At 45.9% G+C, this 139,288-nt stretch overlaps 1 protein-coding gene across 1 annotated transcript; it reads right to left on the bottom strand.

Annotated features, from left to right (window-relative positions):
• Positions 1-71,738: 71,738 nt before the first annotated feature.
• Positions 71,739-126,773, bottom strand: FGFR3 (fibroblast growth factor receptor 3). The gene is made up of 17 exons (XM_080622785.1): positions 126,180-126,773; positions 104,579-104,842; positions 99,623-99,676; positions 93,611-93,780; positions 88,764-88,887; positions 88,155-88,345; positions 83,477-83,621; positions 80,739-80,926; positions 79,735-79,883; positions 79,521-79,642; positions 78,213-78,323; positions 77,872-78,062; positions 76,320-76,442; positions 74,834-74,904; positions 73,266-73,403; positions 72,707-72,812; positions 71,739-72,621 (listed from the first exon to the last, which is right to left on the bottom strand). The coding sequence occupies exons 1-17, from the start codon at positions 126,340-126,342 to the stop codon at positions 72,457-72,459; spliced, it is 2,475 nt and encodes an 824-aa protein (XP_080478911.1). The 5' UTR covers positions 126,343-126,773; the 3' UTR covers positions 71,739-72,456.
• Positions 126,774-139,288: the final 12,515 nt, after the last annotated feature.

Here is a 139,288-nt window from a genome sequence, read left to right as displayed (position 1 = left end):
GCCAAAGAGGTATTCCATACCACAGCACGTCATGCCCAGGAGATAACTGGGAGTTACCCGGAAGGGCTGGCTCACTGCTGGGTCGGGCTGGGTATTACCGGTCGATGGGTAGTGAGAGGTTGTATTCTCTTCCCTTGTTATTTTCTTTATCATTATCATTATTATTGGTGGTAGCAGTAGTGATTTGTGTTATACCTTAGTTATTAAACTGTTCTTATCTCAACCCGTGGGAGTTACATTCTTTCGATTCTGTTCCCCATCCCTCAAGGAGCAGAGGGGGAGGGAAGAAAGGGGTGAGTGAGCAGGCGAGACTGCGTGGCTGACAGAGTTTAAACCATGATGGGTAGAAGAGGGCAAGTGAATTACAGGTCTTTAAACTGGGGTGGGGTGGAGTGGGTTGTGTGGGAATTAGACGTTAATTCTTGCCAAAATTGCCTTGATATGGGACTGCTTGCCAGGTGTCATGAGTTGTGCTAAAACGTTCTTACTACCTATTGTATTGTAGGTATGAAAGTGGGGAGCAGTGTGCTGCTTATTTCTTCTACACTTTCCATTAGACCAGGTTGCTTCAAGCCCCGTCCAACCTGGCCTTGAACACTGCCAGGGATGAGGCAGCCACAGCTTCTCTGGATAACCTGTGCCAGCTCCTCACCACCCTCATGGAGAAGAACTGTGGCAGTGTTCAAGGCCAAGTTGGACAGGGCTTGGAGCAACCTGCTCTAGTGGAAGGTGTCCCTGCTTGTGGCAGGGGGTTGGAATGGGATGAGTTTAAGGTGCCTTTCAACCCAGACCATTCTAGGCTTCTATGATTCTTTTACATCAGACTGGTAATACAGACATGCAGAGAGAGCTGGTTGGAAAAGCCTCTGCCTTCATGAAATTATGATCTTAGAAGTATTACTATAGATGGAGTTTTGTTGCAAACTATTTTAGTAAGATGTCATTTAAAGGGTGAATACATATGCACAGCATCAGGGGAGAGATAGATAGCCTTGTGGTTGTTTTCATTGACCCGAGGCTTGAAAAGTCTGTTCAGTTAATGCCTATTCCTTCAGTGATACATTGCTTGGCTCTTGGGCCACTGTAACATAAAACCTCCTTGACAGTGGCTGGGTGGATGACAAGTTCTCCAGAACAGAGTCTCTCCATGCAAAGGCCTAATATAGCATTTTGTTAGTGATAAGGCTTTTAAATACTGAGTGCAGACAGTGACACGACCATACCAAACAGTTTCTCACTGCTTATATATCAAAAAGTGTTTCTGGTATTTTCCTGAGTTATTTCTCAATGCTGATGTGAGCAGGAGGATGTTTGTAGTGTGTTTCTAATTCCCCATACTCTCTGCTCACTTCCATTTTTGTGTATTATTGGATATAAATCTTTCTCAGTAGTTAAATATCCTTCACAGGTCAAAATTCTTTGGGGGCTCATTAGCATGTAAAATTTTACCCTTGCCAAACCTTCTATGTTTTTCAAACATCAGTTTCTCTCATCTCACTGGCGTAAAGGATTTCTGCTGTGCAGGAGATGGATCTAACTCAGATTTGCCTCTTTCCGTCTAGTATTTCTCTTTATGTATATTGGCAGAGCAGACCCCTCCATGAATGGCCTGATTTATGTCTCAGTGAATGCTCCAGCCAGCAGTTCAAGATGTCAGGTCTCCTGTGTGTGCTGTGGATTCTCTCTCCCCCTCCTTTTGTCTTAGCTCCAGCCCCAGACCCATCCAAGTTCCGTCCCAGTGTTTTCTGTGATTTCAGATCCCTGGTTAAGATCTTCAGACTTCATCCTAAGGAAAGCTTGCTGCAAGGAGCTGAAGAGCAACTGGGACATGAGTAATAATAATGATGATAAAAATAGAAGCCTCTGAAGGGTCTTACTAAATGAAGATGGGAATTAACAACCTGTTATGCAGAAAACCTGGGGATCTCTGCAGTTACTCCAGACTTGTAAATGCAAGATTTCTGTTCCCCCTCCCCATCTCAGTTTAATCAGGGAATATATACCAAAGTAGTAAGTAAATCAGCAGGGTTTTTTTCTCCATCCTTCCTGTCCCCCAGCCTTTCCCTTTTCTCTATCCCTTACTTAACGTGCAGGACTAAGTAGGAAAGATTTATGAGGTCCTTGTTGCACTTTAGTTTCTCAGTGCCTTGCTTTGCATTGGTGCATGTAGAGTTGAAATATAGTGTCTCTTAATCTTTCCAATGAATGTCTCCTCACTAGATGGTTTTCAGTGCTCGGTCTATGTAAACTCAGCCATTAGCAGCCTTCATCAAGCTCAGCTCTCACCTTCCTCTGTACAACCACACCAGCTCACCGTGGTCCCTGTGCAGCCTCTGTGTACAATGCTCCTAAGAGCAGAATGCTTTTATCCTTCCCTTCGAATCCTGTGTGCCCTTATCAGGGGAATCTGTGTATGCCCTTCCATAAGCTACATTTCAGAGGAAAATATGTTCTTAGGATGAGTCTTCAAAATCCAGAGTAACATTGAGAAAAAGGGATGCACATCCCTATTTTTAACCTATCTTCTGCAGCCAGTTACCCATCCAAATTCTGTGGTTAAATTAGCACTGTGGTCCCTTAGTGACTCGGTATCATTTCATTTGAGGTGTACCTAAACCACATGGGTCACCCTTTTCCTCAAAATGGTTGGATACAGAATCCTTTGTACTCATGCTGAAAATGAGATCCGTAAGGGTATACAGGTTTTGGACTTGTAAATTCAAGAATTGACTGATGTCAACCCAAAAACCCTCATCAAATGAATGATAGAGGAGGAAGCATTAACAAAAAAACCTTATTTGTATCTCCTTAATACCTTTGTGCTCAGCAGAAATCTGATGTGAATAGCTTGTCCAGTCAGGCTCCTACAGGATGTGTAGCAGTGAACGGAAATAATAGAAGAGGGAGATCTGATGGTGTTAGCATTTTGGCTGTACTTTTTTCCCTGTTATTTGACCCTGAGTGAACAGGATACTCTAGTATTTTAGTTCTGTGAATAAAAGTACACTCTCAGTCAAGAGAAGTACGGCATGTTGTATCACCACACTGGATACTCTTACTGAAGTCCTTGGTGGAACTTCGGCACTTCAAGGAAGCAGGGTAAAGTCTTTAAAACCTATCTATCTATCTATCTATCTATCTATCTATCTATCATCTATTCATCTATCTACCTATCATCTATCATCTATCTATCATCTATCTATCATCTATCTATCATCTATCTATCATCTATCTATCATCTATCATCTATCTATCATCTATCTATCATCTATCTATCATCTATCTATCATCTATCTATCATCTATCTATCATCTATCTATCATCTATCTATCATCTATCATCTATCTATCATCTATCTATCTACCTACCTGTATTTATTATTAGGAAATGATACAGTGCCTGATAAAACAGAAACATGTCACCTGCATTTTGCAGAAGACTAGAGGGAAAGTGAATTTGCCTGTCCAAGCACAGCATCACTTCAAGGTTCCCACCCCAGCAATGGCATTCATGCTGGAAAACAAGACCCTTAGCCCCCCTTAAAACCTTCCCATCTTTGAGTTGATCTAGGCCCAGAGCTGTAGCCCCAGCAGGGTGGGTCACTGCTGGGAGTGCCCAGCACTGTGCTGCTGATGTGAAGATTGAGGGACATTCCAGAAGACAGGAAGAAGACTAATGTCACCCCTATGTACAAGGGGCCACAAAGATGATCAATGGACTGGGAATCCTGAATCATAGAATCATATAATATCGGGTTGGAAAGGACCTCAAGGGTCATCTGGTCCAACCTGCATAGGCAAAGCAAGACCTAGACTAGACGACTCAGCACCCTCAACAACCAAATCTTAAAAGTGTCCAACACTGGGGAGCCCACCACTTCCCTGGGGAGATTACTCCAGTGGAACAATCTCCACTGAGATTGAGAGAACTGGGTCTGTTCATCCTCGAGAAAACAAGGCTCAGGGGAGACCTTATCACCGTGCTCCAGGGTGGCTACAAAGAAGATGGAGACTCCCTTTTTAGAAGGAGCCACATGGAAAAGACGAGAGGTGATGGGCGCAAGTTACTCCTGGGGGGATTCCCACTGGACACAGCGAGAACAATCATCCATTGGAATAACACGTCGCCCGGGTCCCGCTTTGCCTGGGGAGCTCGGACCGGCTGATCCTGGAGGTCCCTTCCAGCCCGCCGCTCTGTGAGCCGCTAGGTGGCGCCCCCCGACCGCCCAGCGCGGCCCCGTCCGGCCCCGTCCCCCAAGGGGCCGAGCTGTGCCCCTCGTTTCCCGGTCTCCATCCCGCTCCCTGCTCCCCCCCCAATCTCTGTGTCCAGCTCCTTGCTCCGCAACCCCAGGCTCTGCTCCACAGCTGCCGGTTTCTTAAATCTCTCTTTCCTCCTCAGGGTGCTGTTACCGCGGGGCTCTCTCTGCCCCCAGTCCCCTCGAGCTCCCTTTTCCCATGTCCCATCTCCCTCTTTATCCACCCTCGCTGCCAGCCGGAATAAACCTTTGCTCCCCGGTCAAATGAGCCGGTACAATCAGGCACTGGACTTCCTGAAACTGACCCCTCTTTGGGACACAGCATCATTTATAGGATGTGCTCCAGTCGTGGTTCATAATTGGACAGTGGGAAAGAATCCACCGCAAGCCTTCGCTGAGCTGCTGCTCTAGGTTGTTGCTATCACTGTGGCTGGGGGGTTCTCTTGCAGATGGAGGGAGGGTAGAAAGAAGCTTTAAAAACGGATAAATAAACTAACTCCCCACCCTTGGAATATGTGGTAACAAAAGGCCAAACTCTCCAGTGTATCTGTCTGGTTTCAGTTCATAGAATTAGGGAATCAACCAGGTTGGAAAAGACCTTAAAGATCATCAAGCCCAGCACTGCCAAGACCACCACTAACCCATGGCACTGAGGGCCTCATCTACACGGTGTGTGAACACTTGCAGGGACGGTGACTCCAGCACTGCCCTGGGCAGCCTGTTCAATGCCTGAGCACCCTTTGAGGAAGGAATTGTTCCTAATATCCGATCTAAACCTCCCTTGGTGCAGCTTGAGGCCATTTCCTCTTGTCCTATCGCTTGTTACTTGGGAGAAGAGATCGATCCCCACCTCACTACAATCTCCATTCAGGCAGTTGTACAGAGCAAAGTGATTGTAGAGAGTAGGCAGTGATTCATTTGACTTCATCTGGCCCCGTGGAAAAGCTCCCAACAAGGTTTCCTTTGTGGGGCTGCTGACAGGCTGCACTAACGTGGGTACTTCTGGACTTGATGATCTTAAAGGTCTTTTCCAGCCCAGCTGATTCTATGAAGATATGGTCCTTTTGTGATGGTTTAAATCACCAATCTGGGTTCGCATCTTCCCACAGAGCCCTGCACTTTCCCCTTGCTATAAGAATGGTGGTGCCAGGGTGCTCTCCTGTGCAAAAGCAGGTTTGGCTCTTGCCTCAAGGGCTTAACAAATGTATTACTCAGTGCTATAAGCACTTAGTTAACAAAAACTCAAAGTCCACTCTCATTTCTTTGGTGTGAGGCATTTTCAGGATCAGACGCCAGGTCGGTTTAGAGCAGGTTACGCACATGTGATTCAGCAGTTTGAATGTGATGCTTCAAGTGACTCAGCCGTGCCTTTAAAGAATGCAGTTTGGTGAAACGGTATGAATCAGAGAATCATAATAATTCAGGCTGGAAGGAGCCCCCGGGGACATTCAACTTCTGATCAGAGCAGGGCCAAATTCAGATCAGGTTGCTCTCCTTGTTCAGTCATGTTATGCTTGTCTCTAGAGATGGAGATTACACAAATTCCTGGGCTCTGTGTCTGATCACCTTTTCCTAAAGTCTGCTGGGTATGTCCTATGTCACAGCTAGTGTCTGCAGCCTCTTGCGCTGCAGGAAGAGTTTGGCTCCATCTCCTCTGCACCTTCCCTTTAGGTGGTGGAAGGTTGCAGTGAGATCTTCCCAAAGCCTTCCCTTCTCCAGGCTCAGCAGCCTGGCTCAGCCTCCCCCTCATACTCTACATGCTCCAGCCTCTGGCCGTCATAGTGGCCTCTGCTCATTCCACTCCAGTATGGTCATGTCTGTCCTGTTCTGAGGAGCTCAGAACTGGACCCAGCACAAGACAAGAACAAGGTGCCCAGAGAAGCTGTGACTGCCCCATCCCTGGCAGTGCTCAAGGCCAGGTTGGACACAGGGGCTTGGAGCAACCTGGTCTAGAAGAAGGTGTCCCTCCCCATGGCAGGGGGTTGGAACTGGATGAGCTTTAAAGTCCCTTCCAACCCAAACCAGTCTGGGATTCTATGATTCTATGATACTGATGGTCTGTTTCACCAGTGCTGAGCAGAGGGAAAGGACCGTGTCCCTCAGCTTGCAGGCAATGTCCTTCCTATTGAAGCTGTTGTCTTCCGGCCTTCCTTGCTGCAAGGGCTCATTGCTAGCTCATGGTCAGCTTTTCCACCAGCACCTTTTCTGCAAAGATGCTGTACAACCGGTCAGTGACCATCCTGTACTGGTGCATGTGGTTACTCCTTCTGGGTGCAGGACTTTGCATTTGTCTTTGTACCACACCATGAAGTTCCCATCAGCTGGTTTCTCCAGACCCTTGAGCTCCTCTGCATGCAGCCCTCCTTCCCCTCCAGTGTAAGGCCCACTATGGTTACGCCACTGAATGCACCACTGAAGGGTTGAAATGGGAACAAAGAGGTCACACAGTTAATGCACGCTATGGGATACTTGGGTCTCACTTGCCAAATCCAAGAGGTTATTCAGGGTAAAACCAGTTTAATGACAAGCATGAAATTGATGACAATTTATGCAATCATTATTAAGTGAGCAAACTACCACGTGGTGTTAGAGAAGATCTGAAGAAAACCCCATTAATAGACTGTTGGATCAAATGCGAAAGTGCAAAACTCATCGACTGTGATGTGCACTAAAAATAGAGACTTGAGCCTCGAGCCTCTGTTGTCCCTTAGGAAGACTTAACCAGGACTAAACAGAAAGCTTGCTGGCCGATGTCCAACCACTGGGTTTTTAAGTCCTGTAATTAACTTTCTGGTGGGAAGGTTTCTCTTTTCCCCATCTCTGCTAAGCTGTGGTGTGTGTTCAGTTGCTACAATGATGAGAATAATGGCATTCCCATCACCACAAAATGGTCTAAGTTGAAAAGCTGATGTGATTTTCTACATTCTGGTGTTAAAGTTATAAATGACCCGTTCATTGTTTAGGCTATGTGGGGTAAAACTTTTAACATAAAGTTGTTCTTCAGTTCACCTTCAAATTGCGTGTTTTCTGGCCTAAATGTTTTCTAGATGTGAACTATAGCAGTATAGAGCTTTTCAACTTATTTAGCACAGCTGGTAGCTGTAGTTTAGAAGCTGCTGTGCAGCAGAGCTGGAACTCACCAGACCTTTGTCCAAAGCCAATGGGAAATGGGGTTTTGGTTTTATCTATAGAGGTCTATGCTGTTTGCCCCAGGTCTACCTGCCCTACAGCAGTGATAAAAATGCTGCCTCCAGAGTTCAAAGCTACTGTTCACTACAAAGCGCCCCACAGCCATAGGGACTGTCAGGTTGTTTGTTTCTGAGCAGTTTCTAAGGGCTGTAACAAAACAGACTAAAACCCTGAATGTCCATTCCCAAGTCCAGGCAGAGCCTGAATCCAGATGAGGATTCCTTCGGGATCAGCGTCACAAGGGAATTGGCTGACTGCGGATCGCAGTGAGAGCAATGGGTTAAAAAGTATTTTCAGATTGTAATGGAACAGGATATAAAATATACTGTTATCAACAAAAAATACAGTGATATCTCCCACACTGAGTTCCACACTCTCTGGCTCCCAGCCCCAGGGACTTGGTTTACGCAATGACTTTGCCTATAGCTGCTGTCTGGCTACCAAGTCTTTACATCGTGCTGCGCCTTGCCCACATAGAAACCTCCGGAGTATTGAGTGTGAGCTGAAAAGTGGTTAACTGGAAGTTAACTGTTGAAACAAGCCCCCAGGCAGTGGTGGAGTCTCCCTGCCTCGCTGTGTTCCAACCAAGGTCTATTTGTCATTCCTTGCAGAGCGTGCGCAGCTCCTTGGAGCAAGGCGGGGGGGAATTACTTTTCAGGAGGAGTTAACCACAAACCTGCCGCCAGCAAGGCAAATTTCAGCAAAGACGTAAGCAGGAAGGTGTGATCCAGTGCACGCGTTCCTAAAGAGGAGGAGGCAACAGCTGGTGAGGCTGCAGCATGACGGAGAAACATCTGGAAGCCATGGAAGTCTTTAACCCAAGCGGGACAGCGTGACGCTGTGTGTCTGCCTCCTAAGAGCTTTCTGGGCCAGCTTCATAGGGAAGCTGAGTATGAGATAAGGGAGGTGCTCACACCGAGTGTCAATGGGGTCTGAAGTGCGGTGTATTGAAGCCAGGTTTGGGTATTGCTCTTCACCACTAACACGGATGAACTGGAGCGGGTCCAGAGATTAACGAGTGGTTGGTGGCTGTGAGGAGCAGTTAACAGCATTGCATGGCTTTCATCTAGAAAACATGGGTCTGAAGGCAGGGAACACACAAGTTCAGAGGTGTTTGCCGCACAGTGCCCGGTGCTGTGCTCTCTTCCACAGACAAGAGCAATCAGCTTGATCCTCAGTGAAGTGACAGCAGTGGGGTTTCTGCAGACTCTCACTAGCACAGCCCCGGGTACTGCAGTTTCTGGTGTTGGCTGGAGGCTGCTAGGCCTGGAGCTGACAGCTGTGACAGATGCTGCAGCTCAGCAATTGATGTGTTAATTTAAACCAACACCACTCGTGCTTTAAGTTATCGCATGAGGCTACGACACAGAAGAGTTTGTGATGGGACCGTGGGGCGCCTCTCCTCCAACACCCTGCACAAAGCAGGTTCCAACAAGACAAGGTTGCTCAGGGCTTCATGCAGCTGAATTCAAGGACTTGGTCCCGGATTGGAGAATCCACAACCACTATTTGTGATATTTGACCACCTTTAGAGTGATTTTTTGTTTCCCCCTTACATTTTATTATAATTTCCTGTGTTGCGACTTGTGCCCATTGCGTGTCCCCTATCATGGTGCAATCATCAATAACAGTTATTACTTAATAAATCCCTCAATTAATAGCATGTTTCATGGTAACTGCCTACTGAGCTCTAATTTCCTGATGCAGGAGCACAGGACACACACCATTCCCACCTCATCCAGGTCTGAGCATCAGAACAGGGTGGCTGCAGTGGCTAAGCTGTGGAGATGCTGCTATCCTGCTGCACAGCCCCAGCTGTGGCCCTGGAACAGCTGCCTGTGCACAGGGTGACAAATTCATCCCTGTCTATAGTTGGTGCAATTGAAACCACTCTGAGATCCTTGGGGATGAAAGGCTCTGTAAAGACCGGAGTTGTTTATGATGGTGATTACTGAAATAAAGCTGTAAGATGTTTTAATGTAAGGAGTTCTTTGGAAGGTTTACAGTTCGGGGGGTTTTATGAAGGGAGAAATTATTTCCAAGAACTGTGTTAGAGTAAGTCCGCCTTAGGACGATGCAAAAGGAGAGTTCCAGTGTATTACAAAATTAGCATAGCTATAGCTCTGTAAGCTTTTAAGATCCCTCAGTATCAGGGAGAAAGGGGAAAGGACAGTCAGGCAGCCAGAACGGGAATCTGTCTCTGTTGGGAAACCATTAGAAAGATGCAATGTGGTGGGTGGGACCCAGGCGGAATTTGAATGTCATCCCTTTTCTATAAATAATACATACACATCATCATATTTTTAATGCAGAGTCCAGAGGGAAATAATCTCTCTTGATTAAACTGGGATAGAACACTTCGGACTGGAATTCAGAGGTCCCAAGTTCAAGAGTCCCAAGTGGTGTGTCCCAGCTGCTGGGTGCTCTCCTATTCCACTTGAGCATCTCAAGAGCAAAGGTCTGAGGATGCTGCAGCAGCAGCAGACCAGAGGGCTGCAGCCTCTTGCTTTTGGGGTTATCCCAGATGTACTGCAAGCCCCATCGGGAAAATGGGGTGTTTACCATGAATGATTTTTCATCTCTGGACCATGAGTGGAGCATTTACCACCCACATCCAAAGCCCCAGGGTTGTATCTGTGTCAGCTCAAAGTGATGCAACTTGGACAGAAAGAAAGCTTTTGGGGCAAATGTTGGAGTTTCCTGTGGGAATTCAGGGTGGACAAAAGAGGGCACATCCCATCCAGCTTTCAGGAGTAATGCTGCTCTGTGTCTGGGACACTTTCATGGTGCTCGGTCACTGTGCGCTCAAAGTCACCCATGTATTACTGTCACGATGCCTTATACACTGTCCCACAGGTGGTGGGATGATGGAGTAAGGCCTCAGGGGTCTATGCTTCTGAAGTCTGGAGAACCTGGTCCCCTGCTGTTTTATGCCACATCAGATTAACTTGCATGTCCCTGTGGCTTGAGTCTGGCTTTGCCCTCATTCCCTTTCAAAGCCCATTCGCACTGCCTTTGTATGAGTTTGTGCTGGGCATGGGAATTTGGCTGTGACTTGACATCGCTCAGCTCAGCTCTGCTTTACTGCAGACAAGCAAGGAGAAGCTGCTCTAATGTTTTGCCCTGTTGCAGCCTCCCAGGATGGCAGGAAATACCACAGCCCCTTTCTGCTAAGCACTGAAATCACAGATGTGCCCCTTGTTTAGCATTTATGATGTGGGCAAGGCATGAGCAAGGGATTGAGACCAACATACACGAGGCTTAAGCAACTTGGCAGGTCAAAAGACTTGCGAAGCGGCAAATGAAGTGTCCACGTCTCTGTCAAGTGTTCCATTTGGTAAGAGGCACTGCCTTGCTCACCTATCTTGCTGCCTTTGAATTGCTCTATGTGCAGTTTCTATGGGGACTGGCTGATTTATACGTCCTGCCCTCTCTGAGCCTGAACTATATAAGAAAACTGATGGAAGAGAAATGAAGTGGCTACTAATTAGCAATTAGTTCATTAATAGAAGGTATCTGCTTCGCATTAGGCAGGGAGAGATGAAAAAGCCTGAATCCCATGTCCCCAGTGACTGGCTGTTTATGGAGTCTGCATTAAACCGGGGATCTGGTTTTTTTATGACTGCTTTTTTCCCACTCTGGAGACATCTGAGCTATGGTGAATACAGGGCATCATGCAGCACAAGGGACTCACCTACAAAGGACCCCCATTCTCCTGTGTGCAGGGGTGATCCATGCTGCCCTGCATCCTGCTTTAGTGCTGGCTCTGCCTCATCCAAATTCCAGACCTTGGTGTGGGCAGAAGCTGGAAATAGACACCTAGATTTGGAAAGAGAAACTGGGATTGCCCCTGCAGTGCCTTCAATCAGGCTTGAGCCTGGGCTTTGAGCTACTGATGAGAGCAGTGTCCTGTACCAGGTGCCCAAACCCCTTCCCAGGACATGCAGCCTGCTCCAGGGAAGTGATGGAGCTGCGAGTTTGCTCTTGTGAGTGCAAAATCCTAGTTACTGGGAAAGCACCTACAGCCGAATGACCAAACCAAAGCACTTTGAGCAATTGGCTTCCCCAGCCACCTGCGTGCCTCAGGAAATGCCCCTCACTGCACTGAGTGGGTATTTAAAAGCAGGAGCAGGAAAAGGTACCAGCTCTTCCAGAGCAGCTGTTGTTTTTTCCTAGAAGACAGAGATGAGGATGAAGAGTTTCACGTGGGATGCTGTACAACTGCAATCTCATGAAATCCAAAGGTGAGCTCCTTGTACGTAACCTGGAAAGCGCTGGCAAGAAGATGCCCGGGTGGTTCTTGTAGTTCTATTTTCTCCTGGAGCGTTTGGAAACCATGCACGTGAAGAAGCAGGGCTGTGCAAGAAAACAATTACCAACTGTGGCTGGGAAAATGCAAGCTATCTTTCCCTGCCCATATATCTTTAAATGTGCCTCCCTCCCTAAGTTTTCCCAAACTCCTCTCAGTTATCTCTCTGTCCAAATTTCCTTCCCTTCCAAAGCTGGAACAGTTTCATTGTATTGAAATTAAATGGAAAAAGAAATCCCCAACTAAACCTGAAAGTGATTAAAACATTTTAATGTAACCCCCCTTTTTCTTCCTTGAAATGACTGATCAAATCCTCTCCTATCAAAGCAGCAACAGAGTTCAGGAATGAAGGGATGCGCACCAGGTTTTGGCACTGACAAGGGCAGCAGACTCCTGATTGCATCAGCTATGAAACCTCTTTCCCTGGGCACTGCATAGATTTTCTGCCTGTGGATTGGGAGTATTTGGATTTTGAAGCTTGTCTACCAGGCAAAATTGTCCCAAATAAGCTATTTTGCAAGAGCTGTTCTGGAGCTGCTGCTCATCTGAACCCCATTGAGGGAGTGTATTCCAGAGCAGTTGTTTTGCTCTGGAAGAGAGACTCAATTATTCCACTGTAAAATGACTCTTACCATGGGAGACAGTGGTCTGAGCAGGGATCAGTTCCAAAGCAGTGATTGTGGAATAGGTTATTCTGCAATGGCTTTTCTGGTCAAGTTCCTTGTGTCGGCAATCCATGAATCCCTGCTGCAGCATGGGTGGGAATGCACCCAGCACACGCAGCCTCTGGCTTTATGGTGAGCTGATGAATCCAATAGCGTTATTATTGTGCTTGCCTTTGAGTGAGAAACATCTCTATTAACACTGTCATCTCCTGGATTTTCCCCCTCTGTTAAGCATTATGCACTCATCCATCTCAGTGCAGGTACATGGGGTTGTTCAACCCTTCTGTCCCTCCCTTCCCACTGAAAAGGTGATGTTTTATCAATGGATCCAAATGGATGAAACCTCCTTTTATTTTAACTGCATCTGGAACTTTTTGCCGGTGCTCCTTGGATTCCCTTTATTGTTTCCCTGGATGGCCAGTGAGGTTAAACCACAGCAAGCAGCTCAGCCCCACAGCAAGAGCATCGCCGTGTGTCATTACCCAGTGCTTGCAGTCTGCTCGGGCAGCTTTCTATCGGTATGGCAATGTTTTCCTGCCTGAGCCAACTTGAGTTAATTTGGAGCATAAGATTTCAGGAGACTGTATCAAGTCCTTCAGTGAATTCCAAATGGATTGCAGCTGCTCTGCACTCTATTAACCCCATCATCTTGTAATTGTGTCCAGAAAATCCAGGGGGAAGGGCAAAGAAAGACGGAGTCTGGCAGGATTTTGCTTCCACAGAATCAAATGCGAATTGGAGGCAGTGTAAGAAATGCTTCCCTGGAGCAGGGTGGCAGGTCGGTGGGGCAGATTTCGCTGGCTATAACATGGACTTGTTTCTTTAGCTCTGCGTGCCTCTGTCATCCATAATTTAAATGATATATTCCCCTAAAGTGCAGGTGTTTGTGTCCTTTATGGCTTGTAAAAAACTTTCTGAAGCATCTTATGGTTTGGGTTCTTATGTGCTTAGCTGCTATCAGCTTCCAAGGGGACTTCTCTTCCTCAGGGCTGGGTTCTTCAAAGTAGTTAAATGCAGAAAGTAATAATAATTAAAACTATCCTCTCCTTTCATTTCTCATTAACAAAAGCTTCTGGAGACCTAATACTGACAAAACCACTGGGTGCTTTTTAGGACTTGGAAAGCTGTTGACCTCAATAGTGCTGTTGGACACAAACCAAAGGGAGAATCTTGCATCAAATGCTGTATCTTCTTCACACCCCTCCCAATCTATATTATGTTGGCTGCCTGTAGGCCTCCTGATGGGTACTGGTTCTGTTATCCTCCAGGTGTTTAATGGTTTCTCTTCACTCACTCATTGCTTTCTTTCTTCTTCTCCCCCCATTATGTGGCTTCTATCCATGTAATGATCTTTGGTATTTGCTGTTCGCCACATGTAAGTGTGCCCTGGTCTTCAAGCTCATGATGAGAAACCAAAGCAGAAACCTCTTGATGGTATAAAAACCAGCCTGTCAGTGCCCTTGCTGGGATAAGAGGAGCTGAGCAAGTTTATTTGTTCATGTTCACTTTTTCCATCAAAGAAGAGATGTCTCTTCCCTAACCCTGAAGCTGGCTGGCAGAGCCCTTTCCTGCTAAAACATCCTAGCTTTGCACTCACACCTTTCCCACTGGAGGAACCCACAGACCAAAGCAGGTATTTCCATGCAATGTCTGTGTCTTGGTGGCAATGGAGACGTAGCCAAAGCCAGAGCCTGCTCCAGCACCTATAGGAAATGAGACATTCATTATCGCTGGGACGCGGTTACACGCTTTGGCCTCAGCACAGGCTGCTTTGCTGATCTCAGGGGTTTCTCAATATAGTTTCTATCAGAGTACAGAGGGAAAGAGAGTAAAGATAAAGCCTTGGGGGGATGGTTTCTGGGAAGCTGCTGTGTTCATTCTGCTTTCCTCCCAGCCACATTATCTCACCAAAATGTCACAGGGGAGCACGGAGGCATCTTTGCCACCTCCTGTCATGAGGTACCCTCCACAGCCAACTCCCATTCTCGCTTCCTTTAAAAAAGCTCCAAACAAAGCAAAAGCCTCAAAAAGCGTATTTCCTCTTTATTTTCCCATTTCCAATGTATACTTTTAGAGGAATGGCTCCTCCTGTATATCACTTTCCGAGAAAGTAGTTTCTGTTAGGACATTTCTTTCTTAATACCTGTAATGCATCTCAACGCAGATTTATTTTTCTCTTGGAAAAGATCAGAATTTCAAAAAGGAATTGCTCCTGTAGAAGAACTTCTGATATATTTGGGTAGTAAAGGATGAAATAAATTCCCCAGGCCTGTGTCAGAAGGGGAGGATCTGGGATGCCACCATGCTTTCTTCAGCTCTGGTATTAACTCTCCATGGGAGCCTTGCTTGCAGGAGACCCTGTATCAGGAGAGGGTCCTTGCCCCCCTGAAGCTCTTGGAAAACTCAAGCTTAACTTCTCTGTGTCTCATGTTCCTGCCTCCAAAGCACAGGTTGTACCACAAACCCAGCTCAGCTCCAGGGGTTCAGCTGATGCCAACCAGAACACCTCCAGCACAGCTGGTGCTGGCCATGTACTCATCTGCTTGTATTGCTCATAGCTCTTGTCCTTCCCCATGTCATCTCTGCCCGGGTGATTTATTTGTCCCTTCATGCTGTCACATCTTGATTTATGCCATTGCTGCTGATGGCAGGCCCTTGTCTGGATGCTCTGCATCTGGTGCACTCTACTTCATGGCAAAGGTAATTACTGGTAGCAAAGAACAAGAGGTTAATTCCAGGCTCCTTTCCTCTGCCTGGACCAGGCATAAATTCCCACTAGGAACAACTGTGCAAGCAGCTGCCTCTTAGTATGGAAATTAATAATCCCAGTTCTAAGAAAGCCAAGTGTTTATGCAGTGCATAACCAGAGAGGTAATGTTTAAGGCTGGTTTTGTGGTATTGGAATTAAACCTTCTATGTAGAGGATTAAATACTGATTATCTCAGTCCTTTTTCATTCAAAACCCAGCACATGTGATCTGAAAGGAGCAAATATTTTTTAAAGGGTCTAGAACAAGAAGTCTGATTTTCAGACTGATGGAGAAATGTTAAATATGCGTTTTCCTCCTTCATTTCAATTGCTTTGATTATTATGTTTCCAGTAAGGGGAGTGAATATTTCCCTGTTTAGCAGTCTGTTTCATTAAGCAAACTGCTTGCTATTAAATCAAGCTTAATTTGCTCCTTCTGTCATTTAATGATTTTACCTGTAACCCATGAAACAGGCTGATGTTGGGTGCCAGCAGAAGGGAGCAAAACGTGCACGATGAAGTGAGGTTTTTCCTTACACTCACGATAGTTTCAGTCCATCAGTGGGACGCTGTGCACACAGGCTCAGGTTAGTTTGTACATGGGTATTTGTGGCACAGGGTGTGAGAGCTGCTTTTCTGTCCTGCTGCTTCAAAGCACAGAACTCAGAGAGGATGGAAGCCAGCACAGATCCTGCAAGGGGAAGGCGCAGGTACATTCCCAGTGGTTTTAGACTTCACTCATGCTATAGAATCACTGTTTATGGTGCAGCTGTGGTGCCTTTTATTCACTTTATCTGCTTGGCACTCCCCTCTTGCAGTAGCTCATCAGTTAGGCAGAATTTTGCATCATTTGGTGCAGCTGGGTGCTTTTTTAGATATGATGAAGGGAACCAGAACATGGACTGCATAGTCCATGACTTACATCTGATGGTCCAAAGCCAAGGTTAGGGTGCTAGTGCAGCCCCAGTGCTTCCTGCTGTGGAGCTGGAGAAAAGTGCAGAGCAATAGCCACAGGCCTCAGTGTTCCACAAGCTACAGCTTTCAGCAGCAGCTCTAAAGTGGCTGAAAATGTGGATCAAATGTGGGAGACGGCACTGGTGTAAGGCAAGAGGAGCACAGGCTGGCTCTGCTACAGTCTTGTAGGTCCAGGAGTTGTGACAGAGATGTGGGGAGTTTAAGAGGTGAAAGATGGGTTTGGAGGTGGACCTGGGGAGCAGATCAGAAGGAGCCGCTGGGGATGCAGCAGCAGGTGACAAGGGAGGGTTCGACTGATGAGGCTTTGCAAAAGGAGGTGCATTTAGGAATACATCTTTCATGTGTTTCCTTAATAGTTTTGGCATGAAAAGCTGCAGTTTGGCAGTAGGAATTCCTCCTGTGTGTTTCCTCGTGCTGTGCCTGCCTGTCTGTGACCTGTGGTTAGTAGTGAGCTGCCTCTGGCTGGGGTTTTACCTGAGCTGCAAAAGGAGCAGGACATGGTTGAGCAAAGCAGGGGAGATGTGTGTCCTCAGTAGAAGGCAAGATGCTGTTTCCTGAGCCACAGGAACCACTGTACCAGGCAGGCTGGTGTGGTGATAGCATGGAGATCTCTTCCCAGCTTCTGGGTTAATGGGAGAGGCTCAGGTGAACAACCGTATCATTAACAAAACCTTACATTCATGCTTATGCTTATTTGTCCTTTGGGCTACAAGGCAAAAAGCAGTGAGATGTGTGGGTAAAAACTGCAGCATCTTTGTTGAAACCAGGTTTGGGACTAACGGAGAGGTGGCAGGAGGGGCTCAGGTCAGGGGAACACCAGTGTAAATCCTGGTTGTCGTGGTTGGTTTTTTATTTGGTTTTTATTTTTGTATGAATATGAGATTTATTTACAATGGGGATTCAATTAAGAATGTTAAAAGTACTGTGGTGATCATTTAAATGAAGGAAATTACTGTCTTCTGAGAGAGTGTTTCAGAACAAAGCAAAGGACACTTGGAGTAGTTTGTGAAGGACAGCTCAGCGGATGCAGCAGCCCCAGGATCCCTCCAAATGTTCATTGTGGGATCCTGATGAAAGAACAGCTTCTTATCACCAAGATTCTGGTTTCCATTGCAGAGTCCTGTTGACTCTTGAAGCGGGACAAATGGTTTAGTTGAAAGACGACAAAGGCTTTGCATTTTTTGTGATGTTCTTAAACCTTATTCTTTACAGAGGAACTGAAAAGAATCCCAGCATATGAACCCCGCACTGTGAACGAGTTTTCTTTCTGAGTCTGGCTAGTGTGGTAGGTGAATGCTTAGGAGCTGTTTAAATGCAAATAAGGTGCAGTTATGCATTCAGGACCTATTCTGATGTGCACTTCTTTCCTGGAGGAAAGTCACTTCTTCAGAAAGGATTTAAGGGTTGGGGAGGGACTAAGTAAAAACTCAACATGAGGATACTTAAATAGTGATTTTTTCCTAATCCGTTCTATTCTGTACATGTCTGCCCAGGCAGCTCACATTGGTTTGATGCTGAACAGTCTTCTGAGTCTAAAAACTGAAGCAAATGCAAGCAACTGCAGATGTGCTTTACCTTTGAACACTCGTGTAGCTGCATGTCTCATAATTGCACTCCTGTGAATACTTCTGATGGACCCAAGGACTTAATCCCACAAATCTCACTTGATCACATCACTGTACGTGTGAATTTATGCTCACAGGATTAAACCCTGCCTTCAGCTATAAAGCAATTAATTGTTGTAAGCAGAAAACATGCAGGGGTGGGGGAAGAAGGGCCAGGTTAAGAACCTTACACTGTAAGTGAAAGGTCTTTCGTTACTCCTAGGTATTTCTGTCGCTAAGGCTTATTGCTGAGGAAGCTGCTGTCCCAGGCTCTTTGCTTACGAGGCAAGTGATGATTTACTCCATTTGACACACAGAGGGAAATGAAACCTGATTTTGATTCCAGCCATGTGCCAGAAGAGCTTTCCCAGGAGAGTCCCTGCAGTTCATCACCCCAGTTTGCTAATTCCCTGATTGCCACCGAGCTGCCAGAGCTCATACAGGAGCAAACCGCTGCTGCAGCCGGGAGGTGACCACCCACCCAAGGCCAAACTGGCTAGGAATGCTGTGTAAATGTGCAAGGAGAAGGCATGGGAAGGGAGGTTTGGTTCTGAGTCAAGGGCTGAGCAAGACATAAGCTGAGTTGGTTCAGATGCCCAGCTCTGAGCGCTGCTCCATGGGAGGTGTTCCTGCTGAGGCTGGATTGGAAGAGCACGGTGGTGTGTGAGTGCTTAGGGAAGGGATTGTACAGCCAAAAAGTAGTTGCCCGGTTACCTCCAATGACCTTCAACAGCTCAGCTGCAGACTTGAACACACTTTCCACTTGTTTGGGTCTGTGCGCAAAGCCTTGCTCCTGCGGAAAGGAGCTTTCTTCTTGTAGAAGGGATCTTTGCTCGGTTCTCCTGAAAACCTTCAGTGTACTGCACCCAGTCCCCCCGCACACCCACCATGTGAAGATGAGGTTTTGCCAAGGAGCATCTTTTCTGTTACTCTGGTGCAGCTCATAAGCAAAGCACACTGAAGTCACCTGGTTGTTGAGGAGGTCTCATCTGCACCCTGGTGGTTTGCCTGGTGATGGTGGATCTCATCCCTGTTTGGTGTAAATCAGGAAAAGCACTAGCTCACCTGTTGGTGGCATTATCACCTCTTGTAATTTACCACTATCCTATTGGAATCAACTGAAGATTTAGATTGAATCCCTTTCCTTCCTCAACAATGAGGGGATAAACTGGGATTTCCAAGAGGCAAGAGAAGCAGTTTGGAGCTGGCCCACAGCCATCCTTTGCCTTCAGTAGGTTTTAAAGTAGTGAGAAGGTTGTCACTGCACATGTATGGAGCAGCACTGAGCTACTGCAGCCATGATGGTCTAAGGGTACATGCAAAGTAAAGCTGGATTTTAACTCCTTCATTTCATCTGAATACTTGGGATAGGGGGAAACAAGAAACTCATGGACACCTGAGCTTTTCTTCCTATCTATATCTGCCTGTGTCTTCTTGTGCGACCACTGACATGCGTGAGGTGTCTCCACTGAGGCGTTCAATGCCTGTATTTGAATTAGTAGATCACAGACATCCAGTGTGTTCTGCCAGAAGCCCCAGTGGTTTGGCAGGTTTCCTGAAGCTCATGCCCCTTCTTGCTTTCATTGATGTCCATCTTAATTATTTTATATATGCTGTTCCTTGCTGCACGAAAAAGTGTTTCCACAGCTCAGAATGTGTGAGAAGGAGGCTTTGTTGTCTGCTTTCACTCACGTAATTAGACAGTACTGGTAACTTTATGTAAAGGAATATGAAAATAATTAGGTTGCTTTCGGCCAAGCTCATTGCCAACATCACAAACCCCTGAATCCAGAATGATTGCTAGGGTTGCTGTAGTCTTTAGATGGCTTTAGCTAGTTAGGTTGATGGTTGATGATACAACCAGTCTCTTCAGGGCTTTCTGTCCCTTTTTTGTTATATATCAACCTCTTGAATCATGAATCAAGCCACTATCATTAATAATGGCTGGGAAACATTCTCATAGTTAGAACTAGACTAGCCCACACGCTTTAACAATCTGCAATGGGAACGCTTGTCACCAGCTCTGCTAACAGTGTGTAAGTCTTAAACAGCAATGACTCTATAGGACTAAAGAAACAAATGGAAAGCTTGCTGTTTTATTAGCCCAACAAACTACAGTTCACTCCTGTCTCTACTTCCCTTTCTGTGTAGCAATCTATGCCCCACTTCCAAAACGCTCATGTAAACAATGGGGAGGGAAGCCTTTTGTGTGGCTTTTGCTAAGATTGCAAGTTGTGTGGGCAATGCAGCGCAACAGAATTTCAATGAGATTTGCAAGCTTATGCATGGGGAAATATTTCATACCTTGTATTCTCTCTTAATTGACTTCTTATTTTTTGCACATAATAAGGTATATGAAGGTGAGAAGGGGAAGTGCTTTGACACAACAGTCAACCCTGTCTTTGAAGAACCCAAGGAAATGTTGTCTGGGTAGATTTATTCCTTCTGTAATTAAAACACTTTGATGCAAACATGGCATAAACCAGTATTTGTAAACTGCTGCTGTGCTTAGCGCTCCGAAGGTCTCTTCTCTTTCCATTAGTCAATGTTTTGCTCTGAATTGTCTGTTATGCTTTCTTTCGGGGACCACTTGATTTGGACTTTGTTATTGCTTTTAATATTGATGTGAAGTCTTCACCATTTGGCTCCAGATGTAACTGAAGAAGTCCAAGTCCGCATTGTCTGTGCTGTATCCTCATTCATTGTTGATGTCTCTACATCTATTGCTTTATCATGACAGTAAAGAGAGACGTAGGTACTGCTTGCAGAACCCAAATTTACGTGCATAATGAGCAATTCAAATTGCTACCTACTTTATATTATGCAAAGAATACACTTGACAAAGAGCTCTGACAGCTCTGGACAGTGAGGGCTGCACTGAAGCAACGCAGTGGGGCTACACTAAGTTTATGCCAGGTGCTCCAGGATACTGTGCATGTGGCTTCCCACCTCCCTGTTTGCAGATAGCTCTTTGCAGGGCTGAACACTTGCACATCTCTGTTTTAACTTTGCTTTTCCCCATCATTTCCCTCAGCAATGCAGTCTTTTCTACGTACTGGTGGCAGCTTCAGCAAAATGCAGATCCTGTCATGGTTGATAAAATCTCACATTGCATAGATGGCACAGAAAAAAAACACCCCAAACCCACAGAAAACCCCACCAAATGCAAAACAAATCAAACAAAAGTGCTTCAGCCATCTCTCACAAGGTAAAAACACTCACAGGGTGTTTATACATGAAGAAGTTTCAACGCTATGAGGTTGGGATGGAAGGTGGGTAAATTCTTTCCCTCCCAACCGTTTACATCTCTGGAGTTTTGAAGGAGTTGGTGGATTTTTCCTACAAGAAAGGAGCAAGATACTTAGGAGCAATGGGGGAAAATGGGCCCAGAGAATCTGGACATTGAGGCTGTTCTCCCTGCCTTGCTGCAGAACAGCTCAAGGTGTTTCACCCTTTCTGGAATCTCAGGTGTGATCTTTCTCAAAGCCTATCAGCCACATTTTTTGGTGGCATAAAGTGTGAAACCTCCCATGTTTGTACCCCAAAGGAGGACTTGGAGATGCCCCAGTGGGCAGAGAGCTGACTGCCACAGGAAGCACCACCTGTGGTACCAGAGGCCCCTCCGATGCTGTTGGCATCAGCAAGGCCTTTTGTTTTGCCCTTGGCAAACACTGGTGGTGCCAGTTTCCTGGGTGAGAGGATGCGTAAAGTGAGATGTGGAAGCCCCTGTGAGCTCAGAGCGATTCCTTCCATGGACAGCCTCCGTGCTGAGCCTTGTTCCCATCAGTGCTATTGCAGTCACTGCTCTGGAGCATCAGGCAAAAATAAGGCTTTCAATCTCGTAATGTGCTGCCCAAGCAAATGTGAAATATTTAATCTGGCATCGCCAAAGGGGTGCTTTATGACTTATGCCAAATTACATTATATAAACATAATTAAAGGGTTAGCTTTGTTTGAATGACTGTCGTTCCAAGCAATAAAGATGTCAGATAATTTGTTACATTCTGATACTCACCCTATTAAGCTAATAAGTGTTTTCGTGTGTGTGTGCATGTATGTATATGCAAGCAGTGTTCATGGAGTTAGTTCGAATTGTTTTGAAGGTGGCAGAGTCTGAAGACGTTGCTGATGGGACCTGTGTGTTAAAGGTGGAATATGAGTCCTGCAGACCAAAATTGTTCAGCTGTGATGGGAAAAGGTTTAACAATATGAAACATTAAAAAGACATGATGCTTCTCATTTAAAAAAGGATTACTAATGAGTTGCCTCTTCTGCCCTGTAGATCCTTCCTGCCTGATACACTTCATTTTGCCTAGTAGCAGGGAGCATCCACTTTTCCGGTGTTCTTCGTTAAAGATCCACCACTTTAGGCAAGCCTGTTATCAAGGTGGAGTTAATTGGCTGGCTTATTGAAGATGAGGGACGATTTAGCCAGGTACCTGCTTGTGCTATGGCTATCAGTGAACTGCCTTGGCGCAGTGTAGGATGGAACAGAGCAGTCCCCAGAGCCTGGGATGTGTCTTTCATTACCTGGGGTGGTTTCAACTCACTATAGCTTCATACACCGGGGCTGGTGCAGGCTGATGTTCTTGGTACACACTCAGCTGCTGGAGCAAAACCCCTCTCTCCCTCCCACCCTGGGTACTCTATTTCAAGACCTGTGTTACAACCACTAAATCAATGGAAAAAAAAACCCCAATCCTGTCAAGTACTAGGACAAATATTTTCAAGGCTATTTTAAGGTTTATAAAAAACATTAAACTAGAGAGTAAAATACACTTGACATGATTAAACTGTCTTTATTTTAGTCACACACATGGATACTTTACTGCAATGCAGAAAGTAAAGATGCCCCAGAGTCTTAGACTTGCACTATCAGTGCCTGAGTATTTCTGAACCAGTAGGTACAATTATTCTCTTAAAACCTGTTGTCAAGATAGGCTTTGTTTAAAGCAGGCTTTCCTTTTTGTTGCTGTTGAGTAAACACACGGAACCATAACATGCTGTTTGTTCACCTCTTCAGAGCAGCGGGTGCACACAGAGCTGAGTTTGTCATTCCTTCACCATTCATACAGCATAAAGCCTCCTATTTAATATTGAGAGGTTGCAGTTGGATGCCTGAGCAGCCCAGGCATACTAGAGGATTAAAAAAAGAGTAGTTCAATTAAAGACCAGGGCAAAAATAGATTCACGGGTTTTCTGGTTCAAATTAAACTCTTAAACGCCTCTTTCCCAAATTTCTTCCATTCGAGTTTTGAATCCAGTCCTAAGTGCTGGGTCTGCAACCCCAAATTACACTGCAGTTTGTGCCCACGTCAGTGACAGCCTGGATCCAAACAGCAGATATAACCACAGTGAAACCTGGGGAAGCTTTGGGTCTTCTGCCCACGTTCAGCAGAGCCCCTTTGCCTCGTGTATCCTCTCTGCCATGCTGGGCCATCCCCATCTGATCCATCCAGGGCCAGTCTGGGTAAATATAATCTGTTACATGGCTATAATAGGCTCTGTGTTAGCTGCAAGGACCAGTAGGGGTTATGTTGTTTATAAGTTCAATTAATAAATTAAACTTGGTGAGGGACCCGCAACATTTCCCAGTTGTTCTCCAAGTATCACAACAAAGCTCCTCATTTTGGGAATGGTATCTATGGGGGTATCTGGCTTTCTATTCCGGGGCTTGGTTTGGGCTCATCTCTACCCAAAATATTGTTTTAACCACTCTTTGTATTTCGTTTCCATACTTTTCCTTCGGAATGCTTTGAGAAAGGATTCTGCCAAAGACAGAAATGCTTTGAGCCCTGGAAAACATTTTTGCTGTGTATATGGAAGGCAGTGTTTTACTTGGCTTGGCTTGTGAAGTACATGGCACAACCTGCATGAAATATTTGAGGCTGTGAGGAGACATGAGCAATTCGTGAAGGGAGGGGATAAAAAAAAAGAGAAAGGAAAAAAGCTAATTTTCATTCAATGGTCTCATTTGCTTATAGGCACTCCCAGACAGGAGGAGTGGGGCAGAGTGAGGAAGACGAGCTGATTTATGAACTTGTAAAATTAAAGGTGTTATAAAGTCAGAAAGAAACAAAACAACCCCCCCAAAAAAAAAAGCCCAGACTCAAGGTTTTTTACATCTGTGAGCAGGAATTCAACCATTAGTGTTTGATATAAATTCATGAAGCTTTCGAAGCGCTGAAGGTTGAGATGAAAGAGCTGCCTCATGTGCCCAGATTGCGGGGGAAAAGGGATGCCAAGTGTCCTCATCCTCACCTGGATGCACTTTTCCTGTGGAGGGTGCAGTATGGGATGGAAGGTAACAGGAATTAATAGGGTCATAGGACAATTTATGGTGGCAGGGACCTTCTGAGCTCAAAGCAGGGTTGGCAGTGAGTTGCTGCCTCCGTGGGCTCCTCTTTTGTCCTTAGAGTGGCCAAGTGGCTGTCAGTAAGAACATGGAGTAGAGATGGCAGATGCAACTAAATGAGGCTCAACCCACTCTTCAGCACTGAGCCCAAACTAGAGCAGTCCCTGGGTTGCCCTGTGCAAGAGTGGTGCTCCTTGGAGGTTCCAGTGTGACAGGGGGCTTTGGGGTAATGCTCAGAGCTGTGGCTGCTCAGCCCGCAGCCCGTGCCTGTTCCTCCATGGCATGGTGCAAAAGGGCTGTTTGACCTCATGTCTTAAATGTGAAACTTTGATCTCCATCCATTGCTTCTGCCAAGATTTTGGCTACAAGAAGAGGCTGTGATAGCAAGCACTGCTTCCAGACAGTGTTGTCATGCTGCTTGCCAGGCACGCATCGGGTTGAGGCAAGAGGAATGGCCATTCTTTGAATCCTAATACTCCTTTGATCCTAATAGAGCCCTGTGATACCATGATGGTAATTCTACCTCTCAGATTCCCAAATCCAAGCCACAGCTACCAGGATGCAGGCAGAGCACTGCTGGAGGAGAGACTGGGATTGCTGTGAGATGCATCAGCCATGGGGCATTACTTGGCTCTTCAGCACTGCTCCTGCCTGAAGCTGATGGGCACTTTGTGCTCTAATTTGCTTGTAGTTCTTTGCTTAATGCCTTGCCTGGCAGCTTTCCTGACATGCCTCCACCTGCAAGCGAACGCCTTCTCCTGCAGCCCCTGGCAGAGCAGTGCCCCAGTTGGGAAAGCTTCTCTGTGAGATGCTGGAGGGCCTGGGAAGGAGAACCAGGGCTTGGAGGGGCCAGACATTCCCTGGAACAACCCCTCACTCCATCCAGGCACCTTTCCACTTGTCAGGGGAGCTTTTATTTCTCCAGAGCAAATGAAGTTGTTCAGAAGGCAATGAAGTGGTGAGGTTGAGGCTCTATGGGCACCTCGCAGGTTGCTGCATGTTCGCTTCTGAAAAGCACTGATTGTTTCAATTCAGTTGTGAAGCGTCCTTTGAAGGTGCTGGGGTGCTGCTAAGGGCAGTTTCTTCAGCTCAGAGGGAAGTGAGTGGGTCTGATGGCTGTGGAACACATGGGATCAACAACGTGGATCAGCAATTTGCTGGATTTGGGAGGTTTGAACAGCCAGAGTGTCATAGGTTACCCCATTCCAGTGGCCTCCATGTCCACAGCACAATGTGGGCTCCACATCAGCAGCTCAGTCATGTCCCATGTTTCTTCAACACCTCTTCATTTTGCTGCTTGCTTGTCACGGCCTGATAGGCATAACTGGTGTTTTGGAGGGGGAAGAGGAGATTTACAGACTTTTAAGTTCAACGAAAGCATTGCAATGAGTGTGACGCTGGCCAAAATTACTTGATGCCACCATTGCTGCCAGTAGCCCATGTTGTGGTTGGAGCTACAGCTTCTCCTTCACAGCATGCTGGTGCATGGTCCTTAGCATGTCCATATGTTATTTCTGAAGGGTTCCAAGACTTCATTTTCCTCTTCAGGACTCCACAACCCCAGTGTGAATGTAGTCAATAAATCAAAAAAGGCTAGAAGCTGTGTTTCTAGCAGGTAACGTTGGCAATCAGATGATGCTCACAGTTGTTGCTATGGCTTCTCTCTCAAATCTACCTTTTCCTGCAGCTGGAGCAGATCTTAGCAGACACACTGATGTTGCACTGGGATGAATGAGAGCAAAACCACCAAGAAGACCTTAGAGGATGGCTGGTTCCTGATATAGTTTGTCTGCACTGGTGCCTCCCAGCAGTAGTAGCTCCTCTAATCTGACTATCAACCCTTGAACCATACAGCCCAATCTCTGTAGCTCATCTCCAGCTTGAACTCTTATCATAATTGACAGGAAAAGATTGACTTTTGAGTGGAAGAGAGGTTTTCCCTGTTAGGCTCCGGAAGCAGAGCACGTGTGCAGGGCCCTGGCACTTTTGCTGCAGGAGTCATTAAATCTGTTTTATTTGGCTCTTTCAGTGTGCCTGGTACCTGCTGCATTGCAGGAAAGCCAAGCATTGTCACAACAATGCTTGTGCACCCTCCTATAGAGTCTGGGCTTCAGGATGGGAGAGAAGGGAAAAAGGAAAACTGTTTCAGGGAGTGATGCTTTGCTATTGCTTGATAAGTATGATTTAAATAACCCATTGGTGAGCAGGCAGGAGGAGGGGGCATCCGCCTGCCAGCTAGAGCTGTTCATTGCTACTATCAAGTGAGCAGCTGCTTGGTTTTGGTGCACAGAAGCTGTGGTGCCTGCTTGGGGATTGAAAGGGATGGTTTTGCTTAGGATAGGGAAGCATGGAGCAGCTGAGACAAGTGCAGCTGGTCTCAATCAGCTGAGCCGGCAGGGAAGGGCAAGGAAGCCAACCTGCTCCCCATGGGGGAAGAAGAGGTTTGAGGAGGCATTAAAGCACAATGAGGCTGGGGAAAGGTTGCACAGCACAACAGGGAAATACTGTGTGTGATGCTTGGATCTCCCCAAGGTCTGGGTGGGATTTGGGAGGAGCAGGGCTGGAAATGGAGCATCCAAGCATAAATGATGGAGATATGGGGTCATGTCCTGAAACACTGATCGCTCAGAGGAGTGTTTCCACCTTCCTCATCCTCACCGTGGTGCAGTGTCCTTGCAATTTCTCTTGATTTAGGGCATGGCCTAGATGTAATTTGGGAGAATAAAGAACTGGGCCGAAAAAGCCATCCTGATGCTTCAGTGTAGTGAGCAAGAGCCCCAAAAGGGTGCTCTGTTTAGGCAGACAGGTTCTGCCATCCACGCTTGGTTTGATCTTCCAAAATAACAGGGTGTGAACTTTGATATTTCCACGTTGTATGGCAAGAAATAACGTGTCTGTAACAGTCCTAATCCTGAGTATTACCTCTCCTCCAAGCCTCAGAGATGTACTGATATACACACCCTGCCTTCCCGCATGCGGGTGGATAATTAGGAAGAAAAAATCCTGCAGTCTGTATGTTGGTACTTGTCCTTCCAAGCAATCCTGTTTTCCATAGGAATCATGTGCAGCTGAAGCGAAGCCATTGTTGGTGTCCTGTGTTCTTTGCATTGTGCTCATAAGCAAAAAGTGAGACAAATTTCAGTTCCTGATGGTTTTAGACAAGAGAACAAAGCAAGAGCTTCAGAGCCGTGTGCCAAGGCAGGAATGAATGAGTCTGATTTCTCTTAGAGGCAATTTCAGGATGGTGTAAATTGAATATATTGGATTGAATGATCATGTGGATTGTTACCTTTGATTTTGTTTTTAATATTTCTTCATGATAATGGTAAAACCAGCAAATTAAATCCTCTGATTAAAATCCTCTTGGCTGGGGATATGAAGAGTATGTAGATGGTTCCATTTGCTAGTTACACATCCAAAATGGGGCTACAGAAGTGCAGAGTCTACACCTCCAAGAGGTAGTATCTCTCCCACTATCCTGTCATCAGCCTGGTCCAGTTGTCTGCATCTCCCTACATTATGCAACCATGAGTCAGGAAAAAAGGCCTTAAACCTAAGGCAGTTATAAGGGATCTTTTTTCTTGTTCTTTGTTCTTTTACTTATTATTTTTGTTCAAAATGAATTCATAAAGGCCTCTTTTAAAGAATAAAGAAACAAAAGAACGTCTTTCACCTTCCTCTCAGTGAACACCAACTACTGGCTGAGACAAGACAGTGGTGATGCCTCTGTTTCTGCATTCAATTCTAATATAACTGAGTTTTTGTGACATAAATTGAGTTGTTAAGATTGTTGGACACAGGCTGAAATGTGAGTACATAACAGGAATCCATACAGTGGGAGGTTGGGGGGGGGGGAAATACTTGGAGTTATAGGAAATAGTTCCAAAGTATCTTCACTGAAATTAATGGGTTTGTTTTGGCTTCATTCTCTTGTAAGCAGGAGGTTGGCAGCAGCGGGGATAAGAATGTGGCTTTCTCTGAAATAAGAGAGAGAAAGCAAAGAATACAAGCTAGGAAATGACGCAGAATTGGTTTCTTAATAAACCCCCTCTCCTTCTATAACATTTTACTTATTGGACCTTTCTGGGGAAAAACAATTGTAAAACTTAAGTGGAGTGGTAGGGAGGGGGTGTGTGTGTGAGACAGGACTGGTTTGGCTTAAAACCTGAGGTTATTCACATGGTCTTATCTGGTTGCTTTAAATCTAATAGAAGGAGAATAAAAAGGGTGACGAGAGAGAGGACACCAGCCCCACCTCCAGCCGTGCTCAGCAAGGCGAGTTCCTCTCACAGGATCAGGCAGCCTCTCGAATCCATTCCCCTTCTATGTACCATGTGCATGTGGGTTGCGTGCAGACTAACAAGCAGTGCTGTGCCCAGGTTGGGCTTGTGGTCCCTTTGTCATTAAGAAGTTCAGACCCTGGTGTGCAGCAAATCCTTTGCTGTTACAGGGAATCACAGCCAAGTGCAGCCCAGTTGTTTCATGTGAATAAATTGGGGCAAATTCCCAGGGTTACTGTGATTTCAACGTGTTTATTGCTTGTTACGTCTTGGGCAGCAGGGTGGGATGGTCCCTGTGCCCTGCTACACATGAAGCTGTGTCCTGATGGAACCCCAAAGATCTGAAGCGGGCAACGAAGATGCTCAGAGAATCATATATCACCTCTCTTATAAAGACAGGCTGAGAAAGCTGTTCTGCGTGGAGAAGAGAAGGCTCCAGAGAGACCTTAGAGCAGCTCCCAGTGCCTAAAAGGGGCCTACAAGAAATTGGAGAGGGGCTTTTGACAAGGGCCTGTAGGGACAGGACAAGGGGAATGGCTTTAAACTGAGACAGAGGAGACTGAGATGAGCTCTTAGGCAGAAGTTCTTCTCTGTGAGGGTGCTGAGGCGCTGGCACAGGGTGCCCAGAGAAGCTGTGGCTGCCCCATCCCTGGCAGTGCTCAAGGCCAGGTTGGATGGGGCTTGGGGCAACCTGGTCTAGTGGAAGGTGTCCCTGCCTGTGGCAGGGGGTTGGAACTGGATGAGCTTTAAGGTCCCTTCCAACCCAAACCATTCTGCGATTCTGTGAGGTTCCCAGGACCCAGAATGTCTTTGGGGTAAAGCACTACTGCTTGTTCTGCCTGACACCAGGAGACATTGGGTTAGATGTGGCTCACCATGGCTGGATATGCCACCAGCGGGACTGGGTTTGCCCTCTGCTGGGTTCTCACCTTCCACAGTTCCTATAAAATGCTGTTTATCAGTCCACAAATACAATCTACAGCCTCTTCTCAGGTGTGTGGATGCTACTTTTCATGCCACTGGTGAGGTATTTGTAGACCCGTCCATTCTTGTAACCAGTTTGCAACTTCCACCATTGCACATGAGATTTACAGAACCAATTGAGTCAGGTCAATCAAATTATCCCATTGCTGTTTTGGATGACCCCCAGGCAGGTTGGGGTCCTTATGAGACCATCTGCAACCTGTCCTCTGTCTCCAGAGGCTTAAATATAGAAATCCAGTCCTGCAAAGAGACCTCTAATGTGCTCTATTAGAATGGGAATTGTAACACTCTCGGACATGGCTGCGAAGTATTTGCAAGATGATGGTGTAGTAGATAGCATAGTGCTAAGATTTTTGTTAAAGTGCATCCAAATGGCTTTTAAAGGAAAAAGGAAAGCACCCCAACACCCCTTAATTGGTCAGGCAGCTGGACTAAATGATTGATACAGGTCCGTTCCGAATAGTCTATTGAAAATATCTAGGATACTCTATTTTGTCATTCAATCTCAGACACATGTGGATATGTTTGTGCTTAACACAGGAGTAGTGTGATTAAAAAATAGGGCAGGTTTAGGCATTCATTCCTTGATTCTAAGCTGTGTGTAGTCCCAAATGGTGCCCTTGTTGTGGCATTGTCACAAGTGACTGAGTCATTTGGGTAAGTTGTTCAGATGAGTGTAAATAGAATGTAGAGTGTGGATGAGCAATAACTCGTTGCCATTCTAGCAGCAGCATTATTCAAGGGCAACCACTAGCAAGAAATGAGGTGGATGATGAGCCAGTTTGCACCTACAGCTCATATGGGAAAGGGGGAAAAAAGATTATGCTTCAGCTGAAGGGAAAACAGGAGCCAACGGAAGGGATACTCAGTGTAACAGAATGCCAGAGGTACTGATGGGAGCGATGCTGAGTGCACATGGGCTGGATTTTGTGCATGTGGATTTGCAAACAGATGGGGTCAGGCACTGCTGGTAAGTCACCAGCTGAGCAGCTGAGCATAGGGAGCAACTGTGTTCAACAGGCAGGAAAAAAGGGTGGAAAGCAAATTAAATTGAACACAACGAATCAGCTCCGTGTTTATGTAATGGCAAATGGTTATTTTAAAGGTCAGCAAGGGATGTCCTTAGAGCAGGGAGCACATTATGAGATAGGCTTAAATCTTTATATATGTGTGTGTATGTATATATATATACACATATATATATGTATATATATAAGTCCTGGACAGGAAAGGATAAGCTTTCAAAGCAAGCATGTACAGGTGTTCACACTTGTTCACTAACTCTTCCAAAACGTGTCCATGGGCATTCCCACACAGCAGCAAATGAATCGCTGATTCAGGAGGAAGCCACGTTGCTGAATTGCAGATGTCCAAGGTACCACTCGCCTTCTGCCCCGCTGGATGGCTGCTCCAAACCTGCCCTTCCCTCCTCTTCCGGTCCCCTCACCTGCCCTGTGCCTGATATGGGCACTTTGATTCCCTTTCCATAAATACAACTGCATGCGCATTAATGTGCATGGTGGGAAAAGGCAGAGCTTAGAAACAACCATGGGTGCTGCTGGGGTAGAAATATCTTTGTCCTGGGTTCAGCAGCAGCAGTCACTTTTTCCCCTTCTTAGTAGCTGGTGCAGTGCTGTGGTTTTGACTTTTGGCCTGGGAATAATACTGATAAAGCCGATGTTTTCAGTTGCTGGTCAGAATGTTTACCCTGACAAAGGACTTTGTGAGTCTCATGCTCTGCCAGGGAGGAGGAGAAGCCGGGAGGAAGCAGGGACAGGACACCTGACCCAAACTGACCAAAGAGGTATTCCATACCACAGCATGTTATGCCCAGGATGTAGAACTGAGAGTCGCCCGGAAGGGCTAGAACGCTGCGGGATGGGGGTGAGGTACCGGTTGGTGAGCGGTTGTATTCTCTTGCTTGTTATTTCCTTTATCATTATTACTATTAGTGGTAGCAGTAGTGATTTGTGTTATACCTTAGTTATTAAACTGTTCTTATCTCAACCCGTGGGAGTTGCATTCTTTTGATCCTCCTCCCCGTCCCTCCAGGAGTGGAGGGAAGAAAGGTGGGGGGGGAAGTAAAGGTTCTGATTTACAGCCTGGGCTTAAACCACGACAATCTTCAAGAAGGCAAAGCTGGAGCATTTTTGCCCCTGCCAGGTACTGTGTGATGGCACAGGGGTGAGATCAGTGCTGGAGGCTGTGCCTTGCTGTTACACCCTCACCTGGAGCAAACTGCCTTCAACTTAGAGGTGTGAAGTGCTCCTGCTAGTGCCAATGAAGGGGGGAGCACAGGGTGGGACAGGAGCCCTCTGGACATGTACCCACCTGGGAGGGGGGCAAAGGAAGAGGATCCTGACAGACAAGTTCACTAGGGAAGGGCGGCATGGGTAAGCCTTTGGATGGCATCAGTAGGGCTGCAGTGAACCAGGGCTTGCTTTTCTCCATGAATGTGGCACCTTGGCTGTTCTCAACCTGCCCCTTTCCTCCTGATTGCAGTTTTTGACGTGAGATTGAGCTATTAAAACATTAATGCAAAATAGATCATTAGTCCCTAGCATGCTGTAAACTTCTGACCCGTGCAGGTTTTCCTCTCTGTATGCACACACCTACCATGCCACAGTGTGCCTGTGAGCTTATTCAAGGCTCATGAATTAAGGGAAAGACAACTTTTGTGTAACATCAGTCTGACAGCTCTTGCTCTTCTAAAACATGGCACAGAAAGGGGAGGTGAAGACACAGGGTTACAGAATTGAGCCAAAATTCACAGTACCTCTTTTGCATAGCATTTTATTTTAAGAGGCCACACAAACCTCTTGTCCTAGGGAAGATTGATAAGAGACTAGAGTTTGGCATTTTACTAGCCCTAAGGGAATAGTAGCTCTGAATTAGCATAAGGAAGATAAAGTTGCATAATGGTTTCCATTATAACTCGTTTTCCCTTAGCAATTTGTTACAGTTTTCAGCTTTTGGGCTGAAATTTTCTGAGTTTGTTTTCCACCTGGAAAAAAGCATACATATGTGTATATGTATGTATGTGTATGTGTATACTTATGTCAATGAAATATTACCAAGTCATCTCTGCATCTAAGTTTGTGGCACAGTAAAGTTGCTGTCAGGGAGCTGAGCTGCAAGTGACTTCTGGAGCACAGCTCTTTACTTACAGGTCAAAAAGCTCCTGTACAGAGCAAAAGTAATAACTAACTTGGTTTGTGTTGAGCCTATGAAGGCTTCAGCTAGTAAAGGCTTGGTATCAATGCCTGATGAGAAGCATAATAACAAATGTGGTTGCTATATATCTCTTAGAAACATCTGAGGTGGAGGGAAGAGGTTCCTACCAGGAGCTGAAGAGCTAAGCCTGCATTCCTGAGACTTTATATAGGGTAGCTTGGGGCTGTGACAATATCCTTGTGTGAGCCTTTGCATGGGGCACCTTCCAGTGCTGTGAGATAAGAAGGAGCACTATCTCATCTCCCAACACTGCCTCATGGGGTCATCCTCTGCTGCATGAGGTAACCTGTGCGTAGGGCTGATGTTGCAATAGCGCGGCCAAACACATCCTGCACATGGGGCTTCATTTCATACAAGCTATTGCTGTTCTTCTTAGCATCAGGATTTGTGGAAGGTTTTCTTCAAAGGTCATGTAGTCCAACCCCCCTGCAATGAGCGGGGACATCTTCAACTAAATCAGCCCCTTACAGCTAAAATGGCATTTAAATGTGGATCTTGACATTTGAGCTGGTGGAATTTTCCAGTGATAGGTAAAATTAGATCTTTTTGTTTGCTATCTGCCATTCATTTTTTTTGCCTTGGTTAAGTTTCCAGTTTTCCTTTTATACAATCTTTGCACACTGATTAAATACGCTTGGTGGGAACATTCTTGGTGCCTGGTCTGTAGGAAGATGCCTTGCTAAGCAGGACCTGCACACATCCCAGTCTATAAATAGCTGCCTTCACTGGAAACTCAGGCTATTTTCCCCCTTTTGAAATCAGGTCCACGAGCAAGTACCACAGCCTGACCATCACACCGGATAGAGCCAGGGTAATAGCCTGAGTGCTTTATTTAGTGACTAAAGATGCAGAGCTGGAAAATGTATTCTTGCCTCTGCCAATGATGGTTTCAAGAGTTTCAACACATCACATATCCCCCCGTACCCATTTAGACTAATGGTGATTTTCATCTGCATGCTGTCACGGACCTCATTTAGCTCATCTTCGTAAACTTAAAACCCTCAGACAATGCAAAAAGCTGCTTCAGCACAGATCAAGCTCCTGAACTACTCTGTTGGTATTCAGAGCTTCTTCTGGTATTGATAAAGGTGTTTTTTCATAAGCAGAAACTTATCAGCTCAAGATTTTGCTCGAGAAATGGATTCTTAACCCCCACTGTATTCCACTAGTGAAGCCACTGCCCCTGTGGGTGCAACCCTGCTCCTGGGCCCAAAAGCTGTGTCGGTAGAAGAAAATGAGCTTTGAGGAATAAAATACTTGCTTCAGCTGCAATTATCTCCTATTGAATGCCCAGATCTATTGCAGGAGTTGATCTTTATAAATTAGACTAAGCTGATCTTGGTTCCAATTCATATCTACACTGTGGTGACTGGATATCAATGATATCCCCAAGTGTTTGTATGCTCCAGTAACTTTCCATTTATTTTGAGAGTGCTTTTCTGGCTTGTGCTTGCCCAGAAACTTGTCTCCTTTCCACTCTGAACAAGGTTTTATACAGGTTGTGCCATACCTTCCTAAAAATAGCACATGTATGGGTTTAATAGAAGGCTATTAGGTCATTCTGGAGGGTTACAACTATCCTAATACCTTAGAGGACATGAACTGTTTTCATGAACAGTTAAAAGCAGACAAGCTCTTTCCCCATTAAGGCAAGGAGCTCTTTGCTCGAGGCAAATATATTTCATAGGGGAAGGAGAATTTGTTCTTCAAACCCAGCTTGAAGACATCATGGGTAGCTATGGAGGAATCAAACGACCAAGTGAGACACTTGTCTGCTCTAGCAAGTATCCAGTGCTTGGGAAGCTGGGCTGTACTGGGCAGTAGGGCATGTACCTGGGTTGGAAACAGCAAGTGCTCCCAACTGGAAGACTGATGCTTTCCATTAACAATGGGCAGACTTTGGGCAGGGAGCATGCACAGTCTGTAGGAAAGAGCTCCTGGGTCCCACTGAGCAGAGGCAGTGCTAATGCATCCGTACCCATCTTCAGTGTGCAAAGGGAGATTTGCTTTTCCCATCTGGTCTTACCTTCCCCTGCCAGCCATGGAAGTTATCTGGGGCGAATAAACAGCCGGAGGCAAGAATGGGAGGAAAGGGATGAGGTCAACTGATGGAGAGATGCAAGTTTTCCTGGATAAAGACATCAGAAGCAACTTCCCTGCAGGCAGCAGTGCTGAGAAGTGCCTGACATGAGTATTCCCAATGGTTTGTGGTTGAGTGTCCCAGTTTCCCAGCTCTGCTTCAGCCAGTCACCCCAGCTGGCACCTTGTGACTGCATCTTGTTTGCAGTTGTTTGAAGAAGGATGGTGTTATTTATAGGTGTAGTCGAGAATGTACTAAGGAGGTCGTTTCACCATGACAAGGGAGTGACTGTCCCATCCACGTGGTAGCTCTCTATTCTTGTCCAACATAAAGCAGACTGTACTATTTGCTTGATGTTAGGGTGTTGCCTTATAAACTTTAAATGTGTATTGAACTTGCTGAAGGGACAGGGGAGTGGTGGTTCTATGGCTTCAATCTTTACAAGCTTTGAATCGTGTTTGGCAGGAGGTGTCCATGCAATATAATGAATTTGGGGTCATGAGATTTGTCCAACACAAGACATAAGGTCTGAGGGAAGGGCACCTTCAGGCCACTGTAATGAAATTGATTGTCCAAAACACTCCTGGGCAGCTGGAAGTTCCCAGGAAAGCTAAGACTGGGATGCCAAAAGGGGTAAGACTCTGTGGGTCCTTTGCTGTACCACCCCAGAGGAGTAAGGTGTAGCCCAAACTGCACTGCAGTATAAAAGGACCATAAGGAGGATTAGGGACCAAATGAACTGGCCAGCCATGTCTCCATACGTGTGAAGTGGTGAAACAACAATCAAAGAAGTGGCTAAGGCCACAGGAATGAAAAAGCTGAATGTGATGATATGAGAAGGTCTGGTTAGTGCAGGTTGTGGAAAGTGTTTTCAATGAACTGCCTTAACCAGGAAAGGGTTGTAAGAGAGGAAAAGCTTTGCTCTGTGCATTTCATCAGTTGAGAAAACAAATAGAGGGGAGGGAAAGGAATGAGGTAGGGGCAAAACAGAGAGGATATTCCATTACCTGCTACAATAAGAAGCATGCCTTCATATAGCACAAAGCACAAGGTGCTGGCCACCTCTCTTTGGAGGGGAGGCTGAGATGAGTTACCCTGGTAAGAAGATGAAGGAAAGGGAGCATCATGGTCATGAGAAAGCTTTTGGTTTTGTTATGGGTGCAGACAAAGAGAAGTAAGAAAAGACGTAGCAAAATGGAATATTGAGGAGTTCAAAACCAATAAGAAGGTGGATGCTTTCCTGCAGTGTGAGCCTGGTGGGTCATGAATATATGCCCCTGCCCCACAGCCCGGCCCAATGAGCATGGGATAAAGCGAATTGAGTGCACTTTGATTGCTCACACTTTGTTTTCATCAATTCACTCATTCATTCATGAGCTGCCTTAAGGTGTTGCTAGAGTTAAATCCTGACAGAGATACACAAACAAACCCAGCATGCAAAGCAGTTCCTCGAAGGGCTGTGCAGCAAGAGCCTCCAGAGAATGCCGAGAGGAATGCAGCAATCAGGGCATCACTCACTCTGTTAGTAACTTCTTTGCTTCTATCTCATGAAGAGTTTGTTTTGGCAACTGTGAAGCTTGAAGAAATACTGAGTGTTCCAGTTGTAAGTATTACATATCTTTCCTGATCTGGAGAGAGCCGCCTGGATGGGAAAGGATAGGATCATTTGCTGTAAGGGATGAAATCTGTCGATGGAAGGATAAGGCTTTCCTGCTAAAACCAAGGAATATCTTCATTTGATGCCTGGTCTAGCTTGACAGCAGACAGAAAACTGCAGACCAGTATTTGTATTAATCCCCATGGAAGATTTGGGTAGATCTAGGCAGCCAATGTGGATCTAAATTCAGTTCCAAAAAGGACAGAGCTGTTTCTACACTGTAGTAACTTACACATGTCAGAAATATCTCTGTAAGATCCCTTGAGAGACAAGGCACAGATGTGGGGTTTTTTTGCAAGGCAGCAAGGTAAAACAATTGTGAGTTGGGTGATGGTTGACAACAACTGCCTACTTACTGAGTTATCAAGTGGGAAGCCCTGCAGAGCCTGGTGTGGCTCCCACCATCCTTTGGTGCTCATAAGGAGCAAACATCAAGCTCAAAGAGAAGTGCAACATCAAAATAATCCTCCTCTTGCCACTCTTTATTAATGTGCTAAGAATGAGTATCTTACAAAGGTCTTTTGAAAATCAAACCAAGCTAAGAGTTACTGATAGCACTTTGTTGTTAAAGCTTGTGGGAGTGCTGTATAAGCAGCATTATCTGTTCTTTTGTTTTTATGTCCTTTTTTTGTGCCAAAGGGGTTGAGAGGGTGTTCCTGCATCAGCCACCCTTTCTCGGGCCACTGTAGCAAAGATGATGTAGCAGGAAGCATCTGACAGCCCTGTAGATATCTTCAGTGCATTTGTGTCCCTTGAGCTGTCAGGACAGGCCAGACTATCCTCTGGTGCAGGAAGTGAATTATGAGCAAATCCTGAATTGTTTCTTCATCTGGATCTGCACCTCCATACAGCAGCTACAGGATGTGCATGTCTGCTGATGTGTGCTCCTGCTCTACAACAGCAGGTTAACTTCAGTTTTCTAGTCATCTGAGTGGCAGATACTACTGAGATCCTTGAGGCCAACTAACCTCAACAGAGGAATAGAAGGTGGTAGATAGTTCAGCACACTGTGGCCAGTCTGTCCATGCTACAGGTGGTTTCACACTGGAATTTTTCTCTTGAAGCTGAGCTTGAGCTGGAGTCTGCAATTAAGACAACTAGAACTTGAGCTTGTGTGGGCTTCAGCCTGTGCTTGGTACCCAACTGAAACATAGATGTGGGACCTGACTGAAGGTACAGTAAAGCTAGTAACACTAGTGTCCCCAGATAAGACCCATGGGGTAGGCCCTCAAAGGAGAAGTTGTTTTAAGCAACTGGATCCTCATTCATCTGGCATCAAACTCCAGCATTCTGGGTATAAGGTCAGAAGCTGAAATTCATAAACCTACTAGATAGTACATGACGGTTAGAGGCACTGCTTCACCATAGGTTTTGAACAGTGTGGAGAGCAGTTCCCACGATCATCTTGTTGTCTGTATTGTTTAACTGTCTCAAACCCTCTTACTCACATTGCTCCACAGCCCTTGCAACACTTGTAAAGCACATCGTCTATAAACAAGGAACCAATAATCTCTGCAGGCCAAATCCTTTCAGCCAAACCCAAATAACTGTTTAGTTACAGTGTTCTATTGAAATGGGGTATTTTCTTCCACAGATGATAGGGAAAATTTGTCCCTTGGAGGAGATTTTGGCTGAGCTCATAAGTAATTTCAATTCTTATGACTGCAGAATAAACTTTTGTTTTGGCAGCTGCAGTGTCTAGCCTTGTTAGTTTAATTTCTTTGTGAGCTCTGAAGAGCTTGGATTAAGCTCCAAGAAGTGGTGACCATAGCAAACATGAAAGAAGAGCAAATCTCTTGCATTACTGTTCCTTGTCTCTGAGGCTGGATGCTTCATCAGGACTTGGTGCTGCAGAAACACCTCCTGCATCCACACAATTCAAGCAATAAATCTTTCTTATCTCTTGTTCATGCAACATCTGAGGGTGATGGGGATCTCCCATAGGATTCAGCCTACCTGTGTTCTAGTCGTGAAAGCTTCTGACTGATTTTGAGGGTTGTGGTAGGATGAATAGTACAGGCACACAGCAGAGGAACGGGCTACAAGAGGAATATGAAACACAAGAGGCTTGGAGGGTTTGCTCTGTTTATCTATCTATGAAACATCTGTTTCTTTTCAACAGCAATACCAGGCTGGATGTTGCCTTGATCTGTTATTGCAATTCCTAATTGTATTTTTGTAAGGGCTAACTGTTAATGGCAACGCCTCTCCTGATCACTGTATGCGTTGTTGTTTGGCACTAAGACAAGCAGCAAAACTGTTCTTGTTGGACTGGCAGATCTACCCAATCTCCATAGCTCACAACGCGGCTCTGGAAGCTGCTGTCCCCTGGGAATGCCCATGTGCTTGAATTTATGAGGCTGTCTTGAATAAAGGCCTAAAAATGCTGCTGTTGAGAAGAAAGTCTTAGTGCTACTGTGTGTGTTTTGTGGTTCTGGGCTTTTTTTTTCTTACAAGACACATTCTGCAAGCGTCTCCTTTACAATGTCTTTCCCCAGTGACTGTGTTATTTTGGTAAGAACTTTCATTTTTCTTTTTCTTGGCAACATCATCCTGATGCCAATGTAATTTCTCTTCGTCAGAGACTGTAGCGACAGGACAAGGGGGAATGGATTTGAACTAAAACAGGGGAAGTTCAGGTTAGATATAAGGAAGAAGTTCTTCCCTGTGAGGGTGGTGAGGAGCTGGAACAGGTTGCCCAAAGTGGTAAATGCTTCATCCCTGGTGGTGTTCAAGGCCAGGTTGGACAGAGCCTTGAGTGACGTGGTTTAGTGTGAGGTGTCCCTGCCCATGGCAGGGGGTTGGAACTGGATGATCTTAAGGTCCTTTCCAACCCCAACCATTCTGTGATTCTATAATCAAAGTCTTTGGTTTAGAGTCATGATGAGCAGAAGGGCGTTATTCCAGCAGTGGACAGCGGATGGTTAAACACATTTACTTGGCTTGCATGTTTTATGTCAGAATAACATGTGAACTGCCAAATAACTAATGCTCCATGGACTACTGCAATTGCACACAAAACCTATAAGAATAGGTTTTTTTAGGAATATAAGAATAACTGCCTCTGATAAAGCTTTATCTTGGTCAGTGTTTATGCAAAGAAAGCCACTTCAAATGAGTTATTGCAAATTTCCTCCTTCCCGGAATAAATTACTCCATTCATTGTAAATTACGTCCCCGTGAATTCTGAATGATTTGTGTTCCTGTGAAAAGGTTTTTCCTCTATACACTCCATGCACTTCCTATTATTCCATGTCCAGGGAATTTCTTTCCAGTGACTGCGCTCACTCCAAACATATCTGTGTCTTATGCTGAAAACTGATCACAGTAAATACTCCGATTGTTTCAGCTGTGGCTCTGTGTGTGTATCTAGCCTGAGCTTGGCTCAACATTAATAGAGTTGAATGGGGATGGTTTGTTTTCCTGTGACTGTGTCTGTTCCATGGATGCTTCCATGTCTCATAGATTTTACTCTGGTATTTTACTGAAGTAAGAGCATTTTATTGAAGTAAGGACTGATGAATGTGCTTATTTTAGGAGAATCTGACAAAATAATAGATCATTGCACACACCCACGTCTGAAATGAACCCTGTGTTGTAAACAGCACCTGTGATTGTCAGAATCAAAACCACTTTACAAATGCAATTAATTTGTGGCTATTTAATGCTGTCATCATAATGTATGTTCCTATTCCTGATTTTTGCTGATCATTGTGAACACCACAATATTTTGGCTTCGTACAGTGCAAGTAAAGAGTAAACTGGAAAGCTGCACAGTTTCTAAAGGCTGTCATGAAAATACTTCTATTGGTGGGTGGCCAAATAAAAAGATATTTAGTAAACATGAAAACAGCCATCTAAGGGCATGCCTGCATGGATGGATGCAAGCAGATGTGAGCTCCTCTCTTGCTCTCCAAGCCAACTGGGCACAAGCCAGCTTCATCCAGAAGCCATGAAGCTATGTTCATGAAGTGCTGGGCTTAAATATTCCACCCTGTCTGTTAGGAGCATGTTTTAGTTCCCCTCAAGAAGCCAGAGAGCTCATGCAAGTATGGTGTGATGCTGAAGCCAGCTTGATTCAAGCTGGCTTGGAAGGCAGACAGAGGAGCCCGCGTGTGTCTGCGCCCATCTGTGTAGACATGCCCTAAGCCAGGCTGGGTGAGATTCGGAGCCTCAATTAAAAACAATGTTAATTAATTCAATAGGCCAAAATGTTGCCTGCAGTCAGTATGAATCTGTATTGGACACAAAGAGTGTTTTTCCACTTCCTGAGCAGACAAAATAATGGAGCTTTCTATCTTTGAAGTTGGAGATGACAAAATTGACTTAGATCACTTCTGTTTGAAAATGCCTTCATGGTTTTATCTCAGGTTGGGTGCTCATGTGGTTCCCATCCCCACTGTGCCCGAACACCCTGTGGTCTTTGATGTACAATCCTAACAGCACCCCTGTGAGAAGAGAATGTGATGTTTTTCCCATTGGGTAGATGGGGAACAGACACCCAGAGACAAAAGGGAGCTTTCCCAGCACTATGTGCTTCCTCATGCAGTGGTATTCTAAACCATCTCCTCCAAGGAGTTGTAAAGTGTCTCAGGCCTTCTTCAGAACTTCCCTTTGGGCCTTTTTCATACAGAAAATTCAGTGTCTTTGCTTTTCTAACCTCTAACAAGTCATGAACTGACCTGACAGAATGAGGTCAGTATGGGCAGGTCCCTCTGCTCCATGGTCACTAATAGGCTTGCATGGCCAACACGTGGTCTTGTGCCCTGGCCTGTGACTGTCCTCATGGTTTCAGTGCCCGCAAATGCTTGCATTAATTCACACTCTCAGATCTGGTGTCTTGGCACCATCCAGGGGAAGATACGAGCATGGGGCTGTTCCCAAAACTTCTTTACTTGGGATAAGGAGAACATGCACTCAGCCAGACTCTCCTGTGTGTTTTGCTGTGCACTTTTTCCTGTGTGCTTTTCTCTGGCCCTGTTCGGGGCTGGGGAACAGCCCTTTGCCCTGTTTTATTTGGCCTGCTAGGCATCGTATCACTTCATTTTCAGAATGCCCCCATGGACTTCCAGGGAAATGGGGATGTTGCTTCGCCTCCTGCTCGGATGAGACAGGATGCAGGGAGGAACACTGCATCGTGGGAAAACATCTGAATTAGGAGCCCCTTTGGGGGTGAGTGACTTCATACCAATGACCTGCAAGCAGCAAAGCAGGCTCAATTAGTGCAATAAAGTGTTAATTCGGGAGATTGCCATAATATTACAAAAATATTCCTGTGCTGGTTTTCCCCCACTGCTGTCAGGGAAGCTGGGCTATCAGGCCATGCAGGATTATGCCTTTACTCACTTGATTACTGGTATTTGACTCGGGTAAAGCCTTTGGGTTGGCACAGCTTTTGCTGTAGTATGCAGTGGGAAGAGCAGGGATGTGGTGTGGAATAACAGGGACTCAGATGTTTTGGGACCATTCAGTTGGCAAGTAGGGCACAGGTGTTCGTCTCGTCTCAGGCAGTGTGAATGGATCAGCAGTGCTTTGCAGGTGCAGAGGGGAGGTGTGTTTTTAGGGCACTGCTTGATTCCCAAGGTAGGCAGATGCGCTTTGAAGCAGCTGAGGTTTCTGAGCTGTTCTCATGGCTCCTCCGCTTGCCTAAGGACAGGGAATGGGGCCGGGCTTCAAACGATGAGTTGAATCCTGCCCTCTTTGAAGTCATTGGCAGAAATTCCCAGTACCAGCTATGAGGTCTGTGTGTCTGAAGGCGCTGCAGCAGAGCAAAGCACCTTGTCTTGGGCTGGCTAGTTTAACTGGAGAGCCTGGGTACCACTTGTTTGGGGGGACCCAATGGGGCACATAAGCTATGTAGGTTCAGGCTGAGATGCAGAGTGCTTTGTGGCCCAGAGGCCTCATTAAAGCACCCTGTAAGTATTTATTACAACCCATCCTTATTTCCTCCCTCCCTTGAGAGCCCATACTTAACTGCTATGAACAATCTTTAGTCTGGGGGTATTCAGACACAGCTCAATGGGCTCCAGACAGGGTTTTCACTGTTGAAAATTAGAGAGATAAAATACTGCAGAGTAACAGAGCCAGTTGGATCTGGAAGGTGTGGAAGAGAGAGAAACAACCTTGTCAAGCCTCTTGGCATGGGAGTGTTTGCATGTGTGTTTGCTCGGCTGTGCTTCTGATAGATGCCTCGAGCTTCCACGCATGGTGCCTGGCACAGCCAAAGTGGTGAGGTGCAACAGTCATGGGAGCTCATGTGATGGTAGTGGTTGGCTTTGACTCTTTGTATGGGTAAAGTGGCTCTCTATTCTCCACCTGCTCCCATAGGCTTGTGCTGCCCTCCAGTTTGCATGATCTGGCACAAAGCTATAGGTGTTAATACAGACTTACCAATGGGCTTCAGCCATGAATGAGACAGGACTGTGCAGCATCACAGCCCTGGATATATTGCACTGGCCCAAATGTATGAAACCTATGTTAAAACTTCACTTTTCTGTGTAGTCAGTGATGACAGCAGTCAAGAACCCCACATGTTGAGCTTGTTCTCTGTTTGTCTCCATGCCCCAAGGCCAATAGGGGCCAGAATACCAGAACTGGATGCTGCAATGGCACAAGCTGCTCTGGGTCACTGCTGCCCAGCATTTGTCCTGATAGCAGTTATGTGCAACACTGCTCCCAAGAGTGTCTCTGCTTCATCGGCTGGATGGATGTCCCAACTGGGTTGAAAAGCAACACCGTGGCTCCATAACATGTCCACCTCTTTTTAGTTTGTTTTCCATTATGCTAAATGTCAGCATGTCTGATGCCATCTTACATTTAGACCAATATAGTAGGTATCTGCAGGACTGCAAAATCTCTGAGGCTGAATAGTCAGTTATCTGCCCTCTGCTTATTTGACTGCTGTTGCTCTCTGTAGCCTATTCCTCCCCCTACCAAGACAGATTTGTTGCTATCAAAGTCCTGCAGCTGACATATTTCTAATCATCCCTTTATTTCAGTCTATCTTCTGAAAACAATTAGCAAACCCTCTTTGGGATTTGGAGTTATTGTATTAACTTCCTCATTGCATAGCTTTTTTTGGCTCTTTTATTGCTTGGCAAGGAAGATTTAGTGGCCAGAAGACATTAATACGCTTGCTGTCCAAGTTCCTGGACTTTGGTTAATCACTCCAGCTGAAACCTGTTGATATTGGATGATTTCTGGAACTTTATTGTGTGAGGTTTTATAGTACATTTAACAGAGGAGCAATAAATGAGCTAGGTGGCAGGCACGTTTCTGTGATGGAAATTGCTCTCCCCTTTGGGACAGGATCCTAAGACCACTCAAGTGAATGAGATTCTTTCCACTAACTCGGTGTTTGCTCTGGTCACTGACAGAGGGTATCAGGACTGTCACCCAGTCACTTGTGGTTGGGGGTCCTTTGCTACCGCCGCACTCTGAGCTACACCATGATGGTCCTGGGCAAAGAGCTGCTGGTGAAAAGCCTGAGTTACTGAGCCTAGATCTCCTCTTGGGGGTTTAGAGGTGCTTGTCAATGTGAGCTATGCCTCAGAAGGACTTCTCCCTGAAGAACCTCAGTGCTATGTTGTTGTTTTGGAGTCACATGTACAAAGCAAAATGATTTTTAATGTATTTTGTTTCCCGATGTAATGGTGATTGTGATTTACAACTCACACAAAACCAGAGCACAGCCATTAGCTAGGTTTGCTGCATGACATTACTTGAGGAATCTCAAAACCGTCTTTGGTTGAGCTCAGATGCACCCACCATAACAAACTGACTCAGACCAGCCTGTTTTGACTGTGAACGCTGGCCTTTTATCTCCTTGTGTTGTGCCATCGTTTTATCTACATGCTGAAAGCTTTCTTTGTTCAACTGCTGAAAACTGGTTACTCATCAGACTTGGAAGGGGTCTGCTGTCCTGTCCTGGCAGGCTGCTGCTCCCCCTAATCCAGGGCACCACATTCTTCTTGAACTCTGAGGAAAAGGGATTCCTCCCACCATTTTCCAGGCATTTCAGTGTCAGCATATTGCATAATTCATGTACAGTTCAAGCCATGTTAGCATTGCTTTTTTTCTTGATTACTCCTTATTATAGTGCTATGTCAGCATATCAGTTTGTTTTCTTTCCTGTTAGCTTCCAAGAGTTTGGCTCGATGCTTGACATATGTTAGTGCTTTCATTGGCCAAAATTATGGTCACTGTGTGAACAAGCTTTATGCAGGGAAACTGAGCATCCACACAGTGCACCGGGCACTGTACAGGAGGTGAAAGGGCTGAGGAAACACTGAGGTTTGGTGCCTGAATTGCCCATGGCAGGGAGTTGGAACTAGATAACCCTTAAGGTCCCTTCCAACATAAAACATTCTATGATTCTGCGATTCATCCCATCTTGTTTCAGCATCAGAGGATGTTCCTTGCCTTAAGACTCTGATAGCCAAGGATCCCTCTTCCTTCAGTAGCAAGAGACAGACCCCTCTAGAGGGAAATCTGCTCTTTTTAGCAATGCACTAGAGATGCCTGTTACTATTGGAGGCCCAAAGCTTGGTTTTGGTGTGGTACCCAAGAAGGGTTAATCACTTCTGTCAGCTGAAGAACTGGAGAAAGCAGTAATGCTGTGCTTCCCCCTCCCTCCTCCCCTGTGCCCAGGCCAGTAATTACAGTATTCATCTGGGATATGGGAGACTCCCAGGAGTGATTTTCCTCTGCTTGATGGGACTTGAACTTGCTTTCCCCAGAGAAATGTCCAAATGCAGCTCTCAAAGCCTCTCCCAGGCTCTAAAACTTTTAAAGATGTTCCCATTTGTATAAAGTAATTAAACTGCCACTGGAACAGTCCAGGTCTCCCCCCTTCCCAGCTGAAAGCCCTAATAACAGGCTGTGATGATTCAGGAAACCTGCCCACACAATTCGTGGCTTCTGTTTGAAGGGCTGAGATTTCAAAGCCTGCCTCCATCAAGAAAACCCTCTCTGACTGAGTTACCAAATCCCAGCAGGGTCTTTCCATCAAACCACAGGGTGTGTTAAGTGGAGATGCTTCTCTCTTCAAATGCAAGCATCATGGATATGCTAGGTCCTACAGAGAAGTACTTTATTCTGGAAGTCACCTTGCCTGTAGGGCCTCCAGGCAGCTCTCTGTAGTGGATGGCACCCATTTGAGGGAAGAATCATAAGGAAAAAGGGTGTTGTGGAGAGCAGGCTTTTCTCCAGCTCAGGCTCAGGAGTCTCATGGGGCCAAAGGACCTCATCAGGAGGGTGAACTTTATGTGCTTCAGTTCAGTTTTGACTTTCAAGTTTGCATTCAGCAAGGCAGTGAGTATTCCATACCCTCTCTACCATAGGTTTGCTGCTGAGGACATCCTGGTGGGCCTTGAAGTCTTAAACCCCTTCTGTAGCAAGTATAATATTTCACTCCAAATTAGATTTTCCTATTAGCAGCAATCTAAATAAGCAGTAAATTTTCCTGTGCAGTCAGTAAGAAGCACTGTATTTCATCAGCATGTGAACAGGGATTCATTAATGTTCTAGCTTTATTTTAACACATTTTTCTAAGCATTAAAAGAAACCCATTCCCTTTGCAGTAAAATATTTTGTTTTCTGGTTGGAGGGGTTGTTCTATTTTAAACACACACATTGTGTGTAAGTTTATATATTTTTATATACATATGTATATGTATATACATAAAATATGTGTGTGTGTTTGTGTGTATTTTATATAACATAGGCTTATGTGTGTGTCTCTATTATATTTGGCCTGTATCCACTCTGGCCTGACTGCCCTGAGCTTAGAAACTCAACAGTTTCAGGTTTGGCTGGTGCTGGGAAGGGGGGGGACCACCTGGGAACCTGGGTGCTGTGGGGACCGGCCAAGGAGTCGTGGTTAAACACGTGGTGCGTTTTAGACCGCAAGAGCTACAGGAGTGGAAAGACTTCATTTGGCACCATTGTTGCTGCTGAGCTGATGGATGGGAGTTGAAAAAGAGAAGAAATAATATATATATATATATATATATATATATATATATGTCTTAATAAGTGAAAAATCCCTCCTCCTCATGACTGGGTGTGGTGCTTTAGATGTCTGAACAGCAGAGCCTCCCTACCCTCCGGAGCTTACACTGCGAGGCCTTGAACTTGAGAAAACAAACACAAATATGCTTAACAGTACGCATGTGAGAACCTGCAGAACTGTTTGCTCTGGAGCCCGGGGGGAGATCTGTGCTGGGAGCTGGAGAAAAGCCCGTGCTGGGCATTGAGGGAGGCTTCAATGCGGAGCAGTGTCACCGTGGACTTGTCCCCACCACGTTTTGGCTTGAGTGTGGTGAGGATGCCAGTGCTGGCAGTGGGGAGGAAAGAGCCTCGGAGCTCTTCTTTTAAGGTCTGGAGCTGGTTTCACTTCTTTGTATTTGTGTGCTTAGATGAGCGTGTCTAAAAAGCAGCTTGCCCATCTTTCCTACTGTCTTGATCCCTCATAGGTACCAGGGGAGATACATGCAGAAGAGGTGAGAGATTCATCCCAAGAGGCTCAGCAGAGGTTTGAGGGGAGGGTTTTGGCTTGGTTTGCATCACTTCTGGACTCCCTTTTTCTTGGTCCTCCCTATGGATAAGGGTACGCGTGCACTTGAAGAATCTCAGGGGACCACAGTACATGGATGTAGGACAGCCTGTGAAGATGCTTGTTCTGACTTGCTGGGATGCTGCTTGTCACCCTGTTACCTCTGTGGTCACTGGGGTGTGCTCTTGGGAATGCATCTGCTGTATCTTTTTGAAACCTTTTGCACAACCTGCTGCCAATACTCTGACAAGGATGATTTCATACTATACATCTCACGACTAGTTATTTATAGCCATATATATGTAGCAGGGGCTGGCCTTGGTGCTGTGTCTGGCGGGCTTCACTGCTGGTGCATTGCCTAAAAAGGCCCCCAGACAAAAGCAGAGATATGAATAAGGGCCAAGGATCATTACCTTGGGCAACAAAAGCCGTCCAGGAGAACAAAAATAGCACAGAAAGAGCCCACAAAAGGCAGAAAATCCTTCCTTCCTGCCACCTCCTCTCCAGGCCTTGCCTCCAGTGCAGAGGAGTGCAAGGGCAGGCGATACCCTCGCCGAAGGAGCCACAACAAAGAGCGCATCAGCACGTCCCCGGCCCCAGGGCTACCTTTGCAGCCCCACCATGCCCTTCCCTGAATGGGACATTCATTGTGTGGGGACACAATGGCGGAGAACCCCACGGTGACACTGAATGAGTTACAATGCCAACATCTGTGTGACAGTTTCTTTGCCGGGTGATGGAGAAGAGGCAATAAATTCCTGATAGGCTGACTTGGGAGAGCAGTCACCCATGGCAGGGCCGGGGCACGCAGGGACGGAGTAGCCTATTTAATGCTGCTGCATGTGTCCCCAGCTCCCTGCCTGTGCCTGGAAACGGGGGGTCAAATGCTGCAGCCCCCCTCTGACAAGGCGCTGGTGAAAGTCAACAGAGAATTAGGGGCAGGCAGCAGCCACCGAGCCATTTAGCTCATCTTCTTGTTGCCGTCTGCTCTTTGTTCGGCTTAATGTGGATTGACCCGGTGATTGTTGGACTGTCTAATTCTTCAAGCCAGAGCTGAGATGCCTGCTTTTTGGTTGGGGTGGTTTTGTGTTTTTATTTTAATGAAATTACTTTCTCCAGCTGCCTTGTCTCCAATAAAGGGGAGAAGCAGTCTGCAGGGGCGACAGGCAGTAGTGACAGTTTGAAGCTTGAGGAATGTGGGTTGAAATAAGACTGAATACAGAGCTCCCCTCTGCTTGCTTACTTGGATGTGGAGCAACAGGGAATGGGTGTTTTCTGTTTAAAAAACCCCAGCTATTCATGGCCTTAAAACTGACTATTCTCTTAATACAGCCTTGCTCTTTATCTAATGCAAGCTGTGTGGTATCACCCGGTGATCCTGCAGCAGGGCCATCTCACCTGGCTGAGATACAGCAGCTCTTTGATAAGAACGTAACGTTTCAGCTTTGGACTGAGGTTGTATTTTCTTTTCCTGCCACGTGTCCATCTATTCATTATCAAAGACGAGGTGCCTACTAAAAATAAGCCCTGGCATTTACATTTGCCCATTTCCTGAGGATTTCTTGAGAACAAAGAAGCGCTGATTAACGATCCTGTCACTGACTAATTATCAGAGTTTTAAGAGTCCATGTCTATCTGCACGGCAGCACAATTCCATGTATGTTTAAACATTCCTTCTGCTGCATTATACATCATCCTCTTGGGACTACTCCCCATCCGACTTGGGAAGTGTTACAACCTTTCAGCTCTTGTTTTCTGCAGAGACCAGCCTCCCTTTTAATGGTTGAGCCTGTGTAAACTTGTGGGTGAGTTAAAGCAAGTTTCCCTTCTGAATCCAAACGTCAGTCTTTAGTGATGTGCAAAATTGTTTTTGGCAGAGTTCCTCTCCAGTCAACATGCTATCTCTAGATAATTGTTATAATTTGACCTAAAACTGTTACATGTTCTGGAAACTCTCTGAGATTGAAGGGAAATCCTTTGGGTTCTTAATCCCTTAGCATGCCATCTAAAACCAACTAAAAGCCGATGCATTGATCTGCCTTTTGATCTTTTCTCTCTGAGACTATAATAAAACTGCTGATCCATGATACCCTCAATTTGTCAGCAAAAAAACCTGCATATTTATTTATTTGTTATTATATAGATCTTGAATTCAACTTGGTCTCCCTGAACCTCTTATGTCCTGGTAAAAGTGCAAAAAGAATTGCATAGGAGCCAACAATAAAAATCCCTTCTAAAAAGTCATTCCTTGATGGAGTTACAGCCAGTAGGACCAAAAAGTCCCATTAGATCATCTGGCCTCATCCCCTCTAAAATACAGAGGTCACAGAACTTCACCCATTTACTTCTGTATTAGGCTCAATATGTTGTGTTTCACTGAACTGTATCTTTCAGAGAAGTATGCAGTCTCAATGTTAACATGTTAGAAGAGAGGTAATCCCCCTGGGGGAAAGGCTGAGCGTAGACAGAAATTAAAGATAAAAACCCTACAAAAATATAACCCCTGCATTCCCTTCTATTGAAGCAGGATTTTATCTAAAATACATTTTGTCTTCTTTAATCCAGTGGCCATAAAAACTTCTGAAATGTGACTGATTTCTTTTGACAAATTACGCCATTATTAAAGGAACTCTGGAAACAGCAACTGATATTCAATCTACTTATATTATATTTCATTCCATTTCCTTGAAACAGCCATACCTGTTGTTATTTACCTCATTGTATTGCACAAGTGCTTATATTTGCCAGTCAGGAGTTGTTGTCCCACGTACTGTACAATTCAAAGGAAAAAGATGATCCTTGCTTTAAACAACTCATGCTCCATTGTTTTTCTCATTCAACCCCCCTAAGTTTCCTTTGCCTTTTTGGTGACTAGATCCTCAATGTCCCTTCTTCGGCTCCATCATAAAGAGATGGACCAAACCACACACAGCCCACAGCATGGGAAGGGCTTGTTCGGTTATACCCTAGGAAGTGTAACTTGTTTGGTTATACCCTAGGAAGTGTAACTTGTTCAGTTATACCCTATGAGGCTCATCCTGTACCTGGCATAACTGGGTGTAATAGCAGGGTTTGCCCCTTCTCATGTCCCGAAGTGGTGGACAAGCTAGTTTGCCTTGACACATAGCCACAGAGGTGACACACTGGCTTTGTCTTGCCTTCCTCCACACAGCAAAATCTGTCCCTAGATGGCCCCCTGTTTGTCTTAAGGGAGGAAGCTCCTTTTAGCTGCTTGAGTCACTGGATTTCTGAAGGACCAATGTGACCTTCTGGATGGGATTTGGTGTTTGGCCTGACTAACGTAAGATTTTGGTGTCTGAGGCACTTGAAGCAGCTGAGCCATTCCATGAAAATCGCTGGAGGCAAAGAATTGAGGCTCTCTTGTATTTCCAAAAGGGCTGATTTTTGCTGTATTTTAATCCCCCTTTTTTTTCAGGGCTGAGCATTGCACCAGGAGCCTAAAGGCAGCTCCTCCTTTTCTGCTCTCATTTCTGACTGTCACTTGGCACTTCTTGGCTGCAGAGAGGTCTTGACTCCATTGCTGAGGGTTTCTCCCTTAGGCTGTCAAGACAGGTTCATGGGAGCAATGTCTTTGAGTCCTCTCACCATGAGGAAGGAGCTGAATACAAGTTTGATGTTTCTTGGCCTTGTGCCGTGGCTGCCATGGTGCTGAGAGCTTCCACTTCCCCCTCTGGACGTGTTTTTAGTGAAGGTGCCAGTGGCTGCCGTGCATCATGCTGACACATCATGTTCAATTGGCCCTGACATTACAAGATGGTGGAAGTCCCTGGTGTATTCCAAGTGGTTTGGGCAGAAAACAGGGTTTTTTCTTCTTGTTTTATCCAAGGAGGAAGCGTCTCTGGAGCAGAACTTCTATCACCCACTTACACGTGATGAAAATGTAGGTGGTTCCAGCAACTATTTTTTCATCAAATAGGGAATTTGATGTACCTTCACAGTCACTGTGATCTTAATCCAATATTGTGGCAACACAATTACAGCTGCCCCAGAGTGGGGTCAGCACAGCAGGATCTGGATACCAGTGGCACACAGCATGGAGAGGAGGGTTAGGAGACCTGACAGGGCTGTGCAGCAAGGCAGGGAAGGCTGTGATGCTTTCACTAGGGACATTGTGAGCTATTGTACAGACCTGGAGGAGCAGGCTGGAGTGAAAGCTGTGGTGATGGTAATTAGTGCTGATCTTAATACTCAGAGGACCATCAGGATTCATTTTCTCATAGTTCTGCTCAGCCTGGAATCAGATTTAATCTTTCTTCCTCCAACCTGTGGATTGGGATATAGCTTTAGAAATCTGTCCTGGATACTGAGGCATTGACATTGGTCATTTCTTATTTGTAACTCCATTCAGACCTCATTAATACGTTTGATAATCCTCTAGAGCCATTGAAGAGGGTACTCAATGTGTCCTACTGGGTTTGTTGATATGGTGTGTCTGTGAGCCACAATAGAAATCTGAGCACCCCAATTCACATTGTATTTGCTGCTGTTAGATGTCTCTGCAGCTTGGGTTTATACTCATTTGCTTTTGACAAGGAGAAAGATGGCTTAAAATATAGAAAATCTGGGTGCAAGAAGGTTGGGAGCTGTCTTCAAAATCTGCTATTCAGGCATGTCTGCATAGAGACAGTGTGGATCCAAGGTACGAGAGCTGTTCTAGTGTTGGATTAGGAGCCCTCGCAACGCTGTCATGAAAATAAATATCTTTGTGCTCCTTGGAGATCAAATTAATAGGTCCCTTGTTCCACATTAAATGGAATTTGTACATTCCTGTAGCCTTTTTATTGTGTCTCTTTGGGATTGTATCATCAGCTGCTTGGGCAAAGGCCAAGTGAATGGGACTGTGCAGCCACTTTGCATGGAGAAAAAGAAGCCAAGCGAACCCTGTGCTTGAAGCTCTGTTATGGATATTGATGGAGGGACATGGAGGTGTCTAGGCTGGGATTTGCTTTGAGCATGCAGGATCCAAAATGCCAGCCCAGATGCTGAAGGAGCTATGGCAGCAGCGGCTAGCACAAGAACAGCTTGAGCTCAGGGAAGGTGACCCTTTTCTCTCTGGCTCTGTCTATCTGGGTCTAGCTCCTGTAGTGGTCCCACTGCTGTCGAACCCAGTTGAGCTCCCACAATAGCATCAGCTTCAGGAATCTAATGCAGAAAAGGCTCCATGTGGCTACAGCTGCCTCAAACACGATCCTCAGCCTTTGCTTGGAGCAGGTGTAAAATGTTGGCAGTTGCAAATTCTTCTCCTAAACCCCTTGGCTTTAGAATGTTCCCATTAGAGATAGTTGTTTTCTCTCCCCTTCCCAAAGTATTGCAGCACTGGGCTGCCCCCAGAGCAAGTTCCAACTCCCTCTGCTCGCTAGCTCAGCTGCACTCCTCCTCCAGGGCTTGTCCAGACTTGGCACAAAGGTGCTAACACGCTTGTACTGACACATTTCCAAATGCAAGATGACATATTTTCAACTGAGCAGCTTTATCTTTTGCTGCTAACACCTGCTGAAAGCAGCTCCTTCTGTCCACACTGGGATTTGAAAACCTGTTGCTCAAATATTTTAGCTGCCACGTTTCAGGAATGCTCTTTTCCCTGCCGCCAGGATGGGCAGGACATAGGGGGCTGTGTTCCCTCCCCATGTGTGAACCTGGAGCTAACGACAAAGCCTGGCTTTGGATAGTGCAGGATCAGGTTTAAAATGAGTGACAAGCTCTGTTTGCTTTCACTTGGCATCCAGGCTGGGGTGGGAGAGGGAAGCTTCACAGGCCAGGCTGCAGAGGCTGACCTCATGCAATTCAACTTCTCTTTTCAGCTTGTTCTAAATGAGAACAGTTTGTCCTGACACTTACTATTCCTCTTCCACTCCTTTCTGACAGTGTCTTCAGTTTTGACTCATTTCTCCTTGCCCATCTAAGAGTATCTAAACTTAATCAGAAAGATGATTAATTCTTCATATTCAAAAGAACTGGCATCAGGTACCTCTGGCAAGATGAACCTCTTCCAAAGCCAGTTGGATTGAGCTCGTTCTTCCCCCTACATAAGTCAGGTCAGGTCAGGATTACCTGAGGTCTCATCCCAAAAATCCTCCAACCTCATCCACACCTGAAGCTGTTTGTGTAATACTAGGAAGAGCTGTGGGAGTGCAGATGGCAGGGCTGGGCTTATGAGTTTCAGGCCTTTTGGGGAAGAAATCATAGTTCACTGTTTCCTTCGCTAGTTATACAGGACCAAACCAGCAGAATAGCTCTGCTAATGAAAGGGGCAAGTTAAGGCTCAATAATGATGTCCTTTCTGGGCTCAATTCTGCCTGCAGTGAGCTCAGTCTCAGCACCTCAGACCTTGGGTTCTCGTGTTGAACGTACCAGGTTCCCTCTTGGGAATAAGGAACAACCCAAAGTGAAGGAAACTGGCAAAGTCCTGCCATTAGTTAGTGAATGAGTAATGGGATACTTGCTGCTCCTCCCAGTGCATAAGGAGTGTAAGACATAAAGCTGGAACCTGTGTCTGAAAATTCAGGCAGGGCTACATCAAGATTTATTTCAGGGCAAAAAGTGGTAGAACCCAGTTGAACCGCCCTTTGTGTGACAGTGCTTCCCCAGCCCGGTGCAGTCTTCCAGATTGAGCAACACCACCTTTTACCTTCTCCCCTTTCATGCTGTGCCCCAACCTGCATCTGCCCATGACTTGCTTTGCCAGCCTGGATCTGTGTAGCACCTCACTTTGGTGGGAGCTCTGCTGAAGATGGTGGGCTGGGCTTGGAGGGGATCCTGGCCAATAGGAATTCCATGGGGAATTCACATGGGAAAGGTGATGGAAAGATGCTTTGGATAGTGGGGCCAAGTGGGGTTAGCTGGCATATTGCTTATCATTGCCAGAAGTCAAGAAACCTGGTGAACATACATATCTTCCTTTAAGGTCACCCCTAGGTTCTTATATCCATGTGCTCAGTGGTGGCAAAACTGAGACTGTATAACCTAGAAAGAGGCCTTTGTTTCCCGATAAATTTCCTTAAGTTAGTAGTGTTCAATAATATTAATAGTGAAAGGAAGAAGGGAAAAACCTCTGTTTACAACTGCAGTGAGAGCCAGCTCTTGCATTAGCTGGGTTTGTTGGTCTAGGCTGGATTTTCTATAGGCCAGACGTTGTCCCCTGCAGCTACTGATGCAGTGGGCAATTCTGTTTGTGACAGCTCTCATAGCTTCTAAGCTAGTTTTCGTTTTTCATAGGAACAGGACAGAATTGTTTCAGAATGTTCTCCTAAAATGGATTTTCATTACATTACTGTGTTTGGGTCAAAAAGCCCATTAAAAAAATATCCACACCAAATTGTTACATCTCTCCCGCTACAGATTCCTCAAACTTCCAGAAAATCTCCTCCAAATACATGCTCAACCCCAAATGTCTCTGCCTGTGCTTCCACATGGTGACACATTTTGATGAAATGGAGATTTTCAGAGTGCTTCCCTGAAAGTCCCTCTGTACACAACCTTTGAAACCTCACTTTACAAACCTCTATTTCTAACAAACTTATCCATGGCTCAGAGTTCCCAGTGAAGGTCCTTGGGTGCATTCTTTCACTGGTTTCACTAATTCCCACACTGAAAAACCGAACCTCTTCTCTTAAGCATATCTGGAAGGCTGTAAATCCAGTTCAGTCATAAAAAGTGGATCTACTTGCAGAATATATGCATTTTCCAAGCAGGCAAATCTTAGGGGACTGATTGTGCTCTGGTCCACGGAGCTAAGCCAGTTTGCCCCAGCTGGCCCCCTTTCTAAAATGAAGTGATGAAAATGGGTCACACAAACAGTAACTGCCTGATGACTTTCATTGCCCTGATGTCACCGGTGCAGTGTGGTTTATGATCCAAGCGTGGCATGGATGGGAATGGTTGGCTGTTCCTCAGGTGCATTCCTCTTCCAGTTCTTGTGTTTGGCTGGTTTGTTACTGATGCACCTTTGACTGTTCACACCTCATTTCAGATGCGGACGTAAGTAGCAGTTTTTATTTGATGTGAAGAACACAAGTAATCACAGTGCTTGGAAGCAAAAGGCACTGTTTGTCTTGCGATGCACACAGGGATTCCCGTTTTGCAGCTATGTTGTGCATATTTCATAGCCTTGTAGACAGCTTCTGTCAATTAATGTGAATTATGGCTCCAGAAGCATTCGTTTACCATAAACCTGCAGTACATTAACTCCTGAGATTTAATCCCTGCCAGCGGCAAATTCATTGCAATGCAAATAGAAATGATCTTGAAACTTGTGACTAGAAAGACATTTCTCTCGCAGGACTGCTGCTTCGGGTGCTGTGGGGAGCTGTCTTTGTATAGCTCATGATTCCACTGGGGACACTTTGCATATCAGGATCAGGCTACAGGCTCCTCCTGGAGCATGGGGCTACTTGCCTCCCATTCTATTCCCAGCTAGAGAGGGAAAACCATTGCCCCTGGAATGGTGATAGTGGCACAAGATCGTAAACCTGGTCTATTCGTATGCAGAAAGCTCAAGGAAGAGGACAGCTCCTCCCAGCACAACCCAGGATTCTCTCCTAACAGAACCCAAAAGCCCAACCAAGGACAATCCCCTGGCTCACTCCTTCCTCCCACCTCTGCCCCAGGCTATGTTGTCTCAAAGCCCTTCCTGAGCTCTGGGGCTTGCCAGCTCCCTCTCTGAGATGTTTACTCCTATCCCCAGTAGGCTGCCCCTTTCTTTAAGAGGCAGATGAGTCTTCTGTTGGTCAAGTGCTTTGTATCGGCTCATGGAAGAGTATGTTATGGATAAAGCAAGAAAGCAAGCAAGGTGGGAGATGGGGTGTGGGTTGATGTGATGCCCCAGGGTTTCAGAGATTGAGTTCACCTTCTGGCATTTCAACCTGGGAACTTAGGTGTTTGATACGTGTCATGGGGAGAAAGAGGTGTAAAACAAGAGTTAATCTTAGAGAGCAAAGGGAGATGATTGCATGCAGGGGCTATATCCATGCAGATAACCAACAAATTCTTGTCTTTTAATAGCAAGGAATGTAGGGTTTATTTATTTTTTTAGGCAGAAAGAGTTCACAAAGATCTGTAGAGGACTTTCATTTGGGATCTACAGATGGGATGCTGGTCTGTAGAAGCACATCCTGCGTGTGGAGGTATTTAGGCAGTGTGCTCAGGCACTCCACTAAGAAAGATAGATAGATTTTGGGTGGGGGTTCTGAAGTGGTGCTCAGCTGAGCTCCCATCTCCACTCTGCTAGAGGCTCTTTTAGAGTATCTGGTCCTTTACCTAGTCTAGCCTGCGTTTCAGTTAGCCATTTTACAATGATGGCAAGAGAAAACACTAATCCAGGCATATCTATAGCGCATGGATATTCTGCTGAGTGTGTCCATAAAAGCACCTGGGATGGCAGATAAGGCAACTTTCTGTCTTTTCTGTCTTCTCTCAAGCCAGGGCAAATCTTTCATGTCTGCTCCCAAGGTAGAGTTTTCCTATGCAGCTAAAGTAGCCATACCAGCTGCTCTCTTCCACTCTGGCAATGCAAAGCAAACCAGAAAAGCTGGCTAAGCTGCTAAGGGAAAGAGTTCCCATGGACTGGGGAATCCTCTGGTAGGGCAGAGTCAGTGCAGGACAATTCCGACTGCCAGCACATGAACTGGATTACAGCCAGGGACAGTGCCAGTGGTGCCGGTATTCTGATGCATGATAAATGAGCTTGTATAGAAGTAGTTCAGATGATGACAGCAGCCTTCAGAGGCATTTAGTAATGACCTATGCATTGGTTGAATTGACTTTGCATAGTCTATAGCTTATCAAGTGAACCCCGAAAGTTATAATGCTCACTGGTTGGTTCTCCAGTGCTGCTCTAATGCTACTGTGCTGACTGACCTATGCTGATCTCTGCCATGGCTGAAGAAGAGTTTCTTTGCTGTATAATGCACTGTTGAGAGCTTTTACATCTCCCAAATGGGTTAGAATGTGTGTGTATTTTTGACTTAGCAGACACTTTTCACTGTATGTGTACAGGGTGTAAGGAGCAGCTTGAGGAAACATCTTCGCACAACAAAGCAAAGCACAGCAAAATTTGTCATCTCTTGCAGACCAAGACATCATTCCTGGGTACATAGGGTGTTCAACTAGAGCATTTACACCTCATCTACTACCTGCTTGCACAGGTAGAGTGTCTGTAACCACTGGAGTGTAAGTATGTTTTTAAGTAAGATGAAACAGCTTTTGCAACAGAAACCTTCACAACATCAGCTTTGAGAAAGCATGACCACAGTGGAAGGAGCACAGTTGGATGGAGGCTGGGGTATGGACGGTGCTCCCAGGTGTGGGGAAGTGCATAGGGAGGAGAATTGTGCCTGTGAGCATAGCTGTGGCAAGTGAGCACAGACTGAATTGTCTTCCAATGAGCCTTTTGTAGTGGGTGTGCATTGCTAGTGGAGCTGGAAACCAACTTCCACCAGCTCCCAAGACAGGCTGGAGCTCACAGCAATGCCCAATTCTGTATTTAAAACTTCGCTGGAGCATGCAGAGCTTTTGTTGGTGCCAGTTGATGCCTCGTGCTCTAGGGCTTGTTCCTATAAGCTGCCATTGTGTAGGACTGCCCTTTTATGAGAGACTCCTGCTGGGGTGGGTGTTGACCCATCTCATATATACAACCTCAGAAAGGTTTTCATTTATTCAGTGACCACTGAAACTAGTTTCTTTGCTATGGCTTGTCTGTTGTGGGAGACTGCCTTGTGTTGGAAAGTATATTATCTGACATGCCTTAACTAGCATCACGTTAAATGCTGCTTTGCCCAGCTGTCCTTGCTGCTGCCAAAGGCAAAGTAATATTGAATATTGTGGTGGTGCTGATCTAATCATGCTAACGAATATATTTTCTAAGTCAAACTTTTCCACTGTAGACATAATCTGAAGTTTCAGACAAGTAAAGAGGACTCAACTGATTCATCGCTACTTGGTGTCTGCTCCTTATGGTTGTAATTACCAGTAGCTTTTACAGAGGATTTTGTTAGAGAGGAGAACATTCACCCATTTATCTCAACAACGTTGTTAGTGGGAACAGTGGGGGAACTTACAGGGAAACTTGTTGCTCTCTGTTTCTCTTCCAACATCAGGGCAGGTGGGATGCAGGCATTAAGAAGGTGGTGAAAGCCATTGTAGGCACAAATTAAGGAGCTGAGAAGTGTGCTTTTGGCATCTCATTCCTTGTTTTTGCTGACCTGAACTTGTGCCATGCATACACTTCTAAGGAACATGGTAAACCTTCCAGCTTGAGTCAGGAAAGCGGGTTTTGAAAATCATTTCACCAGACTCTAACCAGGGCCAACACATGCACAAGGGCCCCTACATGTGTCTGCAGCTTGTACCTGTGTGGCAATTATTAGCTGGTCATCCCAGTTCATGGCTGAAATTCCAGCATTACCACTCTGCTTGCGTGGAAGCCAGAGTGAGCCGTGCATAACCATCCATTTAATCTTATAGAGGAGTTAGGCAATTTATGGAGGTTATTAAACATGGCAGAGATGGAGCTGGAACTGGGTTCAAACAGTTGTTCAGTCTTAACTTTCTCCTGCAAGCCAAAATCAGCACATCGCTTCCTATGGGAACCACTTCTGAGATTCACAGGTGAAAAGCATGACTGATAAGATACGTGGCTCTGAAGGGTGATTTAACAGGGCTTCCCTCCTCACGGAGCTCTTTCAGGGCAGTCCTCATGGTCACAAAAAGCTTTTCATGGGATGGACTGGAATTTGGGGGAGAAATGCCCTTGCTCAGCTTCTGGAGCACTTCAGGAGCCTCAGATGATGAAACAGCGAGTGAGGCAGTCCTGCACGATCTGAGGCACCACCATTGCTTATGCATGGATGTACTAATTGGTAGGAGACTGGAGGCAAATCTGAATAAAAACACCCTGCACAATTATGAGAGATTAAATCAAGTTGGATTAATTGAAACTGCAGGAGCGAGGGGAAGGAGCACACTGCTGCAGCTTGAACAGGTTTTACAGAAACTATGTCCACCAAACCTCCTTGACACTGAGCATCCAACCAGAGGCAACTCTTGAGTAACCAGCTGGCTTGCAATGAAAACCAGACCCTTAAACAACCCTTTTTGCTTAACACTTGGACCAGTTGGATAACTCTGCAAAGGACTAAGTAAAGAGGTTTGCAGAGATGCATCCAGAGAGGTGTGGAGGTCAGGGCTTTCTGGTCCTGGAGGGCTTATGCTCATTGCTTGACTTTCTTTGATGTCTGTAACCTGACTTTCCACCTCAGCCCATGCCAGAGCAGCCATTGTGCACTGCCCAGTGCCATGAGATCTCAGTCTTAAATCTCACTGATACTTAAATATAATTAATAGTAAGATTAACCCATGAAGCCCAGGAAAGTCCTTCTGCCCATATCTGCTCAGAGACTGCATCCCTATGAGAAAAACACATAGAAACTGCAAACTCAAAATGAAACTCCAAAGAAAAGTGCTAGGTCATTTGAGGGAAGAAGTTTTAGCAACAAATCCAGCCCAGCTACCCATAGAGTACTAAAATATTACTCATTTGCTTTCATATGGCTGAAGATCAAGTGAAACATAGGCGTGACCAACATACTACCTGTCACAGAGGTTTTAGTGGCCAGTCACCACCACACATATAAAAGGCTGTTCTACTCCAAGCAGCACCAGTGTTAGAGTGAAGGCAAGGGGGGAACTGCAGTCAGAACTGAACCAGTAACTAGTTTTGCAAAACTTTTAGGTTTTCTTCATGTCTGAAGATTGCCTTTTTTGAGAAAAAATGTATCTATTCTACTTTAAATACTAGTGAAAATCAGAGCTGGTAACTGTCACCTTCACTTCCTTTCTTTGGAACCTCAGAGGCTGGGGTTGTGATACTAAATGATGTTTAGATTTTGTAGCTGCAAAGAAAAGCTGTAAATGGCCATTGGAAAGTACCCTCCAAATTAAACAGTGAGAGGTCAAATAAAATGAGCTACAACTGGTGACTTAGACTGAAAAGTAGTAATTATCCTGCTTCTTTGGGCTGGAATTAGAAATCTGGGGGTCTGTTAGCATAGAAAAAGGCTATAAACCCCATTCCCTGCATTTGTCTGGCATAGTACAGGGTTTTCTTCCATGCCCACCAGAGCAGGATGCTTCCTTTTCCATGCAAATTCTTTGGTGTCAGGAGTGGATCATCACGGGGGAGTTAAGGAGAATTGTCCTAGGGGCAACTTTTCACAAAAGCCAAGGTGGAAACACAGGTTGGAAATCCATTCCCTGGCTTCTCACCGAGCATGGATTCACATGGTGCTGTGCAGCCGCTCGGTCACTTAGTCCGTTAGTGACCTGGTCCAAGTGCTAGTCCAGTAGTGACCACAGATGCTTTTTGAAACACATTATGGGAGGAAATGGAAAGTATTCCACCTTATCTGACTCAGTGAACCCCCTTTTGCAAGCGGGGCTCCTAAAGCACAGCAGTGTTCGTTGGCTCCTTTTCATCCCTCAGCGAGAAGAGTATAAGAGGAGCGTGCTTTCCCTCCTGTTAAATACTTCTTACATGTCAAACGTGTACATTGCTGCTGGCGAAAAGCAGCCAGACCCGTAGAAAGAGAGATTGCTGAAGAATGTGTGGGGTGTTTGGGTGGAGCACAAACGAGCAGATGTTCCCACAGAACAACAGGGTTTTATGGCGAACGCACAGAGGTAAAGCCCTGGCTCCGGGGCAGCTGGATGCGTTAGGTGTACTCCAGCGTAAGAGTCACAGACGCAGCAGGACTGCAGGAAAAGTAACTGCTGGGATGTGCCTGAACCCTTGAAACGCTGCCTGTGCGGGTTTCCGCTGAGGGAGCTGGCTGGGATGGCTGTACATGGGATAATCTGTGTCCAGTTTGCAGTCTCCTTCAAGCACCGAGTGATGAGGTTTAATGTCAGGTAGAAAAATGCCTGTAAAAAGGAAAGGTGGGGAGTTTCAAACCTGGGCATTTGAAGATGAGCCAGCTAAATCCACGTCTTAGTTGGCAATAGTGAAATGCCATGTTTTTGGCTTGTAAGTCTTGTATTTTGTGAGGGAGTGGTCAATAAGTATGAAATACCTCTGCCACCTCACCCAGGCCAAGACAAGTCAATCCTCTGCTGCATGCCAGTGTGGTCCTCATGCCCGGGTTCCTAGGGCTACTGCTGCAATATGCTGCATGTATGATCAGCTAGTTAATGAAGCTATTGCTTTAATTTGCACCATATTGGGAGCCTGTGCTCTCAGCCCTTCTGAAAACATGCAGCTTAGCTTCAGTGTGCGTGAACTGTGGTGATTAACCTTAGAAACTCATCTGTCAAGTTCGGCAGCTTTGGCACCATCCTAAAAGATTCCACAGAGATCTGGAGAATCCCTCTTGTGCCCCCACTTGTCACTGAACGCTGTCTACCTCTGTGTTCATGGAAGACTTGCCACCAACTCACCCTGTTTCTTGAGCTTGCATTACTCTTGCTGTACTCAATGTACAAGTCTTTCTTGCTTCAGCACCTTTAAGAAGTGAAAATAGAGTCATTAATAATGCATTTCTCTTCTGATTCCCACTCTCTGCATTTTGCATCCCACCCAAAATCTGCTTCACCAGTGCCTGCACTCCAAAAGTACCTAAGACGAATGGCGTGGGTTACGTTCCTTGAGTGTTACTGAAAGCTTGGTTATATCTGATTTCCTCTGTCTTGGTTGTATCTTGCTCATGCGTGCATTCTGCACAGAAATCTGACAAACGAATCACCAGACTAAATTGAGATGTTTCGCCTCATCTGATATTTAATGTGAACCAGTGGCTCCTTCGAGGCTGGAATTCAGTATTAGGTTACAGTCACTGTAATTAGCGGTTGTGTGAAATGATCGTTAAATCCAGTTTCTGAGCCAAATTATTCAGACATTGAGGAAGAAAAATAAACAAAGGTCAGATCAGCTTTAGATTTGATCATTTGGAATTATATGCAAAATAAGCTGGAAGGTTTGAATGGCACAGCAGCACAGGGAGTTGGAAGATCTGTCCCTTTGTGGCCACAGATTCTAATTTCTCGAAGGGAGAAAAAACTCTCATCATAATCCATGGGACTGTGTTTGCCCCGGCTGTCTTGCGTAGTGGACTCATGAGAGATGAAGTGGACTTTGTAAGGGAATATCTGCAGCACCATTTCAGGTGCTCCTGCACTTGAAGGAAGGGGCAATTGGCTGATATGTGTGAGCTATGAGGAACATTCCAGACCAAGAACCACAGAAAAGCTAGTTACTGAGTGAATAAAGAAAAAACAGGTACTGTGTCACTGATGCAGCTTCCTTAGGAGATGCTGAATAGCACAGGCTGGTCTTGCCATGTGCTGTGTGCGGGGCTGCACAGGGAGGGACACACTGCTCCCCAGTGCCCATCAGCAGAGCCGGCAGGAGCTAAAACCAGTGATGACAATTTTAGCCTCTTATTTGAATGCTGGCATCCAGACTGAAACACTTTGTGGTCAGCTGAAGTGACAGTCTAATTTTAGGCATAATTCCCTGCTGCTGAGTGTGAAGTGACCCCTGCACCAAGGCACAGCTCATGCAGACCTGGAGTTCAACGACAAAACGTGGGGCCATAGGGGTAGTGAGGACTCAAATTAAAGCATTGCCTTTGCCCTTCCCTTGCAGGTTAATCACAGGTTGACTTGTCACTGAACAACCCCAACTATAGCATATTCCACAGATCTTTCCTATTGCACGGAGCCACAGCGATGTGCAAAACCACCATTGCTGACACTTAAGTACTGGGATGCAGCATTACAGCTGAGCATTCAACCCTAACGCTGCATTGCTTGACTGCTTCATTTCCCAACTTCAATGTTGCATAAACAACAGTTTTTCTGCCCTGTCCTACAACACGCTCACACATGCACAGAGGCCTTACTTCCCTCCCACACAGGCTACCCTCCCTTGGCTTTGCTGGAGATTTTACCTAGCAACTAAAATAATGGCCTTTATACAGTTTCTTAAGATTGACTTTAATGATGAGGATGAGTGTCTCCCTTTTGGAGAGCTGCCCGCTCTCCTTGGGCCCATACTGCTCTTATGTTCTTTCCTGTTCTAAAATCCCTGTGATACACTGATTTTGGGCAAGGCAAATATGAGTTAGCATCACCTACATGGGGGTTGTGGCGCATTCAGAAAAACTAACTAGCTTTTGGTCAGACAACCAAGATTATTTTGGATTCTGTAACCTCAGAACCACCCATTTTGCCAATAATTTCTTGCCCTTTCTCTACCTTGTAAAAATTTCTTGGATTCTGTATTTAAGTACAAGGCTGATGGAAAAGTCAGGACTATTTCCGTGCCAGCATAGCACTGTAATGTTGTAATGAATAAAGCACTTACCTTTCTGTGTACTGAATATCCAATAACAGCTTTGCTTTTGCAAACCCAATTCCTGAAGATGTCATCAAAATCACTCTTAGAGAGTGGAGCTTTGCGTGGAATGGACTTGATATCCAAAGGCTCCCACTGGATCTGGTTTCTTAACTCCTGTTAATTCTTTAAAGAGGAAAAAATATGATCCTCACAAATAAATATTAACCTGGACTAAAACTAAACCAAAATGTGGTGTCAGTGTGCGTGTACCTCCTGTGCTCTGACAACCTTCAGGTGAAAAATCACATCATGAGCTAGTTAAAGGGAGCATAGATTGTGGGTATAGGACGTGTCTCCAAGCTTTTTCAGCCCATCTAAGACTTCCTCCAGGTTAAGGCAGAACTAGGACCTTAGTAGTAAACATCAATGAAACTGGTAAGCAATGTGAAAAGCATCCATTTTCCCAGAATATTTACCTAACAGCAGAACTCTTTGTATGCTGAAATTGTAACTAGCAAGTATATAGATACAACTATGTATTGATAACTGAGTATTTGTTAATTAGCAGAAAAAAACCTTGTAGCAAAGAGGAGTGATGCCCACCTGGTGCACTCCAGGTACATTGGCCCGCCCTCTCCACAGGCACTAATCTTAGCAGAAACACCAGGTTTTTGCTATTATTGGGTTGGAGGAGGTCCTTTCACCCACCATAAACGTCTTTGCTCAGCCAGTACAAGGAGAGCTGGAAGTCCCTTTGCCTTCCTCACCTGCAGCCTGGGACCCGCACTCTTGTGTGGATCTTGGTGTTTGTTTAGCATCAGCCTCACAATGTGTGCTGCTTTTATCTGCATTTTTCATCTAGTAGTCACTGTGCCGGTCAGCAGCCAAGTATGGTGGTTCCAGACCTTGGTGGTTGCCTTGCCAGATGAAAGCCCCTGGCCATCAGGGGTATATCGCGCAGTGTCTCCTCTCTCTTGGGCTATTTGGAAGGTGATACTACTCGTGAAGGCATTACCTGGTTTTCAAGCATTCCTGTCATTCTTCTGTTGGGGTATGAGTATCTCCTTGGGTACTTTGTGAAGGGCTGCTTTGAGGATAATTTTCATTAGTTTTATTATTATCAGTTGGTGTTTATACACCCCAGGCTGAGACGATGAAGGTTATTCTGTGTGGAACGGCTTTTCTGAAGAGGGAGACTCTGCAGGGTCTCATTAAGATGGTCTGATTCTGGATTTTCCGGGTGTTTCCCAAAAGTCTGACCATAAATGACTTTGGGAGGTATTTGCTGAAGTTTTTCTTGTGCAAGCCATAAACCTCCATCAGAAGCATTAGGTCGGAATGTACATACTGACGAGGGCGTTTCTACAAACATATTTTACAATGCTCAGATCAATCAGTCCTGAAATTTGCCTCCTGCATCTCTTGTGTAGGTTGGATTTGGCTGCAGGGTTTCTGTCCAAGGAAGGATAACTGCCAGAAATCTGAGTAGCTTGTATAACAAGAGCTCTGAGATGACATTCAGACTGCCATGACTTTGAAATCTCACATGCAGGTTGTTAATGAGTGCCTTTTTCTGACAGCACCACATTCCCAGTGTGTGAACTCATGAGTACCTGGAAAGATATTGCATCTTTCTTAGGAAACCGTCTGGCAGCTTGGTCCTTTCCCTTCTCTTACAAAGATGACTCAGCTTCTGCTATCCATGTGCCCATCTCTGCTCTTCTCTTTGGTTTCCATACTGCCCTCACCAATCAAACATCTCAGTGACTTTCTGCTGACGTGTTCAGCAGTGCCTATTCAGCAGTTTCCGAAGGGCTCAAGGTCCATGGTCACGTAGTTAATGTTCTGCTGTGGCTGCCTTGGCTGGACCGGGCAGTGTGCAATGGAGGCCAGACTGCTGGCTGCTAAGACAAGCCAAACTCCTCACTGACATCAAAGAAGAGAAGACATCCCTAGGAGACTGCTTTGGGCAAAAACTTAAGATTGGCAGAGAACTGGGAGTCCTCTGAAGGCACTGGCCAAGCTGAATCAATTACACACATTCAAGAGCTGATCCTGTCCAGCTCTTCAGCCTTCACAGTGCTGCACACTGAAGGTGTGGAGGGCATAATCCGTGTAATTCAGCACTTGAGTGCATGTTCCTGTGTCACTTCACACAGATGATTGTATTAGGACCCTGTAATGGAGGTGTGCAATGAGCCCCTAGCAGTGCTCATTGAGTTTGTTCCTCCAGAATGGCCTCAAGCACCATCACCAGTGGGTCTGTCATCATCTGCAGGACAGAAGTGGCTGAGGGAGTTGAACATTGCAAGGAAGCACAAGACTATGAAAGCAGATCTCTGTCTCCTGTAATAAGAAGAGATTACCAGGTTACCTGTCAGTGCCACTAAAGCAGGTTTAATTCCAGGGTCTGCTAAAAGCAACTTCTGCAAAGTCTAGCAAATTCTTACTGTGGCAGAAAATTGTATTTGGTGCCTCCTCCATATTACTGGCGGAACTGGAAAAATCAGCGTTGACTGATAAATGTGTTTTCTGCCTTGTGAGCAGCCTAGGGAAGTGTCTGATAGAAGGTCAGTGCAAAGAATCATTCCCTGGCCAAGTTATGGGTTATACTGGGAAAGAAAGACACCCGTGGTGCTACCCAGGAGACATGGAATGATTTCCCTTGGGCTTTTTCGGTAGGACCAGAGCTATCTCATACAGTCAGTGTGTTGGCTCCTGGGGAAGTAGCAAGCTGCTGGCTGGATCCTGATCGTCCAGGCTGTTTCCAATGTGTGTGAGCACATCAGGAATGCACAACAGCACTTCTCCAAAGAGCACTGGGCTACATCAGTGCAGGCTGTGATCGCTTTGTGTTTGCTAAATTACTCTCCAAAGCAGATAGTTCCTTGAGGCAGCTCAGTGAGGGCTTGTAGGAATTCATTTGGGGTTTTTTTGCCCAGTTCTACCAGTCTGGCAGAGTCTTCAGGTGATGTGCTATGTTTTGTATTGCCTTTCTCAGCCTTGATTTTCTGCCATTAATACTTCAGGTTATGATCTTCTAGTAAGAGGTTTTGTCAGTATGAATCAAAAGGGAACAAGTTTCACCACCCCTCCTTGCAACCTGCTCTTTAATATAGTCTCTAACATCTGGAAGTCTTTGATTACCCTAACATCCATGTTGACTTTGGCTCAGGGTGGACTGAATCCAAATGCAATGCCTACCTGAGATGGAAGGCGCCTACCTTTGATGTAAGGCAGTGGTACCACCTTCCACCCCTGCCACTCTAACATGCCTCGAGAGCATGCAGAGGAAGGTGAGGCAGCCCCAGAGGTGAGTTTGTGTGGTGTTTAGCTGATTGCCAGTAACAGGGGCTAGACAGGGTGTGTTATCACCAGAGAGGCCATGTATGACTATCCATGGTGTTACCTTGTTCTGCTCAGTGTTGGTTTTAGTTTGTGCTGCCTGATTTTCTGGTCAAATGCATAGGGAGTGCACCCCAGTGCCATGGAGCTGTGGAGGTACCTAATGCTCTACTGGTGCCAAACTTCCCCTTGCTTTTGCTGCTCGGGTTTGGTGCCCAATGCTTATTTGAATGTAGCACTTGGCTAGAAGATGCACCTGACTCTGTTCTCCTTCTTCTCCTCTCCCACCTGGGTGCATCCTCCTTGATGGCAAAGCCACTTTAGCTTGCATTGGTGAGGAACCTAGAGCAAGTCGCACTTGGTGGGTGATGCACACAGATTTTGGCCTTTAACAAAATCATTTCTGGGCCAATCCCCCTTGCACATTTGTTAAGGTATCTCTCTTCTGCTTTCTTACTTTCCTGTCCCATTCCCTGCTCCTGCATGCTGCCCCCCAAAAGGGCCTGGGACATGTACAATCATTATGGGCTGGTCTTTGGTGGGGACTAGCCAGGGGAGCTGATCATACAGCGGTGCGTGCGGGCACATATGACTCTGCAGGGCTAACAGCCGATTGTATTACCACATGGTAGGACGTGGATTTCTTTCCTGGTTTTAGATAATAATCTTGGGGGCAGGGCACAACTCTTCTGCTTGACATGTTGCCTACACCTGAGATGCTGCTTGTGAAAAACAAAATGATGATGATGAAACAGAGAAACTAAATCACAGCTAACATGGCTGACAAAGGGGAGGAAGAAGAGGGTACAATGAGTGTCTCTTGGTGAGCCCATGGTCCTGGGTCAAGAAGCCCTAGAAAGCTCTTCAGCTCCCGGCATCTCCTCTGGACATTCACTCGTGTCCTCCTGTTGTTAGTAGCTCTGTGGTTTTGAGCAGATCCATGGGTCCCCTTTTATATTCCATTTTCATGTCAACATAAGCAATGACTCCAGACTCCCTATCTGCAGGTTATGCAGCCTCTGGGAGGGATGCACTTGCTCAGAGGAGTCCACCAGCAGGAGACACCTCCTTCAAGAGTTTTGAATGGCACCACCACCAGGAAACTTTGCTATTTTAGCTCTAGTTGCCATCTATCACTGACACCTGCAGGGCCTCAGACTTCTCTTCCTTTTGCCAAATCCTCCCTGTCTCACCATGGAGCCATAACCAATGGGAATAAATCGGGGTTTTAGTAATTTGTTTGAATGTTGCTATGGAACAGGTCACAGTGTCCAGTGCAAGGCCCTATTTGTGTAGTCACCAACAGAGGAAAGAAAACATTTGTTCTGCTTTGAGAAAGGCCTCTTTCATGTGGAAAAGGCAGACGGTTTGAGTGAAAGGCTGTGGCAACTGCAGGATGAGCCGCAGTGGGATGTACACTCCTTGACGCAGCCCAACCGAGCAGCTCTGCAGATGTTCCTTGAGATGGGTTTACACGTTGCTCAATACACATCACACACCTCAGCCAAATATTCATCCTTAGCTAAGAACTGGCTCTATTGTAGAGCAATTAAAGTATCACTCCCTCCTCCCTAACCCACAAGCAAACAGTGCTGCAGGTGAAGGCCAGTGAAGGAAAAATGACATCATGAAACCCAAGAGGGAAAGCAAACATCACACCAGCTCCATGTGCGGGTCAGCCACTGCACCAAGACAGAGACATGCCTCTTTGTGACTTCTGTGCTCTGTGTGCTCAGAGGACTTTTTTGGGCAGCTGTGAAGCATGGGTATGCTACACACAAAAGCTAACTACAGAATGATCTGTCCTTCTCCTGCTTTTCAAGTTCTGGTGGCAAATGTTGCACAACCTCCTCACCACCCTGCCGTGATGGAGCTGTTTCTATATGAACCATCAGAAGGCCATTTAGCTGTGCTCTGGCTGCAGCCCTGGATGGCGAGGGATTGGTCCTTGGCCCATGCTGCTCCTGCTGGGCAGGGCTTAGGGCTGGCCATCAAAGTGTGTTCTTAAAGCACAGAAACAACTCATTCCAGGCAAGACTTCTCGCACAATGCAGTGTATCCTAATAGTATGTAATAAAGAAAAAACAGACTGATTTTTTCTTACAGTGGCAAATAAATTACCTAAAACCCCAATATAATTCTGTTTTCTGCTAGGATGCCATAGTGGTGGCACCAGTCCCAGGGCTGCAGATGTAACCTGCTCAGATGCATAAACTTCCATGCCCAGCTGCTTATAACTACAGATGACTGCTACTGTAGGCAGGCTACAGGTAGGTAGATAAACTTGCATGCAAAATTGGGGTATCTGGGATGCAGTTCAACAGGATCACTTGTAGGAATCTGTTAACATTATATAGAAGTGCTGGTAGGATTGGCCTGATGTTTCCCAAGCTTCCCCTTGCATCGTCTACTACCAGCAAAGCAAGGATTTAGTGAACTCCCTTGCTCAACCCCCCCAAAACCAGAGCCAAACATGGGCTCCTCTGAGAGCAAGGCAGGGTGAAGTCCCTTGTGCCCATCCCACCAAGCACCAGGTGCCTGCTCCAATGCACTCCAATGCACTCTCTTTCCTAGTGGTGGGCTCCTCTTGTGCCCCTTCCACCTTCACCAGCGTGAGCAGGGCTGAACACAACACGAGCACTGCCACCATCACCATGGGAGAAATCCACAAGAGGTTTACTGAGCAATTCCTACCCTTGTGCTACTGCTACATGCTCAATCCTGTATGAGACTCCTCTATGCCCACATGCACACAATGGCTCGTGTGGCTATAAATACGCACACTCCCAAATAAAGAATACGGCCCTTAAACCAAAATTGTTATAAATTTATTATGAATATAAAACCTGTGCTGGCCAGGACTCACAAAGCAGCAGTGTAAAAAATAAACCCTCCTGGCACTACACATCCCAGGGCCGAGAAGATTCGGCTTTGCAAAGGACCCTCACAACAGGGAATAACTCCCCAAATTTAACAACTTGTTTATTTCTTTTTGTTTCTTTGTAAAAGTTTGCCATGTTAACAAAAGCAGAATAGTTTTATTTAGTGTTCATCTCACACCTTGGACAGCTGCAGCTGTCAGGCACAGAAATACAGTATTAAAATAAACTGAATAAGAATTGCTTATCGAAAAGGTCACGCTAATGCAAACCTGTGGATTGGAACATCGACAGTATAAAATGTAACAAAACTGGAAATTTTAATTTTTAAGCTTTTAAAGATAATAGTCCAGGCTATAAAACTATATAAGCATTGAATAAGAAATGTTAAAGTCAACAAGTCTACAACAGATACATCTTGTAAAAACTCAATAAATTATATATATATTTATAATATCTAGTAACATTTGAAATCATGCACAGTTTTGTACATTTTCTTTTCTCAGTACAGGAAAACTCAGCGCTTCCAGTACTCGGAATGTACACAATTAGCAGACATTTGTAAGAAAATACCAAAAAATTCTTTTATTCCAACAGAACAAAACAAAACTCTATAGAAATCTACCTTCTCAACCTTCCATTGAAGTAACCTCAAAACTATAAATTATTTCTTTTAGGATAAGGATTTTGTGGCTCTAAGAAAACAAAATAATCTTAAAATGAGATGCTGTCATCCTGTTATTCTGAAACATTGATATGCAATATGCACCAGAGGAGAATGGAAAGGATGAATTCAGGATGCAGTTTTCCTTGCCTCTTTGTGGTAGTGAAGTCTTCTGGACAAAAAAAAGCCCACTCATAAAAACAACCCCAGCCCAAATCTTCCCCCTTGTCAGCCTGATCCATGCTAAAATTCCTTAGTTCACATCTGTGTTTTTAAACAGCTATCTGACGTCGAGGAACAAAACCAGCACAGCATTTTAAACACAGAAAATGCGACATCACTGGCATTTTCCAGTGCATTAGATACAACAGAAACACGCAGTCGCTGCACTTCTCCTGCAAACACTGTCGCTCTTCTTGCTATTTTGCTCGCATGGCATTTCTGAAGCCCAAAATACAACGGTACTGGCAAAAGGGGGGAAAAAAGTTACCCCGCATCATCCAAAATCAACAGTGTGTTTTGCTGCACACCAGCTATTAAATCGACCACAAAGAATACTTTCATTTGAAAATAGAAAAATAAACACCCCCCGCCCCCTTAATGCACAGTGGTTAAACTGATGGAAGAATTCTTGGCCCTGTTTTTCTGAAATAGGTAAAAAAATCATCTCTCTGCTGCTATTTGTTTGGCTTTAACCACTGGTGATGTATTGAAAAATAAACTTACCTTTGCTCACTGCAATCCAGGATAAACTAATATTTTGCTTTTTAATGAATACATATATATATATTTATAACATTAAATGTACTTTGTTAAAGGACTGTACACCTATACACTCTTTCAATATTTCCCATAAACACAAAAAGAAGACCTTGATTAATATATTTTTTCTCCTTTTTTTAATAAGTTAAAGAAAACCCCACCCTTAAGCTCGGTGAACTTTAAAGTTTACAGCAACGCTACGCTATTTAAACCCATGAACAGATAATGTTAATGTCTATAAATAACTTCTTTACAAATATACATGTTAAGGTACAATTTTTAAAACAAAACTGTGAAGATATAAAACAAACAAACACAGAAATCTTTTCTTTTTGCCCAGATCAGTATATCCTAGATTGCAAGGCTCCTATTTTGAGACTCTCTCTCTCAGTACTGCTTTACGTTGCATTAGTATTATACATTCTTTTTTTTTAATATATTTATTTATATATATACAGGATATATTTATAGATATATACACAGATTCTCTGGAATAAACCTTTTTGATATAAGTTAAAGGCTCTTGCCTACAGGTACCCGTAACTTCTTTCTCCGAGTCACTGCACGTAGATGGAGCCAAACCGCTGGTGTTGAGGGGTGGATGGAGAAGTACCCACTCACCCTTGGCAAGCAAAGATGCACAAACCCCAAAAGCAAGATTTTTCTCCCCAAAGCGGCTGTTCTCAAAGGTCAAGATGTGGCTTGAGATGCCCATCCCTGGGGTCTGCTCCAACCTTGGCATGGCCCCATTGCTCCCAGCCCAGTGCAAGGGCCGGTGGCACGGCCAAAGCACTGCCATTCAGATGACTTGACCGTCTCTTTTTATGTTCTTTTTTTTCCTTTCTCCACGATGATTTGCATTTTACTTAATTATCATTTTTTCCTCTTCTTCTTCCAAAAAGGATTCCTTCTATGTAGCTGGGCAGAACGATTACGAAGCTATAAAAACGACGACAACAAAAATATAGATATTTTTATAAATATATGAATCCCTGCAGGCAACGTGGCTTTTCAGCTCCACCAAAAAGGTTCATGTACAGATTGCATAAGCGAAGAATTTCTACATTCTTTACACTTCTTTTTTTCATTTGTGTTTTTTCTTTCTTATTTAAAAAAAAAAAAGGAAGATTTTCTTTTCTCTTCTTCGTATTGCAGGCACAGTACGGCTACTCTGGCACTCGAAACGCAAGCGCGGAGGCTGGGAGGTCAGTGCCACCCCAGCTTCAACATTCTCCTTAGTACAAAAAAAAAAACAACCCAAAAATGAAAAACGACCCCCCAAAAAAATCTCAGATATGATAAATCATCTTGGCAAGAGATTAGTTCCTTCAGGCCAAACAGTGCTTCTTGACTCTTTATACAGCAAATGGGAAAAAACCAAAAGAACCAAAAAAAAGTCAATTATATTTCTTTTTCTACCCTGAACAGCTCGACAACAACACACATCTCTGGGCACCACCATGCAGTTCCACTGGAAGATCCTTCATCCTCGGCACCCCACATTCCTGTCTCCATGGGCATGCTGCCCGCCTATCCGTCCATGCATCTCTCTGCCCAGGATGGATTCCTCACGTCCGGATGACGCCGTTGCAAGGGGGGTGCTTGGGCAGGCAGGGCTCATCAGGCAGCAGGTCATGTGCAAAGACTGAGTCATCCCCCGAGGAGCACGTGCTGTGGGTGTCCTGGCCAGCTGGTGAGTACTGCTCAAAGGGCACCGAGAGGTCCAGGTACTCCTGCCAGGGTAACAGACCCATCAGTGCTGGGTGCCCACAGTGGGGACCAAGCAACCCCTCCCTGTGCCCACCCCATCACACTCACATCGGTGGATGTCACGGTGAGGACCCTGTCCAGGTCTTCCACCAACTGCTTGAAGGTTGGCCGCTGCGAGGGGACGGCGTGCCAGCACTCCCGCATGATCATATACCTGTATGAGAAGGCAAAGGGGACCATCACCCATGGTGGGGCTAAGTGGCACCCAATCACCCCCAAATCGCTTGAGAGAACAGCTATGGCCAATGCAACTTCAGCCATGGAGACCTTGGTGCGTGGCCAGTTGGGTAGAAGAGGAGAAAGGTTTTGTGGAGCCATGTTCCTCGTCACTGATCAACTCGTGTGTGTCCATGCTCTCAAAGCAGAACCTGTCCTAAAGTGACATGCCAGAGCTGCACCCCCAACCACCACCTACCAAACCAGGGCAGGCACATTATGCAGCTCAGTAGTCATAGGCTGAGCTGAAATGAGTAGGGATGGGTAAGCCTATCTGGAGATGGCTGCATAATCTCACAGTGGGGATGCCCCAACAGACCCAACCACAGCCTCGGGTGATATGTGGCCACAGAGGGAAGGGGTAAGGACATCAGCCCCACCACACACTCACAAGTCATGGGTGCAGTTTGCAGGTTTGTCCATCCGATGGCCTTCCTTCAAGAGTTTGAAGAGTTCTTCAACGGGAATTCCCGGATATGGAGACCCTCCCAAAGTGAAGATCTCCCACAGTAGCACTCCAAAAGACCAGCTGGAAACCAAAGAAAGATCTTTAAAATTCAATGAGCTTTTTTCCAAGCCCCCCCATGTCCCCTCCCCCCCGGTTGGCTTTATTTCTGTGCAGCCATGCATAGCTAACAGAGTCATCAATAGCATGACTAATTGCCTAGGCCATTTTTACTAGTTACTTGGAGATCTCTGCTGATCCAACTCAATAGCAAAGAAATCCCAGGCACCAAGTCTGAAATTGAAATGAGCATTTAATCAGATAGGTGACAGCCCATCTATCACCCCCAGCTCTTTGTTAGGTCTTCCACCAGCTCCACTGAATGGAACAAATCAAATTATTCATGCACGGCTTCACTGAATTGCAGGCTTGGAACCACAGGCCACTAATTGTGCAAGCTGATACCAAAACTTGCTTGTTACAACACTCATTTCACTGGCCAAGCCGGCAGAAAAAATACCCCAACAAGCATTAGTGGAGCACTAATGTTACACCCTCCAGTCCTGCAGCTGCGCTCTGGGTAGAAGTCCTCTTTTTCAAATATATCTTTTGCCTTCTTCGCTTTCTTTTTAAAAACAGGGATTATCTGTCCCTGTTTCGCTTTCACACACGCTCGCTCTCCCGTTCTCTAGCTTTGATTTATGTGTCATGCCCGCTGCAGCATTACCTAAGCACGGAAACTATGATTTCAGATCAATGAAAGCCAAAGTATGTGAAAAAACACAGAAATAGATTCATTTGTCCAATTGCAAGCGGTGAGCTTTGGGGAGCAGGCACTGAATTACTGCAGAAATGCCATTATCAACCACATGTTGAAATAAAAAAGCCGGTGTGCATGCCGAGCTAGTTCAGCCCTTGTGAAGTTCAGACGTGACACAGATTTACACATGAGGCAGGCTCTGCTGTTTGCTTACCGTGCAGAGGCACTAAAACGGACGAGATAGGATTAGGAAAAATAAAGGAAATAAATGAAGCAGCAAAATTAATCCAAGAATGTATTTGTTGAATAGTCTCTGATCAACTATACTAACAGCAGACAGAACATTTCAAGCTCATGCCACATACTCAGCTGAAATGCAACTGTCTGGGGCAAAGTGTGCAGGAAGCCAAGGGCAATTTTTCTGCATGGAGTTTTCTTTCTGCACAGTTTTTGACTGAGGAGGAATCACCTCAACTATAAATGACTAAGAAATACCAGCTTGCCTTCCAACAATTTTTCAGCAGCTCACTAGAGATCCTCGGATGAAAGCAACTAGATAACAGTAAAACAAAACCATGTGTGCAAAGCTGCAGCTTGCAATCGAGTCATTTGCTTTTGCACCCCCAGGCACCCCAGCAGTGAAGAAGCCCTGCTCATGCTTAGCAGTACTTTGTCTTAAAGACAAAGGTGTTACTATAGGTGTTGATTTCCTGGTCATTTAATTATTTCTCTTTTAAAGTGAGGGTATGCTTACACATCGCTCTGGTGAGTATAGACCCGGTCAAACAAAGCTTCTGGAGCCATCCATTTCACAGGCAGCCGACCCTGTAATTAGGAAGACAATGGGAACATCCCATCAGCATATTCCCCCAGCCACAACGGCACCATCTGAATCTTCTTTTCTAATCCAGTTTGAAACATTTTCATTAACAGCCACATCTGCCTTCCTGGTCACTGGACAAAGCAGGAGTGGTCACATATAAACAGATTAGAGCATTTGATCCCTGGATCTTCGTTGATAATCTGTGCAGTAACTGCTCTCTGTGGAGGACTGTATTTCACTGCCAAGGCAGGTTTTACGTATCAGTGCATCTAAATCTTTGCATGGGAACAGCATTCATTGCTCATAAATGCAGCAAGCTCTGCAGCAGAGCTTGAAACAACACTTTCTATCTCTTTGGTTGGAAGAAGCAGTTGACTCCGAGTCCGAACCTGGCTTGGGCTGAACTTGAAGGGAAATTTCCAACATTGAAGGCAAGGGCCATATCCTCTAAGAAACAAATCCTGATCCTGCTGGGGGCTGAAGGAGGAGGCCTGACCCCAAGTTTCCTGGGGAACATCTTACATCAGGGTCATAAACATAGGCTGTCACATGTGAGATATATGAGATGACAAAGATTAGATGAATCATAATTCTTTGGGGCTTTGCTTGGCCCCTGGAGGGAGTCAGAAAGGACTGTTTTGTGTTTGAGGCATAATTCAGCTGCAGGGGGACTCTGTTCTCTTCTGACCCACTGTCTCACTGTGGGAGACAACTAGAGATGAGACATAGGTAGGATGCACAAACAGGATTATGCTCTCAGCTGTCCAACACAGCTCAAACAGGGAAAGTCCATCTGACCTATGATTTAAATTCCCAACAACAGTCATTAATTTATGATTAAGAAATCCTCATAATTAAGAAAGATTTCTGATGTGATATTGGAAAGGACCAGTATGGACATGGTGAGCTTTGTAAGACTGCCTGGATATTTAGACCTCTTGCAGTCACAAGGCCCTCAGGTTCTGCAATGTCTTCAATGCCTTTCATTGCCATCTCTGAATTGTTGTATTTGAAGCTTCAGGTGTAGCGCCAGGTATACAAAAAGTGGTATTCCTATGTCAAGGACTCTCGTGGGACAGAAGTTGGCTCCTTGGGACCTTTACTCACAGTAATGGAGCAGACTGGAAAGGGCTCCATTTCCCTTTGGTAAACAACTAAGCCTAAAGCCTCCTGGCCACAGCTGAAACCCCACAATCAGCTGCTAGCAGCAGCAGTATCTGTCAGGAAGAAAATGAACGGCGGGTGTATTGCTGGGACCAGCCTACCTACAGTTCCTCCCTAGGTGATGCCAAGAACAGATTTCTTCCTCCTAACCCCCTCTAGAAAGAAAGACATGGGACAAGGGTCACTTGCTGCAGGGATGACTGAGCTGCCTGCCAGAAGGAAAACTGCATGTCCTTGGCAGCTTTGTACTTACATTGGTGGTTTTCTTGTAATAGTCGATGTTGTGGACGTCTCTAGCGAGGCCAAAATCAGCTATTTTCATCACATTGTCTTCAGTGACTAACACGTTCCTGGCTGCCAAGTCGCGATGAATGCACTGTGAAAGGTGAGCAAGTCAATAAATAAGGGCTTGTTAGCTGCTCACGCCTGGAACCAACAGCACCGTGTGGTTTATGAGCTGCCGTTTCATTGACTCCCAAGCTCATAAAGCTGTGGGCACTGCTTCACTCCTCACTTTCTGTGTCACTGCCCCATCATGCATACTCGGTGGGAGCCACCTCTTAGCAACACCTAATCGGCAGCCTCTGCGCTGACAGCCATGCGCCTTTTCTCTCCAAAGGGGATGATGCACAGATGAGAAAGCTAACCCTCCTCTTGCGTGGGCACTTACTGGGATGCGAAGCTGCTTCTCTGCCCTGCTTCCTCCAGGAAGAGGAGTGCAGGCTGATGTTTGAAGGAAATAATGTCCTAAAATTAAGACGTCCCAAATACATCCACAATACATAGAATCATTGAACAACGTGGGTTGCAAGGGACCTTTAAAGGTCATCTAGTCCAATCCCCAACATCACAATTGTTAGCTGAGGAAGAAGCTAGATTAGCCTGTGCTGTGCAGAAAGAGAGTTTAAAGCCACCAAGAGCCATCCACCCTGAACTGCAGCCACAGGACAAATACATCTGACAGCTGAAGCTGAAGTTGCTCTTGCCATAGTGCTCCCTGCCCACAGAAAAGAGGACACACTGGCTGGTGCACAGCTTTGTGAACCCAAAGCCTGATTCGCCACTTGCTGATGTCAGGGTAAACCAAGACTAATCCCAGGGTATGATGTAAGCAAACACAGCAGCCAGCTCAGTGCCAGCAAAGTGCTCCCCAAGGGAGCGTTGTAGCCATCTCCATGTACTGAGCCAAATTCACTGCCAGTTCCACTCCTACTGAGCCTACATGTGCTGGAGACAGCCACAAACGTGAGCTACACCCAAGATCTCAGCTTGTTCATGGGTGCTCTGCATCTTTCGTGCTCTCAGAAGAAAGATCAGGGAAGGATCAGAAGAAAGGACAGGGGATGCAGATCCTGACTGTTGTCTAATGTAACAGTGACATGGTGGAAGCTTGCACCTTGGCATGATGCTCACCCTGACCACTGCTGCCTGAGCCTCAGGATCACATCTCTGAAAGACAGATACCTCTAGAAGTGACAGAGGTTGAATAGGTGAGGACAGGCAGCAAGGTCTGTGTTTCTTGTGCTTTCATACGCATTTTGGGGATACTAAGCAGGCCTGCAGGTCACAGCGAGGGCTGTACAGCTGCATGATGCATGAATGCAGCCAGCATATAGGAACTTCTTAATATGGATGAAGCCTCCAGCAAAACACTCAAGACACTTCATATAGAAAAATGTGGCCTCTGAAGGGAGAAGCCTGCCAATACTTTGCCTGAGGTTGTCCTACACACACAGAAAGCATTGCATGCCTTTGAACACATGGGTCTGACTGATGCTTCTATCAAATGAGGTTTCTCAACTCACTTTCTGAGATGCCAAGTACTCCATGCCCCGGGCCACCTGGTAGGCACAGGAAACCAGGTCTTTAAATGTCAACTGCTCCTCGGGCAGCTTGCAGGTGTCGAAGGAATAGTCCATGCCAGGTGGGCGACGTGCCCTGAGGTATTCCCGCAAGTTCCCCTTTGACGCGTATTCCACCAACACATAGAGCGGTCCTGCAAGCAAGAGCACATCAGGATCCAGCGGAGGAACAGCTCACCACCAAAAGCTCATCCGGGATGTTCTGGGCAACCAGTGAGTAGTTACACAGAAGGGACAGTCAAAACCAAGCTTCCCACAGCCCTCTGAGCTGCTTTGCTACATACCGTCCTGTGTGCAGGCACCAAGGAGGTTAATGATGTTTTTATGCTTCCCAATCATTTTCATCATTTCCATCTCAGAGACCAGGTCAGAAAGGTCTTTGTCCGTGGCATCATCTGGGGAAAGCAAGAGTGGAAAGCAAAAATGTCAGGAGGAAAGTAAGTGTTTTGTGAAGCTGTCAATACAACTGCTGCATCGACACGTGGGGTTTTGGTGGTGAAACAGTACTCAAAATATGGCAGTGTTTGTTTGTTTTTATCCTACTTTGGGAAGAAGAATCAAAACCAAAACTAACTACCGCAAGGGAAGATAAAAACCCAAATAAACTGAGATAAACGTTCATATGGGAATTAACAAAGCCTTTCATCTCCTGTTTCATCCTGTGAAGTATTAAAGAAACAAAGTCACTTTTGGTACCTGGGATAATTTTGCCTTTCTGATTGTTTTCCTCCCTCATCTCCAGGGGCAAAGAGTTAAGGACTGTGGAAGGTCAGAGCTGGCAGGGGGGCTACAGGAAGCAATACATTTTTTTGCATGGAAAGCTTTCTACAACAGTAGAAAAATGGGGAGAAACATCCCCAGATGAATGCTTTGGTTTAACAAGATGGAAATGTTTCTGCTTCCAAAAGCAACTTCAGAATGACAGAAATGTAAATTAAACAAATCCTTTTCTGATAAGAACTGTTATTTTTGTAAAGCCGTCACCCCATGTAACCTGCTCACTGCTGGAGCATCTGCCCTGCTTGCTCCAGCTGAACTCCCCAGGGAGATTTTGTCTGCATGTTGCCTGTGTTTACTGTGTAGAGGGTAAGGACGGGAACAGACTCATGTGAAGGTGCCCAGTGACTCCTCCACTCTTGGTTTCCCTTTAACCTCTTGGCAGTTTGGGATCAAGTGTCTTTAGTGAAGAAACTCCTCACAAAGGAGTCTGTCAACCAAATATCTGCAAACTCCATCTGAGCTTGCTGCACAAGGCTTTGTGAGAACAGGCAGCGCTGGTTACAGGAGGAGTAAGGAGTGGGCTGATTCACAGAGCTGGCTAGACGGGAAGGGGGTTCCCCTTCTTCTCAGGGATGCTATTACCCCTTGGCAAAGAACCGGGTTAATTCCCAGTCCCTCTTCCTGATGGGATTTGCACTTATAGGTGCTCTCCAAGAAGACACGCATCACCCCCAGGCTATGTGGGTGAAAGGGATGAAAAGCTGTTCTTACTTTATTCTATTGTATCTGTTTGTATAAAAGACTTAGAAGAGAAGCAAAGAGAGGAAATCCCAGTGCAAGATGCTGTTCTGCTCTCTGTAGAATTCCCGTACCTTTTAACATCTTGACAGCAACTGTGATGGCCTTGTTTGGCTTGTCCTTATCGATTCCAATCGCTTCCGCCATCACCACTTGGCCAAAACACCCTTCACCGAGCGGCTTACCCAAGGTCAGGCTGAAGGGAGGAACAAGCAGGCACATTAGTGACTACCAGGATGGTGGCATTACCAGCAAGCACTGGGATTGCGACCTGTGGGTCTGACTGACCGAGAGCGTGCCAATTCCCACTTGGGATCTGGAGGCAGTTCCAGCTCGGAGACATTGGCCAGCATTGGCCCATCGCTGGAGGAAAGACGTGTGATCCGGACCAGGGGCGTGTTGGAATTCATGGAAGAGTTGGACTCCAACGACACCTGCTTGGGTAGAGCAAATGAAGTGTTATTGCCAACTGTATCCCAGGCCGGGCACTGCCTGAGATGGATCACGGAGAGGGTTTGAACTATCTTTGCCCAGTGTCACCTTTCTGGCAATTTCTAAATGGGAAACCCTCTATTCCTCCCTACTTCCTTGCAGAACTGCACTGTGGTCAGGTTGTTAGCTGGTGGAAAGGAGGGATAGGTCAGCTGTGCCCTCTAGCAGACAGGTTTAATGCGTTCATTTGTTCCATGTGTGTCTCCACAGCATGTACAAGCTACAGAGTGACTTCTGTACTGGCACTGTAAATGCCCACCATGAGCTTGCAGCCAAAGCTGTGAAATCTGTATCCCTCACTCTGTGGTTTTACATGGTGCCTTTTGCTCCTGCCCCTGTTCAATGACACGTGGCAGAGCATCCCTAATTGCACGGAGAAAGAGGACCCTCTCCCACCTCTGTAAGAATTGGTTTGGTGACCTCTGTGAAAGCAGGGACAAGCACAATTAAATGTGCTCTATGCTCCCCAAGGAGCTCCTCCAGGGAGCCTGGACTAAACTGTTCCCCTGCAAGATGTGCGTTCTGAGGCATCCATGGCTGCACTGCCAGCCCCTCTTGCACAAGGGCAACTGAAACATAGCTGCTCATGAACCAGGGTCAGCTGCCACCAGCTACTGCTCCACTGAACAGAAACAAATCAATAAGAGGGGGTTAAACTCCTAGATGCAGCCAACTTATGTCCCTCTTGAGCAGTGTTTTCCTGGCAGAGTGCTGGACCTAGAGAGAACATTTCAGGGAGGGGAAAAAAGAGAGGGATGACCATAGGGGGGAATAGGAATCTTGTATCTACTTTCTGTTACCTGTCTCTTGAGTGGGAATTTGGAGACTTTCTGTACAGTGGGGGTATTCATGGCTTTTTTGTTTGGCATTTTCATCCTGCAGACAACCACAGTGGCCACCACCAGGACGAAGAGAATAAAGCCAATGCCGTAACTGAAAATGCCAGCATACACTGAGCCCGAATCATCCATTTCCATGAGCTCCTCTGCTGCAGGGTGACAAGAGACACGAGTCAGGATGGGGTAGGCAGCTGCCTACATGCAACTATACAAAAGCAGTGCAAAGAATGTGGAGAGGACTTGCTCATCTATGCCAATCTGCTGAGTGACTTCAGAGAGGGGGCTCTCCCAGGCCAGTGGTTTTCAACCTGCGGCTGTAGCTAAAACAGTCTGCCTTTTGAGGGGTAATTTTACTGCACTTTGATGCAACCCTGGGGTTTCTAAGAGCCTTCAGCCCCCAGGTTGAAAACCAGTGCTCTAGGCTGAAGGCATCACGTTTGTGCTGTTCCTCTGACCTGGATCTTGCTTTCCCCACACATCCACACACAGTTGGATGTCTTGGATGTGCAAAGGCTGCAGGATTAAGGTTTGATGCATTTTGCTGATTTGACTTCTCCAGCAAAGATTTCCACTGGACCAGTGCCTGCCCTGAGGGACCAAGGAGCTCAAAGGGCACCCAGGGGTAAGGCATCAAACAAGGCAAAAGCCTCACAATCTGCACAATTATTTAATGAAAACTTAGTTCTGCTGAGAAGAGGCTGGAAGGTCTGACCCAGAGAGGTGGCTGAGCCGGAGGGTGATGGCATGAACCAACCAGCCATGGCTACCCGTTAGCAAGGCTTTTTTGGGACCAGCTACGTTTCTCCCCTTGTTCCTTTCAGGACAGGCACAGACACCAGCGGAAGGAGGACTGGTCGGACTGGTTTTCTGTCCCCAAAAGGTGTGCTGGCATCAGAGGAACAGTCAGCAGTGGGAAACTTTATAATGAAGTCATGCCGGTGTGGTTAGCTCGCTAATGGCTCATGTACATCACTGCTGCCCCAAAGCAGCATCTTTGGCAAGCAGCAGCAGCTTTCCCCTGGCAGCAGCAGGCTCCACGTCTGGTCTTCAGTGACTGTGTGCAGGGGGACATAGGGAAAGGCCTGTCGGTGACACTGGGGGCTGTGACAGTGGTGCAGGGCCTGATCCTGCATGGAGCCATCTCCTCCTGCGAGGAAGGGTTACCAGACCTCCTGGGATCAGATGCTACGGTTGGTGCTGCAGCTCTGCTGCCTCTGCTCCACGTCTCCCACAGTGTGAACAGGGGTTTACAAGCAGTAGGGCTGTATCCTGTGCCCTCTCTGTGGGCAGCACTTCAGGGCCTGCTGCTGCACAGACAGCTGTCAATCACTGCGTCTGACTTCAGTATAAAGTTTCACTTCAGGGTTTTTGGTGGGTTTTCTCCTGCTTATTCTTTGCTTAAATGAGAGGTGTGATTTCACACATGGTAAAAACAGTTGGATGAGATAGCACCAGGAGATTTTCAAAATAACAGAGACATCAGTCTTATAACCAAAGGAAATGATTTCTCATCCAGTGGATAGCAGAAGCAGAAACAGGATCAGATCAGCTATTATAGAGCTGGCAAATACACAGAGGAAAGACCAGCAGCAGGTTTGAACATGAAAGACACCTTGAGCCCCAGAACAAGCGATTACATCTAAGCCACCCGCACAGATAAAGTCAAGATTAGAAATGCCAAAGTTTCCAGTTCCTAAACACATCCCGAGATGGATATGTTGCGAGCTGGACCCAAATGTGGTCTATGACTGCGTGAGCCAAAGTGGGGTGCTCAGAATTTTCTGTGCCCTTTCAGTAATGGTCTACTGAACATATCCCAGGTCTGTTCCCGCACTTTCTGCAAGGCACAGCACCCATGAGATTCTGTATGAATATTGCTGGTCCTTTCCTGGAGTGTGCTCAAGCCTGCCTCATAGCTGGAGGCAGCTTCTGCAGGTGAAGGGACAGCATGGTCCCATTCGCCTCTTTTGAAGAGCAGACCTGTCTGTTGCATATTCTGTGCCAGCTTTATTGTCAATGAGAGCTTTTGCATGTGAAAGGACCACAAAATTGAGGTCACCCTGGCCTTGGGTTTTAAGACTGCTGCAGCTTTCATCGATCCCAGCTGGAGCAGGCAGCACGCAATGCCCCTGGGAGCTGCGACTCCTGGGCTCTGCCTACAGATGAGTCTCCCTGACCTTCTGTTTGAGATCGCTGTCTTGGCCTGTTCATCCATGAAGTGGAAATAATGCTGTACTCACACCAAGCACTTATGCATCTCATTTCAGGTTAAGATATGAGATTAGACAGAAAGGTTCCTTCCTAAGATGATCCACAGTCCATGTCCGATTTAGGTGCCCTGGACCATCTGATGGGGAGGTTTCTTTCTCCCACTACCAATGTGAAAAGATAAAGCTCCTAAATTTGGCTTAACAGTCTCCTAACAAGGAGGCTGTGAACACTTCCCTGTTATCTAGATCAAAGATGACACAGGGCATTCTATGTCATTACTGCAATAATAATGCAAATGTTGATCTGCAATGCAAAAAGTGTCAGCTGTGAGTATGCAACAGGAGCCCGCAGCAAATCCCAGAGGATTCACTCCCAAAGAACACCCCCTCTTTCCAAGCAAGGGGCGGTGTGAAGGAACTTGGCATTTCTAAAGCAAAACATCAAGGCACCCCGGAGAGGAAAGGAGAGGCCAGCAGAGAAGAAAATACCTGGTAGCACCGTCAGCCAAGCAGAGTGATGTGAGAACCCAATAGAATTCCCTGCGAGACAAGTATATTCCCCAGCATCCTCAAAAGTAACATTTCGCAAGTACAGAATCTCTAGCTCCTTATCCGTTGTGTTAACACCTGCCGTCTACAGGGGAAAAAAAACACACACGTATAGAAAAGAGGGAAAACAGAGAACAAGCCACATTCCCAGCAAGTGTGAGGACACCACAGGCAAATCTCAAAAGCAGATTAAGGTGGTTTGGTTTGTATTATTTTCCAATGGCCCATCTTCCACATTCATTTATTCATTCCCCTCTGCAACCTGCAGTCAAAAGCAAAAAAGGTTCCCTTCACCAGGTTCTTACTCTGTCCCACTAAAGAAGCATGCAAGCAAAGGCATCCAAATGAAAAATTGCCCCCACAATATGATTGACTTCAGGTTAGTAGGGTGAGTACAGGGGTGGGGAAAGGCAGGAGGTGAAAGAGAAGAGGAAGGACAGAAAGAAAGGAGGAAGGAGGGGAGATGTAGTGGGGAAAGACTCAAGTGCTGATCAGAGGAATATACAAACATTTTGGTTCGTTTCATCTAAAAAACAATGAAATTTTGGGATTTTTTACAAATTTTTCAGAGTGGGCATCTCAAAGCATATATTGATTATACAGCCTTGATACTGTACCATAACTCTGGCCAATAGCAAGAAGGTGCCTGTAAAGGAACTTCCGTGCAGTGGCACTGAGCAACACAGCAGCCCAACCCTCCAGGCTGGAGTCAAACCCCAGAGTCCATGAGATTGCTGCTGCTCTCTCTATTTAACATTTGCTTGCACAAGCCAATGTTGATATTTATTTCTCCATTACTTCTCCAAGGGACAGAAGCGATTGTATCAGTTTTACAGGTGAAAATCTCCAAACAGCTTGGGTTTCCAGAGCTTTGAACGTCACAGGTCATTAACATGCAATTCTGTTATCAGCACTCAATCGTAAAGAAGGGAAAGGAATAAAAGCGTGAAGAGTTGATAGCAAAATCTGACAGTCATTTTATTGTGGGAATTTTTCCATGGCAATTGCTGTATAGGCGTCACATTCTTGTTTAAAAAAAATTAGCAAGAAAATAAGATCAAGCCATTCAGCGTCAGTTGACAGGGTATAATACAAAATGAATAGGAATTTTAATCACTAGCTTCTTAAAATTGTTATAGCTCATTCTTGCAGTTGCCAGGGCCTTGGGACAGAGTCTGTGGTTTACCTGGTTTTGGTTTGCGAATGTGGAGCCAAAATGGTTTTTCGGCTATGCCTACGAAATTGTTGGCTCTACACAGATATTCTCCTTCATCTTGTTCTGTCACATTGAACAGATTTAGGTTAGCATCGGCTTCAGCGTTTTTACTGATCCAAGACTGCAGGAATAGACAGAAACCTGAACTTCAGTAAACCAAGCAATACCTCATCACACCTATATCAGCTAGGATTGACTATTCACGGCTATTTTCTTTTCGGCTGCGGCAACATCCCCTGCTCACCCTATGGTGAGAGACCTAACCCAGGACCTGGGTGAGGAAGAGGAGTTGCATTTGGCCCCCAAACCACGTGCAGGTGAACTCCCTTCCCTTCAGACAGACCAATTCCCCACTTCTCCAGCTGACAGCAGAGGCCCTATGGTTTCTCCGTAACTCAGCAGACAGGAGCACCAGAAAAAGGGCTTAAGCAGAGAATTGTGTTTGCAACCCGGCTCAGCAAATACTGTTTCAATTATCAGATTCCAAAATAGAATTTGGAAACAAAATATAAGCAGCGGCGGTCTGAAAACTCGCTGCTGACTTTGCCTTTCAGAAATTAGCTGTAATTTTTTCCACTGCTTATAGGAGCCTCTTCTTTACTAAATAAAGTGGTGCACATAAATCAAACAAACTTCAGACTCTTAAGCAACGGTTTCATTTCTCTTCTTCCACGCTGCCACAACAGCACATCAGGTTTTTTCCCCTAAACACCAAACAGTTGTTTTTATTTTGGTTGAAAATGCACAACCATTTTGGGTGGCCTCAGAAGGAGCCTAGGGAAAGTCTAGGAAAACTACCAACTGCAGTTCTGGAAAGGAAAATAAGCCAATTGCTCTTCTCATTTTTGGTCTCTCCAGCCCAGTCTTGGTGCCTTCAAGGCCTGATCCTGCCAATATCACTTGCAGCCCTCTAAAATCAACAGGGCTGCCAGATCTGATAGGTTATTAGGAACTGAACCCACAGGTGGCATCAAAAGGAAGCCCCAATGTCCATGGTTGATGACAAACACCACCAGTTTGGACCTGATCTCATCTCTAAGGCTTATATGCTGGCAAGTCTGTCTGCCCTAGCAGGGAAACGTGCCTGCCTGCTGTTGCTGCCTTGTTTATAATTAAACCGGGCATGTTTCAATGCAGAGCATACAATTTAGCCTTTGACAAAGCTTGGGCACAGTGTTGCCAGCCCACTCTCTGTAACTGGAATGCATTTAGTGCTCTTTTGCAAAGAAAAAGGGGTTTCCTTTGATCACAAATTAGCCCAGGCTTTCAAGAACTGATGCAGGTGATGGCTTGGTTTTGTCAGGCTGTTAAGAAATGGCTTGAAAGTACAGCATTCAGTTTATCCATCTGGACTGGGTTGGGTTTTGCTCCCCCCTATTTAGATGTAAGGGGAGGGAATTGCATGTGCTGGGCACCTCTCTGTCCCCCTTGCTGCAATGGAGGCTGGGATACTCCCCATATATATAAACTGCCCCATAGCAGTTCCTACACTCCACAAAATCTCCTGAAAGCAGGAGAGAAGGGCAGGCTGACAAAAAAGCCTATCTCCCTGCAGGCACCACAGCACTGGGCAGGAGGGAGCCTTTCCTAAAGCAGCGGTAGGCATGGAAGGGCTGTTAACAGCACCTGGCTCCAGCAGCATGGCCAGGATGCTGGGTCAAAGCAACAGCAGTGTGTGGCACAAGGAGAACGAATCCATAAAGCCAACAGGCTGGCCTCAAGAGGACAGTGGGATCACTTTATCAGATCTTTAGTTTTAAAATACAAGCACACACACATAAAAACAAAATCCCTGCAAAGCTGGGCCTGACACAGCTCCACAGAGGCCCAGTACTAGTGCACAAAAGATGCATCCCAAAATGGAAATGCTCCCTGCCCCAGCGCTGATGCCGGCATTAATACAATTCAAAGCATTCCTGATTAACCAGAAGTAGTAAATAGACGTGTGCTGGTCCTATTCAGCAAAAAAATAAAACCAAACAAAACTTGTGCATTCAAACGCCTGCCTGTGCTCCCCTTCGAGGAATGCGGAGCCTTTGCCGTTCACAGAAGAGAAGGTATTTGGCAATTCTAATTACCTAGCCACCCCGGTGCTGCTCCAACTTCATTTTAAAACACTATTTATGCGGACTATTTATATGTTCTTTGCCACAGCAAAATGGGAGCTTGTGCTTGTGACACAAGGCACTGTTCGCAGTGGCTCTGCAAACTTCCAAAAGGTAGCACTTTATCCCACGGGGACCACACACGGAGCCCGGAGACTATACTAGATGGCATGTGACACAGGCAGCTATTCAGAGCTTGGTACTGGGCTGTGAAACCAGGGGGGAAATTCAAATATGCATAATTCAAACACATTTGGAGAGACAGCGAGGAAAGAAAAAGTTCTATCGACTCGCGAGAAGCACGTGTTGCCAATCCTGAAGAACGGTCTCCAACCATTGCTTCCAACCAATCTGTTATTTCAATCTGTGTAATTATTTCCAGGGTCTCTGGCTTTTATTATCATGTATCTGGCTGAGTTACAGTTTTGTAGATGATGTCTGATAAGTGGGGTGTTTTTTAAGCTTCATACAAAGAGACGGAGGGTGTGTGCAGCAGGATGTGTATGGGGTATGTCCACACACAGGACAGCCTCAGCTCGAAACTGTAGGGACAAAGTCTCCTTTCAGCTATAACTACAGAACCAGAAAAACTCCATTTGGCCCTATACATTTTAATAAACACCAATACAGAAAGCCTTGAAATACTTCAAAGAAAAAAAGGGATTTTAGAAGGCAAATGTGCTTTTCACTCTCCATTCTCTACTTTTCATATTTACCCAAGTTGAGGGGAAACCAGACCCACTGGCTTTGTTCTGGCTGTAATCTGGAAATTCCCTTTCATGACAGCATTTTAGCAAGTCAAGTCTTACTAAGTGAGTTTTTGCTCAATAAAGGTTTTCCTCAGCATGGATAATAGCAATGTTCACAAACGTTAGTGGCTGGAAAAAGGCTATCTTGGCTCTCAGGTGCTGGCAGTTCAGCATTATTTAGTATGTGCACGCTACAGTGTGTTTACATGAAAACGAAGGAATGTGTTTTAGTTGGGAGCCTTTTATTTTAGTAAGTGCTGAAAATACCTCTATTGAAGCTGCAAAAAAAGGTTATTTTTACAATTTCAGGTCAAACGCCATCTGACAGCTCTTTCATTATGCTGCATTTCTCCCAGTTGTCTCAGCTGTTACAACTACTTTGCTTGTCTATGCCACTACAGTAGTTGTGTTATCTCTGGCAAATAGAAGAGTCTGGAACATAGACTTTAGGACATTTTTGCTGTACCCCCTCCAAAAAGCAGAGTATTCCACTGTGTGGGCTTAAAGAAGGACTGCCCTGAGGGTGAGAAGAATGAGTGTGTACCAACCTTCAGCACCGTGACATAGGGTGTCCCATCAGGGCCGTATTTGCTGCCATTGACTTCCACATGCTTCAGCCATTGGATGTGAGGCTGGGCATCGCTGTAAACCTTGCAGTGAAACTCCACATTGCTCCCTACCACCACGGTCTGGTTGGCAGGGAGCCCTGCTTGCAGGATTGGTCGGTGGGGTGACCTCTCTGAAAAACAGAAAATACAGGGAAATCCTAATTAATTCACTTGTCCTTTTTCCAGCATGGATTCTTCTCTGAACCCTTCATCTCCTGCCCTTTCAGCAGAGAGGGTGAAGACTGGGACTGACCCCCGAGGGTGTTCTGGCCACCACTTTACCCAGTGCTTCTCAAGCCAAACAGGGAAGAACCATCCAGGAATGGAGGCGGCATCTCAGTCCTGCCATTCCTTCTGCAGCTCCTTTGTAGACCAGCTAAGTAACTTATTGATCACATATCTGAGGCTGAATTGTTGGCCCAAAGGAAGCTTGTTGTTGGTTTTAGAAGACACATGATCCAGTGTTTTGGGAAAGAAACCAAGCTCCTCTTTCCCATATCCAGTCACATACCACAGATCAGCTGTTGAAGGAAAACAGTGACATCTCACCTAATACATCAAGCTGGTATGTATGCCTAATGTTGCCATATTTGTTCTCCACAACACACGTGTAATTTCCTCGATCTGATGGCACAACACTCTCCATCACCAAGCTCCACTGCTGGTGTCGCAACTAGAAGAAGAAATTAAACCATCAAGCTTGCAGTCAAGTACCATCACCACCAGACTATTCAAATCAGTGACCAATCAGTGAGCTTCTACATACTTGGCCAGCATGAATGGACCCCAGAATAGGCCTGAACATCATAAGGACCCATCTCAAGGGTCATTAAAGGCTTAATGTGAAAAGGAATTAAGACCAAGGCAGGAACAGGGCAACACAGCAAAACATACTGAGATTGCAAGGTGACTTGTTGATGCTTCCACAATAACAATAATGAAACCAGCTGAACGTGGCACTTCTCATTAGAATACAGAAAGCATCAGCTAACTCTGATCTGCTGGTCCCCTCTGTCAGACCACTCTGGTCCAGAGACTTTGTCAGCTTAAAATATTGTACTGTCATCAGCAGGTCTTTACCAACCGCTACATATAATCCATAAGATGACTACAAAGAAAAATCATATCCACTACTGCATCTATAACATATTTTAAAGATGCGTGCTATGGAAGCAACAGGTCATGGCATCTATCTGAGCAGAAATGAATGCCTACAACTGAGTTAGTCCCCTAAAATCCCTGTAAAGAACAGGAGGAAACATGCCCAGCCTCAAGTCTGGTCCCTAGGATGCTTGGTCAGCCCTTCTATTTTGGCACCAAGTTTTATACTGCTTGGTTTTCTGGATGTGGCTCAGGTCCAGAGTTGTTAGCTGCTCAGTAGTAGAAAGGAAAGCACAACCCAGGTCTCCACTCTGACCGGCTGCCCTGTGATCCCAGCTAGAACATTTGTTTCTAATGAGTATAAAGGATATAACAGATATGGAAAGCGAATCTTGAATTAATACAGAAAGCAACCAACAGTAACAAAGATGATTTTAGGATGCATAGCATACGAAAGTTCTCAAAACCTCTGGATATTAATTGAAGGCCTTTGGCTGCCCAGAGCAGAACACCTAGCTTCACTAAACATTTTGAAGGTGACTCCAAGGACACAGAAGCAGGAGATTACAATAATGCTGTGCTACAGAATGTCAAGGGCTGATGGAAAAAACAAGGGTGTAATTGCTCCTGGAGTTTTCTTGCTGCAGCAGGTGAACTCTAATATGAAGTCATTTAACCTCTTAAGCTACACATAAATTGCATCCACATGCTTTCCTTTAAAGGGCCAAGTCACAATTAAAGCCAGAATTTTACAAAAAGAATGTTTAAAAGCCATAGAGCTAGTGTGAGGCGTCGCTGCCCGTGGCAAGGGGGTTAGAACTGGATGATCTTAAGGTCCTTTCCAACCCAAACCATTCTGTGATTCTATGACTAGACAGCTTAGTTGCAAGATAGGCAAGCAGAAGTCATTTTAACAAAGCTTTATAAATCTCTGCTTCCCTGAAAAGAGCACTGCTGAGCACCCCACTTTTCAGAGACTGCTGAATACAGCATTTAATTTCAGGTTATAGGAAATAGGAGGCTGTGGCAAAGTCTGTACAGAAATGTTGGTTATTGCAGATGTCTGGTCAGGTCTGTTTGCACTCTTTGCCCACCCAGGACAGCACAGATGAAGTTCAATGCTGAACCAACATTCCACTTTTTGTAATGCAATGTCCCCCTGTAACAGCATGGCAATTACAGGGAAAAAGGAGCTCTGAGAACAGAGAACCTAGACCCTGAGTTCACAGCTGAACATACCAGACTGTCAAGGAAGTTTCAATGCAAATTTGTGGCTGCTCTGTGGCTTATTTCCATACTGGCTTGTCTCATAGTTGTGCCTAAAAGACTTTTTCTAACCCACTTTTAAGCATTGCAAAGCACTTGCGTTTGGAACCACTAGGAGCTACTCCAAAGAACTAGGGCTCCAGGTACATGGATGACTCCCTAGTCTGACCTGCATTATAAAATCAGGTCCAAATTAGGAGTTTTACTTAGGGATGCACTTCCAAAGATGCTTTCATAACACTTTCAAAGCCCTTCTCATTGCCAGGCTTGTGATGGGGACATTGGACTCTGAACGGAGAGGAGAACCTGGGGGACACAGACCTATGGGGAAGAACCTGTTTGGAAACTCTTATAGGAGCAAGAAGATTATTTTATTTGTTGGTTTGTTCTGGGTTTTTTTAAGTTTGAGACTGGCATCTACAGTTACAGGATAATAAAAAGGCGCATTCGCAAGTTAGGACAGTCACCACACTTGACAGAACATGAGAAACATGAAGTGACTTTGTGCAGGCATTAACCAATTGGGTGAGATACTGGAAATCCCTCTGGTTTATTTGGTGTTGTCATTCTTGGCTCCTGTGAAACTAACACTTGGAGACACACTTGGAACCTCAGCCTGTGTTTGCCAGACTGGTATGCAAGTCAGTGCAATGGTCTGGGGAAGGGATAATCCTCTATCTCCCCTCCCCCTCAATCTTCCCTTCTAGGGTCATTTAACACACACAGGCTTACGATATTAGAGATTCCAACAAGGATTTAACCATTAATACTCTTTGGGAAATTTCATATGATAAGTCATATGAATTTCTTGTCTTTATCAGTTAAGGATGAACTGTAACAGAACTGGGTTAGCCTGCACTTTATGTTTTCAACACTCGCCCTTCTCTCTTGCAGGCTTTACACCAAGCAGTCACACGGATCTAAATCCAGTTTGCAAGAGGTAGAAGTGGAAGAGTGGTCAGCTTTCATCTGGTGACCACAGACCTTTCACAATCAACACTGAAACTCTTCCACACACTGAAAACAAATGAGAACAATCTCAGCTCAAGGATTTCTGGGTTAAGACCAGATCTTGAGATGAAGTAAGCCAACCAAACTCTGCCAAATCTGGATCTTGCCCATTCTTTTCAAGCTGCCTAATCCTGTTATGAAGATAAGGTGTAACAGGGAATTTAAACCTTAAATGCGTGAGATACTGAGCAGGTTTTCAATTTCTTCTTCTGGTTCAAATCTCACCTGATATCTATCAGTATATTTATACTGGATGAAGCTTACATTAGACTACTTACCTCTAACCCTGGCTCAAGAGTGAAAACAAGCAAATAAGGGAAGGAAATTTACAGAGAGAGAAAGATGTCTTTATATTAAGAAAAGGACAAAGAACTACACCTAGACAGATAGAGAGCTTAAACCAATCTTGCTGTAATTGGCCTGACATTGCCTTCAATAGCTCTTTTAAGCATTGGCTTGTTGCTGAAGGTGCCCCTAGAGAAACAAAGCACAGCAATGCCGAAGACTCACTACCGTGTTGCAGAGGATGAAATGTGTCAATTTAAACTCAACGATAGATTAAAACCACCGGGAAGTGGGATGGGGAATTGCTTTCAGCTTTAGATTTGATTCTGCAAGCATAATTTAGTGCAGCTGATGTCACATAGTTTTGTAAAAAGCCATTTGATCGGTGCACGCAAGCCTGAAAACACTTCATGATGATCCTCACCGCCTGCAATTAGTAAAAGATGCCTGTGCTTTGTGAATGCTATCTGCTGAAAGGCTGTTTACCCACAGGAGTTGCTTCCCCGCTCCTTTTCCCTTCTTAACTTTCCAGAAGATCCAAACCTGAGCATGTCCTCAGCCTCATCCAGGCTGGAGCAGGGAAAGGACTGCGGAGGGAGCTTCAAAGGCTTCACTGAAGCAATCACAAAAGGCTCTTTCAGGAATGGGTCTGAGCTAACAGGAAAGAAACAGCCCAAAACTGTGGGGAAGGAAGACTTTTTGAATCCTGTCCTGGTTTCTGGAGCCCGGCACACTTGGTATGCCTAGCTGCCTTTCAAAATGCTACAGATGCGGTAGGCATCAGCACACGGATATTCAGAGTACTGATGAAGGTGCCTTGCTAAAAATCACCTTCTTTCCTTACTAGTAGCCCAGGGATATGCCAGGGCTGGCCGAGTGCAGGCAAAAATCACTGCTCAGGAGTCCTTCTTTCGGTACCGATTTTTGTTATAATCAGCTGCTGCCAGTTTTATTCTTCCCAAATAAAGCCATAAAGGAGCCTGACTGTGACCTCAAGGGACAAAGTAATAACAACAATAACAAAATCAAAGAACTGATTTTCCTGTTAAAATCCTGCCACAATTCGTCATATCCAGTAGCACAGAAACTTCTGGCTAATCAAATAATTTGAGTGCTGTGGTTTTTTGTATCCCTTAGCTCTATCTATAAACATGAGCCAGAGCATTTTCCAGAACATCTCCTGGTAGAAAGCAAGGAGGGAGAAAAAAAGCAGCCAAGGAGCAGATGCTATTACTCTGGCTACAAGGGATTCCAACACTTGACCAAGGGTCAGTGATTTCAACCACAAGAATGTTAATGACCACCAGCACGATGGCCCAGCTCTTTGGTGAGGTCCTCCTACACCTTCAAAGGATGCCGTGTTAGTTTTCGCTGAAAGCCTGGAAAGCCGGGAGTAGCTATGTCTCAACACACTGGGCTGATCTCCAGAAGTTAGGAAAGAAGTTTGTGCTCCTGTTTTCTCATCATTGCTCACAACGCAACCATAAACCCAGCCTCTTTTTTACCTATTCACTGAACAGTCACTGTAGACAAACCCAGAGGGAATTAGCCTTCAATCCCAAGGGACAGCAGCCCTTTTTAACCCTTTGTGTTGAGCAATTGCTAAGGCTGCAAGAAGCACCCCCACTCCATCCCCACACGTGTTCTCATACGTACCAACATTAATTCCTGTGAAATACAATTTTCTACTGGTAGGAAACTGCTGATGAAAGAGATCCAGGCCAAGGCCTTACCTTGATGCCCCCAATCCTATGCTCTCCTTTGAACTCCTTGCCATTTTTCAGCCAGTAGATGGAAGGGGTTGGGTTTCCACCCGCCGGACATCGGAAGCGAACGGTGTTGGCGGCGGGAACTGCCAGCAGCTTCTTCTCCATCTTATCTGGCCGGGTCCAGAAGGGGACACCTGAGGAAGGAAACGCCAAGTTGAACAGGCCCGTTTCTGCCACAGAGGATATCAGCTGGTGAGCAGATGCGTTTGAGGCGGCTTTGGCATGCGCGGAGTGACAGTTAAATTGCTACCTGCTGCAGTTAAGATAAATGACACAGAAATGTTTTCCAGCTAAATGACTCTCATAGACATAGACAGGGTGTTTGCATTTTAGGTTTGTGATGAAAGGTTCATGACCAGGTTTTTGTCTCACTAATGCCAGTGTAAATCTAGAGTAGCTGCTTTTAAATCAACAGGTAGAATTATCCCAGATCAGGATGACAGTTTAGCCTCAGTGTTTAAAAAGATACAGGTGTACCTTCGGGGACAATGGTAGCTAAGAAACGAACAGCAGAAAGATGTTGGAACTGCACAAACACGTTGATGGGCCAGCAAGGGAGCAGGGAAAAAGCGTTAGCTGAGTGCACTGGAAAACTCTGCTTCTCAGCGAGCACAAACGTAGCCTCCTTAAGGGAAGGAAAGAAGAAAACCAGCCAGTGCCAAACTGGTTTATCATGTTTATGCTCTATAAGTACAAGTGATTTTAGTTTTAAAGATTCATGTTACCCTTGAACAGGGATAAGCTCTTCTAAAACACCAGTGTTAGCATGAGATACTTTTTATAATCTGCCTCAAGAACAGTGATGTTTCTTGGCTATGTTACAAACATTACATATTCACTCCAAATTAAGGCAGCAGCAAACTCATTATACTGGGAAGAAAGAAAGAGAAAGTTTTTTTAACAGCCTCCCAAGCTTTCATTTCTGCTTAAGGAAACACTGCAGAGCTGCATGTGGGATGCTTCCCCTCTCACACAGAAGGCCACATCCAGCCCCCCCCCAGCTCTGTGCTCCACACCAAGGCCAAAGGGAGATGGAGGCAAACAGCATTTGGGCTGCAAAACAGCAAAGAGGAAGCTTTGGTCAGGTCGTAACTGACTCTCTCTTCCAGATGGGAAAGAAGCACACACAGACACAAGAGTACCCAAACCCACCAGTCAGAGACACCTGTGTGCTTCTGGCCAAGACAAACTGAAGGTGCTGGTCCTTCAGTAGCTGCTATGGAAAACATGATGGCCACCAAAGCTGTTGGGAAAGCATCAGTGCTGGCTTCTCCTGCAGCAGTGACGATGCTCAGGAGGTGCTCACCACCCAGCATCACAGCCCCACCTCAGTGCTACTCTGAAGCCTCTGCAACCCCCTCCCCCTTGATGACAGGGGTGTACAAAGTTTTCCTTCTTGCTGCATCCCTCTGAGATGCACCTGAGCTGTTCTCTTTCTCCAGCACTCCCCGATTAACTTAGCCGCAATGTGCTTGGCTCCACAAGACCCATCCCTTTGCCATTCCAGGTAAGTCAGCGATGACCCACCTTGGTCTAAGTAACCCATGTCCCCCACTCAGGTTCCTGTTGCATCTTAGCTCCAAGGATTTTGCAGGCAAGGCCACATAGCTCAGCCAAAGCAATCCATGCACCCATTGATTTTTAGCTCCTCCACATGACCCTGTCTTCCCATGGCCTCTTGTAAAGCCCACCTAGCCATGAGGAATGTCAAGAGCTACATTCAGGAGGCTCTCCATTTGCTGGAGATGGCCCTGCTGGGAACACTGTTCTCATGTCTCATCTCTTTCATACCTCTTCTTGCCAGGGTGGCACTGAAACAGTACGGCTGGCACAAACCAATCAGAAAGAGGAATCCCTGCAGTTCCCATGTTCCTGCAAATCCCTCTATAAACTTTGGTATGAACACACAGCACATCCAGGAGGGCCTTCAAATGCTACACAGTAATGTGGGCTAAATAAAGCTGGACATCATGTTGCCATCTACCTTCCAACATCTGAGCTTAAAATATTGGTAGAACTGCACAAGAATGGGAACATTCCAAAAAATGCTAGAAGAGTGGGTGAAAGCCATAAACAGTAGGTCTTGATGGTAAGGGAAGATGCTGCTACCACACACGTTGGGAAAAGGAGCAAGAAACCAAGAAAAGAAACCAAGCAAAGGTTGGGTGAAAGCCCAGGCAGCAGCAGGGGGGTGAATCTGGAGGAGGTGAGGTGGTGTTGGGAAGCCTGAAGAGGAGGGAGCTGCAGAAACCATGTTGGGAGACATCTGGTCCTAGGTTTCTGAAGCATGGGCTATTTTCTATCCCAACGCTTCCTTTTGGCAACGCACCCTGATTTCCCAGAGACTTTACAGGAGGTTAACGGGGCTGAACAGGATAGAGTTCAGGGAAAGGCCAGGCACGGATGGAAAAGCCCCTCTTCTCTGCTGCTAAGGGCAGCCAAATAACCTGCTGTTTGTTGTTTGATTAACATATCTGCCTACAATAAATCCCATTTTATGGTGTCAGTGACACTCACCCGGGCACGGGGATGTAACTAGATCACACAGCCGCCCCACCAGGACTGTGCTCCTCTGTGCTGTCCTTTTGGGGAGTCTTTCCCTTTCCACACTGGCTGCGTGTGCTGCAGGGTGAAGTTTCACTATGTTTTCTCACTCAAAAGATGAGCTTGAATCTCACAGGAGTCCCATCAACCCACTGGCTGCAAATGTTGTCACTGAAGCCAAGAGGGATTTTGCCATCAGGCATCAGAGAGCAGCAGGAAAGTTTCCAGCTGGGGATATTCTCCATATGGAGCAAAGGCAGGATCCACTCCTCCCTCCTGCAATTAGACACTGCTTCTTCCCCAAGTGCCTTCCCTTCGTTTGGGTGCTCTTCCATGCAACTCAGGGCTTGCCAGAGCTGGGCACCCCTGGATTGATGTGCCAAGCTTCAAACAATCAGAGCATCATTCTCAAGTCAAACTGGAACTGGAAGAAAGTGTCTGTGCATTGAAAACAGTGCCTTTGTTCTCACTTGCAGGAGCAGCGAACAAAACATCACTGCTTTCGGTTTGCTGTGCCCCCAGAGTCCTTTCATTACCACTTTTTAAGGGGGTGAAAATGTTGCTAACTCTTCTTTTCAAGCAACGCTTGCAAAGCTCCAGAGAGTTTCAGCAGCGAGAAAGGAGGAAGGATGAAAGACAGGAAAGATTTCTAGACCCGCTCTCTCTAAATTAATTACAAGCAGTGATTTTGCATGTGCAGGTGTGAAAAGAAAAGGGACCTGAAAAACATTATCACTGGCTCTTTCCCATCATCAAACACTAAACCCGACACAGTCCATTTTGTTCGGTAAAGACACCGGCCACCCATCCGACTGGAATGACCAATTAAAAAAAAATGAGAGGGATACTTGGAATAATTAATACAGCCGAGCACTCATTTAGCAATTAGGAGCTGCCACAAAATTCTGTGGCAGACAGAATCAACCCTAATTGTGTAATTTCCCCAGCTGACACCTCCGAGTACACAGCCAGATTTAATTGGAGATTATAGGAGCTCTTTGAACATGCTGGGGCTACGCAGCGGGGGCTCCAAACAAACAGATACAGGCGGGTAGGGAGCACTGGGGCAGAAGAGCAGTGTGTGAAAAGGGTGTTTTGTTTTTGTTTCAGGGCCAGGAAATACAGCTGTAGAGAACAGAGGTATTGGAAAGCCTCTTTCTGCAAAGGCAGAGCGCGGTTTGTGACAAGGCTGCAACAAACAGTCCAATGATTTGAAGCTGCTCAAGTTCCTCTTTCTTCTTTTCTGCTGCCCACCCCTAAGGGATGCCCTGTTTCTATGCTGCCCTTCAGAGAGGATGCTTGAAGGAGGGTGAGCAGAGCAGGGCACTCCACATGGAGGGCCTATGTGCTCTCCAAGAGGTTTTGCACCAAATATTGATTTCTTTTAAGACAGATTTCCTCTCATTCTCTTGCTCTGCTATTTCAGCTCAAGTTAATCAACACTTTTGGGTCAAGCCCCCCAGATTAATGAGATTAGCTTTAAACTCATGGTGCTATTGGAATCAGCTCTCCAAGCTCTTCTCTATAGATACAAGGATAAGAAACTCTCTTGAACAACACAATTAAAGCAGAAAATTAACTTCTCACCACAAGGGGCCAGGAAACAAAGTTTTTATTCAGTGACATGCAATATGGCAAAAGGCAATGAGCCAGCCCTGGATAGATTAGCCCCCCACTAAATATGAACAACTATTGATTACATTTTTCTTTTGCATGAAAGTATGTTCATTGCCTTCACTCCTCTAACTACTGACCATGGCTATGTCTGACGGCCAAGCAGAGGCCCATACACCCCATTATTAGGGTATCTTTTAGCCACAAGAGATGGAGGACATAGATCTTTGGGCTGTTCACAGGACATGGCACTGGCTATACCCATGTGCCCAGGATGGTCCTGCAGCCCCTGTGGACTGTCCCACAGTGGTGGTGTCAGGGTTAATAACACAGCTCCCCAGACTCAAGAGAAGTTGTTTAAGTGGAGGGTCTGACGTCAAACAAAGCAACATAAAGCACATCCATGTCATGACATGCCCTGAGGCTTCACCATGCTGGCATATTAAGCTGATGAACGGTTTTTAAAGTAGAAGAGAATCCAACTTTTTATAAGAAGACCTTTAAGCAAAGACAAGCCGTTACCTTCAGGTCTAAAAAAAGAGAGAGCCTCAAAGTCAAGAAGACCCAGAATACAGGCTATAAATACATGTGGTGAAACGTGTGTTTTCCTTTTCAGTGGAGAAAACCGTGTCTCTCTGTACCGTAAACCAGCTGATGGCTTTTGATATCTGTTGCTAAGAGATAGAGTTTGCTACAAACCACATAATAAAAAGTACAGAACAATTAATTGTGCTCATCAGAACCTGTTCTGCAGCAGGAACAAATCCTGCAGGACCAAACCTGACCCTCCTTATGCCTCTACCAGGCTTCAGCAGGCATCAGGAGCACTGAACGCTTCTGCAAAGGTGCCCGTTACCTTGCAGAATCCAGCCCTTAATTAGAAGCCATCAGAAAACCACTAACTGCTGCCGATGGGTCGCCTGGCACCGTAACTCACCACTGCTGTCCACATACTGCACAACACAGCTATATGCTATGAATTTATTACAGTAGGAGACCTGTTTTAAAGAGTCCTGCATGTCCAATGCTATGGGCAGCAGAAACTTTCCAGTCATGTTGAACTTCTGCCAATGTACATAGCTGATTGGGAGTTCAAATGCAAGACATTTATTTATTGAAAACACATACACACAGGCAGCTCACTTTGCAGAAATATAAAGAGCATAATAAAACACCACACTAACGCCTCTGAAGCATGTAATGATCCTGATTAATGCCATTGCGCTTAAAGAAACAAGCACTGGGACTGAAAGAGATTCAGAGTAAAAGCACTGAGAGGCTCCATCCTGGGGCTCCCTTTCCTATGTGAGTGAAAGAAAAAGGCAGTAAAGTCAAAGTGGTTGCTCCTGCCTACAGCATAAGTAAATCTGGCTCTTGGATAGAGTAAGTTTTATGCTCTGACTCCAGCCAAGATGCTGGTAAGGACCAGAATCAAACCAGCTAAAAATGAAGCAGGTGAAGGTTTGCAATGGTGTCAAACTGGTGTAAAGTCAGTGAAGATAAAAAAAGATAAGGAGGTTTGTCTGGGTTTATATTCAAGGAGAATTTATAAACACCAGCTCATCGAGTCAGATTAGCAGAATCAGGTCTCAGAACAAATCACACTGCTGCTGCTGTTGGATGTCACAGCAGCAGTACCACTCTGGCCGCTATTTCTAACTTTTTAGATAAGCATCATCATGGTACCATCCTACGGTCACTGATTTCAACACAGAGAAAGAGCATATCTGACCAGGTGAACATCTGGATGAGCTGCTCCACTTCGGAGCCACATTGCTTTGAAAGAAAAGGCCTCTGTATGCCAGAAAACCAAATTACCTGTATCTTCTGACTCGTCATCGTCATCTTCATCATCACCCGATGAAGGGGAATCTAGGAGGAGAAAGAGATAGAAGTGAAGCAGAAAGCGGATGGCATGCAGGGACACCATGCTTGACAAGGCTGCTGGTGCCATGGTGGGCTCCAGCGAGGGAGGACATTCCACTGATGGGTCAGCCTTCCTTGCAGCTCCACCAGCCCGTCCCTCCCATGCTGCTGGGAGGGTCAACTAGCCAGGAGCTTACTGAACTGGGAGAGAGGTGTCATGAGTTTGCCAGTGTTCTGCCACCAGAGACCAGGGTCCAATGCCAAACACTTCTCCCTGTGTCAAGTGCTCTTCTCATAAATACAAAAGCAATTCCAAGAGGGAAGTTTCTTTCTGCAGAACAAGCTCTCCCCCACTTTTGTTTCCCCTCGAGCATTCACTCTGAAGACATTTTATTCCACCAAGTCTCAAAATGACAGGTCAGCATTTCTAATTCACTTTCCCTGCATTTTACTTTTACCTCAATACACCCCTGCCACGTCTCCCTTTATTAACTCCTTGCTCAACCATTCAGACTAAAGCTTTTAAAACCTCCCCTTGCAGCCAAACCTCTCTCTCGATCGACGTTTTGATGGCTACCCCATGAGCAGTTCCCTCCAGTTATATTCCTCCTACAGAGGCACCTCAAGGTAGTAACTGATTACAGGTTAACATCTGCATCTCTCCAAAACATACTGATCTGTTTCTCTTAATGTGGTCTAACATCTCACCTTCTCCAAGCTGTCCACAATGAAGTCTCAGTCCCTCTTCCCACCCAAACAAATGACTACTATAAATGTAAATCCCATTATCAAATAGCAGCTTAGTGTTTGACTTAGTTTACACGATTTAGTACAACTCAGTGTCTGGAAGATTTAGCACCACTGACTTCATATAATCTCCAGGAATGTCTTTTTTAAATAAAGGCAAAATGCTAGCAATCCAGCAGCCTTTATATGCTGAGACAGTGGTGGAAGAACTTGGCCTTAAACACCAGAAACCAGGAAACTCTGAGTCTTCAACATGTGGCCAGAAACGTAAAGCACTACTTCAGACCATGCCAGGCAGAACCTCCTTCAAGTTGCACTTGAGTTTTCTGCTGTTCTCTGACCAGCTCAGTTGAGGTAAAAATAAGGGGAGAGGAAGGTGGAAAGGGGGAAGACAGAGAGAAAAACCAAAAGGGAAAGGTAACAACAAATACTATTTCTCTGCAGAATCTGAAAGGACTGTCCAGATGTATTCATCATCTACAGGAGGAAGTAACACAGGAACCATCTCTATAGGCTGTAGCGGCGCACTGGGCTTTGTACCTTCTCCTTGGCAAAGTCCCAAGGAAGACTTGCAGCATGTATCTAACTGCAAACCCCCAGCTGAGGTCCTGCTGGCAGCAGAACCAGGGAAATGCCACGGGGCTTGCTGAAAGTGAAGAGGATGTTTAGGAGCTTTGGCTGAACCAGCAGTTTACTCAAGTCCTGGGGAAGGCAGAAACCCAGCCAAATCCCCACCAGCATCGACAGAGAAACCAGCACATTCTCAGCCCTGCACTCTCAGCTTTGGTTATCCATGTATTAACATGTGATTATCATTTACTTCTGATTTCAATGAACCAATCGTGACCAGAAGAGCTGAATCAATTTTTAAACCAATTCAAATACGTTTCCACAAGGCTGAGGGAAGAGACTTTGACTCTGTTCACGTTTCAGGTGAGAGGTGCAGGTTAGGATTTAAGACCAAATATCCCATGGTTAGAGCTACTGTCCTGTTCAGGTTACTAAAACATAACCTTTTTCAGAAGGTGACTGAAAATTTGTAAGCTATTCATCAATCATTTACTAAAATAGTAAACCTATTGTCAGACATTGACAACTATTTGCATAAACAAGTGCTGCTAAATGCTATTCTCAAAAGACCTTTAATTATGAGTGGAAAAAGGCTTCATTTTTTCAGTCAGCTGTTTTGAATAGCTCAATCTTGGATATTTTGAAAGCTTTTTCTGCTGGGACCAGCCTGCAGGTCATGCTCATCACAGGCGTGCTGCTCAGCCACTAAATCCAAAGGCTGTTCCGTACATGAAATGGTTGCAGAAATGGAGCTTCTGCCAACAGGGCTGGAGATCAGTTTGTGCATGCAGCCTCTATTTCTGATCCTCTTCAAGTGCTCAGGTTTTAAGAGGACAGTACATTTCTTTCTGTAAGCTAGCAAAACACGCAAGCCCATGTCTGTCAAGGGAGGCATTTTAAAGATAGCAAGCCTTGCTATTAATCGACCCTAAAATGTGAGCTTCAATCTGTTGTTGCTCTACCTTCAGCATCAAGCATATCACTGTACACACTGAGAGTCACTGTGGAAGAGCCAATTTGTTTTAGACTCAAAACTCAGAGCTCCACATAGGAATATCCTGATATGCTCCTAGAATCATAGAATAGTTAGGGTTAGAAAGGCCCTTAAGATCATCCAGTTCCAACCCCCCTGCCATGGGCAGGGACACCTCACACTAAACCATGCCACCCAAGGCTCTGTCCAACCTGGCCTTGAACACTGCCAGGGATGAAGCATTCACAACTTCCTTGAGCAACCCATTCCAGTGCCTCACCACCCTCAAAGTAAAGAATTTCTTCCTTAGATCCAATTTAAACTTCCCCTGTTTAAGTTTGAACCCGTTACCCCTTGTCCTGTCACTACAGTCCCTGATGAAGAGTCCATCCCCAGCATCCTTGTAGGCCTCCTTCAGATACTGGAAGGCTGCTCTGAGGTCTCCACGCAGCCTTCTCTTCTCCAGGCTGAACAGCCCCAACTTTCTCAGCCTGTCTTCATACAGGAGGTGCTCCAGTCCCCTGATCATCCTCGTGGCCCTCCTCTGGACTTGTTCCAACAGTTCCATGTCCTTTTTATGTTGAGGACACCAGAACTGCACACAATGCTCCAAGTGAGGTCTCACAAGAGCAGAGTAGAGGGGCAGGATCACCTGGAAGAATCTGGAAGCATGTCTCAAAATGGGACTTAGGTACGTACCAGCTAATTCTGAATACACCCAGGTAGTTTTGCTCACTTAAGAATACACATCAGAGCAACTCCAGATTGTTAGTACAGATTTAAACCAGCTTAATGCAGAGAACAACTCCAGCCCCAAACATCAGATACTCACATAAACACACGATCAGATACCTGAGCTAGCCGCTGGCGTTACCTTTAAGAATTGGGAACACAAACCACAAACCTCTGATAACAATCTCATCTCCTCGCTGCAATCAATACTAATTATGAAGAAATATCTGCACATACGAGAGGCGCCACTATTGCCACATAAAGCAGGGCTTCAAAGTTTAAAACAAGTGCTGCTGACAGCTAAAACGGAGACTCCCACATTACCAGCACTTTGGTGGTAATGACAGTGGGCTAATAGAATCAAAGACTCATAATGCTGTCAGAAAGCAGGTTCAGGTTACTCGCTTGTTCTTAAGCTGTTATTAGCTATTATTAGCAAAGAGGAAAAACACAGGGGCTTAAACTTTTTAAAAGCAGGGGATTATCAGCCCTTCCACTATTAAAAACAATTTCTCACTTTACGAACTTTTGGGGCTGGCAGCTGTTTCGTTTGAGCGTGTAACCAGCTGCCCTCTTCTGCCTCCCTGCTGCCCCTTGAACTCAGAAGCATTTAAATGTCGCTTAAAAAAAGAAGGGAGAGTAACATTTCTAACAACCTGCAGTTCCTTGGATAGTTCCAATAATCGTACCTAGTTAAAGGAAGCCTTTCAAGGGCCAAATACTCCTTTAACCGTTTAATTGATATGACCTTGAAGCATTCACAGCAATCTCCAGTAACATGCAATGAAAAGCAGATGTTGGTGGAGGCTCACTGAAACGAGCTTTTATTCTCATGATGGTTTGATTCTCTCACACAAAATCCTATTTCTGGCACGAGAAAGCCCTTTATGGGGTGGATGTGATTTACAATCACAAACATCTCTGTGTTTGGTTTTCCGACAGAGCCCCTCACTTTTTGAGAGAACTCAACTTTCGAAGGCAAGGACCTACTGTCCTGGGATGCTTGAAGAAGCTCCAACAGTTCAAGGGCAAAGGAAAGTTTTCAAACCCTTAGATCTAAGGGGTTAGTTCTTCTGAAAATTCAGGCTTTTAATCTGCGTGATCAGGAGGCTTTCTATTTTCTCAGTGATGAGAACCCATTTACCAATGCAGCGGCCTGAAATCACGGAGACGATCTTAGGGCTAGCCATTAGCTATCTGGGAACAACAGATTTTTCTGGCACATTCTGTTCAGTGATCCAGGCTTGGACAGCTTGTAGCTGTTCTGCCCTAATCACGGAAAACACAGCCGAGCAAATGACAGCATGTGCTTTGCTAACAGAGCACTCGTTTGCAATATACAAATTCCAACAAGTACCTTTGATGAAGCACATTTTTGGGACATATACAGCTTCCAGATAAACTACTTCAGAAACAAATTAGTAATTTGTGATAACTGGGATGGAGGGAAGAGATTTATCAGATACAGCAGAGAAACAGTTTTCAGGAACCTGCAGCTTTTACATGCAATTTTGCCACCGATTTGTCACATAAAGTGGGAAAAGTCACAACCTCCCTGAGCCGCAGTTCGCTCACTCACAAAAGACTTCAAAGGCACATGTAGCATTGCATCTATTTGAGTGTTAAGGGGGATTTGGGGTTTAATCTGACTCGCACCGTTTCTAAGTCTCTCTCAGTACTAACATCAAGCTTTAACATTTGGTATGGACACGCAAGCATTCTTCCATTGGTTTGTTTTGTCAGCCTAATCACTGCCAGGAGTTACCAGGGAGGTAGAGACCTACCAAGTACGGACAAACACCACAAAGCACCAGCTGTGCTGAACATGTGGAGGCACAAAATTAAGGATAAATAAGTCACTGAGAGAGCTGTATTTCTGCACGTACCTGTGACTCTGACTGTAAAGTTTCCCAGGACCTCGTTGGAATGCCTTGGCTTGCAACTGTACAGCCCCGAGTCATCATATGACACATTGATTATCTTCAACAGTTTTTGTCCAATATGAGTTCTGTTGGTAGGTGCAATCCCGATACCATCTTTAAACCAGAAAACAGACACAGAAGAGCCTTGGGTGTTACAGGAAAGTTCAATGGTATCTCCACTTCCAAACACCAACTCTTCTAGAAAGGCGGTCTCGCTCCTCAAGTATTCTGCAAAGGGAGAAAGAAATGGGAATGAGTAAATAAGAGTAGATGTCAGAAAACAGAAAAGCTGTTAAAAAAGAAATGTATCTTATGTTTGTCTGACTGATGCTTCCATGTGCCCAGAGCTCTTTCAAAGACAGCTGTGCACACCATAATCAAGTAGCTGATCTACAAGGATGGCTTCAACCCTGTAGTAACTAAAACATGGCCATCACCCCACCAGGTGCATCACAACAAACAGAACAGACCTCTATGCAGGGTCATTGCAAAACCCAGTGTTGGATGGAGAGGTGATCTGGTAGATATTAAGTGTGTGCTGCAAACTTCACAGTGCAGTCTCTGGATCTCTTTATTTCTAATTCAGTCTGTCCACAACTGCTGCAAGACTCATGAAGGAGGGGATACAATGAGGAGAAATGGGAATAAACCTATTTCTCAAGTGGCTCTGGGTGGCCCAAAGGCAAGCTCTATGGGATGAAGGAAACAAGGAGGAAGGCTGGACAGAAGATGCAAGCTGGAATGGCTAAAATAAATGAACCCACCACTAGCTCCCTGCTGTACTCTCTGTACAACAAAGAAGTGCAGACCTAAAGACTGAGCATGAAAGGTTAAATCCCCATTTCTTCAGTCTATCTACCAGCTGCAGAAGTTTGCTCCTGATGGTCCAGAGTGATGACAGTGAACCCTGCCACATGGTGAAGAATCTGTTTTACTATAGGATAATGACACAAGGAAAGGTTCAGGCTCAAAAGTCTCCTCATGGAGGAATGTGGAGCATGCTGAAAATCTGGTTCTTGTGTTCAATGGTCCTCAGGCTCATTTTAGTGACATGTAAACTCATTCTTGACATTGAATGGTTTATTTATCCTTTCTACCAGTTTGATAAGGAAGAATTAGCTCTATACAGCTATCCTCAAATCAGCTAGATCAACAGCAAGACTGCTGTTCTCCCCACCTTGTATTTGCTAACCAACATTTTCACTTGGCATTGCCCCATCTCTATCTTCTGGCTTGCCCCAGCTCTGAGGCTCTATGCTCCACTAGGCAGAAGAGTCTTGGTTTTGTACAATATGTATCATGTGGAATCCTATTCCACAATGAAGGCACTTTGATGCTACGATTACATGATTAGCAAGTAAAAAGTAATTCAGAACAGGTAAGTCTGAACCTAATCCTACAATCCAGGTGGCCTGAGTTGATCTCTGATAGTAATGCAATATAGATAGAGATCCTAATTTTGCAGCTTAAGCATATTCATAGACTACAATTTGACTGTGAAACCAATGTAATTACAGCAGCTCTGAATACCTGAGGATGTGGCATTGGCTTCAAGCTGCTCTTCTGCCATTAATTGGAAGAGTTGGAGCGTTTTTAAGAGAAAAATGCATTGCTTTTCTTGTCGAGCAGGTTTTCATTCTTGTGGAAATGTAAAAGTTATAAATATCAAAATGTTTCAGTCAATAGCCTTGCAGGGTAGAAATGAAGAATCCCAGGGGCCCCAAAATGTGGTATTTCATGGGAGGTATCGTCTCACAGGAGGCAAAGCCCACACTCATTGGGGTTTCAAAGAACTTTTGCTCTGATATCCTGGCAGCATTTCCAACTGAAATATTTTAGGTTTTGGCCAGAATGTTGTGGTATTCCTGCAGTCAAAGGTTGAGGGTGTTGGGTTTTTTCCTTGTAATGAACAGATTTTCCCTGAAAGCATACATTTTTAGTAAAAAGAAAAAGAAGATGGAGCCCCAGCATCTCCTTATCAGACCAGCACTTATTGAGACACCGAGTGTTTGCCCATGGCCTCTTCCCAATCAGAATATATCCTTCGGGAAAATACGGTTGAGAAACATCGTGGTTTAACTGCTCCTTTCAGGTTTTTTTCTTCCTTCTTCTAGACTATGAGGATTTCTTTCAATGGTACCAACTTTGGCTACCAATTAAAAAGCCCTGCATACACCTCTGCGCTAGCACGATGGGTACTGATCTTCCTTTGCTTGTTGACTCTGATGGAAGCTCTTGCTACTTTCATCTACTGGAAAACAAACCCCATGCAGCTCCACAACCCCTCCATACAAAATACACAGTTCTGCCCAAGATGTTTGCCAAATGATCAAGACTTGTGTATTTTGGCTTTTGTATCACAAACGTACCAAACAGGAACAAGCCCAGACTAAGTACAAACCAAAGTGCACTGTTCAGCCATTTAAAAGGAAATCACTCTTTTCTGAAAGCCATATTGAACCTGGGTTAATGACAAAGTGACAAACTGATTTTATAAAACGTTATTAGGGAATGCTGAAATGAAGAGGAAATTCACTTTAGGCTCAGAGCAGAATGACTGGGGTCTGAAGCTTCTTCTGTGGGAAGGAGCATCGTCTCTTGTTTCTGACAACTTTACTTCAGCATCTCTGCTCTCAGTCCCTCCAGCAGATAGCATGATACAAAGTTCAGTCCTTAAGATACTTAAATGCGAAGTCCAGTCCCAGTGACTTTATTCCTACTCACTGGGAGTAGTATCAAGAAAGACAGAGTGGTGAATTAAAAGCAGAATGTTACTAATGATTTTAACGTCACTTCTTTCAACAGCTTTTCAAACTTAAATTTATATGCTTATGGCTTAAAAAATAAACAGGATCCAAACTGGAGACCTCCACAAAGCACTTATGCACATTGAGGTGCTTAAGTGCTTTGCCCAACTGTGACTTGGAGAAAGAAATTTTACTCTTATTCCTCACATAGGTTTCAAATATGGTGATAAATCCAAAAGTGGACATAGTCTCATCTCTTTGCTGGCTGAGAACAGCTGGAGTTTGAAGCAGGGAACCAGAACTCACATCTCCTACTGGGTGCCCAGAGCCCACAGCCTCCTTCCTGCCTTCCAGCTGCACGTGGCTGGTGTTTCCAACAACTTCTCAACAAGAGGCACCAAGACATCAAGGAGACATGAACTTGCTCCCTCTGAGGCCGAGCATCCAGCCATCAGACTGACTTGCAGAAGCCATGGGTGTTTTAGCTATTGCTGAACAGTGATTACACAGCATCAAGGCCTTTTCTGCTCCTTACCCCACCAGTGAGCAGGCTGGGGGTGCGCAAGATGTTGGCAGGGGACACATCTGGAACAGGTGACCCCAACTGACCAAAGGGATATCCCATACAGTATGGTGCCATGCTCAGCATGTAAAGCTGGGTCGAGAAGGGGGATGTTTGGAGTCACGGTGTTTGCCTTCCTAAGTCACGGTTACGCATGGTGGAGCCCTGCTGTCCTGGAGATGACTGAATATGGTAAGTGGTGAGTCAATTCCTTGTTTTGCTTTGCTTGTGTGCACGGCGTTTGCTTTACCTATTAAACTGTCTTTATCTCAATCCATGAGTTTTCTCACTTTAATTCTTCTGCCTCTCTCCCCAGTCCCACTGCAGGGGGAGTGAGCAAGCAGCTGTGTGGGGCTGAGCTGCTGGCTGGGGTTAAACCACAACACATTGGGATAAATTACTGGGAGTAAATTCACATAGGGATTACAGGAACCCACTCCATCACTTGACAGCAAGGCAGGGATTAATGCATTTGCTGCTTTAGCAGGTTCTTAGAGAGGAGCAGACAATCAAGGCTGTGGACTCCCAAGACATGACTAAAATTCAACCATTTATTAGTTCAATCCAAGCAGCAATGAGTTGAAAATCACCAAGAAGCACTTCTGATGGGGGTCAGCACTTGCAGCATTATCAACTGATGCTCACAGCAAACATGCTACAGACAGAAACATTTTAAGCTGTTCAGAGGAGCAAAAAGGTAGCAACTAGTCAAGAAGCACCTTCTACAATGAGAAGCAGCTGGCCCAGCAATGCTAAAACACTTCTGTATGTATTCACTTATAAGGATTAAATACTTCATCTCTGTAGCTGCTTGGCTCATCCCAGTGATAATTCACTTTCTGTGTGGTTCACGGCTCCAAGTGCTTAAGTGTGTCAGTATTTCCATCAGATGTCTGCTCCTCTCAGACATCAATACTTGTTTCTGGCTGAGCCTGGAAATGTTTTACTTTGGTTGTAAAGCAGCAGCTCTCAAGAACTGGGGGGGGATATGCAGTTATATACATTTTAGGCACAAAAGGACAGAGAGGTGGAGGGTGATGGGCATTCATTGGCTGCTTATGGCCCCCCAAAACTCCAAGCCAACCTAGAGCCTGGTTGGTGCCCTCCTTGGTGTCAGAGACTATTTCCATGTCCTGTGTCAAAAAGCATGGGGCTGCTACTGGGCAGTGAAGGCCCATCCTGCCTATGAGAGGCTCTATGAGATGGGGGACCCCAGGGACCCACACCATGTTGGAGAGTGCTGAGTCCTGGATCCAGGACATTCTATCCAGTTATTTCCCTTCACTTGTGTTTTTCTTCCTGGAATAGCTTCCCATGATTTCGCTTTTCCAAACATCAAAGTACTTGGGAGCCTCCCGAGGGTGTGCTCAGGTGGGAGCATCACCATCATCCTTCTCCTTCAGCGAGCATCCCGCAGCTGCGGCACATCCACCACACAACCAAAAACATCCCACTACAAAGGGCTCAAAGCACATAACCTTCCATCAACTATCAGCAAGATATTCCTCACCCCACCTGAACCCTGGCAATCCCAGAGAGGCTTTTTGGGATTGCTTCAGAGCCCAGTGCTGGAATGGAATAAGAGTCTCATTTCTAAGAGGATCATATTTTCCTCTTTTCAAGCTGGACAAGCTGCATTTGGCATGTTAACAAGCAGCAAGATAGCAGCACTCCATTTATTTCTCTCTTCAGGTTAATTCAAAACTGTTCCTAGTTCTATGTATTTTATTGCACCAAATCCACTGTGACAGGATGTATTACAGGATCACAGGGAAACAACCATGCCAGAGCTTTCTCCTGTTGTGTCTGGTATCCTATTCCCAAGAGGATCATAGGCACGGCCACTGAGTTGGTGGCTAATTGCTGGAGGGATACAGAAACCTCCAGCATCAGTGAACAAGGCCATGATGGCAAACAGCACACAGACTTAGACCAGCACCATGTCCTCTATGCATGTGTAACCCTGGTTTAGTTTAAGTAAGTGCCCCACCTGTATTAATAGGAGCCTATATATTATTCACCCCCTACAACAGTGTTCTTCCCAACACCTATGTGGTTACTTATGGCACAGGGCTGCTTCCCCAACTCGCCTCAGGATTTCTGCACCAGGAAGAGCAAACCCCCATTGCCCATAAGGTAAATAAAACACTTCCCTTGCCAAATGCTATTCATTGGGATGTGCCTTACTTTAAAAAGCAGCCAGGAGGGATGACAAGCGGCCCCAGTGCCACTTCCCTGCAAGCACTCTGCCATGACCCTGTTCCCTCCATCTCCCTAGAGGCAGACAGGCCCTGGGGGCATATTGGAAACCACCAAACGAGCCCCAGGCTCTGCACTGAGCAACAGCCCTGTGAGAGGTGGACATGATAAGATCATGGGATTGCCTGTTTATCCAAGTACCTGCCTTCTCAGGGCAGATAAGATCAAGGGAGCGGCCCCCACAGCAAAGTGAGCTTGCCTACAGTCACCACATACCCTCATTGCACTGTGGGAGCTGATGGGGTAGTTTTGATATGCGGATTTTTGGTGGTGCTTTATGCAAAGCATCCTCTCTTTTCTGCAGCATCCCTGCCTGGCTATGGCTCTGCTGCTCTAAAAGCACATCACTAGCCTAGCACAGCAAAATGTAACACCTAATACATGCATAACATGATATATAGTATTTTATGCTTATGATATTGTCTTTAATATTTTAGATATATAACTATTATATAAAATACCTATATCCTATCTTCTCTCTTTCCACTCTTTTCTCCCCCTCCAAGGTCAAGCCCCCTCTCAGAGCACATTTCCCAGCATCAGGTTGCAGCCATCCTGGGACAAAGGGGCTCTCTCTGGCAATCACAGCAGCATGGGATGCTTTGCCAAAGCAGTATCATTTCCTGAAAGGGTGTTCAGCTGGGTTATCTCCCCTGAATCATAGAATCAGCTAGGTTGGAAAAGACCTTTAAGATCATCACGTCCGATCGCTACTCCAGGACTGCCAGTTCCACCACTAAACCCTGCTCAATGGGGCTCATACCACAGCAAGAATAAAACAATCTGGTTGCCTCTGTAAAAGCCTAAACCATGACCAGGGAATGTGACTTCAGGAAACCATCCCTGAAAAGGGTTTGCCTCCATCACTTGAAGATGCCACTTTATCTTTCACTGGTTGCATGTTTCCTTGGCAGAGGAGGGTTGGTTCTGGAAAAACTTAAAAGTAGCTTTCCTAATAATAATGCAAGGTAAACTGCTTATTACCACAGCACTGGCCTATGCAATTGTTACCAGACAACGCTGCTTCCAAAGATGCAACAAGTGTGCTGCGCTCTATTACCACTCAGCGGGGTTTTTACTTTAGATCTAAATTAGGAGGAAAGCAAACTTCTTTCCTAGCGAATTAGCAAAACAATAACCAGGTTCAGTTCTATCATATGAAGCTTGCTTCATAAACAAGAGATTATGGAAAGGAGAGGGAAAAAAATCTCTAGTGTTTAGCTTGGCTATCCCCGACTGCGACTTTGGAAGACCCTCTAGAATGGAAAAAGCAGATGTTGCAAATCTGCCTTATCTGGGGAGCAACTGTTGACTCTGTTGTGCAAATCCTAATTTACATCTGCATGAAAGGTTTCAGAGATTAAATGGCATTCAAGGAGGAATATTAGCTTTTCTCCCTCCCTCCAGCCCTCCTTTGAATGGATTTACTACTGGCAATTAGCTTTCTGTTCCGCTGGCCAAGTAGAAAACAGGATTCATGAGGACTCTACAGTATCCTCCTTTTAATGGACTGTTTTCTCAGATCACCCAATTCAGATGCTGGGAGTTAGAAGAAGAAATAAATTGCCACAAAGCTAAAGCAGTTACAGAAACACTTTGGCCAGGAGGATTTCCTTGTGGCACTTGGAAAGCCCTGAGGAGAGAAAGGAAACACAACAGGGAATGAATCAAAGGGGTCTCCTGGCTACACCCAACAAAAATGGGAATGTAAAACCCAAAAGAAACAAAGCCTTGGTTGCTGCTGAGAGCCCAGAGATCATCCCAGGGACAGCCTTTGGCTGAGGCTTTGCTGGCCTAAGGGAACAGGCAGTGATGGGGAGTTCTCCTTAAAATCTGGCAAGACTGTGCAATCAAGTATTTTCCTTGGTTCCCCACTGAAAACACCAGAGGGAAGGCAACCACCACCCGTATCTATCTACCTATCTCACAACTCTGCATTCCTTCAACAGGAATAGAAGAAGTGATATAAAACATCCTCTACTTCATCAATGGTCCCTAAGGACAGGGAGCAGTGGAGGAGACGCCAGGCAGCGAGGGGATGCTGAGGTCCCCACGCTGTGCTGCTCCACGTGTCCTACAAGAGTTCCTGGTTCACGCTGAATCAACTCAAGGATTCCCACCATGCAGATGGTTCCTGCTGTCCCAGTGCTGAAGCCTTTGTGCCTTACTCAAGAGAGGGCCAGCAATGAGCTGTTATCACATCTCAGCAGCCCAGGCTTGCAGTGGGGATGACACCAGTCCCAGCCTGGCACATGGGCGAGTGCATCCTTGCAGCCACATGTTACACAGCCTTCCTCACCCAACCACAGTGGCCAAATGTGGTCAAACCAGATCACTCCCTACACCCAAGGCAGAGTGACAGGACACCCATTGGGATGAACCTAGGTGGAGCACAAGACTGTGCAGATCGATCACCATCCTTTTAGTGTCTGACTCTGGAGAGCAGTGGCCAACTTGGCCCCAGCTTTTGCACAGCTCAGCAGGGGCATCTCAGCTTGATCTCAACACATTGATCCCACCACAAAGTGGCTGATGTTTTACATTCCTGCTCCTCATGCCTGAGGGTGTCCAAGAAACCTCATCATTGCAACAAGCAAGCAGCTGCCACAACCCCTTTCCAAAGCCAGTGGAGACAGCTATGGAAACTGAGGCACAGACTTGAGGGCTTTCCAGCATCTCAATGGACTGGGCAAAGCTTGTTCCCGGCCTCCACTGGAGGTGGATTGAGTCCTATGACCAAACCTATGCTCTTCAGCATCAGTGCACCATGCCATCCCTCCTGCTTTGCTGTACCAGGTTACCCAGCAGGTCTTTGTAGGTAACGTGTACCAAGCAATTAGCACCAAGAATGATGGATTACACACGTGAGTGTTCCACAAAGCATAAAGAAACAGAATTTTTGGAAATACTTTAAAACTTCCTAATAAATCCTTAAAAGAATCAGCACGCATTGCTGAGTAATTCCTTTGAGTTACTTCTTCTGGGCTCGTCCTCTACACCCATCCTAAAATCCTTCAAAAATTCATTACTTTTGGGGGTTTGACCTCCAGGTGGGTTTTCAGCTATTCAGTGAATTCTAGCAAAACGTTCACCACCTCTTTAGTGCTCTTGTAGGTGATTTTTTAAGCAATACATAAGACCCATAAGTTTAGCTTTACATCATATGAACTTTAAAGGGGTGCAAAGACCTTTACAAAGGTCTTTTCACAATTCCCAGGCAGGCCTGGCCCTGGTAGTTACTTGTGATGCTTTTCTGGTACTTGTGACGCTTTTCTGAAGTGGGCTTTGAGATCACATGGCATCAGAAGAAATCTGCCATAAAGCCCCAACCTTTCCCCTTTGGTTCACAGCTATGCGGCTCCCAAATCCCAGCTCCTCTGCATTTCCCTTGCACTTTTAATGTGTGCTCCTCTAATCTTCATTTAATGCAGGCAGCTGGCTGCAAATACCCCCGAACAATGACTTTAATCCTAAGTATCCTGAAGCCCCCCCTTCCTCCCTGCACCAAAACTGAAGGGGAAAAATGAAAAGAACAGCCTCATGACAGCAAGATGGAGAAATCCAAGATATCCACTGGGCCAAAGGAGCAGAAAGACACAATGAGCTAAATTTTGCCTGGTTTGCTAATTAAAAACGGAAGCTACCCCACTCCGGAGCCAAGGCGGGAGATGGGGGGAGTTTTCATGCTATTCACAAAACTGGCTTCCAACTGGGACCATATTCACTCCCCATTAATTGTCATTCCAACTACGAGTGTCCTAGTTTCAAAATGAAAACTGCCCTCCAATGCAGCTCGTGAAAACTAACACCAGTGTCGAGGCATTAAACAAAATTTATTGGTTGCATTTTCCCACCCACTAAAACTTTAATAAGCATTAAACCTCAAACTCCTGGCCCCGTTTCCTCCCTCTACCCTCTCTCGCCATAAAAAGGGTCAGGCTCCTCTATACGGAGATTAGGACTTACTGTTTGGTATTTGTTTATGAGCCTATCAATTGCCTCTCTTTCAGGAGGGGGAAGCACATCTCAAAAAATACCCCACCCTCTTGTACACGGATTAAGAGAGGGCAAAGGTTTAGGGTAGTTTGGGTGGGTTTATTTCCAACTGGTTGTGGGGTTTAGATATATGGCGGATCGTGTTCACGTGAATGAAAAGGAGTAAATATTCCCCTTTTTGCAAGTTTCCCTTGAGTAACATAAAATGGTATTTTTCAAAGATCCCTGTTTCTCAGTAATAAGACACAGAACTTCCAAGTCTTCTCTGCTGGCCCTTTCCAGCTGTGTCAAAGGAAAAACAAAACAATTTGGGGGCCGCTTTGTCTGCGTACTTAGTAAAGAAAACAAAGGTCAAACATTTGAAATGCAAAGGTTGGTGATTAAGCCCAGAAATCCATATCTAGGCATCAAAATGAATAGCCAGATTTTGAGAGTGCCGAAGCGATTTAAATGCAGAGCCTGACCTGGCTCAGCATCTTTCAAAACCAAGCCTGTTATTTCAGTGCCTCAAGCAAGATTTAGGTGCCAGGTACCCAAGCTGGGAGAAGTTTAACAGTAATCTCCTTTCGGGAAGCCTGATCCACTTTAATCTAAAGTCGCGAATGACAAATGGGTTTTGTTATTTAGAAAGCACATCTAACTGAAGCTGCAACACTTTGTCCTTGTGCTAAACTCAAGTCTTATCCTTATTATTGTTATTAGTTGGGAGAGATAGCGAAAGAAAAGGAGATGTTGAGAATTCCTTTATTTCTCCTCTTTAAAGAAGGCTGCTAAAGGGATTAGACAGCTTTGAGTTCACTGCTCTGTTAAATCAACCTTACAATATTTTTTCAGCTTGTTTGACTTGCTGTTCCTGTATACATTTGTGCTTTCACCTTTCTGAGTTCAAATCCCACGCTTAGCATTTGTTCTGTGCTTCTCACAGGAAACTTGGTCAGTTCTTTATTTGTATTAAGTCTACTAAGTTATAGAAAACAGACTTGGAAAACAATCCCTAAATTAGCAGGACTTACCAGCTTCCATGCATACGCGCATACACACAGGGCATCACATACCATCCGACCCAAACACAGCAGTTTATCATTTCCAGCAGCAACAGCAGGGCATCGGGTTCACCAGAACGGACCTTTTAATGGTCTCCTGCAACCGTATCTGTTACAGTGGGGTTTGGACTGCACGTAATAAATTAAGAGACAGTTCAAGGAAGTCATGCATGTCTTGGTTCCCGCTGCCTTCAAGCAGTTTTAATGCCCCCAAATAATCATCTTCTACAAACTGTACTATGTTAGGCTCCCGTATTACCAGAAGCAGGTTAGATGTCCCTATACACATCTATCTTAATGCTGCCGTAAGGAAACATAGGCCCTCTGCAGAGGGCCCTCTCCAGCGTTCTGCAGCAGGACATGGCTGGTCCTACCTGCACCAGAGACCTTCCACTTCTGTACACCTGCCCTATCCTTTACAATCTGATTTTCTCAGCTTTTTCCTTCCTTCTCTCCCACCACCAGGAACACTTTCTTTTCTCTGAGAACAAGCACCCAAGTGTCTGAGATGGATGCTGTTGTGACAGCAGGGATGGTCATTGCAACAGGCAAGCCAAGGGAGAATAATACAGCCACTTCTCTATGGGAGATAGAATACATGTGCGACAAAAAATGAGCCCAGCAGCCACTCCAGGGCTGGATTTGTCTGAAAGTCAGGCACTGAAGGAGGTTGGTCAACCTCCCCATGTATTTGTACCTACCTGGTAGCATTGATGTGCACACCCACAAATGGAACAAGAGCTGCCCACAGCATTCCAGCCCCTCCACTCCTTTTCTGAGGGCAGGTGGCTAATTCAGGGCCATCTCCTCTTCCTGCCTGCCCCAAGACACTGCATGCTGTTCCTCCAACTGTTCTTTCTCACTCCTAAAATGATCAGGCTCAAGCAGTGGGTGAAGTTATTCCTGCAAAGACTGCCCTGTTTGTCCTCACTTCATTTCCTATGCACTGGGAGGAGGGGGACAGAGGGGAAGAAAATCTCCACTTCAAACATTTACATTTATTTTGAAAGCACCTGAGGAGGTTTCAGGCCTTTTTTTGCCAGGACTAACACATTCCACCCACAAGATGACGTTGTTCGGGTTGTTGAGAGCTCCTCACAGGAAGGATTTACACTGTGCGGTCATCAGACCCAGGCAGACAGCTCAGTTTCTCAACCCGTTGTAGGAACCAGAGTGGAAGGTACAAACCTGCCCCTTTTTGTCCCTGCACCAAGGGAGATGGGGCATAGGAGAACCCCATGCTGTCTGCCTCTGTGTTGTTCTCATCCCTCTATGAAGACTTTTCCCCCACAAATCCCCTGATGCCAACAGCCTACACATAAAAATGAGGCAGAAATCTTATTCTTCACTAAATAACAACACAGGTTGGAGTCCCAGCACAACTCATAAACACTTTCTAGAGGTTATTTTCCTTTTTGTCTGGGCATATTGCAAAGCATTTCTGTGGCAGGAGGCTTCAGGTTTGGGTTTCATTTGCCTCCCTGTCCAAATAGCTGCAATACTAATTGAGCCACTGGCCAAAAGAAAACTGTGATCCTTTCGTTCATACTCCCAGAGCATGACGATGCGCCCATTTGCTCCTGCAGCACTCTCTGCTCTATTTGGAATGAACAGAAGGGAAGGTGCTGCTTTCAAGGTGCCCCCTCCAAGATACCCAAGGTTGAAAGTAAAGTTGAGCATCTGTAACATTGTATTTACTTAAACGCCACAGTATCTACTGCATTTATACTGTAACCCAGCTAGAACGGGAGCTGAGAGCGCAGGAGGGTGGCTATCCTCAAGACTAAGGCCAGCATTCCCCAATAGCTGCTTATGCCCTTGTTCCCAAGCCAGGGAAATCAGCAGAATGGAAAGCCTGAAACTTGTTTTTTATGCTTAATTAAAGATCTCAAGTGCCTGACATCAGGCTCTCACTCATTATGTGTTCGACACCGATGCCGAGCTGGAACCAACGCTTTGCACTCGCTCATCACTCACTATGTTCATGAATGTTGTAACTCTGAAGAAGGTGGGTGATGGATTTGTAGCAACTTGAGGCAAGGATGCAGAGAGGACACCATCTGCCGTTCCTTACTGCTGGTTTTTTCCTTCCTTTCTGTAATTAATCAGTGCACAAATTGGGAGGGCAGACTTTTCCTGCAGCCTCCTCTTCCCATCACCCCTGCGAAGCAACGGCTAAGGACACATCAGGGTTGCTGCAAGGTCTAAGTGCTGCCCGTGGAGCGTGAAGCAGCATTAGGTCCGGTCAGTGGGAGTGCTGGGCTCCCAGCCCTGTGGCGCATCCCACCCAGAGGCCTCCCAGGGCCCAACCCACCACACACAGCAAAAAAAAAAAGAGGCTTTTTGAGTTTTCTCTGGAATAAATAATAATGCTTTCACAGAAACCATGCATAACACACCGGCTGTAAAAATTCATGCGGTTTTTCTTTCTCCTTCTTTCCCCCACCACTGCATTAACTCATAGCTCATCTCTTACGCAGTAAATACCAGCTAATTTATGCACCTCCATTTACCAGCCCCCCCCACTTGAATCCCCAGCCTATTAACATAACTATTTAAACTGGACATGTTTTCTCAAACATTCTTCTTTCATAAACTGCCAAGTGACAGTTGTTTACTGTCAACAAGCCTGGGTACTCTAAGACAGGGAGAAATATGCCCTTTCAAAAGGCAGATGTATCGGCTACCAAAGGAAGATTAAAATCTGGTGTTTTTCTCTTCTCCCTCCCCAAAAATGCTTTATTCGTACAGATACACATGATACAGATCAGGAGAGATGGTTCTATGCCTAATTCCAGTCATTCTTTTAATTAAAGACAGGCTCATGGAGGATTTATCTTTGGTTGCACATGCTAGTTGTCAGGGCACACTCATAATCTTTCCATTGCAACCGGTTTTTCCCCTTCACTTTTAGCTCCGATACCCCCCATCTCCCAAAGCACATCTTGGGGAATCAACATGCTCATCTTGCACAGATCCTGCTACTGGCTAGGAACAAAACTCTTGCCTGGGGGAATCTATATAGACAAGTTATAAAAACCTAAACGAAGATCAAATCATCAGTTAGCTCAAGACCTACAGCCTCCAAACAAGCTGCTCAAGTATTTTGCTGCGAGGGAATTTCTTCTGCTTGAGTCTTGCACATGAAAGAGGGGGGTATGAAAAAACCAAACCTCAAATCCTCTGAGAAAACTCTTTTCTCCCCTGCTTTTGCAGCCCATAAAGTGCCGGGAAAGCTCTTCACCGGCTCCTATCCCGATGCAGGTCTCGGTGCAGGGAAAGCCGGCTCGGCCCCGGCTCGCTGCGGACTCCCGCAGGGGATTATTAACACTTTCCCCGGCGCATTGTGCGGCCCACAGATCACAGCACTAGGGGCTAATGCCGGCCGACACTGATACAATGGCAATAAGGATGGGGCATGAGCGCATGGCGGCCGGCACTGCGGCTCGGCTCCACGCAAGACTTGCGCCAGAGTGATTGCAGGGGGGGCCCGGGCAGTGACCATCACCATTGCCTCAGGTCGTCACCGTCGCGTTTGGGCTGTGATGCTGCCACCGGTTTGCACCAAAGCCGCAGTTATAAAAGCCAAGATGGGAAGCGAAGGTCTGCTTTACAGCAGAGTGAGAGGAACGGGAGGTCAGAGAGCCGGCTCCAGGGATTGCCCCCAAAAAGCAGCACCAGGCACCAGGCATCTCCCCACCCCCAAAGCGGGGAGCCCTTTTACTTGCTGAGTTTCCTCCGCTTGTTAAAATGTTTGGGTCATTAGAAAACTTCCCAAACAATCCCTGCATATGCTAAATAGCTGCTCCCACCACGATCTGTGAAGGGCTTCAGTCTGCTCCCTTGGAAATCAATGGGGGCTTTTCGCTTTGGATTCAATAGGCGCAAGATCAGGACCTCATTATTATTTTTACAGGACTACAAGCAGCAGAGAATGGCGAAATCCCTAAACAAAGTAACAACCCATGGCCAAGCTTGCCATGAAGAATCTTTACAAGCTCTGCCAAGCATCAAAGTAAAATAAAAAAATCCAATTATTGGGAGCTTTTCAGGGTTTTTTTGACAGGGAACGCATAAGGTCGATAAAAGCTGGTCTCATCATTTGGATCCAGGAACTTCTCCCATAGCTCACTTTTCCTCAAGAGAAAAGCCTTCATAGGTGCTTATTTTGCCTTCCCCAGGGGGACTAAAAGGAGTTAAGTAGTCAGTCCAGGGCGATGCAGTTACCCTGCAGCACCCCATGGAGCCCTGAACAGAAACACTCTCCTCAGGACTTCACATCATCTTCTCTGCTCCACGGCCATGATGAAACCTCAACAGTTCCTCTGCAGAGCCACCACCAGCAACACAAGGGACCAGACAGCTCCAGGATATGGGTCCTGCTAGGAGGACCATGTCTGCACCCCATCTCCACAAAGTCCAAGAGATCACCTAGCAGTGATCTGGTCTCCAAAGCTTCACTGATTTAACTACATCAGCTGAAATTGTTCAGTGAGATTCCTTGTGAACAGCACAAAGTAGTTTGGTGCAATAAAGACAAAACTATAAAACACTCCATTTTCTATATTAAATGAAAACAAGCTGATAAATACTTTCATCAGTTATCAAACAGCAGGAGTTGGGAAGCCAGCCTTATGGATCTCTGGCATGCCATAGTGCACCATGATTGCGTGTTACTTCCTTTCCCTAAATGCCTTATGCTTAAACGAACAAATATAGGAGGCTTGGCTCCTTAGGTTAAAGGAAAAGAGAGAAAGAAAACCCAACCAACATGCTGCCATGTGTCAGCTTGGCATTTGCAGGTAGTACAATAGTGCACAGTAAAACCCCTGGGTGCAAATACAGACACTGGAGTCCTCATGCTGTGGCCTTCCCAGGGAAGAGAGCTTTCAGCACACACCACAGCCTGCAGAACTTTCCTTGCTTGCAGAGAGTGATCCTAGACTTCATCCTTTCCTCACCTGAAAACTTGGAACCCTTCTCACTTCTGAGTCATGAACACTTTTAACCCCTCGCAACCTGCAGAAATGGCACAGCCCCAACATCTCACTGATGCTAAGCGTGTAAGCACATGGTAATTGTTTTGCATACAGTTCTGTGTGATAAAGAAATCTCCTTCCAAGTTTTAATATCACCTCTTTATTTAACCAACTCTTTACCTTCCTCTGCTTTCTAGATTTGACAAAGCAAGGCCAGCACACGAGACCTACCTCCTCCTCTGCAATAAATACCACACCTTTTTTAGATGAGCACATCTGAAACTGAAGCAGTTACTGGAGAAAGTTTTTCTTGCTTAACTGTGCTGTTATATTCTTCATTAAAAAGCTTTGCTACATTGCATAAGCTGAGTGTTACAGGAATAAACAAAAAGTTAACTTCCTGGCTAGTCTGTACCGCCTGAATGCAACAGCCTCCCCAGACAGCCTATCAGAATAACAGGGCAGGTTTACATCTGATTACCTTTCACATTTTAACTACTAAGTTTACCAAAGGTTTTACTCAGCTCGTATCTCACAGTTCTTGTTTGCTCTTGATATTACAGAAACTTCCTGGTCATTCAAGCCAAGGAGCAGATACTTCAGGGGTAAGCACACCACCAAGACCGCATTCACCACAGGAATAAAAGCCCTTCTTCACACATTCAGGGCTTTAAATCATATCTGCGGCACTTGGCAACCTGAGCTGTGAGCGTATCAGAAAGGGGGCACCGGGACAGTCAGAGAAAAAGTACGCATTTCTTTACAAGATCCCCAGATAAACAGCCAAAGGAGCAGCAAACAGTAAACTGATAAGCTCTGTAGGAGGCCAAGAAAAAGAAGTCAGGGTGTAACAAGGTATTTAAGGTGGCTTCGGTATCGTACGTGTCTTCAGACATGGGTTTAGCCCAGCATTTGCAATGGCGGTACTATCAGACTTACTCCCCTTAACAGCAGGGACTGCCCGCTTCCACGTACCATGAATGGCTTTGCTGAACCACAGTCCCATTTGCTGCAAAGAAAAGGATGTGAGGCAAATTTTTACCAAGCCACCATCCTCTCTGGCATCCAGCCTAGTACATGGAGGAGAATAAAGTTTATTAACTAACTAACCAGTATTAAAAAGAGATGAAATGGCAAACACCAAAACATCAAACCATGCTATCAAATGGCTTGGAGGGTGCTGAGTCAGCAGGCAATTTCAAGCTAGGGTTTGTATTTGGGTTTTGGTTGGGTTTTGAAGGATCAGAAGAAACAAAGAAACAGGTATGGAGAGCCAAACAAGCTCCCAAGACACAGGAGAAGTTACAAGCATGCAGTACACTAGGAAAAAGGAGAAAAAGCTACCCAAATAGGGAACAGATTTAAGTCTGTTTAATTGATTGTCCATGTATCAGGTTCAGCCTAGCTGGGAGAAAGTCACCAAACTGGGGAGGGATTTCACTTCTATTTTTAGTAGAAATACCTGAATTTGCAATATTCCTGCTGGGTCTACCCCACATGCACTAAAAATTGCCGAAAGCTAAACTATGGCAGTCCTGGGGTAACGGTTGGACTTGATGATCTTAAAGGTCTTTTCCAACCTAGTTGATTCTATAAGAACCACACAGCCACTTTTCCACCTATTCTGAAGTCTGAGGGCTCATGCCCAGGTTCCTACACTGGACCCTACACACTTCAAGGACCAGCTAGAAAAACCCACCAGCAGGCCGTGTCCTAAAACCTTAGCTGAAATCACAGTTCAGCTAACGCCTTCAGTCACAGCTCTGTGTGCCAGCTGACAGATCACTGTCAGAAACGGCTTGGTCAAATGCTTCTGTAAACTGGAGCTTTAATAACTGCTCAGAAACTGGGCTGATTCCCTGTCTTTTAGGGTCTCCAAGTGAAACAGCAGATGTACGCAGTAAATTTTCAGAGAGAACAGCTTTCTAAGCACAGAGCTGGGTGTCAAAGTTCACTTTTATTGATTATATTTTAAGAAGAAATATTTTGTTTCCCAGCCTTATAAAAGGGGGAAAGTCCTCCTCCAGCTTCACACAAGATTTCAGCTTTGTCCAGGCAGCAGACTGGGTCCCACTGGATGGAAACAGTCTGGATGCAGCGGTGATGCAGCCATCAAGACTTCTTTATAGTGTTTGCCCAACTTCCAAACCCACACTCAGGCAGGCTTTGGGACAGGTACACTTTCCCAAACAGCACTGAAGATTTGTTGGAGGGAGTCATAACAGTCACCCTGCTGGTCAGAATGGCTTGCCTTAATTGTGAGATTTACTTAGCAGATCATCACTTCACTATACCATTTTCAGATTTACTTTCATCACATTCCCTACTCAGTGGTTGTTAGTAAAGTCTTAATTAAAAGAAGAAAGAAATCCTGAGATTTAATTGGAGTGACCCTTGTCAATACGTGCAGAAGTCCTGACGTTATACAGCCAGTATCAAATATATTAGAGTCCATCTCTGCACTGGAATGGACTTTGTAGTTCACTATTTGCTAGTTAAGAAATAGATTTTTATATAAGCCATATTTTATCATCCTTTACTTACATCCTCTTATTTTATCGCTCAGTAAAATATATTAGTCTCAACATTAAAGATTCAATTTTTAGCTGTTAATGAGAACAAACAGATCAACTTTTAATGTCAGAACTGTATTGCTCACAGCTGCCCACTGAATCTAAAGTGTTTCTGGTCTCAAGCAAAAGTAAGAAGCATGATCAATATATCAGAGACTCTTTTCAGAGGGTTTTAACACATAAATCCTGAGGACAGCTCCAGGAATGGTTGGTGCCATCTGGGACTCACAGCAATACCCATTTAATTTCAAGGTGAAATTTGAAATGCTCAAACATACAAAGCGAAGTGATGCAGATCACTGTACCCTACACCTCAGACCCATTGCTGAGTGAGTGCCGAAAGGCTATGAGAGCCTGGCTGCCACCAGCTTCATGAAGAGCAACATCTCAACCAGCACATCACCAGTTCTTCCCAAGCACAAAAGTCATAGGAATTGATATATGCCCTCCCATTCAACTTAAACAAAATCCCAAAAGAGCCCCTTTTCCGTTCTTTTGGCTTGAAATCCTTCTGTGCAGTAACTCTTGAGTGACAATTTGACTCCAGTGCTGCACAAGGGAACTTCAGTTCCTGCTCCTGACAGATTGGGAGAGCTCTCCCCTTCCTGCACAAATCTGCTCAGACATTAGTGGCTCTCTATACAACTCTTTCAATTCACACAGACAGCTTTAGCAGCTAACTAGTGTACTACAAATCCTAAGAAGCCCAGAAATTCCCTTTTTCCATGTACACCGTATGCAGACAGACACATACAGACCAGCCACAGGAGACATGCCGGTTATCTGAAGTTTTTAAAAGCAAAACTCTCCTGTTTCAGTTGGTCTGCTCTCTAAGAAAACAGCCAGCGTTACTTGACATGCACAAATCGTACCAAGTAATATCTTTATCTGAATACTAATGCAAATTGGACGGGCTTTTTTATATTGATGTCTATTCTGTGGCTGCTGAATAGAGTGACCGCATGCTCAAGGCTGCAAAGGAGTTCACTGACCTCCCTAATCATCTCTGTCATAGCCCCTGAATGACATACACATTCAATCCTGCCTCGCCTCTCTACTTTCATTCATAAAAAAGAGAAAAAAGGGGGGTGGGGGGGAAATTTGACATTGTTCTTCCTGCAGCAGCCCCGAGAAAGGGAGAGAAGAGAAACTCAGCCCAGATGAGGCCCCTGGTGTTTTTAGTTTAGCTTCTATTCAGCAACAGCCCCGCCATCTGCCTCCTTCCTGCCAACAGCCGAACACCTCCCTGCGGAGATGTTAAAACCTGCACCCCCTCCACCTCCGCTAATAGCGAGTATTCATATTAGCAAACATACACATACCTCCAGAATGCCTCCCTTCAATGTGTGTTTTATGTAGCTGAGTATAGGCACAAAGCAGTAGCTGTTATAGCCTTCACAGCCCCGTGTGGAGAATTAGATCACTGGGGAAAAATCCTTCCAAGCCCCTTTATGGAAAATAAGGCCTTAGACTGTAAATGCAAAGCCCAGCGAACAACAACCCTCAGTAATGAGCCAATATCCCATGGCCCATTTGACTAGGAGAAAGAATTTGCTTTTTACCATTCAATTCAAAAAGACTGAAAAAGTAAAATGTGTTTTTACTTGGCCCTGAAGTTTTATATTCTTTACAGTTTCTTTTGCGCAACCTTTTCCCCCCCAGGTCGGACGGGCAGCGGGTGCCTCTGTGCTTGCTGGGCTGCTGGCTTCAGCACGGAGCTGGGCAAGCAGCACCAACTTCACACTTCCCTGCAGCACACGTGGTTGGTGGCTGTGGGAGAGTCACCAGCATCCCTACACAGCCCCCAGCCTGTTCATAGTGATGGGGTGATCCTTGGAGACATCGATGGGTGCTGGAGTTAATGGAAGCCCTCTGCACAGAGCTGAATCCTGCTCCCAAGGAGCACAGAGGGGGTTGACAGTGACAACTCTGCCTTGGGGAAAGCTGACAGTGGTAAGAGAGCCTGTCCTGAAGATTCCTGCCGGAGCCCCTAGAAATCCCAACCCATCGCTCAGCTCACAGACATCTGATGATGTTTCCCTCAGTGCGAACTCTGAATATGCCACTTGCTACATTTCCAACAGCATCCTAGAGCCTTAACTTGCAAAAGTGTCTTAAGAGCACGAGGGTTTATCACCACTTGAACACATTATCAACCCCCAGCTACAGGCTGAAGGTGTGGGGGGAACCCAGGGGACCACCGAGGTTGCTCCCTTCCCCATTGCTTCAAACCTGCCTACAGTGCCAGTGCCAATACGTACTTAAGCCTAAACCAAGGAGAAGTGGGGACACTTCGCTTCTGCCGCTTCCCACCCTTACAACCAGCCCAGGCTGCTCCCTTCCTTCTGCACACCGACCTCAACTGCTCTGACCAAGTCGCCGAGATGTTGCCCCATAAATCAATTCTTTTGGCTGTGAAAAATGAGCCAAACGAGTTACACTAAGAATCTGGTGTTTTATTAGGACTTTCTTGAAAACAAAACCAACCCCCGGTGTGATTTATAGCTTTAACCAAAAGGGGTATGAAAGTAATGCCCCCACCCCCCAGCCTCCACGAAGCCCATTTATTCCCCTGTCACTTTTTTGGCAAACAGGCTTCAAACCCTTTCCTGAACAATGGAAACTTTCTGCCGGGTACATGCAACCCCGAAACGGGGGACTGCGAGGGGGCTCCCTTCCATTAAAAGAGCTTTGAAAAATAAACAGGGACTCAGGTAGCAGCTGAGGCGTATCAGAGACACGTTTCAAACCCGCCGTGTATCATTAAGAAAGCCGCAACAGCAAACTAAACAGCTTTTGTCCGACGTGTCAACTTTCTTTCACTTGCAACTGCAGCGCTGCCACTCGAGGAGAGACCTTCGCTGGCTCCCCCGAAATGCTGTTCCCTCCTCAGCACAGTTACTAAGCTGCGATCCAGCGTCTGCCTGCCTGCAGCCGGCGCAACTCGTGTTGCTCCTAAAACGTAGCTATAAACGACCCTTCCTCACTTTTCCCACCCAAGCACACACACTCCCGGAGCACTTCGGATGTGCGCTGAAGATGCGCTGCGGAGGCATCCTTCCTTCCCCAACCGCAGCCACGGGTCCCACCCGGGGTGCTGCATGCACTGCCACGGCGGGGAGAGGGCTCAAGGGAGACAGGCAGCGTCTTAAAAGCAGTTCTTCCCTCCTGGGCGCCTCTGCGGCTTGCCCGAGCCGCGGGGAGAGGAGGAGAACCCGGCCCGCCCGGCTGCCGTCCCCCGCGTTCCGAACTCCCGCTCCCAAGACGGCTCCGAAGGTCCGCACCCGCTCCGCTCTCTGATAAGGGGGCCTGTAGAGTTAAACCGATCCCAACCGCGACCGATCCCCCCTTCCCGACCCGATCCGCACCGCGAAGCACGTGTGCGCGGCCGCGCAAGCTGCCTTACCTGCCGGCTGCCCGCCGCTCCTCTCCGCCGCCGCTCCGCCGGCCCGCCGCCCCGCCGGCATCCCTGCGACGGCCGCCGCCAGGCACAGGCACCAGACGGAGCCCCAGGCCGCCCGCATGCCTCCGGCGCGGCGCCGGGGCAGCGCACCGCCCGCCTCAGACATCCCGCGGCCGCATGCTGCCGCCGCTCACCGCTCCGCTCCGCCGCCGCGCTGCCGGGAGAGGGAGAGAGGCGCTTAGGGGAGGGGAGGACGAACCGCCCCGCCCCTGGTGCCGACAAGGAGAAGGAGGAAAAATAAGAGTAAAAAAGGAAAAACAGTAGTAAAAAGGGAGGGAAAAAAAGTGGTGAATGGAGTAAAAACGCACGGGGGCAACGCGCTGAGCGCGGGCGCCTACCTGCGCAAGCCCCGCGGCTGGCCGCGCACCGCGCATGGAGGGAGCGAGCGCGCCCGCCCGCCCGCAGGAGCCCCGTCCGCCGCCCGCCCGTCCGTCCACCCACCGCCGCGGCTCTCCTGCGTCTGCTCGGAGTGGCGCGGGCGCGGAGCGGGGCGGCCGCGATGTCTCCGCCCGCCGGGCAGGGCCGCCCGCCCCGTCCCGCCCCGCCCCGCCGCCGCCGCCGCGGGGGGCCGCGCCCGCCGCCCGCTCCGCTCCGCGCCCGGCCCCTGGAGCTGCGGGGGGGGACGAACGGGGCTCCGATGGGAGGGGGAAGGAGGCGGCCGGGCCGCTGGGTTCTCCCGCCAAGCGCTCGGGGTGAGGCAGGCGCCCTTTTCCCATAGACGTGAGTTAAAGTTGGCTCAACCTCCCGGCAGCGCTCCCGTGGTGGCACCCTTGTGATTCCTTTCTCTGGCCCTAGAAGTGCGAGTTTTCCGAGAAGAGGCGGTGGGAAGGGGCTGGAGGGGGTCCGTGGACCAAAGGATGAGCAGCGCTTCGGCTCAGTCTGAGGACTTGCACAGCCAACAGGCAATGCATCCTCTCCCCGTCATGGTTGCCGTCCTGTACCCCGAAACGAAGCCACCTGCAACCTGATTTGAGCCCCCCGACTTCACCCACCAAACCCCAGAATCGCTGTGTTTTATTGATGGGAATAATCACAGCTTCTGCAGACTCTGCATGTTTGCTGCTTTAATAAAACCTAACTATATGTCACTTGCGTTTAGTTATGATTACAATGATCTACTTATGGTTTGGGATCACAGCCATGGTTTGGGATAGTGTGGTCATCTCAGAGACCCCCCGACACAGCCGAGCTGCCTAAGTGGCATGCCTCAGTTCCTGCTGACAGGCGATCCGAGTGGCTTCGCACGGAGAAGTCACAGCTCCACTTTAATCCTCCTTGACGCAACAGCTCATTCGCCAAAAATAGATGCAAATATTAGCAGAGCTGAAAATGCTCTGCACAGGGGGCCCCAAAACCCCAACCTGCGTAAGAGCCAAGCTGAGGTTGTTCGGGTCAGCGGAAAAGCCAGGGCACTGCGGAGGTTTGGCTTAAGTGAGGGATGCAGCGGGGACCGCTGGTGGCCGCTGGGGAGGGCTCAGTTTGTGCTGTTGTCGCTGGGACCGAGATCTGTCTTGATACCTTTATCAGGCACAGAGGCTCTGACATCTCAATACTGTCGCATTGTGTGGGGAAGCATTGAGACGGGGCTGCGGCGAGGAAATCCTACATGTCACCAGAGACCCTCGCCAGTGACACCATCGGTTTAAATGAAAACAATGGGGGGAGAAGCAGACAGAGAAATAAAATGTGGTTATTTCACCGTTGCAGAGACAGCTTGGCAGCGTGTCAGCCTGTGTGATGTTTGCTCTCACAACTGCTGTGCTGGAGGTGCCAGCAAATCGATACAAATAAAAACAACAGCAGCATCATTAGAACACTGCGTGAGGAGCCGCTGCCGTCACTGACTTTTGGCAAAAGCAGGGCCAAATTCTGATCTCATGTAAAGTCAGCAGGGTAAGAGCAACACCTATTATTGTTACTATTCTGAGCCCCATTCTCCAAGAGGAGAGCACCAAAGGAGGATCAGGAGCTTCCCTAAGACCTAAAATACAAACCAAAGTGAGAGCTCGGGGTGGTTTCTCACACTATGACGGCATTTCAGAAGCACTGCAGTGACTGTTCTCCATGTCAAGCGAAGACAAACACCTTCATGATGCTCCCGGAGTGGGGTAGTAGGATGTAAACAGCCAATCCCAACCTGGGGAGCTTTAAGGTTGCTGGGAGATGTAAAGGTCTGCATCTCAGATCGAGTCAGCTCAGCCCTTTTAATGGTTTTGAACTGGTTTTCATTTGGAGGAAAACTAAAAGCTTATAACATTTGGAAGCCCTTTGCTACAGGAAATCAAAGGGGTATTGAGATAGTCCTGTATGAAGGACTTCAAGGTTCACAGTTTTCCCTAGAGTGGGATATTTTTAGGTTTCCCATTTATTAACCTCTAGTGCAGCACATTCATGTGAGGCTGGGGAGCACAGACCCGATTAAGCACACGTTTGCTGAAGCTGCTTTGTCATTGCAGCGGCCACCGAGGCAGAGCCTGGGATGTGGGGCTATGCAGCAAAAACTACAGCTCTGGACTGTGTCTCAGCCACTTTCTTACCATAAAAAAAATCCATGCTTGAAGCCTAGTAAACCCTGCACAACACAATTGCATGTATTTTAGGACTGTTATGCCATAAGCCGCATATTAGCCCCTAAGTTTTCCTTCCCCCCTCAAGCTAGGAACATGCCCTTGCCTTCACACAAGGATACTCTGCCAACATGTTTGTTCTTCTTTTTTACCCTTTATAAACATTCTCTTCCCAGAACTTTATATTTGTTTATCCCTTTAATATCCAGAGCTGTCAGTGATGAAAATCAAACCCCTTTCAGCAGCTCACGGATGGTGAGTCGCTGCCTTTTTCTGAGCTAGCGGCTGAAATACGATGTGGCTGGCAGTGTACTTGATGTCCAAGCCTGTCACTGTCGTGCTCTCACAGCTCCCCCATAAGCCTGGACCATGCTGAGGGCTTGGCCTCCAAGAGCAGATGTCCTGGGGAGGTTTTCTGGGGGGTCCTTGTAGGCTCTGTTGGCATTGGCATGGCTAAACCCCCTCTTTCCTTCCATACTTCTTCAAAGCCCTGCCTAGGAGAAGCTCCTGATCTCTCTCTCTGGAAGTGCAACCTTCTGATAGTCTCAAAATAAGTTAAACAGGATGCTGTCAGCAAAATCAGCTCTGGGTCTGAATGGTTTGAGAAGTCCCTTTACCTTTCCGTCCAGAAGATGGGGATGGGACAGGCTGTGAGACACCTGTCCAAATGCCCTCTGGGATGAGCCTTCTTGTGAGTCACCTTTGATGATATTGCTGGAGGAGAGAGTGTGATGAGATGTGAGATGGGATGTGGTGGTACAAGCCACTTCCCTTCCCCTGCCATGTCTTCAGTGCATTGTTGTAAGGTGCTCCCCCGCACTTTGTGCTGTTGTATTTAGCAAGGCAGACAGCAGAGCACAGGGACCACCCTGAGCTAACCCTGTCTGGGCTCAAGAAGGACCTTGCAAAAGTGATACTGGGGACTGGTACCCCCACGCTCCCAAAACTTGCTTCGTTAGCAGGTAGAAAGCAACTCCTGAATCAATACTGAAGCAAAGCAATGAAGTGCCTAAAGCTCTCATTTAAGTTTTAATATGCTGGCAAGTTTGATCAGAGATGTGGTCACATGAGTCTCTGAATCATATCAGATTAGGTACACACAATAAATATCACCAAATATTCCTTATCAGCACTGCGGCTTGTTAACTGACGTGTATGCCAGAATGAGTAGTGCAGCCCCACAGTGCTGTACTGAGCTGCTCCTCCAACCCAACAGACCGTTACATGAGACTGAATTGAAACACTGGCTCAGAGACCAATGTCAGCGTGCAGGAATAGGAGCCCAAGCTGTCCACCCTTAGCATCCAAGGGTTAAATAGCATCAGCGGATGTAGACGCTGGGGTATGTTTTCCAGAGCTCATGTCATCATCCATTTATATCAATAAGGTGCATGGGAATGGCTAAACCGTTTTTTATTAGCTAGCCAGCCCAAAGGACTGTGATTCCAGGCAGGTTTATTGAATTTCAAGCTGAAAAGTCGTTGTTGCTAAGATTAAGGATCCAAATGATTGTCAGGGTAAACACTGAGAGAGGTTAAGCCATCCTATGAAGGCTCTCTCTATGCCTGCACCCTCTGCGAGCTGACTGCAACATAACCTCATCTTATGGGATTTTTCCCACCGAACAGCACAGACACATGAGGAATAGAGGGCTCTGGAAGGATAAGTTGTTTGATTCGCAGGGAAAAGAGAAGGAATGAGTGTGCTGGAGAGACATCCAGCGAGCCTGTTCTGCAGGAGCTGTGCATGGGGAGGTGCTGGTAGAGGTAAAATAAGTCGTCAACTTGAAGATCAAAGCAAATGATGGGAGAAAGTGCAGAGAAAAAAACAAACCCAAAGCAAAACAGCAAGCCTGTGGAGGGTGTGAGAAGCAAAGATTTAAAAATCAGAGCTTGAAATAATGCTGACTCAGCACAGCTGCTGCGTGCGGGGACTGCACTGGGGTCACAGTGGCTCCCCGAGGGGCCATTGACCGCCAGTGTAGGCTGGGTGTGCCCTGTCTTTGGGGTGAAACAAGACAGTGCTCCAGAGCATGGAGAGGAGAAGGCAGAGATCACTTCTGCCTGCCAGAGCTATTCGTGCCATCACCACTAGGACATTTCAAACGAGCTGGGGCATTGCGCTTGCGGGTATAGAAGGACACTTTACTTTGGGGGGCTGTTTGAAACGAAGCCACAACATGTTTAATCCGCCAGCAGCCTGTGCAGACTGATGCCTGTGAGGAGAAACCACGCACTGCCAAAATGAGCTTCTGGGAGCCCAGTGGCCATACTTGAAGTCCTCTCTCCTGGATATGACCACAGACCACCATAGGACGGTGTCTGCCTGTCACTGCCTGCCTACCCTGGCAGCCCACCTGCAGCAGAGGGTATGGAAACACCCCTCATATCCAACCCTTCGGAGATGTCACATACTGGGCTCTTCCCTGAGTCCTGGCCCTGCTGTATAGCCTGGTGGCCATAACCTTACCCTTCTTTCTCCAGGGGCTTTTTTTTCCCTTGCTCTGCCCCACTCTAAGGCAGGGGAAGGGATGTGTATTGAGCAGCATGAGAGCTTTCAGAATAAGCAGCCACATCCTAAAATAAATGCAAGCCAAGATCTTTCATGTATTAGGGATGGCAGAATTTTAGTCAACATTAGGGCATCCATGCTACAACTTTCAGGCAAGCTCTTTCTCAGTGGCATGTTGTCCTGCTTCAGGGGAAGGCTCAAATATGGGGACAATTCAGCCATTCTCAATTCCGCTTTAATACAGCCTGTGTGCTCCTGCAAGCTGGTGCTGACACAGTGCTGAGTCTGACAGCAGGCTAGCCACAAACTTAGAGCCTGATTTGTATGGCTATCTGCTTGCCATTCCTGTGGTAGTTTTATTTTTCCAAAGAGCATGGTGCAAGCTCTACTCTGGGTATATCGCTGCAGAGATAGGGTGGGTGGATGTATCAGTGTATTAAATACACAGGACGTGTTACAGAATTGGGTGGCTTTATAGCTTTTACTGGCCTTTGAAACAAGAAGCAATGCACATATGCATTCCAGATCCTCTGTGCACATCCAGCAGCTTTGTACTGGAAAAGCAATTGAGGATCTCAGGATACTTTATAAACAGATAGCTCTACAGGGGATAGTTAAGTGTTGTTATCCCCATGGTACAATTGGCCGCCCCAAAAAGCTGAGGAAGGTGAACTGCCTTCCCAAATACCAACTCCTGATGTGCAGCTTGGCTCGCGTGACCTTGTCCAGCTCTGTTGTAATAAAGTGATAACTACCTCAGGGATCTTGTGCTGTTGCAGAAATGTGAGTCCCCTCATGCAGCGTGCTGGATGTCCAGATCAAACATCATGAAGAATGCAACCTGTGGTCAGAGAGGTTTGGCCTCCGTCCGCCCTGAAAGGCCTCTGCGTAGTAATTGTGGCATAAATCTTTTCATTCGTCATTAAGAGAAGAACGTTTGTGGTGTGGAAAACAGCAGTTACATAAGAAATTGGATAGGAGGCAGGTAGGTATTGACTTTAAGACGTTGCGTGGAGCCAGTGCCTTTAATCAGCAAGGGAAATGTTTGAATGTTAATAGAACTAACAATGAAACCGGAGTCGTGTTTTGACAAGTATTCCCAAACATTCCAGGAGCACTGCGATGCTCGAGCAGCCTCTTTCCTAGGGGGAGGAATTGATTGCTCAGGTTATAGTGCAGTTTGCAGTGCACAAACAGCCTTGCCAGTGCTTGGGGTGTTGCAGTGGGCAGGGGATGGGTAGTGGTCCTGGTGGCATTGGGGGACATGTGCAAGTCAATACTTTGAGTAAAAGAGATCACTTTCTTCCTGAACTGGACAAACATCCTGTGGGCTTCTGAGAAGAGAGCTCAATGCTGGGCACTCTTCCTGGGATAGAAATTCCCTTTTGTATTACTTTTTTACACGAAGAAATTGCTCACTATACATTTGGGTGATGGCCCCCTCCTCTCTTGCATTTTGCCGCAGGTTTTGGGGGGAGTTTGTATACACTTTTAGCACAGGTCAGCTCTACCTGCTCTGAAAGGAAACCCTGAGTCATTTAAAATGTGACCAGAAAAGTGCTGGGGAACAGCTGTATTGTTGAGAATCAGCCCTGCCATGCTGTTCACAGCTGATTTTGCTGTAGGTCAATGGATCAGATGAATCATTAATAAGCATTTGGAAACACTGGATGCCGGGTACCCCTGATCTTGAGCACCTTGTAAAAGATTCACCCATGGGTCAAAGGTTTTTATTTATGGAGAAGACCCAAGGTTTACCCCCAGATTTGCCATTAACTGTGTGACTCTGGAAACTCCCCACCCTCTGAGCATCTCCTGCCTCTGCAACACTTTGTCACCCATGTCTGCTTTGGTTTTAAACCCCACATAGCTTCAAGTCAAGTTAGCACCTGAGTTAGGAACCTGGTGGATATGGGCTATCCCTGTGCCCAATGGAGAGGACTGGATGTCTCCAAAATAAGACTTTTTGAACTTGGATTGCTTCTAATGGTGCCAGTATCTGCTGATAATGGAGGGATCCTGGATGCTCAGTGGCTGAATGGGGGTAATTTTCACCCCATTTTAGCAGCCCCACGTGTTGCCTTCAGTGGATGGAGGGGGGGGCTTTAACGCTTCACTGTAGGGATGTAAAGAGAAAGAGGATCTCCCCAGACCTACAGGCACTGGCTGGAAGTGCCAGAGGTGGTCCAGTGTGGGAGAACCATAGAGTATGATGGCTTCATTTCTCTGAACCATCATCTTGCCTGAGGTTAGGGTCTGTGGCCTCCTTTTCATACAACCATTAAATCCAAAAGATTACAATTTCTTTACAAATCCCACTCAAATGTGTCTTCAGTACAAATGCAAGGTAAATAGATACTTCTAAAGGCATTTTTTAGAGCATAGCTCCAGTCTTCCTTAAAAAAACCCACAGCCAGAACAGCCAGTGGCTTTCAGTCAGTGATTTCCAATCTTCTTCATTTGCAGACATCCACTTTTTTTTCCCAGCACAGCTTCAGCCCCTTGTATAGTTAAATTGAAGCCTACTGACAATAAGCTTATTTTTCTTGTTAAGTTTTGTAGACAGTTCAGAAGAAGTCAGTGCATCCTGGAGACCCACAGACTACAGTGAAACTGATTGAAAACTACTATATACTTACTCTTCTGTAACTAAATATACTTTTTTTCCCCCATATATTTATGCAGACTGTCTACTTCAGTCTCTATAGTGTCTGGAATCTGTGGACCTGCTAGCTAAGGGGGCAGAGGTTTGCTTCGAGGCTGAATCTAAATATTAGGTAGGTATTTTCAATCATTTAGTGATACTGGTACGTGTAACTACACATACCAGTATCACTATGGGAGCGTAACTATGACAGTAACTGGAAACTAACATTAATGGACAAAATCAAGTTACTCCTCTCACTCATTAGTTTGTGAACTTGATGCAACAAGGGAAGAAAAGAGTTTAAGTGAATCAGAAAAACAGCAATAATTGCCAAAAGGCTTAATGTAGTTTACTCAGAAATTGCTTCTTAATTGCTCATGGTGGGCTCATGGGAGGCATCGTGCAAACAGTGTAGATCTTGCGCATCTCTCTGTCCTGGTTCGAGAGAGCAAACCTCATTTTCTGGGTGGAAAAGTGTACAAAGCTGGGCATTTCAGAACCCACGACAAACAGGCGGCTGCAGTATCCACTCTGGTTCATACAAGTCACTTGATTGTGACAGCAAAATTTGTGTCCCTCTCCAAAATTCAGGCATAGTATTAATCATATGTCATGGTAAGACAAAAGGGTTGCAGATTGCCAGGAATATATTATCTCCTTTTTCAATTGAGAACACAAGTAGGAACTTGGTTGAAAAGGGCATATTTTCTCTGTGGCTGTTGATGCCTCAAACCATAGAAATATCAAAATATTTGTAATAGTTTGTATCTTACTACACAGTGGAAGGGGGGTAATGCAGTGTCAGGCAGATTTCTCTGCAGAGAGCTGTGTGGCTGTGCAACAAGGAATATCTGTACATGTAAAACGTACAGCAAAATCAAACAACCTGAGCTTTAAAAATGCATTCCTCTCTGCAGCTGACTGCTCAAGTTAACCTAGGAGCCAGGCAGCAAACCAACAGAAGGCTAAAACCACTACTTGCTTCCAGCCAACCGCCTGGCTCATAGGGTAATAAGAGAGACAACGACACTGCAGAAAAGTTAGCATTTTTGCTTGAAGGATGTGTGACAAATTTCCAGTCATTTCTTTGCCAAAATAGTTTCATAAATACTGGAGACATTGGATTTTTATCCACCCTGAATTCATAGAAATGTTGAAGCATGTTCTCACAGGTAGCCACAGTTAATCTGTGTAATCTTGAAATGGCTTCCAGCTTTTAGAAGTTTACATTAAGTAAAGATTATCCAATTATAGTTTTCTTTAAAGATAAGAAAGATAAGGTTGATGGAGAGACATGCTCAATGACTAAAATATGCTACTTTCGTTTCACACCATTTTTCACCGTATGCTGTGAGATGATTCTAAAGTCAAGACACTGATTTTGGCTATGCAGGACTGCATGACATAGCACAGCAATCGAGGCATAAACACAAATAACGTTGACAATCATTGGTCGTAAATATGACTGCAATCTAAAACCCATCATGGCACCATGGGTTTCCTCCAGTTACACATTAGCTTTCAAAATGCCTCACTTCATATTTTGATTGCAGCCAATAAATTACCTGTGGCTTGACTCAGCCACTTGGAAATAAATGTTGACTGTTCAGGAAATTGTAAGCATTACTGGAAGGTCTGAAGTCTGACAAATGGCTGGCGATGGATCATTTTGCAGGAGGAATATTGTGTTCAGAGAAACACGAAGAGCATTGGTGAGTTTGGTGCTGGGAAATGGTCTCGTGCTAACTTTAAATTGCATAAAGTATTTTGTATTTATTTGCTTTGAAAAATATTCCTTTTGTAAGCAGGCTTGGACAGATCTAAGAAACCAGGTCAGTATTGGTTCTGATAAGGCCAAACATGAAGTTAATAGTCATTTTGATTGTGTCAGGAAAGTGTTTCATGGAATGACTTGAAAAATAGACACTAGTGTAATGTGTCAAACTGGTAATAAACACAATTTGGAATAAGGTGCTATGGCTTATCATCATGAACCACCCAGATGAAAGCAAAAGAATAGCCTACCTGCAAGTGAAAATACAGGATATACCTAAAGGAAATGGTGTTTCACCTGGGGATGCTTCAACTGTGGAGCATCATTTCCCTCCACAAAGGGCTGTCCCTGCAGCCGGGTGTACCTGCTCTGCTGTGTCCGGGAGGAAAGCTTGCCTGGGTGCTGCCCTGAGAGCACCCTGTGGGGGGAACTACCCTAAATACATTAATTACACCAAGCAAACAGCATGGCCACATTGCCAGTGGCTCATCTAGTTGGAAACAGCAGTGCAGGGCCATTATTCAGTCCAACACTGATCTAAAAGGAGACTAATAATTTGCCATCTGGATTACTTGCTCTTTCCCCTCCTTTTCTTCCAGTTCTCTGACTTCCTTTCCCAAGGCTGTTTCCTTTAGAGGTCTTGTGCTGGTGTCACGCTGTGTGTTTCACAGGCAGTTGAAGGGTTTTCGTGTTGAGAAATGGCTGCTTGGTTTTTGTATCTGGGGACCCTTGGTGATAGCCAATGGCGCCCATTGAGCAGAGCTGGGGAGATCCCACCTCCAGCCAGTTCCTGAAATACTAACCATATGTTTGGGCCTGAGAGTGAATAGGGAAAATTCCTCAAATCAAACAGGCTCTTGCAGCGCTTTTAACATCACAAGTGTTTATTTTTTTTTTTGCTTGATGATGTTGGAAAACTTTAAAAGATCTGTGAATTTCACTGGATGGGGTCAGTGAGACTTTTCAGGGCAAACTTCATTCTGCCAAGAGACTGTGACACTTATGCAGGAAAAAGAAGAGAAAGGTTTGGACTTAACTGTTTCCTTGTCAAAGGTACTTGATGGAGGAAGACTGAAATACATGATTTTTCCTTTGGCCGATGTATGCAATAACCACTTGTCCGTATACTGGCACCTTTTACTCTGTTGCACTCAGTCTTTTTCCTAGACTGTATTTGAAAGCCTCAACCTCACCTACATGTTTGCAATGACCTATATGAAAGGGAATAAAAAGGTTGTGTCATTGTCACGCCTGCAGACTTAACTTTATTGATATAAAGCTTCTGTATGTTGGGAGCTGGCTGTGCTCTGACACCACAAGTCACCACTGGCAAATCCAAGTTAGAAGACATGAGGTTGTTTGCTGGTGGGCATTACCTGCGTCACGGCAGTGCGGAGTACAGGGGCATCTTAAGGACTGGTATGAGAGAGGATCTGGGATAAGAGGATGGGAGATCCATCCTGAGGTCTGCAGAAGAGAGGTCTTGCCTTTCCAAAATCACCTGGTATCACTTTTAGGGTGCTTGCTTTGGTACTTGCTGCTTTCTGTTTTCCAGCTTGGTCTATATTGTAAATTTTACTTCCTGAGGATGCTAAAACCTTAAAGGGAAAGCCTGAGGACTGCAGCTCTGTGAAAAGGAAACGAAAGACAACTTGAGCAGAAAATACAAGTGGGCTTCAGGCAATTTGGGCCAGAATTGGTGGAAAGTTAGTTTTCACTTCTCAACTCTTCATGCTCACAGTGAGTTTAGAAATCTCCTGCACCAACTCTGTTTTTAATTCCAGATGAAAAACACTGCAGGCAGAGGAACTGAGCCGAGGGTGAGCTTCTCCAAAATGAGAGAAGGTGCAAGCAAACAGGCAGAAGCTGAATGGGCAGATGGAGTCAGGGTCTCTGTTCACATATCCCTTACTCGGGTGTATTTCCACCCACCAGCTCTGTACCTTGGCAGGGCAACGTGATAAGGGAGTATCAGAGCTTAGCAGAAACACGATTGTGTCCGGAGTCAAAAGTGAGGAGAAAACAGTGTAAGCAGCAAACCCCTACTGTGCAACATGATGGAGCTAGCATCAGTGTTCGATGCATTGAAGTCTTGCAAGACAGCTGCCTCTGTAGCATCAGGTCCCCTTTGCCCACAGATCTTCCCCATGAAGCACAGAGAAGGGTTCAAACACTGTTGGTCTTTGCCTCCCTGCTATGACTCCTTGGGACGTCGTGAATCTTCTAAGCGAGGAGAGAGGGTTTGGTCTTGTGTGTTTGCAGCTATTTTCCTCTGCAGCCAGTCCTCAGGATTTTGTTAGCATTGCAAATTCCCGTTTCACAATCAGCATTCTTCCAGCAAGACGGACAAAGGCATTTGAAACTAGCTGCATTTATCACTAATGCTCGAGCTGGATGAAAGACGGATGGATCCTCCGCAGGGGGGTTACGCCATAACTCCATCCACCCTGAGGGAGCTGTGCTGATTTACCACAGCTGAGGATCTGCTTGGTGGAATTTAATCTGGCGAGGCTTTGGTGATGCTCTGATCAAAGGCAGCCTCTGCAGAGAACAAATTCAAAAGGCTGAAGGACAGAAACCCCATGCTCCTGAGGCATGCTCTTCTTTAAGACATGACTGGAGAGTCCTGGCTCAGCCTGTTGCACAGCAATGCTGTTGCAGATAACAACCATCTGCATACTTGGCAGTCTCTCTCTAGTTGCATGTCCACCCCTGAGGCAATCGCTGTCCCTTGGATGGCCTGTTAGACCAGGTTTAGGCAGCACTGATAAGATTAAAGAGGTGAAAGAAAAGATACCACATTCGCCCTTGAAAGCCTGTTTGCTCAAGGGCCATCAGTGCTGGGGAAGCTCCCATATCTGCACCTGGTTAGTCGTGTCCACGTCAAAGGGTATGGTGAGCAGGACCAGACAGGTTGCTTGAGCAGCTGGGAGTATGGCTGCACCCATGCAGACATGTCCTTGGGGGGCCAGCAAGTTTTAAACTCTCACAGCATATGCTCCAGCTTCAAACTGGTTGCAGGTGGGCAGCTAATAGTGATACTTTCAAAAGCAAGATGGTTTCTGGTTTGGCTTGTGTTTACCCAGCTGAACTGCAGTCACTTAGTTTTAGCTCTGAAGATACTGAAGGACAGTAGTGGAAACAAGCTGAAAAATGAATAATTTCCTTTTGTCTTCAGCACTTCTGCTTACCCACTTACAAGACTTTGAAGGATCTGAATTTGGATGTTTCCCTCACCATCAGGTGCTTAAGGCAATTTCTTGGTCATCCCTGTCTAGCTTGAGCTGCTCTTTGCACGTCCCTGGAGTTGCTTAAATCCCATAAAATATTCCCTCCCAGCTTTCTTTGATGAGTGGCTTGCATCCATCCCCATCTGTGCTTTCTTCCAGTTGTCTGGTGGCAGGATGGCCCCTGCGGATGCTCTGCTTTCATTTTTAGCACATATCTGCTGTGTGCCTCTCCCTTACTGGGTGATGCTGGAGATTCAGATGTGGTGAACTCTGAGTCCACTCTGCCATCACTATTGTGGCCATAATGCAAAGCAGATTGAGCC

Source organism: Psittacula echo (assembly GCF_963264785.1).
Source record: "Psittacula echo genome assembly, chromosome: 1".
Classification (NCBI taxonomy): domain Eukaryota; kingdom Metazoa; phylum Chordata; class Aves; order Psittaciformes; family Psittacidae; genus Psittacula; species Psittacula echo.
Note: the sequence above shows the minus strand (reverse complement) of the source record. Positions and strands in the feature narration are given on the sequence as shown.

Coding starts and splice junctions, on each gene's coding strand:
- FGFR3 (XM_080622785.1), bottom strand. CDS start 126,342: ATGTCTGAGGCGGGCGGTGCGCTGCCCCGGCGCCGCGCCGGAGGCATG. Junction 93,781..99,622: donor TGACGAGTCAGAAGATACAG/GTAATTTGGTTT, acceptor TTCCTTCCTCAG/GTGTCCCCTTCTGGACCCGG. Junction 78,063..78,212: donor TGGTGCCTGCACACAGGACG/GTATGTAGCAAA, acceptor TCTTGCTTGCAG/GACCGCTCTATGTGTTGGTG.